We start from the raw sequence: 144,179 nt of genomic DNA, 5'->3' as shown, positions 1-144,179 counted from the left end.
CGAGATTCATGAAAATGAATGCAGTGGCGTACTCTCGCGTAATTCGAAGCGTTCCCTGACTGAACTTCTCTAGTCACGTAGCCCCGATGGTCAAGTTTCCTGCCCGTACACCCACGCGTGTCCCTCTCTTAGCGTTTTATTTGTTTTATTTCATAACCAAGCAAATCGCAAGAGAAAAACGCAAAAAGGAAGTGATAGAATTAAATACGAACCGAGGTTCATCAGAGTAATGATGCAGGACACATTGCATTAGCATACTTCTTCACTTTTTTTTTTTTACTGCTGAGATTTGGAAATATCTTTCGGAAGCATGTCTCGCGGCAAACCGATATGTTAGGAGTGGAAATGGAGCCCTTTCTTTAAATCCTCTCAGAGAGTCTCGGGCGCGACCCCGATTCGTCAATTTTTCGTCACCTTAGAGAAAAAAAAAAGAATACAGGAACCTATATCGGGTTTCAAATTCTTAGATAAAATTGTCACCTTTTTAGTACGTGTTACATCGCTCTCTGTATGTGAGAATATACCTCTGTCTGTATATTTTTGCTTGTCTATGAAAGCGAGATTTCCACTTAACAGCGTAAAAATTTGTACGTCACAATCTGCCATCGTTTTTGCCTCTGTATAACTTTTAGGACGTACGCTTATTAATTATCGCGTACTTAATTCTAAACCTACGTTTACTTTCGTGCTACAGTCTATGATCCAGAACGGTTTCCATGTGTCAGGTTGCCTTTGACGTGCGCTTATTTATTTATTTATTTATTTTTGTTTGTTTATTCATTTTTAAACACTGCAGCCTAATGCAGGGTTATCGCAGTGCAGAGATACATAAATACAAAATGAAAGAATCCGTACATATATATTATACAATCGCTTCTATGAAACCAGATTCACCTTCACTTCACGCGAGGCAGATCATTTCGGTATTCGATAAGTCACAGGAAAAAATGGTTTAATTGATCATGCTGGGGCGCAAAACATGGCTTCAAATAAAATTGTGACCACATCTAGTTGGCAGAGCATGCGTGATGTAGTGATGATCGGGTGAACAAGTTGATGTAAACATTTCAAAGAGCCGATATCACCTCTGTTGCATAATAGAAGTGACTTCAAAAGATGTCGTTACAGATGAGGCATCAAAAGTTTAGTCGGTGTCACAAGTTTAGAGACTATAGTACTAGGTCTGTGGAAACTGAATTTCTCCGCAATTTGTGTAGGTATATTCGGTCGAACTGCACAGTACTACAAGTGCCTCCACTTCTTCATCAATGCACCGCCTTTACTTCAGCAGTAAAAATAATACAAGGTTTGCGCACAGATCCTGCTTCATTTTGACTATTATACATATACTAACTATGGCGAATGACCTCGACATTGAGGACCATAAAATTGTAGAATGATTCACATTTAACTATGAAAGCTTCGTCCTCTTTTCAAAACATGTCATTAAGCTTTTTTTACTTGCAAATCTAAATTTACCTATGTGAGCTTATCACCACTTTTATAGCTTCTTGTTTCTGATCGTGACAATACAGAATTGGCGTTGTAAGTATATTTTTGTTTGTTTGTGGTTATTGCACTTTGCCACTGTGTCTCAATACGCGTACTTTGACAAAAACTTCCTTTGGGCGTTTTCTTGCTTTTGGTTTACTTGCTCGGTGTTTTCTTTTTTATACTTCTTGTAAACTATTATTCACTGACGATTCCACTGCAGTTTTTCACTAAGGGACCCTCGTCTGTATATTTTTCTGTCTTCCGGGCCATTTCGATGGATATTGAAATGTGACTATGGCTTTGACTTGTTAGTCGCGCATTTTAGAACAGGCCAGAAATATAAATTTGTTGCTGCTTGCCGAAGCATTGGAGTTCAGCTTTAAACTTCTGACTTGTCTTTCTTGTCTTTAAACTTCTGACGATGACAGTACATGACACTATTTTAGCATCGCATGCCTATTACAAAATGAATGGGCGCGAAATCAAGTCTAAATTCTTCCTTTCGTTTTTTCTATTAGAATTCATACAGGTTTCACTTCAGAACTAATAAAATCGCTCTCAATGAAAGGCTGAATACGCTGATACGCCTTCAATTACATTCATGATATAGAGGCTGTGGGCCACAATTCTAGATCGCCTTGACATGAGACATACTGCATTAAACACTGAACATGAGGTGAAAAAGGAGAATGAAGGCACTGTGGCATCGAAGGAAACCGCTTGACATGAATGGCAAGACAGCTTCAATGAATGATCTCTCACCTTAGAATCTTTCTAACTTCCTAAAGGAAAGCGCCAATGTAGTCCACTCATAAAAAAGTCACAACTTTGCCACCAAGGCGAAGTAATGAACGTGATAGCAACAAATTGGAAGGTCACGCGCTGAATGGCAAGCACATCGAAAGGTGCCCCGCGTTTTTCACGCCCAAAAGAAGCACGAAAAGTGCTCACAGATACAGAATAATGCGAATAAGCGCCTCAGTTGTTACTTCGCTGTGTCTGAAAAGCGTGCCCTTTTTGAAAACAGAGGCTGTGCAACGATTGCAGTGACCTTTGTGCGCCCGGTAACTACAACAGAATTGTTCAAACGAAACTCAAAGGCTAGCCAAGACGTACGATTCTCACCACTGCAAGATAAGGGCGCGCGATCGAGCGTACACCTCCTTATTGGCGTACACCTCCCGCGGGCCAAAGTACGTACTTTGGCCCGCGGGAGGTGTACTCTCACACGTACTTTCCCTGTTCCCTCTTGCCGATAATGCTGGGATAATGCAAGAGGGAACAGTTCCCTGTTCCCTCTTGCCGATAATGCTGAAAACACGATAGTGCCCCCCCCCCTCCTGAGATAGCCGCCCACAGCGGTAAGTGGTAGATATGAATAGCTTGCCGTTTGATCGTCGAAGGAGGTATCTCAATTGTGATTACAAAATTTTAATGAAAGTACTAGCACGGCGACTTCAAGGGGTAATCAATGAATTGGTAGGGCCTCACCAAACATGCGGGATTATGGGACGCTCCATTGTGACCAATATACACAAGATGCGCTGCGTGCTCGAGTGTAGCGATGCTAATCAAGTAGGGGTAGCCATTCTACAGATTGATCTCGAGAAAGCTTTTGATGGTGTTTCCCACAACCTTCTGCTTGCCATTCTTGACCATGTGAACGTTGGTTTTGTAATCAGAGATGGAGTATCTATGGCATACCGGAACTGCACGACCCGACTGGTAATCAATAAGACGCTAGGAGATACAATTAACATAAAGCGTTCTGTCCGTCAGGGCTGTCCGCTGAGTCCCCTACTTTTCAGTTTATATATAGAATCGTTGTGCTTAGCAATAACTCAAAACAGTTGCATTCGTGGCTTTAGATTACAATAATCCGATGTTAAAATTTTGGCATATGCCGACGATGTGACTGTTTGTTGTATCAATCAAGATAGTGTTACCACTACCATCAGTGTGGTTAAAAGGTTCGGCAATGAAACTGGCAGTCTAGTAAACTGGGGAAAGTGTCTGGGTTTGTGGCATGGAGAGTGGTCGTCAAAACCAGACTATTTTGCCAATGTTAAATGGGTGACCACACCTGTCGAGTACCTTGGGGTGTCACTAGAATTTTGTAAAGATAATGAGAACTACTGGCAAGAACAAGCGAAAGAAATCCGGACGAAAGTGAATAGATGCAACGGTAATCATCTGTCAGTGTTTTCTAGGGCGACTGCCCGTAATCTTTTCTTTGCCTCAAAACTTTGGTATGTGATGCAAGTATTGTATTTTTCAAGGGCAAACATACAGAAGTTCCATCGCATCTTCGCAGTGTTCATGTGGGCTTCGAACTGGGAGAGATGCAGTCAAACTAATTTGTTTCGAAAAGTGAAACACGGAGGGCTTGGTTTAACACATCCTTTCATATGCCAAGTCGTAAATAGGTTCTTTTTTTTTTTGCTACACAAGGGACCCTTTCTTACGTACAGTGTGCCAAATGAGACTGATGCGGGCTTTACCTGGATATGTGGTTAGCATGAATGACATGACCGGTGCTGTGCGCGGGTATCTTAAAGAGGTTATTCTAAGTGTACGGTTTTTATCTGTTAAATTTTCCAACGAATATTTGTTTTCAGTGACTCGAAAGAAGTTGTACAAAGATGTATGCGATGTTGTTTTACCTGAACCCCTGTACTGTGCCATGTACGCTGGAGGTGAAGAGAAAGATGTGCTTAAACGAGTGAAGAGAATGCAAGTGGCTCCTGCCGCGAAGTCTTTCATTTACAAGCTGCACACAGGTACATTATCAGCCAGGACATTTCAAGCAGACCGTGGTTTTTAGTTACCTTGGAGACAAATTGCCTTATCTGTAAAGAACCGGAAACTATTGACCATGTTTTCTTACATTGTCGGGAGGGAGTATATTTTTGGGATGTACTTCAAAGGACGTTACAGAAAGAATTACCTTTAAATTCATATGGTATAAGATTTCTGCCAATAGTGGGCGAAGAGGGAATGCCTTTTGATTTGATTATGCTATGTGGACTTCACTGTTTATGGCGGGCCCGTATGGCGGGTTTCTATCGCGATCAAGATGCACGGTCTGCACGAATGTATTTCCGTGAATGTATGGCCAAGTTTGTTGAACTGCAGAAAACTCAGGAGATTTAACTGAGTGGTTGTCGGGGGTGGAGCCCTTGGCAGCACTTAGGGAATTTTAATTTCTGCCGGACTGTTACAGCTTGTTTTTGTTCTGCTTGTGGTTTGATGTACGCGCCTATAAACAGGCAATAAAGCAAAAAAAATCTCTCGGTGGCTCAGTGGTTATCGCTTCGAATTCGGGACGCGGAGGCCCCATGTTCGATTCCCCGCGCCGGAGTCCTTCTTCTGGGTTTTTGTTATATCTTGCGTTTTCATATATATAGATACGTATACATATACCCTGCATGACGCCGACGTCCACGTCGTCGCAGAAGCCCACGCCGACGCCGGCGGCGAAATCCAGCAGAGAGTATTCATGTAATTGCTATCGCAATGAAAATAAAAATGGCCCCGTATCTGCACGCTTCACTGCAAATGTCGTCGAAAGACCATAGTCTTGCGTCTGGAGAGAGTGAACAAAACGTTTATTTGATGTTCTGCGCGAGAAAATCGGTGAATTGTATTCTGGAAGCGCTGCGTTAGAGTGCCTCGATCCGTGCAGCGAAGGCGAACGAGTGCATCGAGGCATTGGGACACCAGCGCTATCTGGCAGTTATCTTCGAAAACGAAAGAAGGCGCGCGCGCCTGTCTCTGAGGCGATGAGGTGTAGAACGTAAAGCGACGGGCAGGTGCCGCCACCGTGTCGTCTCAGCAAAGTGTTGGAAACACTTCCTTTTAGTGCATGGTGTTGCATTGTCAGCGCAGCGTGATAAGCGCTACGGTCCTCATAATAACTTATGTATGCCCTCTCTAGTATAAAGACACACATACAGAATATTGAAGCGTTTTTGTTGTGTCTCAGATATGCGCAATAATTGCCTTTTAATTGACAATCGCACAAGTATGAACGCTGAAACTTTAGGAATATTGGTGGGCACTGCGGATAAGGTTTAAGTTTGGCCGTTTAAAATATCGTTTCGATAGACGAACAGACAAATGTACAGACAGACAGAAAGACAGACCAAAGTTTTTGCGTCGAAGTACCCCAAGAAAGACTATCGTCTTTAAAAATTGATTGTCCCAAGCTGTCACTAAGAAATGCGTAATGTGACTCGCAAAGAATGTGACGAAAATTTGGTGCACCAGTTGAGTGATGAAATAGACATTTCATCGTGACGAGAGATGGCTTTTTGGCACCAACTTCACTCTAAACTAAACTTACGTGGAACTAGGGGGAGCATAAAACGCACCTGGTATGACAGGCCTGGTTTTTCTGGCTGAAACGACGAGAAGCCTAGAAGCGGTGCCCTTGGCGATGGTTTAAAACTGGTGCAAATTTACTAAGTACGAAATTGAACGGCGAGGCGAGAATCTAAAGAGAGCAACCAACAATACGAGCGATGATGAAACATTGCTCTTTTTGAGGCGAGCTTAGAGGTATGCCTCACCAAACGGGAAAATTGATCACCTTCATGCGTCGGCGTCAACACGCGAGTGATGTAAAATCTCACCACTTGATGGCGTCAGCAAACGTCATCATAGACAAAATTTTTGAATTAGTATGATATCACAGTTACGTCACGTGATGACATCCTAAGGTACATATTATGTTGGTCAACGGCTCCTCTATTTTATCGATACCAGCCTGATGAGCCCAATAGAGTCGTTCACCGCCTTCTCCACTAGCCCTCTCCTGCTCTTGCCCATGGCATAGCCTTCACGTGCGCTTTACGGTCATGAGAGAGAGAACCCCCCCCCCCCCCCATGTAGTGCCTCATGACGGAATTCATACCAAGTCATTTTTTACTCAGTTTTGGGCAGATCTGTGGGTTGGTGTATTACATTCCTCGTGTTCACAATGTTGGTGGTCACGCTGGCTCTGTAAAAGACATGGTGTTTTGTGATTGCGTGTCGCTGTTCGTGGCGCTATGCGGGCAAACAATAGGGAAGCGTCACTGCAACTCAACTGTATATATACGCTGCCTTTAAGGCCACCGTAATGCGGCGGCGACATTGCTTTTAGCCTCAAAAAAGGAGCACGAAGGAACAAATCTGACAGGCGTATGGTATTGGAGTGGGAAGTACGTCTATCGCATCTCCGGGGCAAAGCGCATGGATGCACGTGTGATGCAAGCAGCGCTACCTATCCTGCATGTAGTGTTACATCACGACCACTACTTGAACTGAGGCGAACCGGTGGCTCCCGCCGAGAAACGCGCGTTTGGCATTGGCATTGACAGAAATAATGGAGGCCTTGACTTGGTAAATGGTGGGCCGATCGCGGAGGCCGTGCAAAATCAGGTGAGGTGCTTCCGATTCTGGAGGTAATGAAAAACCACATTAGGAGCAGAAAGATCTCGGTGGAAAGCGGAATACACCGACGAAGAAAAAAAAAAGACGGTTTTCGACTTCCAGCCGTTTTAGCTGTGATCACAAAAGACTATGTGAGTTTTTTTTTCTATTTTTTTGAAAAGAGAGTGTGAGAACTGCCACAGCTGATGATACTTTTTTGTCTTCCATGAGAAGATAAAAAAAGATATGCGATGAACGGAACTGTCAGTCTATAAAGCACAAAAAGGAAAAAAAACCTAATAAATATCTGAGAAGGGACATCGCTTCATTTGGACGCTTGTTTGTCCATCTCTTGGACAAACAAGCGAACAAGGATGCTTGTTTGTCCATCTCTAGACCAGACGAATAAAGCCATATTACCCAATTTAGAAAGACCAGTCTTGCCATCAGCTTCGTTATAAATACGCATGGTCTTGTTCCGCAAGGTGCTATCACTTTTCACTCTGAACCGAGTGCTCTACACCCCGTATTTTTAGCCCCGGCCTACATCGACAGCTTTTCGCCGGGCTAGTAGAGCGGTGGCTGTTTGGCAGTGGAGCGTGGTTGACCGTTTCAAGCCGTTGTTTTTGCGCAAGCGCACCACCCGTTACATGGGCAAAGAATGACACGATGCTGAAAACGGACACGCCTGGACCACGAGCCTCGTTTCGAAGCATGCCACGCCGACGCCGTGAACGAGAGAACAAGCGGGACTTCAACGGGAAACCTCGTCATTTGAAGAAAATAAGCGATCGTCTTTCGGTTAGGTTGGAAAGAGCGTCTCGCGATGGTCTGTTTCTTTTTTTCCTGACATTCCTTATTCTTTGCTTCTCGTGCTTTTCCCTTTCTGTTCTCCGCTCGATTCGATGTCTCGATGGCGTGGAAAGCAGTGCTCAGGGCTTGCGAGGATCGTGGGGTTACTTACCGAAGACGCGATTACAGGAGGGGGAGGTAGCAGGGAACGGGGTGAAGAAGGCTCTTCAACCCGCTGCGGTAGCACCGTGCGTCTCGGCGACCTGCGCACTCCTTCGATCCGGGAAAACGGTACCAGCAATTAGGACGCGGACCGAGACGACATGTAAGTGGCGTGATGCACGTGCGTGCTTCTACTTCTCTGTAAGACGCGGACATGTCGGGAACGGGAGAGAGCGAAATAATGGAGGGAGGAAGGAAGGCAGGCAGTGAGGAGGAGAGGAGGCTCCTATATGGCCTGGTAACGGGCGCCCACTGACCGGGCCACCACAACGTTTGCGTGATGCCGGCTGCTACTCGACGAAGTCGAAGTTAAACCAGTCATCCCGACAGCCTGTAATGCATTGTAACAGGACCAAAAGCAAAAAACAATGACCAAAGACCTTGGCATGTTATACCCTACGTACATTAGGTGTCTCACAATTCAAAGCAAACAGCGAGAAGATATGATATTAGCTTCTTGTTTTCCGTCCCTTGCAAGCTTTCAAAAATGTGTGTATTAAACAGCTACAAAAACAGTCAATCATGCACCATTCCTCACGAGAATAGGTTTACTCAATGTCAATCTAATGTTGTGTAATAGATACCGTTTACATGTGGAAAAGTAAACATAGGACAAACTGGACAATGCTTCAAAGATCTAGCAAGACAGCATGCTTGAAATGTTAAAAATGGCTATGGTAGTCTCATGGCCATACACTGTAAAGAATGTAAGTACAGTTCTATATTTTATAAAATATGGTTTTTGAAAAAAGGAAGAACGAAAACTGTAAAGGAGATATTAGAAGCATTTTTTTTATCAGGAAGGCCAAAGATCAATGCATCAGTACACCTTCACTTATCATTTCCGAGAGAGAGAGCATTATTTTCTCCGTTAAGATTATTTTGTCACGGTCACACATGTGTTGTCGCGCATGAGCACTGTTCTTGTACTCGCTATAAAATCAGTCGTAGCACCTTCAATAAAATTCAGTTGACAGTCAGCGCTCTTTCCTGTCTTTTTTGTCTCTTCTTTAAGTGGTCGCGGTGTTACTAGAACACAACCACGATGAACCAACTCGCCGAAATCAAGCTCTTGTTGCCGCTTACGGCATATAAATTAACGGGTAATTGGTGTCATCAAGCCGGAGTCACAGGTTTTTGGGAGTCATAATCGACCGACACATGTCTTGAACCCCACACGTAAACTACGTTAAAAAGCGGCTGACTGCCATTTGTCACTTGTTTAGGTTCCTTGTCGGAAAAACTTGGGGAGTGTCCGCCGAGTCTATGCTACAGCTGTACAAAGTATTGTTTACTGATTTATTTATTTTGTCAATACTTCCAACTTCTATGCAAACTCGCGCCCAGCCATGCCCTTTTTTTTTCTGAAATAAATCTGAACGCTTCAATAAAACTTCGTGTTCCTTTCCTGAAAAATTGAATATTTCGTTGATTTACTCACAAATAAATCAACATTTATTTATGGTTCTCGTGCGAAAACGTACATGTTGGATGCGCTTGCGAAACCAAAACCGAAATCGCACGCAAACGGACTACTTGGCGTAGTAACACATGCGCAGAAGCTCCGCCCACGTATAGCTTTGGCTGTGCTGCCACAAGAAGTTGTCGCCGAGTGTAACTGCATTTCTACCGGTAGGTAGTGTAGGCGCGTTCATATTAAAGAACAGCGCGTGCAAACATGGACACGAGAAAATAGTCAAGACACCACCACAGGTCGACAAATGAATTGGAGACCACTAAGACTCAGTAAAGAAATATAAGGTCCATTCGCTTGACCGGCAACCGGTTCACGGAGACGCTCCACTTCGGCATTCGTTTCAAGAGTTCAGCATGGTGGCAGCGGCACCGCAGTATCTGTTTCGAGAAAGTGCAGCTTTCGTGCAAGGCTAGTTCACAAATTCTTTGCACCTGCTTGTGAGGTAGTGCTGAGTCCGTGCAGCACAAGATGGCTGCAGCAGACGACACAGGCGATTGCATTCGTGTCTGTTTTTTTGGCGACGAGCAACAAGTACAGCAGTGAGCATTTTCCGGTAGACACTCGCCAAGCAACGTAGGGGGCGCCGTATTTTACGAATCACTGCCTCCACAACCCTCGAGACAGCCGAAGAGTAGCACAGGGGCTGCGCGACAACTGCACTCTCGTGTCCGTTTCCACGTGTCGTCGCTGCTGCGCTTGCTGAAACGTCACCTGCACCAAAACAACACCCAGGCAGCACCGCCGTGAACTAATTGTGGAAGTGCAGGGTTAATTCAATGGATCTATAATTTGCTTCAAGGCCTCACTCAGACTCAGACTTACAAAACTTCTCCTCATCCGGACTCAGTGCTTGACCTGAGTCTGAGTGAGTCGACTCATAAGTCTGTTAGCGCGAAGTTAGCTTCTTCGATCATGATAACGACGCTCTTGAACGCCAGCATCTCACAAAATCGGTGCTACTCTAGAATACGTCTTCTGCTCTTCCGCCTTCAAATGCGGGTTATCAGTGATTTCAATCCAGTAAGAAAAATTTCATGAAGTACACGACTTTCACGGTATATTTTTAATAAAAACTACCCGTGAAAGAGTTTGCGAGGTGAGATCATGGCACCTCTTTTTTTGAACTCACGCATCTAATCAATAAATATTGAGCCGGCGCATGAATACAAGTGCTTTGAAGTACGCGTGCACGTACTTATGTATAGACGTAAGCCGATATAACGCTCACAGTTATGCTAAAGTGAGTACACTGTCAACAAAAACGCCGACAGACAACTAAAGGTGTGCACAAACGGCGGAAAAGTAGAAGGCACGCTAACTTATCTGCGTATGCCCATGAAATGGGCAAACCGGCATTGCACGTGGTGAGCAAAAGTTGATAAAATTGGCAGATGCAAAATTAAAAAAAAAACAACGTTTTCCCATCTTCATGACTCGGCCATGACACAGTGACACATTTAGGCCGGGAATAACGCAACGAGGGAGGGGTGTTCACGACCGAAAACGTGTCATGTCAGAAGGAAGAATGCAGTTTTACGTAAATCTTCGACACGAGGAGTGGTCCATCGCACTCGACCATAACAATGAGCTTTCGGAGACGACCACTTGTTGCGCAATTAGCTATTCTTTCTCGCGCATTTCGTTATTTCTTGCGCTTCTCTTCGGCAAATCTGGAACATCGCGGCGGGGGTCCTGTTGCCTTCCCATCCGATGCCCTTGTACGAAAATGCCGGTGCAAGAAGAAAAAATAACAGTAGTGACGAAACACGTTCCCAAAGGATGCGTAACAACGAAAGAATAGCTGGAATAAATGCGGCTGTGTGCAAGGTAGAGTAGATGGTGAAAATAGAATGGCTTCTGTCGGCTGCATAACGATCGGAGCCGCAGTGATGACGTAAATAGAAGAGAGGCGAATCAATGTCACCCACTCATTCGGCTCAGTAACGCGGTTGTACGATAATGTTACCGTTTAGAAGCTTCCTTGGAACAATTCAGAACTCTTTCTTTCATTGGGCTTCTAGGGCAAGTCGAAATACAGAAGTTAAATCGAAATGATTGCTTGTGCTATCTTTTCTTTTGTACTCTTATCATACTTTTGTCCTTTTTTCACAACGTATCGTAGCGAACGGCACTCGTTTCTGTCCTTCCTCTCAAACGGCCTTAGTAACCAAATCGCTATACAATAGTCAAGCGTTCAAATCATTCAAAACGTTCCTTGTACATCGCACTAATCCTAAATCTCATGTTGGGGCTCGTTACAGGCACATTTAGTTACGCTTGTGATAAGCTCTCCTTCAGAGTATGTGCATAAAAGCTTTCAGTAAAAGGTGCCGTCTTTAAAACGTAACAAGGAGTAAAAAAAACTGGCTTTGCCACAATAAGACTCTTTCTGGGGAGAAGCGCGCTTTCTGAGACGCTTCACTGTAAAGCTACGCGCGTACGCTTGGACACCTTTCGAGCTTCATTGTAAATAAATCAGCGTGCATTCGACTTGAAGAAAATATTTCAAAATCAGTACCTCAGTTCCTCATCACTACTTCATTTTTTTTGTCGACATCGATTTCGAGCCGAGCTGAAGTGCCCGTCACCTCCCGAACTTACACCTTCCTTCTTTCGCACGTCTGTTTTGACAATTCACTAAGCTTATTCTGCGGTATTATAACTGGTTTTTCTTTCGCAACTACGTTGCGCCGAACTAGAGAAAGGACTCCTTTCCAGGGCGGCAAGCACACTTTTTGTGCACGAGAGCTCAAGGGGAGGAAGAACGAGGCGTGCAAGAACACCGTGCTTCCTTCTCGCCCCTTGAGATCTCTACAAGCTTTGACACGTGGCATATCACGTGTCACGACGAAAAAGGAAAGAAAGCGCCCTCGGTGCTCTCCGACGAAATACTCGTGTTTGAAGCAGCAGGACCGCGTCGTTCTGTCCTTTGTGGGTCGCACGCGCCCTCGCCTCTATGGACGCAGCCGCTCTGTGAGTCCCGGTAAATGGGGCAGAGGCCGTTGAAGGGCACGCCATTCAGCCGATGCTTTTTGTCGCTCAAGGTACGGACCCTCGATAAACAGGCCACGAGTCGGTATAGGGCCAAATGGGCGAGGAACGCCCTCCGTGCTGTGAATGCTGATTCACCTTCAACTGGACAACGAGCGTGTGGAAGAAGAAACGCCCGCGACGATGTGTCGTGCATATCGGCCACATGCAGAGCCCCCTCGCAACTCTTGCAGGGCAAATTGAACCGCTACCTACTTGTATACGCCGCCACAGAGGTCGCACCAATGCCTAGGCTGCGAAAGCGGGCCGACATTGGTGTCGAATCAGTCACGGATAATTTTCTTCTGAATCGAGGCGGGCTCTCAGTTTGACTTCACGCCATATACAGTGACGCAATGAAGTCGTCAAAAATACAAGACCGAATGATTGCGCAATCAAAGCAGATGCGTGATTAAGACATGTGCCCAATGAATATAGTATGCTCACTGTCATTGTATTCTACAAGCACCAAAACGAAGAAAAAGGGAGGGGCAGCTTATTTTAACTATAATAATGATATCTGGAGTTTGAAGTCCCAACGCCACGATGATTATGAGAGACGCCATAGGGGGTAGGGGTGGGGGGGTCTGGAAATTTTGACTGTGTCGGTTTCTTTAACGTGCACCTAAATTTAAGCACACGGGCCTCATACATGTTTTCTTTTGTTGAGAGTGCAGCAGCCGGAGCGGGAATTCGATCCCGTGACCTTCGCGTTAGCACTTGAGCACCATAACCATTAGATCACCGCGGCGGGGAAATTTCTTTTAACAAAGGCAGAAAATTGGGCCGCGGCGGGAGCGCTAGTATTTTTGCTAGAGAGAGAGAGAGAAATAAATAAAAGGAAGAGACGGTAGGTTAACCTAGAAGAACTGGTTTGCTACTCTGTACGGGGCTGGGGAAAAGGGTAGGAAAGAGGATAGAGATAGAGAGATATAAAATAGATTTAAAAAAAATCACATGCGCACACATTCAGGGAGTTTAGATCACAGTCGTTTGGACAAGCCGGTTGAACGCAAGAAGCGCAGGAGCGCCTTTACAGCCTTCTTTTGCGACATAAAGTCCTGTCGGCAGCGCAGGATTCTTTCTTCCGAAAGAGGCTGGTTGTCCAGTTTATCTAGTGCATTGCAGAGTGACTGCCTCTGTGAGCAGTATTGTGGGCATTCACACAGAATGTTCCAAGTTGTTTCGTCACTGCCACAATGGTCGCATGCAGCAGTGTCAGCCATTCATATGCTGAACCCGTACGCATTGGTAAATGCGACGCTCAACCATAATCTGCACAGCATAGTAGCGTCTCGTCGGCGTAATTCCGGAGGAATTCGAAGACTGAGAGTTGGGTCTAAGGTATATAATCGTGCATGGATGAAATGTGGCTCGTTTCATTGGGACGTGGTGCGCTTGTGAGCAAGCATGTGGAATTTCTATGCAGCGTCAATTCTGGAAAGCGGAATTGATATTTGATCGCTTTCAGTATGGACAGAACGGGCAGCTCGATCGGCCCGTTCATTGCCAGTATTTCACAATAACTTGGAAGCCATTGAAAGGCTACTTCATGTCCTTTCTCAATGAATTGGTGAGCCTTTTCTGCAATCTTGAATACCAGCTCTTCGTACGAGCCGTGGCGTAAAGATGATAGAAGCAATTGCAGCGCCGCCTTTGAGTCACTGAAAATTGTCCATTTTTGTGGCTGTTGGTCGTTGATGAATTGCAATGCGGCACGAAGAGCTGTGAGCTCTGCTCCCGTTGATGTCGTAAGGTGGGAGATCCTGAATTTTCTTGTCATGTCTTTTATCGGTATAACAAATGATGCCGTTGAACTCTTCTGTAAAACAGAGCCGTCGATGTATACGTGTATACAGCCTTGATACGTCTCATATAACAAGAAAAGAGCAAGCTGCATAAGAGCAGCTGATGACATATCTTTTTTTTTTCTGGATGCCAGGTATAGTTAGCCTGATATTAGCCTGAGTCAGGCACCAAGGAGGAGTCGAAGGCCTGGCGGCGGGGGTGAAGCAGGTTGGCAAAGAATCGCGATATGTGGTTACCGTTTGGCAAAACGACGAACGTGGTCTGTCTGCTGGTAAAGAGGCTAGGTGGTGACAGCGGGTCCGAGAAATATTCCTTATATGGGTCCTGAGTGCCTCCACGTCGATATGTGTCGTGGTCACCGGTGATTGCTATAGTAGCCATTGTCGGTGCACTACGAGGCAAGCCGAGGCAAATCCGTAGTGCCTGGGACTGAACACTCTGTAGCGTTTAAAGGCTTGTTTTGCTTGCATTGGTCAATGTCGGTAAGCTGTACCGCAGGAAACCGAGAAAACGTACCCTGTACAGCTGTAGCATTGCACTGGGAGACATTCCCCAAGTCTCCCCTGCAAAGAACTTCCGTATATTATCGATGTCCATTAACAGTTTCATCATGTACGAAACGTAATCGCTCCATGATATATTCCTGTCAATTATGACGCCCGGAAACTTGTGCGATCGAACCTATGGTACAGTTTAACCATTGATGCTTATTATGTACTTATTCATAGGCTTTCGTGTAAAAGCTACAAAGGCGTATTTTTCGGAAGAAATTTCCAAGCCTAGATTGCAGAGGCTTCAGTAATGCTTCAGTGGCAGCTTTTTGAATTCTCCCTCGTTACTGCCGGCGTGTTACAGCCGATGCCCAAACGTAGATATTATCTGCGTACATTGATAGTCTGACTGTGTTTGGCAGATATTCAGTGAGAGCAATTAACGTAAGATTGAACAGCACAGGGCTGAGTACGCCACCCTGGGGGATGCCACGCTGGCTGTAATGTGGAGAGGTTTGACCGTCTTCAGTGCTCACAAAGAAGGATCGCATTGATAAATAACTACGTATCCAGCGATACACCCGACCACCTACTCCTACATCTTCAAGAGCGGTGAGAACAGCTTCATATATATATATATATATATATATATATATATATATATATATATATATATATATATATATATATATATATATATATATATATATATATATATATATATATATATATATATATATATATATAGTGGGAGTAATAATTCAATGGGCCAGTTAGTCTTCGTGAAGGTATGAGATATGGCACAACGGGAGCGTTGTCAACAAGGATAAATATATTTATTTCCCAACAGTTTTGGGAGAGCTCCTCCCTTCATCAGGGGATGAGTCAACGCTACCGTTGTGCCATATCCCATACCTTATATATATATATATATATATAGGGTGAGAAGCCCAAAGTTAAAGGGCCAGTTGATTTGGCAAAGAAAGCGGCGCTATGTCTGTACTCAGAAAAAACAAAAAGACGTCTTATGCTGTGTAATTGGTCGTAAGTAAAAAGTTCAGACAGTTATGATGCTAGACATATATTTGCCAAAGGCGGCCAGCCAATGACAAGGTGTACTTAAACGCTGTACGAATTTTGTACAAAAGCGCAAGGAGCGTCCAACGAGCACGGCGTTGCCACTTGTGTGTTGCTCGTCTCTAAAGTATTTCGTGCGCTGTATGCGGCCTGGGCAAGGAATCAACAGGAAAGGTTCGATGACACTGAAGACAGATAAAAGGCATAATTGCAAATTTCATTCGATCCAGAGAATAGGCAGGCTTCAGGAAGGTATTATCTAAAACGAATAGCATTAACCTCGATAGTCTGGTTAGGGACAAATCAATAAAGTTCGCTCTATGCAGGGCTTCAGTTTAGCACAAAATCATTTTGTTGACTGGAGATGCCGTCGTTCGTGAAGCACAGCATTGTCACGGCGTATAAAAAACATTTTTAAAGTTACGTTATGTTGTATTGAATCTTTTGGCATAAGAGCAACCACATGTATTACGCGCAGAAAAAAAAAACGCAATTGTGTTGGAAAAAAAAAAAAACAGAGGAAGACTGTCAAACTACCTGATTTTCTTCTTCTTTTTTGGCCTGAAAAGGCCCCGCCGCGGTGGTCTAGTGGCTAAGATACTCGGCTGCTGACCCGCAGGACGCGAAATCGAATCCCGGCTGCGGCGGCTGCATTTCCGATGGAGGCGGAAATGTTCTAGGCCCGTGTGCTCAGATTTGGGTGCACGTTAAAGAACCCCAGGTGGTCGAAATTTCCGGAGCCCTCCACTATGGCGTCTCTCATAATAATATGGTGGTTTTGTAACGTTAAACCTCACATATCAAATGTGCCAGGAAAGCCATAGAATAAAAAATAGAGGGTTTTGAAAGTACAGTCTTCCCACTGCTATTTCGTGCGCGCTGTAAAGTATTCAAGATATTTCGCGGGGAAGGGCATACATAGAGTGGTGATAAACGTCAGATATCTCAGCAGTCTACGGTTTCATAATGACTTCGCACTGTTTAGCAATGATGCCCAAAGTGACTCAGAACGTAAGTTGATAAAACGGGCGATTGCAATAAGCAGTATGAAATAATATTTACATGTACGGCGTGTTCCAGTAAAGAGATATGCTGCAGCCAAGTGAAGCAGGGAATAACATTGATTTCGAAGATTAGAGAAAAAATTGCGGTTTTTCTTCATTGCACACGGTGACTGATTGAACTTGGTAAATGAACAAACAGACACTAAATATGCTCGAAAGAAGTAAAAAAATGAAGCAGAGTAGCCTGAGTCAACATCTTAATTCTTTTTCTTATTTATAGAATAAAAAAATCACATGTGCCCACTGATCAATGAATTGAGTTATCGGACTGTACGGTTCAGAGTCAGCATGGCAGCTCTGGTAGCTTAGTACCTGGCATGATAAACGAGGCCGTGAACATTATCCGGTGGGAAGTTGGCCTCTCATCGAATACTCAGCTAGTGAAGCATTGCAAGAGGTAAGCTTACCACTGGCTAGGAGGCTCGGACAGCTCTCTGCACGCACGCTCATCTGCGAGCGCATCTTGCTATAAAAGCAAACAGGCCGCGTACGAAGGAAGAAGCTTATATCTGCGTGGATAGAGGTCACTGAATAATGTATATATGCCTGCTTCAATATTCCCGCCAAAAGCGGAACGCATTCGAGCCTACCTTCGGACGGTCCTGTCCAAACAGTTTGCTTTGATACTGGTATGGCACCACAGCCCTTCCCAGCTCGAGCTATCGTCGACTCTTTTACAAACACAAGCCGATCGAACGACGCCGAAAATGCCTCCTCGTGTATGTCTCTGCTAGCGTTCGATATATTTCGATTTGCAGCTTCCTTTCTCTCTTGACCCCCACTTCACCCCGACACCCCATCGTCCGAACTTGCTATTAAGTTATCGCGCACCAAAGCAGATTACGCACTGTTTTTTTATTCTATTTTTTTTTACTCACTGTGCAGTGCATATATACAGGAAGTTTGCTCTCTTGCCCTCTCGAGTGTGGCACAAGTCTCCCCTCTCATCTCACAACTCCTTCTCATTTTGCGCGCGGCTGAATTTCTTAATTGCGGCAGTAAACGCTTATCGACCCACCCATTGATTTACCTCGTCGATCCAGCAAGCAGGCGCTACGCCGTCTCGGATTCAAGCCGCTTGCTGCTCCTCCACTCCGCACTTCATCGCCACTGGTCAGACCCGTTTCTCTTTCCCCTCCTTTTCTTGCTTTCTTCGCGATTTCCCTGGAAAGGAGGCGAGTAGAACACGGAAAAGGTTTTCCAAAGATTTATTTTTCATTATACTGAAATGCAACTGTTCGATCTAAGGCGACAACGATTATTTCTTCTTTGGTGCAGTGCGGTGAAACGTCCAAGCAGCTAAACGCAGCCAGTTCCCCACCGTGAAAACCGTTAGACAGCGACGCTGTGACGATGGTGAGGATGACCTTGGGTGCAAAATAGTCATTATGATGATCATACTTTCCGTCACCATTATTATCATAAGTTTGTTTTATTTATTTTATAACGCATTCTTCCCTCATGGTCTGGTCATGTGACCAGCGGAACCACCATCACTACTACTACCACTACTTGTACTACTACTACTACTACTACTACTACTACTACTACTACTACTACTACTACTACTACTACTACTACTACTACTTCTACTTATGCTGCCTACTACTTACTGCTTGCTACTTAATGCTTGGCCCAGGAGAGGTTGAAAGATGTGCAGTGACACCTGTTATGATGTCTTAGATATGATATTTTTAGAGGCGACAAAGCAACAGTTTCAAGCGGATCCACTGGCATCGCCATGATTGCAAACGTGCAAATCACAAATACTAAACCATCGAGGAGCACATAAAATTGTGGGATTATCAAAATTGTGCCTCGTAAGCGGTGAAGCACGATGTGCGTGCAAACACCTTTGATGTAATGTCAAACGTTTCGGCTGGTAGCATGGACCAGCTTTCATCGGTGCTAAATGGAACCAATTTCTGCACAATTGTAATGTTGTTGCCGTCTTCCCTTCGACGAATGCGTTTTTAGTTTCTTCACAGGCCGCGGGAAGGACTAGGTAAGACCTCCTTGGAACAATGCTCGTCTGATTAGGCTTAGTGCGTAGCATAATTGTCATCTTCCGTTTCGCATGTTTAACTGAAACGGCTACATTATTTTCACTGAGCGCTTGTCGCAAGGGTTATCTTTGAGGTTTTCTTTCTTCTAACTGATTTGTGCTTTCCTGATAGTGCCTATATGAGGACACTCCCAAAATTGTTATGGATTCTACCCTGCGCAAGCGGATGCCTGAAAATATTTTGTACAGGTTAATGTAAGCCGCTATCGCTGGAAGCCAATCGTCGGCCGAAAGAAGCCACTCTCACCGTCAGGTATAGCGCCGCTTCCACTATACAATAATCAAATTCTTGCTTCATATTCCGTCGCCTTTCTCTCGCTGGCAGCGAGCTGAGAGTGTAAAACAGACTGTACAACGACGGCCTCTTCATCCAACGCCTCCGAGACTGCCTAGGCGGTGTTGCTGAGGCGGTGTCTTCAAGAAGTAGTATTAACTGCTCAATCGGCAGCTATACTCAACAAGATAGAAATCAGGAAGTTGTGAGAAGGAAATCTGCGTGGTGGGGCGCACTTGTTGCGGAACACCGACGGGTGATGTAATTCATCCGGCTCGAACGCGCGCATCTTGGCTCCTTGGGAGGCTCGAAAGTCGACGACGACGCTATAAATAGGACCATGTGTGATGAAGGCTTGGTTAGCCGACATGCAGTAATCGCGTAATTACTGTGTAAACACAACACCATTTCTTCCGCCACTCCGCGGCTCGCATGCGGGACAGGCGACAGTAATCGTGTGTATAGAGAAGAGAGCAGGGGAGCGCGAGGCAGCTGGGAAATGAACGCAATCATTACGGCTTTCCTGTGAGCCAGAGCCGTTACTTGCAAGCTAGCAGCGAGGCGTGACGTTTAGGAAAAAAGAAAAAAAAACACGAACTCGCTGAAATAGGGAGAGTGAAAAAAAAAGTAGAGAGAAAATCGATCTGGTTGCAGAGAGCGAGTTCCAAGAAGAAGCATGAAGCGTCGGGCACGGAGAAGCGGAATGGCTGGGGCACTTAGGATGCCGTCAGTGCCACCTGTTGGCAGGCGTTGAGAGGCCGCGCTAATGCGCAATTAAAGTCGCCTAATTAACACGTGCACGAGGTGGCAAAGCCACACTCGCCGAAGCTGCCACAACCTTCTCCCAGTCGTTCGGTACGCGCGTTGTTTTTTCGCGATCAAGCGCGTAGCGCACGCCAGTGGCTTATGATGATCTTGGGGAGTCTCTCTCTCTCTCTCTCTTTTTGGGGGGCGCTAATCGCGTTGCGCGACTGTCGTAAACACGCACGTTAGTTCCCCTCGCCATAACGTTCAGATGAAGTATTACAGTTTAACACTGATATAGGCTACCCCACGCGAAATCCTGCGCCTGACGTAAGACTTCAAGACGTCTAACAATGACGCCGTAAGTCTAACGGGCCCATGTAGCGTCGGTGATTCACCGAAAGGGGCTCGTCTCACGGGAAATTCACAAGTAACATCAAGGATCGTTATTCGGTCAACTTATTCCGAAGTGCCCGCAGCACCACGCGCTCGTTATGGTTTTACAAATCACCCTCGCTGTAAACGATTGTGCAATGCGTGAGCCCAGCACATCAACGGAGAAGGTATATGACGCATCAAACATAACTGCTCTCTCCTTCACCTTAGATCTATTTTATGTTTTTAACAGTGGTGTAGGTGCTGTCTACAAGGCGTTCGGGCGACGTCGCGGCGCGCAGGCTCCGCCCAGTCCAAAACTCACCCCCCACCCTCTATGATCATTGACAGCTGGGCCAGTTGCCACGTGGTGGTGGTGAACTTCGGACTGGGTGGAGCCTGCGCGCTGCTACAAACGCATCTGAATGTCGATGGCGCATACCACTGTTACAAACAGGGAATAGGTGTATTGCTGCTTATTTGCGCACTATGCACACACACACACACACACACACACACACACACACACATACATACACACACTATATATATATATATATATATATATATATATATATATATATATATATATATATATATATATATATATATATATATATATATATATATATATATATATATATATATATATATATATATATATATATATATATATATATATATATATATATATATATATATATATATATATATATATATATATATATATATATATATATATATATATATATATATATTTCCAAGTATTTGCGTTATTTTTGGCAGTGGGTCCTGGTTTGCCACGTATATGAGTCTTTTTGGATGGAGGGAGCCAATACATAGTCAAAACTTGCAAAAAAGAGTCAAAGGACTATTTTTTTTTTCACTGTTAGAGTGCTTGCATCGAATAGTCTGCATAAGCTTTAACTGGCCGTATACTTAGTCATGTATTAGAAAACCTTGTCACCCGCTCCATATGCGCACATGCGTAGAAGGGATAGGAAAGCCGGAGTCGTTGGCGCTGTTGTGCCGCTGCCTTGCCGGTCATCACCACCAGTTGTCGTTCTTCGCAGAGCGACATTCCTAAGCTGGGTGCGACTACAGTGAAGCAACAATTCTATGTGGTGGGAACAATGAAGCCTCGTGCTGCTGTTCATCATGATGACCTCGTCAGACAGGAATTGCCCCGTCCTGGTGCAACCGGAACTGAATGGGAACCATTGACTTTGGAACATGATTACCAGAGCAGTCAATGACCTACCACATGGTCCTACATTGAAGCCGGGTATTGCCCCTTGGAAGCGCGGGCGTGACCATTATTATGTGCCAGCAAGTCACGCTGGATTGGTAGACGTTTGCCAACACGTGGAGAGAAGAAGGTGGGGGTGGACCTCACCATTCCCATTCCATCGGGCGCACCGAAGAGTGCCCTGCCTGTTGTTTGAGTGTTGAGACCGTCAACATGTAAATACTGTGTATAAGGTATTTTTCTGTGTTCAACTCGTTCTCATGACTGGTCCGAGCACGAGAGCCACACGCGTTTGTACTAGCCACGCAACAGCAGTCCTAGAAGTTGAGGAAGTGGTGGGACATCCCGACACATTATTCCTAACAGCGCACACTCGCCGCACAGTACTTACGCCCACAAGTCTATTGAAGTCACCTCGAATAGGTGCATTAGCGCTTTTCGATGTTCTTGCACGCATCATCATCATCATCATCATCATCACCATCATCATCATCATCAGCCTGACTACGTCCACTGCAGGACAAAGGCCTCTCCCATGTTCCACCAGTTAACCTGGTACTACTACGCTTATACGATTACGCTTCCAGGAGCTTCCGAAAATGGTCTCCGTCTGAATGACTCAAATTCAAAGTGTGTACCATAGCGTGTAATGCAGTCTGCACTGCAAGAAAAAAGATTCATTATGAAACAAGCGCAAAAATACACACACTCAGAAAGGACACAGAGCGCTTACTAGCAACTGAAAATTTTTATTTCGAAGCGAACACTAATAAATACATCACATGCATGTACGTCATTCCCGACTTCCCCTGTCATCATCAACAACGTGATATAACAAGATATGCACGCCCATAAACGATGGCACACAACCGGAAACAAACACGTGTCAAGAACTGAGAAAAGAAAACGTAAAACAGAAAAAAAAACTGGGTTATGTCACGTCCAAAAAAGCAAGTTCCGCATCTGTCAGTAGGACTGACGCTTGACTTACGCAACTGTCCCCTCCTTTCCTTATTCTGTACGCTTCCATTATTTCTCTCGTCGTCCGCCTGTTGTGCCTGTCAATTATTCGTGTGTAGGAAAATTTCGGTTGGCAGGTGCACTCCTTGCAGTGCATCGCTAAGTGTGGGTAAGGGGCCCCCTTTAGTGAACTCTCATGTTCACGAAGGCGCACACTTATGCACCGACCCGTCTGACCAATGTATTCCTTTCCACATGTGAAACGAGTTCCGTATACAACATCTTTTTTGCACCTAACGTACCTCCTGCCGTGCTTAATGCTACATCTGTTCAGTTCTCCAGTTCCTTTCTTGTTGACTAGTCTTTCTACTGCTGGACAAATCTTTGATAATTTGTTTTCAGCTGAAAAAACAACCCGCACGCCATACCTTAATGCATCTTTTTTCCAACCTATGTGAAATATTGTGCAGATACGGGATGACCACTGTCCGCTCTCTTTCACCCTCAACTTGTCTCCTCTCTTCGCGTGTGCCAATTATTACATTTTCACTTCCCGACAATTCTTCTCACAGGCCAAAAGGATACAATCATCTTGGTAACCAGCTCTCCTCAAGCGCTTGATCTGCGCGGAAACACTCTCATTCATTGAGTGTACGCACGATTTCATGAGGGCAGCTTTGATGCAAGAAGTTGCAATCCCATTCTTTACTATCTTCGAATGTGCCGAATGATAGCTCAGCAATGGTTTTTCCGATCTAGGGTGGTACATCCAACACGTGTGAAAAGGAGACAAATTAATTTTTATGTCCAGAAACTGAATGCGTCGTTCCTTTGGCACCTCAAAGGTAAACTGTAAGCCACACCCGCTTTTCCTAAAAGCTTTCAAAACAGTCACTAACGTGCTCACACCCGGATCGTTTTTTACCAAAACAAGGTAGTCATTTACAAATCTGAGCAGCTTCCGATCCATACCATCTAGCTCCTTACGTACTGCTGTGTCAAGTTTGCGCAAAAAAATATGGCATAAAATCGGGGCGACACTAGACCCAATGCAAATTCCATCCTTCTGGACGTACAATTCTTCATTCCATCCCACTAGCGTGGAACTCAGATACATGGCCAAAATCTCGGTAAAACCTTCTACACACACACCACAGGCGTTACAAAAAGCCACTTCGTCATTTTTTTCCGTGATGCACTCTTGCACGCTTTGTAGTAACGGACCATGTGTAACGGAATAGTACAGATCGACGACATCAATACTGAAGGCATCAGAGACCCTTACATCATCTTCCTTTATGTAGTCTACGACTTCCATGTAGTTGGAAACCAAAAACGGGTCACAAAACCGGAGCGTTTTCAAATGTTTCTGCAAAAATTCGGACACGAGACGTAGCCAGGTACCCCTTTCTGAGACAATGGTTCGGAACGGAAGGTTTTCCTTGTGCGTTTTTACCGTAAAGAACGCTTCCAGCAACAAGCCTTTTTCGCCTTTTACCGCTGAAGATAGCCTGCTCAGGTTCAAGTCAGCTAGCTTCCTAACCGCCCGACGTTTTACAAGGCTGACCTTCTCGTCAACTTTGCGGAAATTCTTTTCTATAGCAGCGTGGGCCTTCTCCAAATATAGCTTTTCTGGCAAAATCACAAAGTAACCCTCCTTATCCGAAACCGCAATATGACTACCGCTAGCAGACAGGAACTTAATCACAGGTCCCATTTTCTTTGCCATGTGCGGTGTTACATTGCTAGACGAAAACACATTCACGCAATCGGTACTGCACCTCAGTTTTTCCTCGTCCTTCACACGGCTTGCCACGGACCTGGCCACTTCCACCTTCTCGGCACGGGAGAGAACTGGTTCCACACAGAACTTGGGTCCGTGTTGAACCGCAACTCCCTGTGGTTAATCCTCACTTGCCACGTGTACGACTCGCTTCAAAGAAGCACCTGAACTCTCTTTTTGTTCCCATGACTTTCGGGAGAGAGTAAAATGATCCCTAAAAAGAATTCACGTGCTTCTTGAAGAGAGTCATATACGTGGAAAGCCAGAACTCTCAAAGAAGAGTCAGAGGATGCTTTATTCTTTCTTTTTTTTTATAGGGTAGTGTAATCCACTCGACGCTCGTTGCGCTAGTCATGACACACCGAAGAAGTGGGCGGCACGCTCACAACCAAGAGCTGACAAAAGACCATCGATGTGGAATGCGAAAGAATCCCTTCGGCGCTCCCTTTATAATGCACAGAGACCAAAGGTCGGCTCGCGTATCACGCGCGCCTCTAATCCGATAAGCCTGTGGCGGACGACCATCTCTCGGTGCTCTGACATTCCAGTCTCATTGGCCAGCGCCAGCGAGCTCGGAGAACCGTTCGAGCCGACCCAGACGTCAGTCCACTTGCGTGGGCATGCAAGACTCGCCGTATCGTAAATGCCAACGGTGTGTTACGTACGTCGACATTCGTACGTATGAATAGAGGCGTAGCTTCGTGCTCGCGATTGCTAAGCGTGTTATGTGCGTGAACGGGAGCGAAGTCACGACTGTGGGCTGAAGATGTCCGCCGCTGGACCCTTTGAAGATGCCGCATAATAGTCTCTCGGGTAGCGACAGGGTTTTGTGCGTCTGTGTTATTTCTGGCTCTGAAGACGACATGAAAGTGAGAATACGTTGGGCGGGTCCAAAAAACTGGAAAAGAATTGTGAGCAGCAAAAACCAACAAACAAAAAACAAGTCTCGTGGAGACGCAGCATATTGAGACTGTATTCGCGCCGAAAGAAAAGGAACAGCGAATAGGTTCAACGCTCTGGCCAACTTATTTTTCCTCTGTTGCATAATTACACAAGTTACGAAAGCAAAGAGCTGGCACAAAGCACACGAGAGCAGTGTGGTTTATAAATCATAACTATGTACATGCAGGTATGGAAGTGGAAGATGTGACAAGCACGTTAATTTATTAGTTTTTATGACTTATAAAAGCACAGGTTTCAAAGCAAGTTTATATCCCCACAGTACGGCCAATGTAGATAGCTCAGCTAAAGCAATTGGAAGAAAAAAACAACGATTCAAATAGTTCTAAAACAATGCTCTTTTTTATGTAAACAATGACACATATAAGAGTACGCTTGCGAAATGTTGAGTCTAAGGCACATTTCATCAGTACTTAACTTCTTGTTGTGTGCATGGGATACCCACAGTTCCCGTGTATATACATATTGAAGTCTCACACCCTTCGCACGCAGCGCAGCTTTTGTATTCGGTTAATTTTGTAAGCGTAATTTGATTTTCCTATCTGCAGCCATCTTCTATATTCGCTTAAAGAAATCGTTCAGGCTTTCACGTCCCGTAACGTTGCCTACCTCGCTGCTTCTCTTTCTCTCTACATATGAACAGCAATTTATAAAGTAACACTAACAAAAAAAAAGAAAAAAAGAAGAAGAATACCGACGCAAATCGTGAGTTTTCAACGAACGCTTTCAGTGATGGCTGCTCGGTTTATTCCGGAATTTATTGTCGCCCGTGGCACAGACGTGTGTTGCAGGAAAAAACACTTTACCGGCTCGAAGAGCAACAAGGCATCTACAAAACGGCCATTTAAAACAAGCATCTGGTCTGATGAAGATTACGACCGACTGGAGATTGGAGCCAAGTAATTGGGACTAAAGTTGCCAGAAGCAGCAAAGAGAGAGATATAAAATAGGCTTGGGTTATTCGGATATTTCTATATTATGGATAAACAGCATGGTCACCTGCGGGACAACGTTATGCACTTTTTCGCTCGGCACGTTCAGTGTAACAGCAACGTATAATAGTACAGATAACAAACAGCTAGTGTAATGTTGAAGTAGCGCACCGTGAAAATCTCAGCAGACACACCATCAGCGCAAAGCACGAGAGGCTCATGCAAGGCGCTGTTGCTGTTCTAGCTGGCTAGGCATATACGTTCCTGTGGCGTCTGAAATAACAGTCCTACTTGTCAGACTGTCTGAGTTCATTATTATACTAGTTAGGATTTAATAGACTTGCGCGTGTTTTCATGTCCGCACCAGTCTTCGCAGTGTGGTAAAAGTAGGATTGCTTGCAAATTAGTTCTGCGGAAACCTGCAAGGTGACGGAATGGTTGAGAAAGAGACCGAAGACAATCACCCCGTGTGGCACGAAGCCGATTGCTTGGATCGTTTGTACGCATACCCAGAAAAGTGCAACCAGTATAAACTATAGAACATAAACCCACTTATTAATGTAAGCTTCCCGGCTTTACAGAAATAGGGCTCTTAATAGTCTGCTGATCTCGGCGTTTTACTGCGTAATATGAAGGTGCGGCAGATTGGTGTGTTCACTTCTTGGCACTGCTGATCAGGCGCGTAGCGTGCTTCCTTCGAAAATCATGCAAAGCAGTACCTAAAGGTGCGACGAACTATTCTATAGAGCCTGTTCGCTTGTATCTGTGAGCTTGTCCCATCTATCGTAATAATCTCAGACGAGATGCTTGTGGCAAACGACCGTTTCTCAAAGACCTTGTTGTGGTTTGAGCAGACAAAAACGGCAAGTGTGGATTGCGGTGTGCGTGGAAGAAAAACACCAGCGGGTATGAAACGTCTCTGGTTTTATATCATTGCCGTCCCATATAACATGGCATACCGGATGCATGCCTGCGTTTCTACCAGCGTCATTAGCCTTGCACATTGGGATAGCAGCTTCAGTTCTGCCTTACCCACTGCTTTGAAAAGGGGGAGTACTGAAACGTCTAATGTTTGCTTCAGAGGAGGGCAAGCAACAGGCGTATGTTTCTTTAATTACGTATACAAAAAAAGTTGGTGTAGCTTTTTTAGTTGACATCGTCGTCATCGTCGTTGTTGTCTCTTGAAATTTTCGGTTTTAAAGTATACAGTATAAACAAATTTAAAAGCAGTGTTCATTATTTTTACTCGCGGGTATATGTCTCATGTCATTGATTAATACGCTAGAAACCTCAGAAGTTTGTGTGCCACTGAAAAAAGACGAGGCTAGACAAGCGGAACCGGAAGTAAGGAAACCCTCGGGCAGTACAATCTTCCTCATGCGCGACATCCGAGTATAAGTGACGGTGCGACTTTAGAAATTGAGGAGCATCAAGTGTCCCTCTCCCCCCGCCCCCCCCCAAAAAAAAGAGAAAGAAGAAAAAAATGGGAGTTAAGTTCATCACTCGCTTACGTGACTGCCGCAATTAATTCCGAAATGTGCCGGTCCGATTGAGTTTGCAAACGATTTTGAGGAAAAACCAATCAAGTTTCTTGAACTACCCGTCGAGAAACACGAAGCTGGAGAACGCCTAAACCGCCGAGCGCCATCATTACGTTACCGGCGTTTACCAGGAAAAGCACCGCGTCTCTCGGAAGGCTCTCGCTAGCTGAGACGAAGTGGAAGAGAGCGAGAGGAGACGCTGCATTAGGAAAACGAGACGGATGGAACGCGGACGCCAGCGGGCTCAGGTTCATCAAGCGGTAGATGGAACTGGAATTAAACGAGGAGTGGCTCGCTTCAGACAAATTACAAACTTGATGGACGCAGGCGCGGTTGAAACGAGATATGTCGTCGCTCTCGTTCTACGAAGGTAAACGAAAGTGTGTAATAATCAGCAGCGAAAAGAGAATAAAGGGAAATCTACGAGGGAAGACGTATTATCGAGTGTGCGATTATCTAATCCTGTCATAGAAAGAGTGTTTCTTGTGGGGAAAAAATATGGAGGGTGGTGAAGGAGTTGGCGTGCACGTTAACCATCTCTCGAATGAGGACGCCTCGTCCTGTGAGGGAAAGAGTGAGAGAAAACTCGGAGCAAGGGGAAATAGGGATTGGGAAAGTACGTTATCTATCGTTGATAGAGCTGCAGAAGCCTCGATAAACTTCGATTAGCGCGCAAAGTTCAGAAATATTCTTGAGGAACGGGTGAGAGAAAATTGCATTGGAAAGGAGAATGGGGAGGATGAATGGAATTGACTACGTATACAGCCAAACTATGAGTATACTGCCTAATAAGTGCACCACGTCCTATAGTGTAGGGTTTCAATTTTGGTGGACCTCTTTGCCTTCTCCTTATTTTTATCTTTCTCTCTCTGTCCCCAACAGTACTATAATGTCGCTCGAAAATCACGCGTAACCGTATTCAGGCAGACAGACACGGAACTTTATTGAGGTCCCGAGGAACACTACCTCAAAGAGGTAGAGCAGCGGGCCGCTCCCACGTCGGAACGGGTAGGCTCAGCCTCACCGCCGCGTCGTGGGCCCTCTGGACAGCCCAGAGTTGATGTGCAAGTTCTCAGCTCCTGAGCGCAGAGCTCCATTTCCCTTCAGTCATGTGATAAGAATTGCGTAATGAGGGGCACTGCCAGAGCATGTGGTCTAACGTACATATGAAAAAAAAAAGTTGAAATCTTGCACTAAGCCGCGTTTTGCTCACGTATTTAGTGAAATTGGTGGGTCTCGTGCTTATGATTGCTACATTTTGGCAAAACTTTGGTTTGAATGTTTGTTCGAACTCGGCTTCAACTTGGCGGATTAAATCGACGCTCCCTTCCGTTCTTGAGCAGTTGCAAACCTTGCTTCTCGTATCGCGACTGTTTCATCGGGCATGTGATCGTGACCCATGGTTCGAGTGACCCATGGTTAGGCGCGAGATGTACACCAGCATAAATAACCACGATATGTCATGCCATGGTAACTGGCACGCCATAAGTGTATGGTTCCAAGCAGGCGGCACAGCGTTCTGATACCCATTCCATTGAGGCTTATACCTGTTCATGATCAAGGTAGTTTTCTTCTAGGTCATAAAAATTATTGTTGCACATACAAGTTTGAGGGGCTAACCGTTGCCCTCTCATTCTTAAACGGTATTCACCCGATTTCTCTGGCGCACTTATGATGATGATGATATTTTGGGAACAAGGCACAATGTAGAGTGCAATGCTAATAATGTTTAATTCAGTAAATTTTAAAAATAAAAGGCAGTGGTGACAGTATGCAATTGTTTTTTAGGGGTGAAGCTCCTTAGCACCTAGGTTTGTTTTCCGTTGTGGTTACAGTATAGAAAAAAGGGTCGCCACGCCACGGTGGTCTAGTGGCTAAGGTACTCGGCTGCTGACCCGCAGGTCGCGGGATTGAATCCCGGCTGCGGCAGCGGCATTTGCAATGAAGGCGGAAATGTTGTAGGGCCGTGGCTCAGATTTGGGTGGACGTTAAAGAACCCCAGGTGATAAAAATTTCCGGAGCCCACCAATACGGCATCTGTCATAATCATATGGTGGTTTTGGGACGTTAAACCCCACATATCAGTCATCATAAACAAGGTTTGCTATAGGCAAAAGATATGACACACACACACACACACACACACACACACACACACACACACACACACACACACACACACACACACACACACACACACACACACACACACACACACACACACACACACACACACACACACACACACACATATATATATAAAAAGTTTTACAATAGACTTCAACCTTCTCTCTTTGTGTATCTCGCTTCCTTCTTTCTTTCTGTCTCTTTTTACCCGTCTCTCTATCTCCCTTTCTTGCTTTGCTATGTTTTGCTCTCTCCTTTCCCAATTTTCTGCCTTCTCACACTCGTTACCCTCTCTCACCCCATTGCTACACTGTATACACTGCGCCAGGCTCTGCTAGCATGCCTGTTTAGCCGAGTGGTTACGACGCTCGCCTTCCGATCATGGATACGAATCCCACCTCACCAAGAAATTCTTCTGATTTCCTCCTCTCCATCTCTACTCGTTCTGTCGCCCATCAAAGTTACTGCATCCAACGTTGGTCGAATCGGCGCACGCGTTCTCCATGGAGGTGAAGTAGAAGACGAAGAGGACTAAGAGAGCGTGTTCATGATGATGGTCATCCCTGTGCATGCGTCACGGAGCAATGTTTGGCTCAAACAGTCCCACTGTTAAAAAAAAAAAGGAAAGATGGCAGTTGCCGCCGAGGGAGGTCGATAATATTTCAAATACCTATTCCATGTTTGTAAACAGTGGTATGCGCCGCCAACATACTGGTAATACTGGGGCGCTTGTATCTGGGTGGTGGTAGTGGTTAGAAGATGAGAAAGGCACCTAACTTCTGCAACCCGGTCGGGAGCACGGTGCAGTGCCTCGCTTGTCGCTACATCGCAGTCCGTAGGCTCTGCTCAGACGAAAGCTCGCTACTGCCCTCTACGATCACGTGACAGCTGGCACAGCAGCTTCGAAGCTGCCTCCGAGCACAGCGCTTCGGGGAGGCTATTCCGCGATGCGCTGTGCCCAGAGGCAGCTTTGTGCGAACTCTCGATGAATAATTTTACCATGTCGGCAAGAATACAACTGTGTGGCCGGCAATATTTAATTTTGTTAAGTGGTGATGTAGTCGCTGCAACTACACGCCGTAGTGATAGGGCATACACATAGCATAGAAGCGCCACTCCAGTAGAGAAGATGACCACCTTGAGCGCACTGTCCCGATTACCATTGGGTTAGGCGACAAACGCTACGATAACCAGACGTAAGTTATCTTAAGCGCACCTTTCCAAGTTTCTGATGCCGACGTTTGTTGTCTGTTTACGACACGATAGCGAGGGTTGTTGTGCAAGGTTGCGTTCAAGGACATTTTTATACATTCAAGTTTTCCTTCAAATGCAAGCTGTTTCGCAATGACTATAACAGCAGCAAGTGGGCGGCCAGGAAAAACTGGGGAGTGGCGAAGCATGTATATGGGGCTTTGCTAACGTGCTAACGTGCTAACGGTGCTGTGCCAGATTTCTTCGATGAGGCGCCAGCTCCGAAACCTAGCGTAGGTGCTTCCGCTCCACTAACGTCATCAGAAAATTGCGTCGGAATGCAGGTGCTTTTTCTTCCCTGTTCCTTGCGGCATGTATGGAAGAGTGTTCCTGCTCCACTAGCGTCTATTTGTTGGGCTAACTGTTGTCTCCATCCTCTTTAGGGTATACCCTTTAGGGTATACATATCCCCCTACTCGCTATAGCGAGAAGGGGGATATGTACTTATTGTGGCGCATCTTTATGACGGACCGCGACTACATGAGATTTCGTGACGACAGAAGACGCTGAGAAGGCTAAGCCTTTAAGTGGTTCGTACCTATAAGCTTCCGGTAACGGGACCTTTTAGTCCACTTTATCAAAACAAAATGTTTTTTATAGGAAGTTTCTGTGTACGGCAATTCTGCACGTTTCCAGAAAAAAAAAAGATGCATAATGTCTCGAGACCAACATCTAAAATTGCGTATCTTAGTTCAATTTTTACTCCTAATGCCGGGGTTACGCACGGGCACAAACATGTCGAAAAAACCTGTGGGCTTATTCTTTTTCGCACACCTTCCACATTGAGTTTTTTTTTAGTGGCCTTCGTGAGTAGGTCAAACTGGAAGCTGTTTGGGGCGTATGTTTCTAAAGACGCGAAGGGGTCTGTATATAGCATCGAGCATTCTCTGACATATAGTCTTAAGCCCGCTGTATTCATTGAATAAATATCGTTTCGATGATTTGAATCAATCAGAAGTGGTCCACATGCTGACGCACACACTTACCTGCTCACACGCGAATAATTGATGATTGATTGATTGATATGTGGGGTTTAACGTCCCAAAACCGCCATACGATTATGTAAGACACTGTAGTGGAGGGCTCTGGAAATTTCGACCACCTGGGGTTCTTTAACGTGCACCCAAATCTGAGCACACGGGCCTACAACATTTCCGCCTCCGTCGGAAATGCAGCCGCCGGGATCCGAACCCGCGCCCTGCGGGTCAGCAGCCGAGTACCTTAGCCACTAGACCACCGCGGCGGGGCGTGTCACACGCGAATACGCACCGCACATTGCGTATACGCAAAACAAATCGGACGTCGTCGGCCGGACTATGCGCGAGACAGCTCGAAGGCTATGATTATCGATAAAACGCGCGAGATCGCTTCGCGTCTACAAGGACGTTGGAATAACAAGCAGCTCGCACCGTCCCACGCACACGGAAGCTACACCTAACCGCACCGCTGGCGAAAGCGCCTTCCTTTCACCGCTGCACGCGACTTACGTCGTCGTCGTCTTGCTCGAGCCTCCGTGCTCCTTGTCCTGTCTGGTGTGACTCAGAAGCACGAGATCGAACCGGAGCTGCTTCTTGCATCTCGAGCGTGCACTTCGTGGCTTTCGCAAGGCGCAGTCTCACTTTGGCGAGGTGTATATAAAAAATATAAAATAACTAACCACGCATGTGGTCGTGGAATACAGCACGCGCACCATTTGCCAGATCCTGCTAATGGCTTCGGGATCGAAAGAGTGACGTCACTTAGTGATTACAGGTCGAGCTATACGCGGCAGCTGGCAGCAAAATGATGCTGGTCAAGCGAGGTACGCGATGAGTGTGCTTACGTGTGTGGGAGTGCGTATTTGTGCGTCTCCTCTATTCTTATCCTCTCAACTACTGACCTTGCTCGTTCTCCCTCAACCCCCTCCCCGTTTTTCTTTTCTCGCTGTTGTAACTTCTATTTTAGAGACATACTTGAAACAGGTTACATATACCGTTTAAAATAGACCTAAGCGTACTGGTTTTATGGGCTCACTGAATAATTGCTCCGACGCAGGACTTTTGGAGAGTGTTGTGTGTACACGCTAAATTTGCGGGAAGCAGCTACTCTGATTTAGTGTTGTATTAATGTTACTTCCGGCTGAACAAGTTTGCGAGTCTCTGGTACTGGAGTGTGACTTGAATAAAACCTCGCTTCACAAGTATTCTAACGTGTAAGTAAAACCTGCATCTTCCTCTTTAGCGAATGTAATTTTAAAACGGAACTGAGCACGTCAACACATATATAGCTCATGGCTATGTGCGATGATGTAATTAAAAAACAGCTTGTAATTGGCGACGAAGTGTTTTTGCTAGAAACTGTTCTTGTAAAAAAACAATGGAAAGTTACATGCACAGTTCAGTTTTCTATTGCAGTAGCACATTTCCTATTTCATTGTATGTACACTGCTACTTATGCTGGTAAATACCAAAGGAGACAAAATTAAAGTTGTTTTGTACAATTCATCCAATTCATTGTCCTTAGAAAACAAGAGTCGAATTCCCAAACTTTTTTCTCTTGTAGTTTCGTTTTCCCATTCGTGAGCAGTATTCCCCATTGATATGTCCCTTATCTTGAGGGGCTAAAGCATTCGATTACGAAATTTCTTAGCGTATAATTCATGTGTGTGTGAGTACGGGACCAGTTATTTAAATGCGAAATTTTCCGATTTCAATACTGTTTGTCTACTTTGTCTACTATTCGCTTAATAACGTGAGAGTTGCGATATGTAGGGACTCAGAAAAAAAAAAGATCAATCACCGCCGTATCCACCAAGTGAATGATGATACAGGAGCTTGCTCGGAGGTGCACCAGGCGTTTCTTGGCGAGACTATTTCTGTAGGAAGGTTTAACGAGCTGAAGCATGGCGTGTACAGCACGTCGAAGGCAGCTTTGTCGGGCACGTTCCGCGGTCGCCCCTTCACAGTGTTAGCCATGTTGATCGACACATTAGCCACCTGCCCTTTTAAGCCAATACAAGCCGTTGCCGTCAGTCAAACGCCCGACGACGTGAAGCTATCAGGCGTTCTTCAAAAAGGTCGAGAGCAGACCGGTAATGGGGCTTGGGGGGATATTGGCACGCGTGCGTAACACTAATTGTAGTGCCGTTGTCAGATAGGAAGAAGACGTGGCGCTCGGAGGCACTTTGTCCCAGAGTCTCACAAAACTCATCAACCCATCATCATACGTACGTATGTACCGGCACTACCTCCCTTCCTTCCAGGGTTTGTGGGAGGGAAGATTTGTTTTGGGCAGACGGTCATTACCCTGGCAAGAGGGCCTCCGCTCGGCGCCGGGCACCGAGCAGAAGTGACCTGCCTCACGACATCCAAGTCAGAGAGACCCGACGGAGGGTCTACCCGTTGGTGCAGTAACTTCAGTCACCGCTCACAAAGCGGGCGCACCCTGAAAATGTCCGTGAATCCGTGAGGAGGCGAGCGCGTGGGACATCGAAAACCGGCGCCTTGTAGGAAGTGTAGGAAGCCTTCATGTGCGCGCCGCTCCGCCTCCTCCGACGCGCACATGAAGGCTCGCTAACACCCTGTAGGCACGCACACATCGAGGCACCCTTAAAGCCCGTGCCATCTTGTGAGCGTTGTTGGAATCATTGCCTTGAGCGGCGACCGGAGAAAATCGCACCGGCAACAATGGCGTACACGGCGGCCGCCGGACTACGCCGCCGGACAAGGCGCCAGCATTAGAAGCTTGCCGAACGAGCTCCTAAAAATAATAAAAAGATATTTCCGTCATAGAAATCGGTATAACCCGAAAGTGTATGATATCTTAACACGAGGAGTCGATTGTTTATTGTACATTGATGTACGAGAGCTTGTACAATGTCAGTCGGCGTTTGGCAGCTCTGCATCATTTGACGTGGACGCAGCCACGTTGATGCCTAGTCACAATCTACATTCCGACGAACGTCCATGATCATGGTTCAAAAGTTGTAGTAGTTGACGTAAGCAAAACCTGGGCGCGGTATACGGAAAACCACACGCAAGGATTGCAATCAACAATCACAGTAAACGCGGGTGCTCGATATGTACTCATTCGCGAAGTGTCGTCGTAGGGCGAGATGTGTGCGCTGTAACAGGGTAAGCTCCGTCTGTTTTCTTGTAAATACCATACAGTGCTTCAAGAACGCGAGAGGCAGAGTTCGCAGCTTCAGTCGTGAACGCGAGAAGGCGTTCCGCTTTCCGCTGGTGTGTACTCATTGCGCGACGTCGGCTCATCGACATCGTTGCGTTTCTGCGCCACCACCGAACCAAATCACCACGCTCCGACCGTAAAGTTGCTAACAATAATGCATTATAACTACCAAAAGACGCCCTGTCTGAGCGCTTCGTGTCATGATGCATCACTTGAGTTCACCGCTTTCACATGGTGACACCGCCCCTGCCAAAAAATATCACTGTTAGAGGGAGAAGGGTAAAATACAACGTGCATATGACACCTAGCGCATGTGTGTCGGTAACGTGGTGGATAGAGCACCAGATACCTATGGCCGTGGAACTAGAGGTCATGGGTGCGACTCCCAGACTATCCAAATCAAGAAACGTTTTATTCTAGCTTGTATTTTTCATCTGTTTGCGGGAATTTTACAGATGTCACTTCCATGAAGGAAATGACGTTAATTAAATGACGTTTCTGGGGTGGACCCCGAAATAATACAATATCGTGTTAAAAAACGAAAACACGATGCAGTCGTGCACTTAGGTAGTAATACGACCTCAATTCAAACATTGTTCTAGAATCGGAGAACCATTCTGCGTTTATTCGAATGTTCTTTGTGTACAAACGCTTCCTACGAAAGGTATCAAGTGTGAAGCCGTGAGATGCTGATTTATTAGAGTTAAAATCTGGTGTGTTTAGGGCCCTATAGAAGGGACAGTATCCGTTGTATACTTGGAATAAGTCAGCTGAAATCTGGAACAAGGGTGTTCCAGCTTAGTGGAACATGGATTAATGTTCCAGCAGAAGCACGTGGGAAGTTGGGAGAGAGAGACACGCACCAAGGGAAATGGTAGGGAGCTTAGCCAAGATGTGGCTTAGTTGGCTACCCTACATGTTTGCATGGGGAAGGGAATAATAGACAAAATATAGAAGAGGATGGGCTGATCGGGCGGGTGAGCTCAAAAAGAAGCTAGGATATCCCTTAACAAATGAGGTCAAAAAGAATTGTTTACGTGTATGACTCAAATAATATGTTAATTCACAGCATTGTATTGCGTGTGCTTCACTGTAGTGTAGAAATTCAGATAGTTTTATCTTACGATGAAGCTATCAGAAAACGTTTATAGTATAGTACGATTTTGTGTCTTATTCGGTTAGGGTCCGCTTTGTAAGCAAAAGAAGGCGCATGAGGCGCGCTGGATGCTTTCGTAAGGGATTTTACTGTTATTAAGTATCGATCGCCCGATAAGCTACGTGTTCATTGGTTGCAATGCGGTTGTTCTTTCTGTTATCTTTTGTAATTTTTCGTTCTTGGCTGGAAAAACAGGGCACTTTCAGCCGCTTATCGGATAAAAGGGACTTGATTACATTGTTTGCAAAGCGAGATGTTCAGAAACTAACTTGCGGATGGGTTCGGTCGATGTACATTTACTGAGTGTTATCGGTAGCCGTCCACTCTTAGAACATCACGGTTCAAGACATCAATATCCAGCAGACCGAGTCGAGTATCTTAATAGTCTAAAACCACGTAGACGAGCTTCCTTCCTGTTTGCTACAACCTTATGTTCACAATGAAGATGTCGTCAGCAGTGCAGCCTATTTGGACGTCTGGCATTGGTACGTTGCCGTATCAGCCATGTACGGTAATACACGATACAGTCTCCGGCCGCATACCTACCATGTTGCGCTGGGTATAAAGGCAGTTTGCCTAACGTTCTTTCCTATGTGCGTTTTAAACGTGTGCAAAAGTTATCCAAAAACTATGATTTCAGTGGAAATAACAAGTGCAGGTCGAGTCCCATCTCACGCGAAATATTGTTTTTCAATATTCTCAAATAACCGCTTCGGGTTGGACGTAACATCACTTCCTTGTATCTCTGAATCCCGCGAATGGTGCAAATGAATGATATCTTTCAAAAGCAGAACCTGTAGTTTCAGCGTACGAAGAAGTACCGAGAATCAAGAGTAAGTACTTGCCCCCAAATAACTGCAGCTTTTATCCAGGGTGGGCAACCAAACGATTTTGGATAGGTCTCCCTTTTTAAACAGCATGCAATGTGTTGCTCAATAGTCGGACAAACTTAAATGAACTTTACTTTTGGCCGACTACCGAACTTATATCCAGTATGTCGAAGTGATCACTTTCAACAAATGTTTGGCCAGACGGACAAGCTTTATATGCACTATCTGGCGGCATGGAGCGTCTCTGTTTCGTAACTGGAATCAACATCGTGGTTCGAATTATTAAGAGCAGTTGTTTATGGCCCAAACACGTCAGTTGACGGCAGGTCCAGCTCTGAACGGTAGTATACGCATGTAAGTATTTGAAAACGTAAAAAATAATTCATTTAAGAAGGGGACTTGACATAAACAACGTTCGGCTTGTTCAGAAAAGAATGAACGAATGAACTATGTGTTTATTTCAGACACAGTGTTATGAGAGTGCAAGCTCGAAGAATTTAATACACAATTCGACATTTAGGAGTCGTTTGTCTCAAACACACGTCCTTCATATAGTGTTCCCTCTTAAGACACATTCAGTATGGCTGTACAACGCGACCAGAAGGATTTTAAAGCGCGCAGTACAGGTCGTATTGACATAACTTTTTGTTCGTTAGCCCTCTTTGTGATCCGCAAACTGGCTGCAATAATAATATGTCCAGGGTCTGTATTGGTTGCAATTTTGTCGCAAGAACAAAACGCATGTTTTGTTTTGTCTTTGCGGCCGTGGATCCAAATTTGAAACTTCTAACAAACGAGTGTGTCACTTCGCAGACGCAGCAGTGCCTCGCTTACCAGAATACCAATTGCTTGTGTCACTTCGCATGATTTGTTTTCATGACAACGCACCTGATTTTGTAAGCGCGAGTCGTACAGTCACACGATGACACGTTGCGCTCGCTTACCTGCCGAGCACGCGAACGCAAGTGATGAGGATGTTCGCCTTCGCCGAGTCACGTTCATGGAGGCGGCGGGCTATTTTCGGAAATACTGGTCGCGCGCTGTACAGCGAACACGGCGTAGAAACACGAGGAACGCTAGCAGCATCTCCCAGACTAAGAAGCAAGACATGCAGGCGTCGTGCGAACTGATGACTGCTGGGAAAGGGAACGCATGAGAGAAGGGGAGGTTTGGGCCAGAGGATGGAAAAATGTGCCCCGTAGATTCCTGCCGGACTCCTCATCGCCGTGGCATAAATCGCCTAAATATAACTCGACGCGGTGTTGACAAGGGTACGCTGGAAGTCGGCGATGGTTTGCCTATCTGCCTCCAACTCTCAAAGATGGCGCCACTTCACTCGATTCGTCTGCTCTTGGTCTGCCATCAAACCTCGCCAGGCTGCTTTCACAAGACCGTGGCGTAGGCAAACACGCGTTTAGAGACGCTATTGAATGCCGTATTTGCTCAAGAACGCCAGAAAGGTTTCTACAGACGTTCGTGTCCAGGTGGTGATAACTTCCATTTGCCTTAATACCACAGAAACGGCGGCGCGCTTGTTCAAGTGAGCGTGCTCAGCCAGGTTTGTTTGTTCTGTAACTTCCAATTGAATCTTTCAGGCACCCTATACACACTCACAAAGCCGGTCAGCGCAGCCTCTGTTTGTTTACTTTCTCCATGAGAGCGGACTTATTTAATTTTTTGAAAGGTAATATAATGTTTCTTTTCCTTTTCGCACTTAAAGGCAAAGCAGGCAGTGGGAGTGGGAATTTCGCAACATAGTTAGACCACTGTTCCACCTCGAAAGGGTCGCGATGTCCTCACGCTCGTCACTGCCGGTATTCGTTGTCTGAAACGAATTGGAGTCCTCAGGAGATTCTATGCTAGCGCAACGCTGTCGCGTTTGGGTCATTTATTTTAATAATGTGTGGCTGGTTCTCCTTGGAAGCGGCAGAGGGGTATGAGGGTTCTCTTAATATTAAAGAAAATTACCAACGGCGAAGCTCTCTATTGAAACATATATTTGAAGCGCTGTAAAATATTGAGAACTCAAAGAAAGATGCTGCGCTACACAGTATGGATTTAAGGACGCAGCTATGGGCAGTACAACGGGCCCACGACGTGGCGGTGAGGCAAGGCCCATCTGTCGCGACGTGCGAGCGGCCTGCTATATACGAGCTAGTTCACGCCCCGACGGACCTAAATAAAGTTTTCCCATACCATACCATACCATACCATACCATACCATACCATACCATACCATACCAACTCATTCATTTATTATCACGTATATGCGGTCACCTGATAAAAAATTTGGGAGTAGCAGAGCAAGCGAAACGAAGATAAATGTAAAAGAGGACAAATGAATGAGTCCGACGTCATCGATTGTACCGTCGATACAGTAGTGACTTTTCAAAAATGTTTATATCATATATATATATATATATATATATATATATATATATATATATATATATATATATATATATATATATATATATATATATATATATATATATATATATATATATATATATATATATATATATATATATATATATATATACCTGTGTGGCACTATCGAGAATTAATACTTGCTTTTGCTGTCGCGGTAGCCAGCATCATGTGTGCTTGTACTGTCCTGCCTGAATTCTCTTTCGTTCTAATACCTCCAAACATAATGCTTTATTTGCGCCGCCCATATTTCCGAGCTCTGTGGGACTACACGACACCTTATAAGCGCTTCCTGCTACCACTGTTCATGCGGCTACATTGTTTACGTTCGCCTTCCTTTCTTTTTCTCTCTCCTCTTTTCATGCCTGCATCACCTCCCACGACGCTGCGTAGCCAAACGGAACTACCTCTGATTCACCTCGTTGCCTTTCTATTCATTCAACGCGTGTCGCTATGACGGCGTTGGTGGGTTTTCTTACATCGACACTGCATTGAACGGCACACCTTCACTGGACATTGAAAATGTGCGTTGTCATAAAGACTTCGCGACACCTTCACAACTACTTGATCATTTTTCGTTTACCCTTTTGCGTCCCCATACGGTAACCAACTGCAGACCACTGATTGTCTTCCACGGCTTTCTTATATATCTCTGTCTTTCTTGTTCCACAATATAAGACGAAATGCGACGGAGCTCGCTTCGACGTTAAGCCGAAAGAAAGGCTTCGCGAGGAAATTGGGGAGAGGGGTAGCGGAGAGAGGACGATTAAAAACTACACTACAACTTGTCACTTGTTTGCTAGCTTTTCAAGGCTTATGGCTTGCACGTGACGTCACGGACGCAGCTTCTGAAAGTAACTGGGACTCCACGATGGCGGCTTTGAGGAGAAACAAGTTGCGTCTGTGTGAAACCGGCGTGGCTGGCGTGGCTCTCACTGTGCACTCTGCGCGTGCACAGTGAAAGAACCGGCGTGTGGTGTTTTGATAAGGCTATTGTGACATCGCAAACGTCGCGTCCTCATATGCTCCAGCATGTCGTTTTAAATGACGTCAGTGCAAGCCATGTATACCCCGTTTCATACATCAGGTGCCACGCCGTGAAGACTAGCGAGACTTCTTGCAATGAATGAATTCGCACGATGATTTTCCCATCTCAGACATGACTTCTTTCCCAATTTGGTCTTAGAAATAAATGAGGGTGCTCGATGCGTCGGAAATAAAGACGCCCTGTTATACGACTGGCGTCTGCTTTTTTTCATTTCTTGATGTTTTATTTGTAGCCTTTCGCGACGCTGTTCGTGCGCGTTCGTGCTCGTCTCGCACGAGCGTTTACAACGATGAAAGTGTAGTGCGAGACCCGCGTAGTCACACACAGTGCTGATTGAACTCCCTGCACAGGTTCCACAGCGTTGCACCTGATGCATGACACGGAGTTTATACAGCGGGTCCAGCCACGCACGCAGTCGTAGTTTTTCGGACGGCCATTTCCGAGTGTCCGCTTTCTTGGGGCGCGTGTAGGAAGGGAGGGACGCCAAGGCTGGCAGCGCTGGCGTTGCTACTGTAGCGTTGCGAAGGGGGAAAAAAAAGAAAAAGACAGCGAGCGCACTCACGTCAGCGCGGGCGCCGGGGCAACGCGCGCTGACGTCGACTGCCGGCGGCATGACCTTGGATCGCCATCGCGCAGCGCGGTCGCACAGACTGGTCGTCTAATGGAAACCTTGATCCTCCATAACACTTTGGTAGACGATGCAGACGGTCGCTCTTCACTTTTTTTTTCTTCACCGTTCAGTTTTGAGCAATGCTTCTCCGCTTTGCTTCCGCGCTTTAGGCCCCTCTTGAAAGAGAAAGCTTCCCATAGAGTGTTTCCATTTGTTCCCGAGTCTCTCCCAAAACTTTGGTGGAGAAGGGTACGTCACTCCGCTTTTCGCTTTTTTGGGATCGATTTGGTGCGAAGAGCGTGACGAACTGCCTTCTTTGCATGTATGTATTTATGTATGTCCTATGATGGCATCAAGCTCGCTATGTATTTTTTTACAAGTGACAGGAGGATTGCTGAATCAACGATCATAGATAGATAGATAGATAGATAGATAGATAGATAGATAGATAGATAGATAGATAGATAGATAGATAGATAGATAGATAGATAGATAGATAGATAGATAGATAGATAGGGAAAAAGAATGAGCTTAACCAGAACGGAGAATTGCGCGGAATGCTTTTCAGCTACGCGAAGTGGGTCTATTTCAATAAATGCGTCCGGCTGGATGGATTGCGCTGATCCGGCGAGTTTTCACTGTGCTCTCGTTTACCCCACTTGTGTTCAATCCAGCAGATCTTCGCGCTCATCTGAGAATCGCACCATTCCGTAAGCGTTTCACGCTATAGCTAGGCTAAACTCAGCAGAGAAGGGAAAAAAGTTCACGTGATTCGTGGGGTCCTAAGACGTTCTCCCTACATGAGCTTGAAGTGGCGTCTTTCTGTCCTTTGTAAATGGTATAGCTGCTTCCATACTTTCTGCTGCGTTTGCTTATCGTTGCGCGTCACGAGTTTTGGAATATACGTGGTTGAAAAAACGCGCGATGCGTACAGTTAGACTGCTTCGTAAATTTCGTCGGCCTGAATCGGTCGACGAAAGCACTGCGGGGCTAGCAGTAAAGTCGCTACCAACCAACACGAATCGATTCATGGAGCAGCCTTACAACAAGTGGTCTATACTGATGGTATTATTTATTGAAAATTTATGTCCTGAAACCACGATATCATCACCAGAGACGCCGTAGTGAGCGGATATTTAGCCCACTTGGGGTTCTTTAACGTGTACTGATAAGTCTATGCACACGGGGCTCGAATTTCTCCTCTACCTAAATGCGGCCGCCATGGCAGGAATTCGATCCCGCGACCTTTGTTTCCGCCGTCAAGGAACACAGGCACCAGGCCATCGCGGTGGGTGATGAGTGGTCCAGTGCAATCACTTAGAATCGGATTCAATTTATACGATCACTCGTGGCTTTCGTAAGGAAAATAGCTTACTGGCGTCTTGCGCCGAAAATCCCATGTCCCTTTAGGTGAAACAAATAAGTTACCATATTGATTATACTACAGTGAGTATTTTTTGCACTACCGCACATGGGGCATACGTACCTTAAGACTCGTTCCACGACTTCGATATATTTTTGTTAAGAGATTTTGATTTTATTTATACTCTATATCCCAACAATTGCAACATACGAAGTTCTCATACTGCTAATTCGTAAAAATTATAGAAAACACATGAAAGTACTTCGAACATATATGCACGCATCGGTTTACAGACTACGTTATATGTTATGTACCCGAGTAAGTGCTGCAGTTTTTTTTTTACCTAATAATTGTGAATGAGTAAGACGTTGCGTTCGAAGTGATTGTTTCCTTTTGTTAAAGTATATGCACGTAGCACGCCTTGATAAGTGAGAAAAAACTGAGTTTGGGTCACAGTCTAAGAACTGTGCTTTGAGTTCAACACACTACACTCTAATAGACGCCTATAGATCTAAGGACCACATAGGTGCGCATAAAACTGACACAGTTTTAGAGCAGCTTGTAAGTGATACACCCGCAGCTGTCTAAATCAAAAGAAATGAGTGGTAAAGCCAGTCCAAAAATCAATGGTTGGAAACCAGAGTACAATGGAGCTTGTAAGTGATACACCCGCAGCTGTCTAAATCAAAAGAAATGAGTGGTAAAGCCAGTCCAAAAATCAATGGTTGGAAACCAGAGTACAATGGAGGAGCCTGCTTACGACATAACTTCCAATCATAAACTACAAATGAGAGCTGCGCTGCGCTCATCTGTAAGTAAATTGGTTCAATGACCAAGCAGCAACTAAGGGTTCGAGAACTTAAACTTTGGGCTACGGACTTGTCAAGACGCGTCTCCACAGATTTTTTCCGTTATACTCCACCAGGAAAATTGTACATGGTGGAAATAAAGATTTTGTTTGATTAGATTTGATACAAATTAAATGCATCGTTTAGCAATGTCAAGACGTGCTCATATTCAAAGCCCAATAATGATAATTTTCGAAGGGACGTCTCCCATCCACATAAACAAAAATGCTCATACAGCTGAGGCCTGTCGCCTTGAAAGCAATGAGGGCATTCAGTAACGGTTGTCACGATGATAATGATGATGATGTTGATGATGATGATGACGATAATGATGATGATCATCATTACCCCCACCATCACACAAGTAGACGATATCCCGAGGAAAAAGGGGGTAATTGGCTGCGTTTACCTCTTCCAGGTGTGAATATACGGCACTCGGATGCCCGTAAGCTTCCCTAACACCAGCACATAATCGATTCATTTGTATCGCTGCTCACCACACCGCGCTCATTAATATAATGGGTGCTATATTTTACTGACACTCGCAGTCGCGCAGGTTCACCAAAGAATCGCCACTGGCGTTGGCGCCCGCGCTGCGCCAAAGGCGTCTACACACGCACGTTTTGTTCACTAATTAGCACCCAACGGAGACGCAGTGAAAACGACGTGTTGTTCGTTCCGCTAGATTGTCACACAGTTGTAATCGCGAAAAACAGCATGAAAGGAGACCGAGCTCAAGCGAAGGAGACGAGCGCTGGTTATTTGTAGGTTTGGTTGTTGCCTGTGAGCAGTGGTTATTTCGTTTCTCCCTCGTCTTTTTTTTTTTGTAATGTTTTTTCCCTATGAGAATGACGCGGCAGCGACAGCTCCTAAATAGCGAAGCAATACCAGAAGCACGTTTTCGAAATTCGCGCACTCTTTATAGCGTCTTCAAAGTTCGTGGTGTCCATGGATAAGCGAGGTGCACTCGAACTTCCTACTGCGACAGCAGCGCCAGAACGCGTATAGTTTAACGAGAGCAGGAAGCTAATCTGGGTAGGTGCGGTAAACATTAGCCACGGCGTTAAATTTTTTCAGCAAGAAGCAAAAGTGCAGGTCATCTGAAAGTTTCCATGTGCACACGTGTTTCATGCGATGAGCAATGAACCACGAAGTGTTTTTACTTGCCTTTTAAGTGTGAATACACTTTATAAGCGACTCCAAACCATCCACCGCCGTCGGCGGCGTCCGCAGTCTTCTCTCTATCTTTAAAAGAAAGAGGACTTGGCGGGCCGCAGCGCGACGCTCTACCGAATAAGCCCGGACGCGACGCTGATGTCGGTGTCGCTCCTCCGCTCTCCTCGCTTGCTGCAGCTGCGCGCGCACCCCTCTCTCTCGCGCGGCCGCCTTCTCTCTCAGTCTCCCGTCGAGAGCGGGTCGTGCGATGGATGTCCCGGAGGCAACGCTACCATCTGGATATAAGGCGCGTTACTGACACCGATATATATATATATATATATATATATATATATATATATATATATATATATATATATATATATATATATATATATATATATATATATATATATATATATATATATATATATATATATATAATCTGCAGGGCACTTTTCTTAGCAGCAAGCTAGATAGCGCCCCCTAGCCAGCACGCGACAGCCCATATTCTTTTCAAAAAAAGCTGATCACTTCGCTTATTTTACTAACTGGGCTGTTAACTGATTTTGTGTAGCCAGCCGTGTATGCACGTGCCCGAAGCAGTGACAGAACGCTCACTGTCGACGAGGACGCAGGATCGAGCATTCTAACACGATAGCGCGATGCACACTTCATTGCTTGTCGCTGTGTATTTTCCCTTACTGTATACAGAAGGATGTGCTAAGCGTTGCCACACCAGTTCACGGGTGGCCGCACCACGCCCTTTGTTGGGCTTAAATAGGACCGACCCTCGTAATCACCTTCCCCTTGTTTTGCTCCACGCTTCGTTTTTGTGCGCACACCTGAAGCGGTCTTCCCGATTCGGCAGCAGCAATGAAAATACTCGGCACAGCGAGCGGTGTAGTGTACGAGACACACATCAGTGCCGATTCTGATGCAAGCGACATCCAGTGGAGTGTGCGCACACGCATGCGGAGGAGCAAGGCGGCAAGCTTTCATGCCTCGGCGCCAGTTATTGGTCGTCGGAATGGAAGTCACGATAGGCTTGCAAGAGGTCGAACAGGCGGACGTCGGGGAGGATTGTTGGTGGGCGGCGTTGGTGCTGCATGTGTGATCGTATCCGTGTGATCCTCGGAACGTGTTCCGGGCACGCATGCGAGGAGGCGCCGATCTTCTCGTCTCCACACAGCCACTCGCTGTCTCTGCATGGTACTCGACAGAAACGTTTTGCTCATGTACGCACTGTCGGCGCCAAATGTCTAGAAGCAAAAAAAAAAAAACCGTCTTTCTCAGCAATTCGTGTTGGTATTAGGCACAGCGGTACTGTACGTGTTAATAGTGCGTTTGAGATCCAGCCGGAAACATGGGAGTTGGCATGTGCACATTCCGTTGCCGCTAGGGTAAGGGGTAGCGCTGGTGTAGCTTGGATGGGGGCAACTGTCGGGGAGGGGGGGGGAGGGGGGGGAGCGGTCTTTTGTACTCCCCCCTCCCCTTCCCGATGCCCATGGCAGAAAATCCAACTTGGAGTATACCTGCCGAAGCAGCGGAAACGTTCAGCTTTTTATCCTGTCTCGTGGCCTTTTTCTTTCGACGCTGAGTCTATAGTATATCACGAAGCAATCGAACGCCAGTAAAAGTGTCAAAACGCTATCGTTTTAGTTTGTACGGACGAGAACGCGACAAATAGAAGCCACTTTTACTTTCGGTTCTTCTAATAATTTTCTCAAATAAAAAGGTACGTCACAGTGTATTCGCAATAGAATAATTGTTAGCAGCTTGCGCCGTACGTGTGTCTGTGTCTATTACGTGCAATGTTAATCAGGCCAATGCAGCCTCGGTGCAGTACTAAACCTCCTTGCATTCCTTATTCATGCTCTCTCTTATTTCCTCTTAGAAAAATGCTCTCAAATAAACGTAATCTTCTGATGGTAATTTCACTACGTGTGTTTTAGGCTTGAGGACAGGCCGAACAAAGTCGCTTACTGATTACTGTAAATATTGCTCTGACTTGAGCACATGTGCGGTATTGCTTTTTATTTAGACGTCAGGGTTTCTGGCAGTTCGTATGTCGCTGGAAAGGAAATAGTAGGCGCACAACGAAGAAAAGACTTAAACGGCTAAACTGCAAAAAAGGTAACCACGGACCAAGGGATGTTCGTGGTTACCTTTTTTTGCACTGCAGCTGTTAAAGACATGGAATACCAACTAGCCCGCTCCCACACCTTGCTTCAGAAAAAGGGACGCCTTTTTTCCCTTCGTTCTGCGCCTACAATTTCCTTCTCACAACAACTATCTTTTCTGCGCCTACAATTTCCTTCTCACAACAACTATCCTGTCAGAAGACGTTATTCGTATGTCGTAAGTAGTTAAAGCAGCGGTAAAGTGGTCCGAATGCTCTTCGGCGATGGTCTGGATCTGATCCGTGAGCTTCTCACGACTGACCATAACGTACTCGGTGTCGTCCACTTTTTCACCACTCACAAGAATATGACGGCGTCTTACCTGTAGCCCTCACAAAGTCCGTCTGTGCTGCAAATTACACTCTTACTAAAGATTGCATGCAGTTCTTCTGCACGTCTTTGAAACCATGGTAAAGTGGTTATATACCAAGAGTAATTTATTAAATACTGTTCTTTGCTTTCTGGAGTACCTTTTGAATAAATCAACAGGCTTCTCTCTAGATATGTGTACTGAAATCCTCAACTGCTCATATGTACCGATTACCTTGATACTTTTTCAGACAACAAACTCTTGCAAGGTTCTGTTTTTTCATTGTTTACTTTCAATAGAAACTCTAGCGCAGCAAACAACTACACAAAACTTCGTTTACACATGTTGGATCACATCAAATCGCAGAGGGTACGCAATATTTGACGTACCGTGCAGTTTGTTATACATCAGCTCAGTTTGTACATATTAGAAAACAAAAACTATCTTCTCGCGGTTCTTCTCTGGTTTATAATGCTCGTGCTTTAAACAATCTTGAATATACGCTTATCTTTCAGTGAAGTCGTGGTGGTGGAGCTCCGCTATTCGGTGCATTTTTTTAAAAAACAGTGGTAGATGGAGTGTGCTTGTAATTTTGTAACAATCCAGACAATGTCATTTCTGGTGACCACTTAAGCACACCTTAAAAATGCTAGTGTGAAATAGAGGAGCAGGCAAGCTCTTAAAGGGGCCCTGAAACATCCTCGGTTGTCATCGATGCATGCAACTGCAGCGCGTCACTGTGAGGCCGGGCTTGCAATGGCTGTGAACTCTTAGCCGCTATGTGGGCGCAATCGTGTTAATACCATATTACAACGCCACGACGTATATAGTTACGGAATGAGAGTGCGATGGGCGAGTGGATGTTATTGATCAGTTGCTCTTAGTTGGAACCAGTTAGGTGGTAGGGGCTCCATCGTGGTTCGAGCTCAACGTTAATTGTCCGGGGGTGACGTAGCGCAGGTGTACAAAAGCAAATCAATAATCAAACAAGAATAAAGAGTAATCTTCGCGCATGTCACAACATTAGATCCGAAGTGACGCATGAGGAAACTAGAAAAAAGAGGCAGGCGGAAGCGCTATATGGCGCAAAAAAAAAAAAGTGCGAAAGTGCTTGCAAATAGCATAGCAAATAGTGCAGATATCAGGTATTCACGATGGGCACAAATTTCGTAAGAGAGGGCAGCACCCAGGCTAGAGTAAACAAAAAAATGATAGACGTTAGCGTTATGTAATGTGGGAAGGATGTTGGAACAAAACCACAGCCTATGCGCAGTGACTATATGGGGAGGGTCACACCACCGGGCTTCTCACAAGAAGGTTTCATGCTTTCATCTTCTATTATTTTTCAAATTAACTTTAGAGAACACAACGATTAACAGCAGCCACTACTAAATGACAATGAATCACGTCGAACTTGGAGAGAATGAATCGTTCAGAGCTTGCGCAAAACTGAAACTCGGCAAATTGCTGAAGATACCGTTGTCTCAGGGCCCCTTTAATGACGGAAGGTCTCACCTCTCGCTATTACGCTTTTCTTTTTTAGCATCGTGCACATACTAATCAACGGGTTCGTTAAGAAAAAGAGGGCAACAGCCCTTCACGGACAGCTAGCGACAGAGCAAGCTTCGGAAAGCCGAATTCGAAGATGTTTCTACAGGGATGTCGCTGTGGCCTCAGTGTCCGTTCTGGATGAAGCACTTGGACTGGAGAAGTTCGGAGATGACGTCCTGCTCACTCAGCGCGCTCACGTCGCCCAACTCGAGCTCGTTGCAGGCGATCTTGCGCAGTATCCGGCGCATCACCTTGCCCGACCGGGTCTTGGGTAGCCGCTCGACGCAGTGGATGTACTCCGGATCCGCGAAGGCACCGATCTTGGAGCGCACTGCGTAATGCGGAAGATGTTCACTTGAATCGGCTTGGATTGACTAATCGTACTCTGTAAACTTCAATGACGTTAATTTCATTATTCTATGGTGGTTTTTATAGAAAGAAATCATGTCGAGATATCAATTTAAAAATTTAGGCCGAAGTCACCACGCTTGCCGTTCCGGATTTCGATGTGTATTTTTCGCACAATCATGACATTGGGTCAAAAAAAATTTTCTGAGGCATTTATATGTGAATGGTCTGGCCCCATCAGATGACAGTTCTTCATTTTTGTCCATTATGAACGACGTGTGCACCAGTGGATGCTTTTGAGATCTGTGTGACGTCACGGTGACTGTTGCTAAACTTTGAGGTGGCGTCCCGACCCACATTTTATTCTTGCGCGTTTTTTCGCTGACAAAGCGACTTCTCGTGGCAAGCGTGGTTATTTTGGTAGTGTTAAATATAGTAATTCACAAATATGAAAAACCATTTTTTTTCTCTTTAGTGCCTCTGCAATAAAATGTGTTCGCAGTGCATCCGAAGGCAACAGACGTGCAGGCTGACGAATACGGTGTTTCTTTAACAAATGATAACAGTAAAATGTAGTGAATACGACAGACAGCCGTCATCGTTCTGTACGTTTGTTGGCTTCACACAAGCTAAAGTCACATTTGTAAGGAAATACCAACGAGGCCGTACCCACATCTTGCTTTAATGAGATGCTGGAGGCCTTAGAATGACAAGCCATTATAGGTGTATAAGCAGCCACACGCAGTAATCATACGAAGACATATGAGGCACAAACGCCCACTGAAGAGGAAGTAAATGCACACACAGTTATTCACACAGCTGAAATAAAACGCACAGACCTAGTCGGTCAATCTAGAAGTGAGCTTCATTATGGCACTGAATCAGGCTAGCTGATTATTCGTGACCATAATTTTGTTATTTGAAAACACTGACACTACTAAATAAAACACACTAAAATTACAGTATGCTACCAGACGACAAGGAGGGTGGGTTTTCAGTTTTCTTAATTGCCATTTTCAAGTCTAAGGCACCTACTGCCATTTCAAACGTGCTTTTTTTTTCGCTCAGGACTACACGTCACTTGCGAAGTTAAAACATGCAGGAAGGAAGCTTTGTGCTAAGTTTTCACTCCAAAAACTATCGAGTGAATTGAGAGTAGTAAATTAGGTTAGATATGGGTGATTCTCAGTGCGAGAACACACAAGACTGAGTGCGCCTTAAGGGTCATTATTTCAGAGAAAGAAACCTGGCAAGAACCTCTTGGTCCTGACAGGACAAGCTGAAATGCCTTGTTATTGAAGATTCAAAATTCAGAAGTGGTTGTTGAGTTCCTAAGCACATACGATAAAACCAAGTTTACTGCGATTTGAGTAGACGTGGAAGGTCTGATCTTGAAGTGTGCTGAACATTGCATTGACCAGCTTGGCGCCGTTAACTTTCTGATCACCGCTGGGCTATCTGTTAGCATTTTTTTAGAGATTCAATTTTTATCTGCAGGCGACTCACGTACACGTTTCAAGGACGGCCTTTGTATTCAGAAGCAAGGTGTGTGTATCCGTTCCTGCCTTACACTCACACTTAGGGATGTAGTTTTAGCGTCACCAGAGAAAGGGATTTCCATTCACGTAAATAGCACTAACGCATTTAAGGATTTTAGATTTCTGGACTATTATTTGGCATTATTTGACGGGAGCGCTTTCCGGATTGCAGAAGTTCGGCAGTATTCCCGGAGATTATAATTCTATCGGCAATCACACAGGAAACAGCAGCTCACGTTATATAAAATCAGATGTTTAGACCGTCAACTAACATTTACTGACGAACACACGTCGTGAATATATGAGCTTCGTGCAAACAAACCATTGTTTCATTATAACTTAGCGCTTTCGAAACTCGTCAAGCAAAGCATAGTTAAGCTACACTTTTCACTAATTCACCTAAACAAACGCCCCACCGTGGTGGTCTAGTGGCTAAGGTAATCGGTTGCTGACCCGCAGGTCACGGGATCGAATCCCGGCTGTGGCGGCTGCATTTCCGATGGAGGCGGAAATTTTGTAGGCCCGTGTGCTCAGATTTAGGTGCACGTTAAAGAACCTCAGGCGGTTCTAAATTTCTGGAGCCATGCACTACGGCGTCTCTCATAATCATATGGTGGTTTTGGGGCGTTAAACCTTACATATCAATCAATCATGCGTCTAAAGAAGCATGCCCTCATGCCATGACCGAGACAAGCCCTTCGTTTAACAGAATCGGGGTTCGCCAAGCTTTTGTCAACCTCTGTAGTTGAAAGGTAAGTGAGCTCAGGTCTCAGTAGCCCTTCTCGCTACGGGTGCATTCCGTTGTTGTGTCAAGTCGAGTGTCGTTTCTATTTGTTTCATATTGCGAAGCTGGTGCTTGGACTCACGCGACTTCTAATACTCTTTTACCTGTCCATGAGAGATTTAGAGTTCATGACCCAAAATGTCATATGCCTCACGGCGTTTCGAAGTGAGATAATGGAGAGGTGACTACTACGGTAAACAAAGCCAACTATATATATATAGGCACCTCAGCACTTAATAACAATGATTTTGCGTTAGTCGCGCAAGAGCCACAAGGAACGAGATAGCATCAAGACTGCCTTAAGCGTATACTTCTGATCTGATGTTTCGACGCTTGTCATTCAGTAAGCAGACCGCTAGCCAATTAAGAGGTGCCCTTGGCATAGGCGCTTGTACTTTCAAAATTACGATATCATGTCACACGGCACATTCGACGAGTAAGCGAGGTGAAGCACAGTGTGTGACTGAACCCTTCCCTCTTGTTCTTGCTTGCGCGACCGACTTGACGTTGATTTCACAGTTATTGTCGTTTTATGGCGGTGGGCATAAAAATGCGAACCTGGAAAGATATATATATATATATATATATATATATATATATATATATATATATATATATATATATATATATATATATATATATATATATATATATATATATATATATATATATATATATATATATATATATATATACACGTCGGAAAAGTGGGTCGAATTTGTTCCGCTGCCGCATTTTTCACCTAAAAGAAGTTGTGAAACAAGGTGAGAAAACAAACGGCTAGCGCTTGCGTCAACCTCCTTGCCCGTGTTTCTATGCACTCTGATGACTGCGTGAGATTAGTAGAGCGACAGGCGTGCAGGCTAAGCTTACGAACGCTAAGAGACAGCTGCGTCAGACGCCATGTGCATGCTGTTGAACGGTTCTTTCTCTTTCTCTTGTGATTTGATATTAATGCTTTTGGGATCACAGCCACTACAGTTCGTGGTGCAAATGGCAGCTTATAGGTATTTAGAGGTGGCCTATGTTCATCGGGCACCTTTAATTAGTCTGTTCACCGTTCCGGCAAGCAGTTAATGGTGTCTTCTATAATCAGGTTATTCGATTCGACCTGACGTTACTCACCACTTTGCTTGAGCCGAGTCTTGAGGTCCTCAGAAAAGTTTTTTCCCTGCAGAGAAAAACAAATAAATGCTTTCGGGTCAATGAAACACAACTCTTTCGAAACAGAAAAGAGAAGAAGAGGAAGGGGAAATCATGCAGTGACTTTGCCCAAATATGTATGTCCGGCATGCATACATTGCACTAATACCCAAGAGACATCAGTGCTTATTCAGACAAACTATCTCGTATAACTTTACGACTTCAGGTATACATTCATGTGTTTCATCTGTCAGAAATGTTTCAGCACACTATTGCCGCTATGACAAGGCCGTCAGTTTCGTAAAAAGTTCAGCCTGTTTCACATGTAAGTGACTTAGTGACGGTAGTCGTGGCGATGAGCGGCAGCATGACGCGAGGACGCGAGTTCGTTTCACATGCGCCGCTTTTGCGCGATGTCCGCTGCTCTGATCGGAAATGTTTACCGTACAGCAGAGTCGGAGCGAGTTCTTTTCGGGGCGAGCACCCGCCCCGTTCCACCCTTGTTTTCCCGTGCTTCATACGTCACTGCTCCCTCATTGGTCAGACGCTTTTCCACGAGCGAATTTTTCCAACTCTGTCGATGTTCATCACAGCATCTATAGTAGACACTCTATAGAAACCTCTTCTGGGCTCACGCGGCAGCTGTCGCTCCGACCTTGGGGCAGAATCTCTGGCATGTAAAGCAGACTCAAAGGGGCCCTGCAACACTTTTTCAAGTATCCATGTAATGGATTCATCAAAGAAGCTTATTGCCTCGTGAATTCACCACCGCAAACATATTTAGAATTCGCCCTGCATATAGTTAACTCGAACCTACTATTTTCCTGCACAAGCGGAGTCACAAAAATCTGTCACACGCTGCAATTTCATGTTCTCTCGTCATGGAAGCCAAGTGCCGGAAGCATAGCAAGGAGGGACGGCACGGGTATAGAAAATACGGCATACACGCTTCGTGACCTTGAGCGCTTTTTGTCATATTTTTTTCTTCGAATACGCGACTTTTCAGTGCGATCACGCGCACAAGCGTGGACAAGTCGGGGCGATCCCTGTAACGACCGAGGCGCCATGCTGAAATCTGCCAATGGCGGATACAACGGCTATGACGAGTGATTTTTGAGCTGGCCCAGCCCCATGTACTGCTTTATTTGAAGAAGTAGAAGGCGTTACTTTAAAACATTATTATTATTATTATTATTATTATTATTATTATTATTATTATTATTATTATTTTCATCATCATTTCATGCCAAATCATCCAGCATTTTTCCGACCATCACAAACATGGCTATAAAATTTCCGCATGTTTCTTAAAGTGCGGAACTCGTCCGGGCCATTTATTTATATTTCCAAAAGTTTTCCTCCCTATTTATGAGAGTCGGTAGTTTAGCACCGACGGAGATTGAGGACGTCAAACGACAATTTTCCTAAAGATGCTTTTGGAATGCGCTCGATAAAACAGTATTTCCGGCAAGGTAACGAAATGATACAACCGTAAAAATAATGACATATATATATATATATATATATATATATATATATATATATATATATATATATATATATATATATATATATATATATATATATATATATATATATATATATATATATATATATATATATATATATATATTCTTCGAGTGCTTTTCCCACGAGCAATATTGAACAAAGTTGCCAAATTTGGAATTTTCTTCGTGAACACGGCAGGCTAAAGCGATACAAATAAAATATGTAATAAAGGCCTGTTTAACATGCAACAAATTAAAAATAACTTAGACGCTGAAGTTATAGCAGATAGTCTGAAAAAAATTGTGAATTGTGCAGCCATTCAAGAAAAGTGCCCGAAATGTTTACTAAAAATGTTTTTAGAGGTACAGGCCGCTCATCTTCAAGAGTTTAATGTCCGTACTGAGTATCCTTTAGCAAAATCAGAACCGTGACCTCTGAGATTAGTGCCAGCTGGGCGCCTTACAACACCACAGCCGGAGCTAAGCCCCGACGCTTTTGGCTTGTGCATTCCAGCGCGTTACACCGTGGCGTGCGTGCTTCATTCGATTCATTCTTCTTCGTGTGCTCGCTCCCCGTGCACACGCGCCTGGCTGATTGGCTGGTTGGCTGGGTGATATACCTAGCTAAATAAGTCAAGACACTATGACCAAGCTAATTAAGCCTTGTGATGCTAAGACCGAGATAATTATGACCATAATAATTAACACGACTCCAATAAGGAACGTATTAACACCGAACTAATTAGGATCTTCTCACGAAGGTCTTGCTCGCAAGGATTATGCAAATTACCTATGCGCTAATCATGGCTTCGTTAATTAACGTAATTAAATATTTTTGTATTAGCAAACACATTTCCAGCTAAGACACAGCTTTACATATCATACTTATAAGTTCCCGGGTAAATTTGCAATTTTAATTGAGAGACTGAGCTCTTCTGATGGCTCCAGCATTGTACAAGTAGTGCAAGCTGACCAAGTTATTTGTATTCGTAGAAGCTGCTACTTAAATGGGCCGTGCAGCACTTTTTGAGCATGGTCAGAAAACGCTGCCGATCGGTAGCAGAGGCTCCCGACAACACGCGAGCCAAATAATATAGTACAGAACGCGGCCTTGAATTCACAATAAATTTTCAAAGTCAGCTAAAAATTGTTTTTTTTTCTGTCTCGACAAATCACGTTATATGCCCAAAAATCACACGTCAACGACCCATCTATCAGTCATCGGCTGATTTGAACATGACGCGCTCGCTCGGTACAGAGACCGCCGCGGGAGGTCTCTACTTGTCCAGGCGTGCGCGCGCGGTCACACTGAAAAGGCCGCGCATTCGAAGAAAAAAAAAAGTGCTCAAGGTCACGAGGTGGGCGCGACGTTTTTTCTGTGGCCCTGCCATCCCTCGTTGCTTAGCTTCCAGCGCTTTCGTCGGGACGAGAGAAGAGATAATGCAATCGCAGCACGCGACAAACCTTTGTAACTCCACTCGGACTGGACGGATTCTTAAAACTTTTGCGTCGTTGAATTGGTCAGGCAATAAGCTCTTGCAGTGAATTCATTTCATCGTTACCTGAAAAAGTGTTTCAATGCGTTTTTAAAAGAAACGAGGGATACAGTTCACGAGAGATGCGGTGCGGGCTTATGACTAACTGGGGCCTTCACAAAATCCACGAGTTTGTACCTGAGTTAACCTGTCACTTTGATTCACGGGAGAGATGTTGGGTTTAAAGTATATCCTAGAAAACTAGTTCATTGGGGTGGCTTGTCGGGTAATTTATTACATTGTCGTGGTCTAAATACCAGCAGCACAAAAAAAAACGAAGCAGTGGAGACAAGAAAAAAAAAGGACAGAGAGTCCAAAACAGACGCGTGAAGCTGTATTTCGGCCTGCCTATTTCTGGTTGGTTGATGTCTCGTTCGGTACCGGTAGACGTGCCATGTAAATTCGCAAAATGTACACAAAAACGTTTTATTTGTGCTTTTTTTGTTTACCATGTAATCTGCATATATCCACATATATTTTTGTGCCAGATTTTTCTCTGTGTGTGGCCCCGCCACGGTGGTGTAGTGGCTAAGGTACTCGGCTGCTGACCCGCAGGTCACGGGTTCGAATCCAGGCTGCGGCGGCTGGCTTTCCGATGGTGGCGGAAATGTTGTAGGCCCGTGTGCTCCGATTAGGGTGCACGTTGAACAACCCCAGGTGGTCGAAATTTCCGGGGCCCTCCACTACGGCGTCTCTCATAATGATATGGTGGTTTTGGGACGTTAAACCCCACATAACAATCAATGAATATCAAATCTCTCTCTGTGTGTATGTTTGTGTGTGTTTAGTGTGCACGTGCGTGCAATTGCATGTGTGGAGCATCGACTGTGCATGTTGCCTTCAAGCCACTTCATGTTTGGTGCCCGTGTAACTGAACTGTGTTTTGGTTTTTTCTTATGTCTATAGAAAGCAAATGGTATGAGATTTTGTTGATTGTTATTGACGTTAGCTATCTGTAATATAATAAATTTTTATAAACGCATGAACGCAGTCGCGGATTCAATATTCCAGCTCGCATTCGAGACAGTTCAAGGTTCTCACTTGTTGCACTAGATATACGACAAAGCACTGTAAATTGCGAAACATATCATACCGCTACAACTCAGCTACATTACACCCCACATACAACACCGAATGAGGTTGTACATAAATTCTAAAGAAAACTTGAAACAACATAAAACGGCGAGGTAAGCTAATTCATGGGTACGATATGTGAGCATTTGTTTGTTACTGAAAAGGCCCAAATAACTTACAGGGGAATGTATAGTAATTAGATGGTGCTAAGTTTGGTTCGAAGCAGCAGAACCGGACAGATTGGTTGACCCTAACTGAACATAATTGACAGCTGCTCCTGCGTTTGCCAATATGCTAACTGGCATGTTCTGCACGGGAAGTTGTCAGTGGCAGCTTCAGAATAAATTGCCAATTAGCAGGAGAATGAGCGTTGTGGACTACCAGCGTGCGATAAGGCCTATCATAACTTCTTTCTCAAGCGATCTTGATTTGTGGGTCATCTAGACTGATTCATGGAGCAATACACAAGCTCAGCTTAACTTTAAGCAATCCACCGGTTTCAAGGAAGGTAGGCGTAGGTATGAGCCCAAGCGAAACAGTATTGATGGACATTCTCCGACGAACCATTGCTGGACATTATCCGACGAACCATTACATGAACCAATGACAGCGCCCCCGCTGTATTATTTGGTCTACAATAAGCACTGAACATTCACAATAAAACGAACTACACCAATTTTTGACTGCGAAAAAAATCACGCGAACACACGAGTGTTTGACTAACCAATCGACGCAAATCGGCCGCCTTCTGCTAACAACGACGCATCTGGTGCCCGTTTTTATACCAATGCGAAACTTTAATGAGAGCTTCATTATCAGAAGAAAAGTATTGAAAGAACCTGCTAACAATAAAGGTGTTCGTATACTGACGTTCTTGAGGACGACGTAGCAGTAGAGGCACTGTCCCTTGACCTTGTGGGGCCTGGGCACAGCTGCCGCCTCGGAGAGGTCGTGCACGCCAAGCAGTGCCGCCTCGACTTGCGCCGTGGAGATGAGGTGGCCCGACACATTCAGCATGTCGTCCACGCGACCCGTGATCCAGTAGTAGCCGTCTTCGTCTCGACGAGCACCTGCGACAAAGATGATGTTTTCCCTCTGGGTTTTTTTCTGTCTTTAACCACGAGGCTGTTAAAGCTCGTGGTAAAACGCCCGTTCGTCAGCAAAGGAAAAAAATATACTCTCCGTGCCATTGCCTAGCAACAACTAAACCACAAGAATAGAGATAAACAATGCACATTAAGTAGCAAAGGAAAGATGTGCATGTGGCGCGTACGAGCGATCTCTATTTCGCTTACCGAAGTTTACGGTACCGTGGAATAAAATGTCAGACGGCAAGTTGGGCCAGTTGGTTGGGATTCATCGTGAACTTGTTTACAGCGCAACACCAGAAACACAGACAAAGAAGGAATAGACGGCGCTTTTTGGCTGAAAAGACAGCGCCGTCTTTCATTATCTTTTTCTCCTTCCTTGTTTGCGTTTCTGGTGTTGCACTGCAAACAAGTTCACGATAGATAAAATGTCGCTTACTTTCAATATTATTGAAGTTCTGGCTAGGAGAGCTGTTGCACGTTTATGGTAGGAATCGTTCCCATACAATGGGGTGAATTTAGAAAGGAAAAAAAAAGATGTAGACAAAAGGAACGCATCTACCATTTTTATAGTTTGATAGCTTTCGCTCTTCGTGTCTACTTCGTTTTTTTCTCCTGTATTCGTGTGACGGTGTGCGGGACAATTCACACCGCAGACGCTTTACAACCACCTAAATTATCCCTTCAGTTCACTGCAACGCATTGTGCCTGCTTGGTCGAATAACAGAGCTCTGCAGCTGCGAAAACCACATTTTGTCAAATCCGCATATACTGAATTTGCAAAAAGGGGGTAATTAGTTAGATATGCCCCATTGTTTGATAAAAAGCTTTGAAACAATTTATCGTATTTGCAGTGCCAACATCAGCGAGCAAGTTGGCTTAACAGCACTATTTTTCATAACTTATTGAAGGCAGCTTCACAACAACACGTGGGTATCTTTTCATTTTTATTTTTGCGAAATAAATAACTGGTGGTGCGAGTGATATGCAGAGGCATATCATATGCAGAAAAAGACGGCATAGATGTGAACAGAATTTCTCCTGAACGAGAGCTTTTTACTTTGTGGTTGGCGGGCATTCAACTTCTACGAAAGCGAGCTTCATGAAGAGCATCGATATATGAAGTGTTCCGAAAGGTTTTGTTCAATGTAGCCACAGATTTTGCTTTGCACTGACATAGAAGCATTGCCGTGTTCGGGAATATCACGATGCTTATAAAAAATAATTTGATTTACTGCACTTCGATGCAGTCGACTTTGACTGCTACTTTCGTTAGGGTAAAACGTTGGGCTTTGCCGCAACAATTAAATGTAGAAGGAGAAGCAGGCTTTACTCGTTCTTAAAGGGTCTTTGAAACACTTTTTCAGTAACCATGCAATTTATTCACTGGAAAAGCGTATTACCTCACAAATTTAATGCCGCAAAAATTTTAAAAATCCGTCCAGTTCGAGTGGAGTTACGAAGATTTGTCACACGCTGCAATCACATTCTCTCGTTCCGACGAAAGCGCTGGAAGCTGAGCAGGGAGGGATGGCAGGGGCAAACAAAAAATGTCACTCACACCTCGTGACCTCGACCATTTTTTTAATTTTTTGTTTCTACGAATACGCAGATTTTTTAGTGCGATCGCGCGCGCACGTGTGGACAAGTGACGGCCCCTCACGGCGACCTCTTTTACAACCGAGCGCGCAATGTTCAAATCAGGCAATGGCTGATAGATGGGCTTGCTGGGCTTATTTTTCTAGTTTGTCGAGAGAAAACTACTTTTAGTGGACTTTGATAATCTATTGTGAATTCCAGGCCACGGGCTGCGCTATAATATTTGGCTCGCGCGTTGTCGGGAGCCTCTACTACCGATCGGCAGCGTTTTCTGGCCTAGCTGAGAAAGTGTTGCAGGGCCCCTTTAAGAATAAATTTTGAACATGCCATGAGTCAAGTTTGACAATAACTTTCTTCCTTTCGCTTCGTTTCTTTTCAAATATTTGTACCCTGCAGCACAGGGCATGATTTTTCGGATAAACTAGGTCATACTCCTTACCACAATAATATTTGTAAATTCTTACAGTAGGCATTGGCTCACCTGAAGAGAATGCCAGTTGTGCGAAAAGGGAGAAAGAGAGAGAGAGAGAGGCTTAGTTACAAAAAAGGGGGGCAGAGAGGCTTGCAACAATGATGATCTGTTTTGCACTTGTGCCAAAACAATGCGAGATAGCCACATGTTTCGGGTCACATATTTCGTCAAGTTTCATGGTCCCTTACGACCCATTTGACGTTGTTCATTTTGTTGCGCAATAATAGAGAGTTTTAGTACTGCGGAATGGTGCTACGTACGCATCACGCAAGCGTCTTGCGTTACGTGGCGTCGTTTGCCACTAATCGGCTTTTAGTACGCCGTAGTACCCGCGTACGTAACGAGCATGAAACGTGTTGCGTCATCTGGTAGATCAAAATAGAAGGACGTGTTGTTGACAGCCAATGTGAACCAATCCAAGTGTTATAGCCAGATTATGGCCATATTTTAAGCCACAGAGCCGGTCGGTGCTTGCCTTTGATGCCGCCATTTTGCGAAACGAAGTCTCGCGGTGTAGCGAACTTGTTCGAGAGCGGCGCGATCGCCTCATACGTACGCACGCACGCATCTCATGCGTGCGTACGTAGCGGCTGCGTACGTAACGCGATACGTGCGCGTTGCGGTCTGCGCACGCGCACTACGCAGAACGTGGCGTCCTTACGTACGCAACGCCGCCACGTATGCAGCGTACGCAGTACTAAAACTCTCTAATAACAACCACAGCTGCGTGAAGTGCGGTCGCTCCTAAGTGCAAATTGTTACGACATACCACTTCACTATTTGTAACGAGGTTTCGCACTTCGATTGCAGTCATAGGGCTCGTCTACGATGCATAGAGCCATAGCCGCCTTAGTGTCACGATATTATTAGGACTAATAAATAAATTCGGGTAGCGTATCCCTGAAATCGTCAGTACTTAACATTCTTTCTTGAAACAAGAATCTCGAACTCAACTGCAGTACACATGAAACGACATAATTCTGAGAATATTTGCCGCTGCAATATATATATATATATATATATATATATATATGGGAAAGAAGTGTATACCTAGGGGCTCGTTTTTACGTGTTTTGACACAATAATAATGAGATCTAACAGACAATGAAGCCACGGAATATATGGGGAAAGTTATTAGAGCCAATGTAATGTATATGAGAAGAAAGAAAAGTGGTTGAAAGGATAACTTGCCGTGAGCAGAAATAAACATATATATATATATATATATATATATATATATATATATATATATATATATATATATATATATATTCCGTGAGCGGTAACAACGTGGTTTATTTTATTTCGACGTTTCGGCCTAGAGTCTGGCCTTCATCAGGATGAAGGCCAGACTCTAGGCCGAAACGTCGAAATAAACCACGTTGTGACTGCTCACTGAGGATCTACTTGACTATATGCAACGCTACGGCCACTCAACCACCATGCCTGCATATATATATATATATATATATATATATATATATATATATATATATATATATATATATATATATATATGTGTGTGTGTGTGTGTGTGTGTGTGTGTGTGTGTGTGTGTGTGTGTGTTTGTGTGTGAAGTCGTTCACGTCTACGTTACTATGAAGCATGACTGGTTCTCACTCACCGTCGCCAGTGAAGTAGTATCCGGGGAACTTTGCGAAGTAGCTCTTCTGAAAGCGGTCGTGATCTTTGTACAGAGTCCGCATCATGCCAGGCCAAGGTTTCTTGACAACCTGTAATAAATCCATGATTCGATGTACTTGGACCAAGAAATTTACCCATCTAGTGCCGTGTGTATTTTGGGACTATTCTTCAATTTTATATAATGTACTGATGACTCACTGTATCACTGAAATCCAAGCATTGTGTATGCAGTATTGTTCGCTCTTCAATACGACGGGGTCTTTGGGTAGAAGCAAAAAAGCAGCGTTGGCCGTGAGTGAAAATTCGTGGTAGATACGATAAGTATTAGCAGCTGCAGGGTGTTTGCACGTTGGATTTCTTTGCAGCACACTTTAGCTCTCTACAGAGAAGCACGAATAGACGGTAGGCTAATGACTGGTAAGGCGCTACAGTGCGAGTGTGTGTTTATATGTGCGCGCTATCTCACAATCTTGCTTGCGTATATCACAATCGCGTTTACTCTTAAAGGCAACGCTTAGGAGCCTTCTAATAGTTCTATAGTATTTCCTCATGAAAGCATGATAAAAGTAAATTGTGTTTTCATATGTTTATCATTATAGTAATGCCAATGTTATGTGTTCGGATGTTTTATTTTTTATACCGTGTGCTTTCAAGTGATTCTCTAACGCAATAGCGTTAAAAAGCTCGTATCACAGAAATTCCAACGTCGGCGTTGTTCGTTGTGAGCAAAAAATTATCATATATGCGCGACTGAAAAAATGAAGAATGATGCAAATAAAATGAATAGATGACTAAAAAACCTTGGAGCAGAGTGGGAACCGAACCAGGGTGTTTTGGGCTGAATGGGTATAGACCCAGGTCGTTTGCGTTGCAAGCGGATGTTCGACCACAAGGTCATGCTTGTGCACGTGAATGCACTCAAAAGAACTTCCTCTGCTTTGAAAAGGAGTGAAAGTAGCTCTCATACTTCACAAACACACGTCTTCTGTATACATGCTACACAATGCAACATGAAATATTGCAGTAATAATGCGTGGTACAAGAGCCCGTTGACAACGGGCGCCACAGCATTACATTATCTTAGTAAATTCGTGGTTTAAAGCCGGTCAACCACTACAAACGGCACACACGCTACTGTGCCTATTCCCTTAAGGCCACGTAGGGGGTGCATAGACTCTTCGAAAATGCTTTATGCACTAAATGTTTGAAGTGCGCACTAGGAACAGGACATCGCTATTAACATTCAACTCCTAAAGGCGAAGCTTTAGGCTTCCCCTATTTTATTTATGTTTTGTAGCTGCCTGTTAAATGGTACATAGACCAGGACAAGCTTCGTTGGCATTTTGTGCATGGTCCACGACACAGTTGTATGTTGGACTACATTTACTTTGTCCTTAACAAAAGAAAAACACTTTTAGCCAAGCTTAAGATTGGTAGAAATGAGTGAAAGGTTTCTCGGAGATGCGTGCACACGCAGAACAAATGAAGATCAAGCGACGAAGTGTATTGGCACGCACCAGGTAGCCCTCTCCCGGACCCTTGATCTCATTGCCGTCCTGGTCGAGAATGGCTGGCGCCACGCCGAAGAACGGGAGTGTCTGCGCAAACAGGGAGGAAACTAAGTTATTGCCGCGATACGACGCTGTGTACGCTGAGACTGCAAGCTGTTGCTGCTCGTACTGCTGCAACACCTTTTAATATCGCAGTAACAAGTCTCCACTCTCGTTGATTGATACTGCCTATCACAAGAATTGTTTTCCCTTCTTATTTACTTACCTTTCGTCACTCGTGATACGATGTTATGCTTTATGATAACAGCGGAGGCGTTGCTTCAATTCGATGAGTGAAAAAAAAATTAGAAAATGGGGAGAAATCATTGCACAATAGAGCCCGTAATATCAAAAAGCCTAAATAGGACTTCAGTGTTAAAAAGATAACATTACGTGGCAGGCCAACATTCGCATAAATATGATGTTTGGATACTAGAGAGATATTTTGGAAACAATTTCTTAACTAGCAAGAACGCGAAAGTCGAGTTGTTAGTGGTGATACAGGGTGAAAATTGTAACGCATGCGCAAAAAAAAAAATAAAAAAAACTGACAGAGCGACGAAACGATGCACTTCGTTCCAACAGAATGCTTATTGAACGGGAGGGAAATATATACGTCCCGTGCGTGCTCGGGGACCCGGCTAGGCCACCGAAGCGCATCAAACAAAATGATAACTGAAGGGCGGGAGCACCTTGATAATTCAGAGTGACTAGTTGATACGTGCAAATCCACGCCACTGCGGTTTGCTTAGGAATGCAAACTCTTTCGCTCAGGTCAATAGAAACTGTGCTGGCAAAAAGCTCCCGCTTTCGTGATTTCGATTGCTTCTGGGATCTCACGGGTTGTCTTGTCATTACTAGTGCCAGATACGGTGCAGTTATCAAGCGAAGGTGCGCGACCGCAAGTCCTGCCATGCTGACTAAGATGACCAGCTGCGAGCTGTTAAGATGCTTAAAGCGCATCGTCCCATCGTCACTTGCTTCGTCCGTTTTCTCTTGTGCTCTACAAGTTTCCCTATGAACCTATCACCTTTTTTGTTTGTTGAAGTTTATTAGATTAACAAACTTCACTGATTTAGGTGATCGTAATAAAGTGAACGTTAGTGTTAGCATGCGATTGACGTTTCTTTGCGACAGGTGAAGCGAAATGAAGCTGATATATTTGATTTCAAGACTATGCTACAACGCGGGTTGTAGTAAGCCGAAACTGTGTCTGAAAAAAGCTTGTACAAGGAAAATTTCTAAGGTGGTAGTGCTCACTCACCGCAGCTCCCGGCTTCAGTGGTGTGCAGCCTGGCAGAGGAGTTATCATCTGTCCACCCTGTTTGACCGTGAGAAAGAAGACGAAAAAAGGTAACAGTAATGACGCAATAGATCAACAAGTAAAACATGAAGTTGTCTCGAGGGCTGCTCGTAAGAAGAGAATAAGGAAAAAAAAACATGGTTGATCCCTCCGTCGTAGGAATTGGTACAACACGAAAGGGAAACGTGTTGCACCATTCTCCCAATGTGCATCATTCTCCCAGTGAAATTAACTTCCTAGATACGACAATCTATCGAAGCAGGAAAACTAAAGACGACGCTTTACAGAAACCCGACAGACAGCCAAAAGGACCTTGATTATATTAGTCACCAACCGCGACACTGCAAACAAGGGATTCTTGTCGGACAAGCGAGGCGTATAAGAATCTGTAGCAACGAAGGCGAGTACGACCACCACTTAAGTAACCTAAAAGAAACATTAATTGAAAGAAATTACCCACAAGGCGCACTAAACAAAGTCTATAACAAAGCATGTAAACTAAATATGAAAACAACTCTAGCTAATAAAACGTAGCATAACCTAACCAGCTGCCAGCATTTAAAACGATTTGCTCATATGCGCTCCCGAACGTAAATAGTATCCTTCGTAAGTATTATCGAACCCTGGGGAGCAACGAGCACTTTAGAAAAAAGCGTTTCCTAAAGTAGCAAAGGTTGTGCATCGCCCCAATATGAATCTTAAGTGCATGTTAGTGCATGCAGGCCCACAGGGGCGTCTGCGTAAGTAAGCAGGCGTTTGGTGTGTAGTGACACCAAGGACCCGAGCTAACGGGGGGGGGGGGGGGGTTATCACCAGAGAAGGATTGGCCACACTTGGGCGGTATCTGGCCACTACCTACCACATGCATACGTCAATTAACTCCCGGCCCTCAGTCCTCAGCAGCTGCGAAGCAACTGACTACGGCGGCGGTCAGATCTGCAACGCAGCAGAGGGTGCTAAGAATCTCTAGATACGGACAGACCACCATTGGAACCTGAACTTGGCAACGTTTAATGCTAGAACCTCATCTAGTGAGGCAGTACTATTCGAGGAGCTAGATGGTGTTAAATGGGATATAATAGGGCTCAGTGAGGTTAGGAGTACAGATGAGGCCTATACGGTGCTACAGAATGGGCACGTCCTTTGCTATCGGAGCTTGGCTGACAGAAGATAACTGGGAGTGGGGTTCCTAATTCACAGAAACATAGATGGCAACATAGAGGCAACATAGCTGGCAACATTATAGCAATAATGAAAGGGTGGTAGGTATCGTAATTAAACTGAATAAGAGATACAAGATGAAGGTGGTACAGGCTTATGCGCCTACATCCAGCCACGATGACGCATCAGTTGAAAGCTTCTATGAAGACGTGGAATCGGCAATGAGTAAGCTAAAAACACAGTATACTATACTGATGGGAGACTTTATTGCAAAGGTAGGAAAAAGGCAGGCTGGAGACCAGGCAGTAGGAGATTATGGCATCGGTACTAGAAATGCCAGAGGAGAGCTACAACTAGAATTTGCAGAACGCAATAATTTACGGATTTTGAATACCTTCTACCGAAAACGAGGAAACCGTAAGTGGACATGGAGGAGCCCTAATGGCGAAAATAAGAACGAAATAGACTTCATCATGAGTGCACACCTTGGCATCGTGCAGGATGTGGAAGGGGTTGGCGGGGTACGATGCAGTGACCATAGAACGGTACGGTCTCGAATTCGCCAAGACTTGAAGAAGGAATGACAGAAACTGATGCGCAAAAAGCCAATCAATGAGCTAGCACTGAGAGGGAGAGTACAGGAATTTAGAGTCTCACTTCAGAACAGGTACTCGGCTCATTGAGGAAACCAACCTTAGCGTGGATACAATGAATGATAATCTGACGAGTATCATAACGGAGTATGCAGCGGAAGTTCGAGGCAGGGTAGTTAGACAGGACACTGGCAAACTTTCCCGGAAAACGAAGAATCCCATTAAGAAGCGTCAAAGCACGAAAGTCTAAAGTACAACAGACAAAACAGAACTGTCAGATCTTTCGAAGTTGATTATAAGCGTAAGGTATCCGATGTAAGAAGGTATAACATAGAGAGAATTGAACACGCTCTGAAAAACGAAGGAAGCGTCAAAGCAGTGAAGAGGAAACTTGGAATAAGGAAAAATTGGATGTATGCACTAAGGGACAAAGAAGCCAAAATAGCTACCAATATGAATAGTATAGTTAAAATAGCGGAGGAGTTTTACAGAGATCTGTACAGTAGCCGGGACAACCACGACTTTAATACAATAAGATCTAGCAGTGACCCAGATGACGCCCCAACAGTCATGATAAAAGAAGTCAGAAAAGCCTTGGAGAGCATGCAAAGAGGCAAAGCTGCTGGTGAGGATCAGGTAGCGTCAGATCTGCTGAAAGATGGAGGACATATTGTGTTAGAAAAACTGGCCACTCTGTTTACGAGGTATCTCCTGACGGGAAGAGTACCAGAGCCTTGGAAAAATGCTAACATCATTTTAATACATAAGAAAGGAGATGACAAGGACTTGAAGAATTACAGGCCGATCAGCTTGCTCTCCATAGAATACAAGCTATTTACAAAGGTAATTGCTAACAGAGTTAAGAAAACAGTAGAATTCAATCAGCCAAAAGAAGAAGCAGGATTTCGAACAGACTACTCAACCATCGACCACATTCATACTATCAATCAGGTAATAGAGAAACGCTCAGAATACAACCAACCACTATACATAGCCTTCATTGATTACGAGAAGCAGGTGGCATGGCGCACAGGGAAGGACAAGGAGTTTTATTTATTTAACAAATCATAGAATAGTAAACTAAGCTGATTATTTACTGGCTACCAGTAGCGTAGCCAGACATCTTTTTGGGGAAAAGGGGAGGGGGGAAGATATCAACCGTATTTTTAATATATGTTCATAAGTGAGTTTGTATGGGTGCATGTTGATATACACATAAATAATTGTAAAAATGTTTGAACTTTTCTTAATACCTCACTCGTTGTGGCCCACAGTTGTTCTAAGCTACCACGTACGAACTAATCATAATCTAATGATCTAGTACTCTGCGCCTGTCATATTGTCTTCTGCTGTACTTGTGATATTACTGCCCGCATCTATCCACTGGATGTGTTTTGTTCCTCTATATGCTTCTTGCATATTTCAACCGCTCAACCAGCTGACGCATGCATCAGCTTTGGGCCTCGGTGCTTCCGCAATGCACACGTTCGCTGCAACTGTCAGGTGCGCCACCTATGAGCGACCTCCGCAACTAACACGAGGAGATGCGTGTGTCTGTATGCGAAAAGGAGAAATAACGAGATTTGTTCATCTCTATGCTTCCCTTCCTTTTTTTTTCTTTTGTCCTGGCGTACTATATGACTCTCCACAAGCATCGGCATTGCCACATTTTAGAACAATGACTTATATACACTGCCAAATATTTGACTTTCAGAATTCAGTGTTATTTGAATTGTTCTCATTAAGATTATTACAAAATTAAAGCTTGCAGGATCACTGCGAGAAAAACGCGGAAATCAGAAGAAAACTGTAATAAAGTTTCACATAAACTAACCTTAGGTAAGAAAATAGACTGAAATAATTCGCCAATGATTCTAAAGCTTTCTTCGTGGAGGTAAAGAAAAACGTGAAAAACAAAAGGCAGGTAGGTCATCCAGGAGTGTGTCTGCTTTGCTACCCTGCACTGGAGGACATTGAATCAACAAAAAAGAAAGGGTATAGAAAACGAAGAGTGCCGCTTAATTCGGGGCGGGGGTGAGGGTGACGCCACAATTAGTCACTGAGGCCACTAGAAGTCGTTTTTCAATTTTCATGCGTTCCATTGTTCGCATGATGCAAGTCATCGCACGAGGAACACGCGTTAGGTCTGTGACGATATGCGAACACACATGTAGGACGCACTAGTATGAATATCGTAAAACATTGATTATTATATCAGTTGTTTTTCTTTTCCTCCTTACCGTCTCCGTTTGCCAGTACGTGTCCAGTACCATGCAGCGACACTCGCCGACCACGTGGTGGTACCAGAACCAGGCGTCCGGACCGATGGGCTCGCCCGCGACTCCCAGCAGCTTCAGGGACTTCCGACTGTGTCTGCGAAACGAGGGTATGTGCTGCTCGTGAGACGATATCACCTCGTCTCACATGTGACACCCACGCTCAGGCGAGTAAGCTAGAACAAATATGGTACCTGACTGCTGACCCGAATGTCCTAAGATCGAATCTCAGTCACGTCGATTGCATTTCCATGGCAACAAAATGGTTCGTGTGCTTCGATTTGGGCGCATCTCTAATAATGACAATTTGTCGAAAGCCGTTTACTACAGTATCCCTTAATATCAAACGAGGTATTGAGACGTGAAGCCCCAGCAACTATTATTATCAAATGTTCAACAATAATTTGTCTACGTAGCCGAAGTAAGGTGCAGACTTGGCAGGATCACATATAATGTTACTGCAGCACGTAACAAAAAAAAAGCAAAAACAGAAAAAAATGAGCATACTCTTCAATTCTGTCTGTTTACTACGCACATATACACGAGTAAACTCAATGTACTTGAAAATAGTTCGAGATCTATGCAGGAGCAGTCTTGTTGATCGGCACCTTGTTTCTTACCGTGAAATGTTATGCTGTGCGAGGCTGCCCAAGTATGTCGGTTCTACAAATAGCTGTCGTTATGTAAAATCAACGATGCTTCTTTCTTAACACGCGTGTTTCTAATGTAATATAATCTCACTTAAAAATGCTCCCAGTACCGCCACAGGAAAGCCGCTATAACATTTTGTTTGTTATGTAACTGCCCACTGAGCGTGGCCGAAGGCTCGGTTTACGTGGCACGAGACCTTTGACTTCCTTCAGTTCACTGCAGGAAACTGATGGCTTATAAAGCCGTTACCAAATGCCTTGACGTCATTTTGTTAGCGCAAACATGATACGGACAATTCGCCGTACTTGAGTGCATTGTGCAACGCATTCGTCAACTGTGAATTTGAATGCCAAAACATTTTTTTCTAACGCTACTGCGACAGCTTTGGAGCTGAACTACGCGCGTGCATATGTTTTGTTTGCGTGCGTGCTGGCGAATGTTTGCCTGCGTGTACGTATGCAAATGAGTAAATGCACCCGTTTACGTGTACGTGTGCACATGGTTCCTTGCGTTTAGCCCATTTTCTGCTCTATGTCCACATGCTCATCGTTTTATGGAGTATTTCTGTAGGCACGTCTGCGTGGTATTCTCTAAAGAACTTGCTCATAACAAGGAAAGAAGCGCAAATTTAAGGCTCGTTTTTTTTTTGTTAAACATAACATTACTGACTGACGTTCGCACGTTTAAATGCACATATATAACCTATGAAGTGGACGGAGCGATGAGCTCTCGGGTAAGCTGCAAACAAAGACGCGAGAAAATGCAAACTGCTGATTGCTTATAATTTTGACTGTGGCAACTCAGCCGTGTAAGTAAACATGTTTTGGAGCATAAACAACGTCATGTATCTTGACATTATGGCCCACTGTGCACATAAATGCATGGCCATGCTTGTTTCTGATGCATAACTGGCTGATCAATTAATTAGGTTCGCTTTTACGAAATGAACTTAATTTGCGAAATCACCGGCCGCAAACGTGTAGTGGTGGCTAGTTTGCGATAACCTGTCCAGAGTTGACTTCCTTGGGTTTTGTCATTGCGGTGAGGCACAATGCCCGTTCATTCTTGAGCCCACCCGCAAATTCGAACTCAGCTTCATTCAAGAAGAATTTTCAGTCCTCTTCGAGTTCAAATTATTGAGTTTTCTTATGTACTACCCTGCATATACGCTGACTACGCATAACCGCAAGAATTGGAAATGCAAAAAAAAAAGTCCTAAATTCGCTTAAACCTGGGGCAAAAATGAGCGTAAATTCAATTGGTGGGTTGACAGAATAAATACAAGAGCATGAAACCGGGCAATAAAATTAAAGAGAATTGATTAGTTCACTCACTTTTTGACGTACGAGTCGCCGTACTTCATGAGTGCGCGAATAGCAGTGGGTGCTGTGTAGAACTTGGTGACCTGGTACAGATCGATGATCTCCCAGAAACGTCCGGGGTCGGGATAGAACGGCACTCCTTCGAACTGTAAACGTGTTAAGCCTCCCTATCAGTTGAGCTTCCCGGCAAATATTTGATAAGCAGTAACAGAACGCAACAGTGTAACTGTTTTGTGAAGAGATAAGAAAAATAATTTAGTAAGGCAGACATTGGGGGAGCAGTTTGATGTTTCCCCCTGGGTAACTATCAAACACGTCTTTTGCTCACGGTTCTAGGACACTACAATTAGTAAGCTGAATGAAGATATCAGCATTCATGCAGCTTATCTGGTTGCCTTGATGCTGATTAATACTTTCTTTCGTTCTAGGCGCAGAACTAACTCCTAAATAAGACATGGTCAAAAGATAAAAGCAGGACATTTGTGAAAAGGACCCTCGTACGCGAGCCGGAACGTCCGTGTTTTATTTAAAGTGTTTTTCGCTCGACGTCTTGTTTTTACATTTTGATCGTGATTACTCCCAACCATACGAGCGAAATTTCGTCAAACTCTTGATTGTATTTGATTATTATAATAATGAACTGAAACAGTCAAAACTGTTATTCGAAACCAGCTATATAGGAGCGTAGGCCTAGCTAGCAAAATCAGCGACAGTCCGGGCTGAGCGTCTTAGCACTGACAATGTGTTTGCAAAAGATTTGCATGACCCACTACATTCATCATTACATATTTCCCCCTCGCTGAAGATGGGGCCAAGTAAGTGTTCTAAGGTGTCGTGAGGACAAGTGGTTCGTGATATTGTTTGAGGCGATCCACATGTACGATTTCGCGGCCTCGGCGACGCAGGTCCACAGTGGCCGTGAGGGGTTCGATGAGGTAGTTAACAGCGGAAGTTTGTTCTATGACGCGATAAGGTCCACGGTACCTGCTGACAAACTTTGTAGAGGTACCAGGAGCAGCACTGGGGGGTACCCACAGCCAAACAAGAGAGTTGGGCGAAAATTGGTAGTTGGACCGTCCATCGTCGTGACGAAATTTCTGTAGCCCTTGTTCTTGTGTTGTAAGGGTGCGAGCTAATTCCCGACATTCTTCCGCATACCGCGCGGCTTCGGAAACTGGTGTGCCTTCGGATGAGTCGGGTCAGTAGGGGAGAATGGTGTCGATTGGAGATGATGGTTCTCGACCATAATACATAAATACCATTTCAGAGTGCTTCTGAGAACATAAAGAAAGTTTACTTCTGCGGTAACTAACGTATACAAAACAATGTTTTTGTAAAAAAATTACAAATTGTGCGTGAATGCATTTAGCATTACGGGGAATGTAACGAAGAACATAAGGTACACTAATGTCTCAGCTCAATTAAAGTTGAACGCGCCGATTGTTATAGCGCGAGAACAAAACGACGGCACAGAGACAAGAATGACACGAAAAACACGAGTGCTATTGTTCTCGCGCTATAACTATCGTCATGCCATACCAACTAGCCCAAGCTGCCACACTTCTAAGTTGAATGCGCCGCTTCGAAAAGCGGTGGTAGGAAGCCTCCATGGGGGCGATACTCACAAGCACGCTTGTGGCGCCATTGGCGAGCACGCCGTACACGACGTGGGTGTGTCCCGTGACCCATCCGACGTCGGCGGAGCAGAAGAATACGTCCTCGGGTCGGTAGTCGAACGTGTAGTAGATGGTGGACAACGCATACAGCACGTAGCCGGCCGTCGTGTGGATCACGCCCTTGGGACGGCCCGTGGAACCACTGCGAAATAGGAGACGTTCGATTTGCGTGAAAGTGCATGCCTTATTTGTTAAGCATGCATGCGCGCAAGCCCATAGGAACTGTTTACTTGGTGAGGCACTTATGCATTGAGCCTTCTGCTGCGAGTCTTCCGCTGGTTTTATGAAAACAGGCGACGTGTGTGGACGTCTCTAAGGGGACGTATGTGGACGTCTGTGAGGCAGTAAAGACTGTTCCCAGTTCCCCTACGTCTTTAGCGTATCTCAATTTCAGTAATTTTCTTTGTTTTGTATGTAACAATGCTTTTTTTTTACCCTACAAGTTTACTGCGTGTAATATCCGCACCACAAGTTGACCAAGTGATAGAAGGCCATGGCACCGACTGCGAACACGTCTTTTCACACGCCCGCACAGTTATGCACGTGTATACCACGACACTACTGACCCACATTTGCCCACATTGAGGGTCAATAGCCACGCTTCACCGCTTTCTACGGGACGGCAGAGAAAACCTACCCTTTCCCGATCTCCTGGCTGCTCCCTCAGGCGTGGTAGAACGTCTTGAATTCCACCAGCCAGGGAGTCGAGTTCTAGGCTACACAAAGAGCTGGCCGAGGAAGTGGCCACCAGGCTGAGCCTGCCGGACCATCCGCCTCCAGAACGACTGACGACAATAAAATTGTGTCCTCTTTCTTCTTATCTCACGTATCCAATGGCAACTGTCTAAAAAGTATACCCTTGCAAAGGACCTTCGAAGCCCTGTAATAAGGGTAAGTTATGGGTATTGCTTCAAGCTTTGTACACGGGGTTTCCGTATTAAATGCGAAGAATTCTTTCTGCGAATTGCAAACACTTTTGGCGTCTATCTATCTATCTATCTATCTATCTATCTATCTATCTATCTATCTATCTATCTATCTATCTATCTATCTATCTATCTATCTATCTATCTATCTATCTATCTATCTATCTATCTATCTATCTATCTATCTATCTATCTATCTATCTATCTATCTATCTATCTATCTATCTATCTATCTATCTATCTATCTATCTATCTATCTATCTATCTATCTATCTATCTATCTATCTATCTATCTATCTATCTATCTATCTATCTATCTATCTATCTATCTATCTATCTATCTATCTATCTATCTATCTATCTATCTATCTATCTATCTATCTATCTATCTATCTATCTATCTATCTATCTATCTATCTATCTATCTATCTATCTATCTATCTATCTATCTATCTAGCCGCTCACGTTTGTGGGCTCTCGTCATCACCCCCTTAACTCAATTGGCGTGAACCAAAATTAGTATGGGAGGGTAAGATGGTTTAACGAATATCACACGCTGATCAAAAAATGAATAATCTCATAATCTTGTCACGTACGTCGCCAAACACTTCGCGCGAGACGTACCCGCACATACCCGTGGGCGGGAATGTGCCACAGGTGACTGACACTTAGTATTTACCCAGGACTGGTGACAACACACATGGGTAATTTTAACGCATGGGTGATAAGAAAAAGCTGACATGGGCAGCGTTCACCCCACGAATGCATAAAATAAATGTTATGGTTCCAGCAGGAATCGAACCGTAGTATTATGCATGGCAATCAAACGTTCTACCACACAGCAACGAAAGGTCTCCAAACTACTTTCCAAGTAGACCCTAATTTTCGTGGAACATTAGGGTCTACTTTAAAATTGTGACTGCAGTGCTGGCTATTCAACCTTACAAGCCGTCATATACAGCCGTCATAACGTGTTAATGTCAATTGTAATTAGGTACCATGCGCTGAAGTTGACTTATGTTGCAGTGCCCAAAGATTCCATCCTTGCGAGCACCAGCGCTTTATATCAGCTTATCGCTTCTTTTGTTGCTAATACTCACGTTCCTGTTGACACCGTTGCGCAAGTGCAAGCAACTGGTTATATAAACAACTGCAACTGCTCAACATATGTCTCTGTGTACAACGTTTGGACATATATTTAGCGTCAGTCATTTCATTATGTCTCGCTTAATAAAAGAATTACAACACTGTCACCTTCCCTCCACGTGCTTTACATAACGTCGATTCCCGAGGTACGTGGGATCTGCCGAATTTTCGCTACACTGTGGGTAGTACGTTTCCTAATGCCGAAGCAATGCCCTATGGCTTCGTAGTGGTCCGCAGCTGTGGTGCAGCGGCTAGGGTGCTCGGCTGCTTACTCGAAGGTCGCCGATTCGATCCTAGTCGCACCGATCGAATTTCCATGGAGGTAGAGGCCCGTGTATTATTATTATTATTATTATTATTATTATTATTATTATTATTATTATTATTATTATTATTATTATTATTATTGTTGTTGTTGTTGTTGTTGTTGTTGTTGTTGTTGTTGTTGTTGTTGTTACTTCGTAATGCACCTTTTTCCCGGTGCGATGGTGCACGCGCCCTTCTCCTGGCGGAAATATTGTGAAATGCTGTGCTCCGCAGGCCTCGGGATCTCGGAGGCTGTTTTTCTGGCTAGCCCAGTTCTCTCAGATTATTCCGTGAAGCACACCCCACACCCCTACTAACACGACAGAGGGCAGCACAAAAAATGAAAAAAATGGATTGATCCGTAGGTTGTAACAGGATAGTTTTACCCATACATTCTAGGTAACTACGACAAGTTCTGATGGGCTATCTTTTTTCGTGAATGTACGTTCAACTACACGTGCATTAACAGCGAGAACGTTGCAACCATTCAGAAACGGCAATGTTCCTTTTTTCGTCGGCGAGGTTTCAAGTTCGACATTTCGGCCATCCTAACAAAAGGAGGCTATGCTGGTCAGCGGGTGCCCGGAAGATCATTCCTAGCCAGTCTCGCTCTCCGAAGACACCACCAAGACTGAAAATCTGAATGCCGCCTGAAGAGGTCAGTCTTCGGCAGGTCTAGTCTCTTGGATTTTCCCCTCCCTTGAGCCCCAGCAAATGCATTCAGTGCATATTTGTCTCTTTGTCGGACGAACGTTCTCCAACCGAGTTTGCAGGATGTAATATCATCGAGCTGCTATTTTCGTCGTGACCTGAGGAAGAAAAATTCGTTCCTAAAAAAAATGCGCTGGCTTACCAGGGCATCTTAATTTAGATGCTCGGTTCTTTGGAAACGTGAAATATCAATATTCGTTAATTCATCTCCTACCACTGCCAGCTCCCCCGTAAAGCTGTCTCTCACCATAGGCATAGTCGCGATGCCACGAAGCCAGCTCTAAAAGTGAACACGGCAATTCTGTTAAGCCTAACCTCGTGTACAGCAGAAACAGAGGGTCCTCGGCTTCAACCCAGACGACGTCGCAGTCTGTGCTCTGACGACTTACTTCGTCATGCCACCAGGAGTACACGTCCTCGGTGCCTTCTTGCTGCATAACGATGAAAAAAAGAAGAAAAATGTGGCAAAAATTACGTGATCCGTCCTTACAGCATCGACGAACTCATTATTTTCTCAAAGCTGCACTTATTTCTCAAAACATTGTTAGCATCACAGATCAATTCAGCTTAAGGCACGCCATGACTAACCTCACTGCACTTTAATTGCATGTCTAACTTTACGCCTTTATCATTTTATTTCTACGCTAGTATACTAACGATCGCCTTTGTTTTTGGGTTTGCATTATTATTGTCTATGTTTTTTAATTAATCGACCTTTAATACAGTTATGTGTTCAGTTTTTGTGTTATTATCATGCACATCTACCGAACATGTACGCATCTGTGTCGTTTAAGTCAATGTGTGCGGCCCCTTATCTAATTTTACAGGCCCTGAGGGGGAAAACTGATTGAATTGAATGAAAAGTTTGTAACGAAAGGAGAAAGACAAGATTGCCATAGCAATCCCGGCTGCGACGGCTGCATTTCCGATGGAGGCGAAAATGTTGTAGGCCCGTGTGCTCAGATTTGGGTGCACGGTAAAGAACCCCAGGTGGCCGAAATTTCCAGAGCCCTCCACTACGGCATCTCTCATAATCATATGGTGGTTTTGGGACGTTAAACCCTACAAATCAATCAAACGAAATCGAGATTGCCAAAGCAGCTATATTAAACACATTAGCTTCCTGTTTACTGTATTCACACTTAAGAGGAATAGATGATGTGTAAGAAGGTCGGATTGTGAACAGTGATAAGATAAGGTGATATGGAGCTTGGTTGCTGGTTGTCTACCACCCCCAACCTGCCTTTTGTTCCTTTTTCATTTTGCCAATACTTTCTACATTTCAAAAAGAAAACACGTCATTTTTTGTAAGCGTCTTATCTTCTTTTTTTGTAGGCTGCGCATGGTATATTACTCCGAAAAAATGCTTTCTTTTTTTTTGCCCCTGACGTTTCCGTTGTCTACACGCTATTACCAATCCATGTGGTATGTACCTTTAAGGGACTAGATATGTTAAATATTTGGAATGAAGTGACATACTTGGAAGCATAATCTATAACAAATTATGCAGATCTCATTAGAAGGCATGCCTTGGGCTCTGTCCTTTGTCGTTATGGTGAGCGCTGCATGGTTCAAAGTATGAATCTATTCCAACAAACTGAGCTTTCCATTCTAAAACTTGTGCTCTGTTCTTTATTTTTCCACTGGTGACACCCGGTTTGGCGAATTTCACCAAGTCCTATAGGTGAACGTATCATAAGTAAACGTCGAGTTTTTTTATTTTTCTTTATACGTCTCGCTAATGATAACAGTGTTGTTCTGCTTCCTCTAGTCTTTGCCAACATGAAGTTTCACTGAGGATAATGGTCTGTCAAAGGAAACCGAAATATTCGTACAGTAATGGGAAGGTAACATTTGCATGTCCCTAATAGCATCACGTGTATCCTTACACCCTACCGCTTTTGGCTAGAAAAGGAAGTGCGTGGCAATTATTACGCCATAAAGCGCGCGTCAGAAAGTGGTGCTCTGAACTGTGCAGTGATACTGACGCCACACTTGTCAAACTATTTCTGTGGTCTTTGATAAACAACCTCTCCCAAAGTAGTAGTCCGGAGTAATGTGCTTCCAAGCGTTTCAACTTTGCGTATATGCACGTATTTTTGTCTTTTTAAATTACTCATTTTAATAATATTATGTGGGGTTTAACGTCCCAAAACCATCATATGATAATGAGAGACGCCGGAGTGGAGGGCTTTGGAAATTTCAACCACCTGGGGTTTTTTAGCATGCACACAAATCTGAGCACATGGTCCTACAGCATTTTCGCCTGCATCGAAAATGCAACCATCGCAGCCGTGAATTGATCTCGTGACCTTTGCGTTAGCAGCCAAGTGTCTTAGCCGCCAGACCACCACGGCGGGGTAAATTATTTATTCTGGCTTTTTATGCAAGATGACGTGGCCATGTACAGTTAGTCATTTCTTTGAAATAGTGTTTCACGGAACCCTTCCTTTCTTGTTTTGTTTAATTTTTATTTTTAGTGGGTATTGTGGGGTGTGTGGTGGGAAGCATTTTGAAAACAATGCGAGGCGTGCAATGCAGTTACGCCTAAGCTCGCAGCGTTTTGCCGTGGTTGGTTTAGACATACACACACAAGCGAAGCCCTCAGGCATCAAGCAGAGCTGCTGGCTGTCATGCAGTTAAACAACGTCGTCGGCAAACAGAATGTCACGTGTCCACGTGCGCGAACGTTGACTGATCCTCATTGCCCTGCGGTCATGCCTATATTTTATTTCTTGCAGCGTTGTGACAGCTGGCATTCCGAGTCCTTCAATTTACCTCCGCGGCTCAGCTGTCCGACAAAACTTTCCGTACGACACGAGGCCGCATTCGCACTGCTTGCTGTCATGCGCCTTTCGTTCTTGAACTGCTGACGTCAAAGCAAGAGTGGTATCCTCGAATCGAGAATGCATGTACGCTCTTTACACGAGTCGCTCCGGCCGCTGCTGCACGCTTAGCAAGCGTCGCGCTTAATGTGTTCTCCTCTGAACGATTAAAAAGCCACATTTAGTGACACCGACGCACGCATTACTCAGCGTCCTCCAAGCAACAGTTACTGGCTTACTGACAGCCACTTCGGGACTCTCTCTGAACGCTTCTTGTTGTCGAATAATACTTGGTTCAGCCAGTCGCCAAGGCTGTCCAGTCAAACAGCCGCTTTGATGTGGAGTTGACTCGTGACTTGGCTGGCTCGACGAATACGGTGTACTGGCGCGGGCTGGTCGCATCGGCTGCAGCTGCTTTTACATGAACCCGATGAAGTCGACTCGAGTCTGCCTGCCCGGCTAAAACCCAGCCGTCGCAAAATATTAGCGGGTCTCGCTAGGGAGCTCGTGACTTTGTTCCCGTGGGCAGAGTTCGTGGAAAGCGGACGCATGACCCTGTGTGTGTCCTAGCATGCGCAGGTGCAGGCCAGGTAAAGGCAGCTGAAGGCGCGTCATGTTTACTTTGTAGAAAGGGAGTCGCTAACTCGATCCGCGGAAGTTAAATAACGATGCCACAACAACCCCAAAACTTGGTGAAGCTTGTATGAAGCACGCTGCAAGGCTTTGTCGTAAGAGAATTGGTGGACGCGTTTGTCAGCTTCTCGTACTCAACGTTTGGGCAGAACGCTTGGGCGCTCAATGAGTGCGTGCCGGGTCATGATGATCTTCGACACACTGAAAACCTCGAGCATGATGGCTCTGCTGTAAAGTCCTTGCTTTTAGGTATATGGCACTCACGCACACAATGCTTGCCACCGCGTCCTACTGCTTAATCAAAGGCTTTATTCTTTCCAATTAAATAAAGTATTGTTCCTTTAATATTGGCTGAGCTAATGACGCAACGTCGACTATTTTATTTGTTGACTGAATGAAAAAACTGATTAGTTGATGTACTGGGACATGCCCGACGCTTGCCAATAAAATCTTGCACTCGCGACGAGGATGTTTTTGAAAAAAAAATGACACGTATATTCGTGCTTGATGCAGTTGAAAAAATGATGTTCATAAAACATAGCATACAGCAAATCGCTACGTTTAATAAATAAATGCGTGATGAATGTTTTTTATTGTAACTTTCACATCCATGTAACAAAAAACTTCGCAAACACTTGTTTGGTCCCAAAGCCTAACTGGCTAGTAGAGGGACCAATTGTGTGACATACCTACATACTTGCGCAAGCGGTTACACAGCGACAAAGGACATCAAACTGGATACAATGTTGAAAATAGACAAAAAAAGCAAAAAACACATGATTGAACTATAAAAAGAAACATAGCGCAGAACATAGCTACTTGTAGCACAGAATAATAATAATAATAATAATAATAATAATAATAATAATAATAATAATAATAATAATAATAATAATAATAATAATAATAATAATAATAATAATAATAATAATAATAATAATAATAATAAATTACTATGCAGACGTATTACTTAGAAAGTTTGCATGAAGTGCATGCTTCATGGCCAATGAAAAATTTCTAGCCTCTTTCGCATCAGTCGGTATCGCATTCCATATGAGAGCGCCGTGAAATTTTATGAGCCTTCGACCGTAGGTATTTCTGGCTACCGGTAAATTAAAACAGTGATTCGCTGCAGCTCTTGTACAGCGCGCGGGTAACGTAAAGGTGCTTAATGGGAATGGTTCATCACGTTTTATTATTCCATGTACTATATCAGCAACACTAGACACGTGAACAGAGTCCAGTGGAAGTACACGCATCATTTGAAACAGTGGTTTTGCAGTATCCGTCCTGTTTGAGTATGTAATAATCCGGACCGCCCTCTTTTGCAGGCGGCTAATACATTTCAAATGAGTTTTATATGTACTGCCCCACGATGCTATACAGTAGCTCAAGTGACTGTGCACGAATGCAAAGTATAGGATGCGCGAAATCGATGCGCCAAAACATTCACGGGCTTTTAGTAGCGTGTGACACCCATATGCTAGCTTGGAGCATGTGTTTTTTATATGCGATTTCTGGTTCATGTCCGAGTCAAACATGACCCCTAAGTACTTAAACGAGGCTACTGGCTATAGCAGTGCTGTATCTAAAACCAAGTTGAAACCTGCAAAGTCGAGTTCTTTTTTCCTAGAGTGAAAGACCATGTATTTAGTTTTCTCTGTGTTGATATTTAGGTGGTTTCGTTTAAACCATACTTGTACTCTCTGCAACTCTGCGTTAATTTTATCTTCGATGTCTTTTAAGCTGTCACCAACAAAGATTAGTGCCGTATCGTCTGCGTACATTAAAGCTTCTGAATATAGTAGGATGGAGGGAAAATCGTTAACGTACAGGGAAAAAAGAGTGGGTCCAATAACTTAGCCTTGTGGTACCCCAGAGACCATTGATTGAGTAGAGGACTCGACACCATTCATCACTACTCGTTGCTGGCGGTCGGATAGGTATGATTTGAGAAGCTGGTGAATTTGGCCTCGAAAACCGTAGTCATGAAGCTTACTTAACATGATGTTGTGGTTGACGGAATCGAAAGCTTTTCTTATGTCTAAAAAAACTACGACGGCTATCTTATTGTTGTTCAAGGCTTTGTTAACTTGTTGGGTTAATACCAAAACTGCAGTAGATGTAGATCTGTGTGCTCGAAAACCATGCTGGTTTGAGCAAATTATATTATGTTTGGATGCAAATGATGTTATCTGCACTGATAGAATTTTTTCAAAAATTGTATTAATTACACTTAACACAGATATTGGTCTGTAATTTGATTCACTTGATCGGTCTCCGTCTTTGTATACAGGGACGACTTTGCCCAACTTAAGCTCATTTGGGTACATACCACAGTCCTGCCAGTGTTGAAACATGTGCAGCAAATGGTCTGCCAGAATGTCATGTTATTTTTTATTAATTTAACTCTAATAGCATCGAGCCCAGCTGCTTTATTGGCGTCTAGTTTTTTTACTATTGACATGATATGGGACATTTCTATCTCAAATATGGCAAAACTATCAGAAACTGGTCTAATGGGACGCGTGTGGTCTGTAGTGTCAGGAAACTGAGCAGCCAAAGCACGCCCGACGTCTGCAAAATACTTGTTAAAGCGATCCACCGTGTCTTGAGTTATATCGTCAGGCAGTACGCGTTTATCTGAGTCAAGACCAACTGCGGATTTTGCTATTTCCCAAATTCGCTTAGTGTTGCCTCCAGCCTCTTCATAGTATTCTTTTTTTTTCGTTTCCTCATTAGGGCGACTAACTTATTCCTATAGCATTTGAATTTATTTAAGTAGTAGGCTTTGGTTCTCTGCTGCTTCCACTTGTGATATCAATAGTCTTTTTGTTTCAGTATTTCTAGAATACTCGGTGTCATCCAAGGGCAGAGTGGCTTGGCGTACTTACTACTAGTTGTGGTGGTGCTTAGTGACACAGCATTTTTGAGAGAGCATATGAAATTACTGTATTCCATATTTACATCCTCGTCATACATAGCGCAGTAATCAATTTGACTTATTTTGTCTCGTAGTAACTTATAGTCAATCTTTGTAGTTAATTTTCCCCTAGAAGGTTTCGTATCGAGAGGCTCATTAATAAGGGTAACAAAAATAGGCAAGTGATCGGCAATCGGAACAGGAAGCACACCAGCGGGCACATCATCACCAACATTGCAGAGGGCGTGATCAATAAGAGTACATGACGTGTCAGTGATACGCGTTGGCTCATTTATGACATTACACAAGTTAAAGGATTTTAAGAGGAGCGTGTACTCATTCGAGGTATCGGATGACAGGTCAATATTAATGTCTCCAACAACTACAATATTATTACAATATTATGTTCAGACGTTAGATCTGAAATTATTTCACTTTGCGTGGCTGCTGGCCTGGAGGTCACGGGTTCGACCCCGGCTGCGGCAGTCGCACATCGATGGCGCAAAAACGCTCGAGACCCATCTGCTGTGAGATGACAGTGCACCTTTGTACCATGCAGTGTTTTTTAACACCACATGGATGAAATATCTGGAGCCTTCCACTACAGCGCCTCCTATAATCATGTCGTGGTTATGGGGCGTTAAACGTCACATGTTGGTGGTCCCACTACACCGGCAAGCACTCCTCATTTCGCGCACTGTTTGTGGACGTACTATGCTCGCTGCGCTGCACTAATAAGTTTGAATTTTGCAAACTCATAAAGCTTACGATCTCCGCTTTCCAATGACACCTGGTGTTAATACCTAGTCTGAAGCGTTACCTGATAGCAACGAAAATATAGTGACGAAGAAAAAGGCATTTTTCTCGTAAAAGCCTTTACTGCTCTGTGAGTACGGTGAAACTGTTCAACATAACAAAACGAAGGTGACTGTACCTTTAGATGAAGTGCTAATCAAGGTTTCTACGAAGAGATATTGGACATAAGCTAATCGTAAATTGATTTGCGCTCCAATCAAAATGGGCAAAATAATAAATGTTTGTGTGTGAATATTTCTTTTTTTTTCAAAGTAGAACACTAATGTCTAGGTGTTCTGTAGACCACAATGCACTTACTCTCCATGCGAAGTTGCGTTGTGCTCTGACCAAAACTTGATTAACTATTATTGTGTCATGCAGCTGTTTACGGTTCTGTTTGGTCCCGCATTACCGACGAAGCAACAAAACTGTACAAGCTGATATTCTGAACTTCTATATAATAAAGCAGCAGGCCCCTCTATAGGATCATATGAAGAGATACTTTATTTATCTTTATTAGGCAACCTACAAGACAGCAGTGAATTAAGATAATTTTACTGTTTGGCAGTTTCGTAGAAACTGGCTTTATTTAGACGCTAATTACCAACGAGTATTGCACATTAGTAGGTGCATATTGCGTCTTGCATCTACTTGTGCTCACTAACTCGACCACCCAATGCTTCAAACCAAATGTTTTGAATATATCATGAATCTTACACACGTTTTTGGTGGTAGCATTATTTATGGAATAAAAATCAAGTTGTTTCATGTGAGTTCAAACGTTCGCCCAATCTGGCGCAAATAAACATAAAAAAGCCCGTAGAACAGACATGGATTATTTCACCAGGCTTCACAGTTTACTTGACTAGGTACGTCTAGTCACCGTGCGTAGCACCAACTATACTATAAAATAAATGTGCAACCAGACGCATCAAACTGTGTGCAGTGGGATTACCTAAACATGACTGTCATTTGAAACGCGAGCCGAACCGGATTACGCGGAGGAGTACAAGACCAGTAGCTCCGCCTTCGTAGCTTCCCCTTCATTGCCACAGAAAGTAGTCTCCGAACATAGCGTGCACGGTTAAAAAATACTATGAAATGAACAAAACAGACAACGTTCTCGGCGTTGGCGTTTCATAGCGGCGACTCGAACACACATTTCCAGATGTTTCTGAGAGGCGCCCAACCTGCGAACGGTCGAGAGTGAGGTGCGAGCGGACGAGAAAGTGGGGCGCAGGGAGGAGAGACAGCGAACGGCGAGAGAAGTAGCGGTGAAGCACTGCCCCTGCTGTTCTACCTGACGGCCATAATGTCAGCTTCTTATCAACGCAATCGCTTCACAAACGCTGGTAGCACAAACGCAACAAACGCGTTTCAAACGCACTGCATTGAGGAAGTGGCAAGTCACGTTCAAGTCAAGGTGGCGGAACTTCTGTTGCTAGAGGCGAGGATAAGCGCGCGCGCCCACAGTTGTTGCTGACAGCTGCCGACACCGAAGCGTGACATGGTGGGAGCTCTGGTTGCTAGGGATGCGCGCGTCCGCACCTCTTGCTATGGGAGAGGGCGGTGGACGGACCCCGACGGACGCCTGACATAGCCCTACTAAGAAATGCATTTGCATTTAAAACGACCACACCGTATGAGTAGGCACTGGATCGCTCGTTAGGAATTCAGTCAAAGGAGTCTTTACTTGGTTTTCTATTGACGTTGAAGGCAAATTTTCTACTTCATTCAATCAAAAGTGTAATAAGAACGAAATACCAATTAAGCATTCGCAGACCATACCCAATTACGCAACATTCATGCAATATTCCCACCACTCTACGACGCATTTGCTCGACTATCCCCCTCCCCTGCGGGAAGAAGCCTTCGCAAGCTTTTTTTTTTTTGTCCGCCCAGAACACATGTCATGGGGACAGTGTTATCGATTTATACTTTATATGGAGCAAAACATTGATGGCGACGAAGACGGCGGAAATGCGCCCTCGAGTATCGATAAAATTGCTATCACAATAAAAAACAGAAATAGCGGGATTTTACGTGCACATATATGCAAGACGCATACTCGGGCTTAGCAATGTTGTATAACACAACTGGTGCTTTTGAATCCGACCAGCAGTTGACGTCTCTTCGGTGTTCGAAACACGAAACTCACTAACAAGTCTAACAAGTTGCTAACAAAACGTTACCCTATTAGAAATAACTGATTGCCAGTATTTATCGCCTTCACAGTTTCCCAAAGCCGTTACCCAGAGATAGAAACCGCATATGAGACGCGGCCGTATTCTTTACAAGACGATGAACGGGCACATCAAAGCGTGGAGCAATGCATATTGACCTACAGTTAAGCGGAAGTCGCAGGTTGTCCACATATTTCTTTAGCTACGTAAGTCTGTTATGTTCCTTCTCTGCTCTCTATTTTCATCTCCCCCATCCCCCTCTCATGCGCAGGGTAGCGAACCGGCTGTCTGTAGGCTCGTTAACCTCCCTGCCGTACTTTTCCTCCTATTTTCCTTCCTTCTTCAGTCTAATGAATGCTTAATGGGTTTATTAATGGTTCTTCGTAGCGAATGCATCCCACCCGAAAGTTGTACACGTTCTTGGCGTACAAGTATTTATATAATTCTTCCCGGGCTGTTGAAAAGGTGTAGTCGTAACTCACGATACACGCAGAACAAGAGCTGGAATATATATTTTTTGCTAATGTCAGTGCTTATGTGCCACATGATGGGCAGCCTATTATCAGTGTTAATTTGATTGCCTTGGTTTCGGTAGTGCCTAAACAAGCGTCATGTAGTCGGTCCTAATGGGTCCTCACTTCATAGGCTTATTTTCCCAGTTTTTGTATGGTCGATCTTTTGGAAACATTCATAGTAAACGCCCTTCGGAGCGTCGTAATGCGCCTTGATAGAAAAACAGGAAAGTAAGTTAATACTAAGGAATTGATGGTTCTGCACATGACGTGCGCAGCCAGCGGGTGCGTAAAAGTTCTAAAGAAGACCCAAAGTGGGATGAATGTGACGCTAGAAGTTGATGTAAGCGCGGTTAGAGAAGGAAGTGCGGTGGAAAGATAAGGAAGACGATCACGATAACGATGCTTATAATTAAGAGCTGATTGGTGTGTTTTTACGGCTGGCGGAAGGCGGATGTAACTCTGTTGAGATCCCTTTAGGTACCAACAAGCTGTGGCTACCAACCCGGTAGTTTTATTTGAAGGTGGAAATGAATCCGATAGCAGAAGCGTGTGACGGGCACCCAACGTTTACCGGAGAGAGCAATAGGAGTAATAGACAATTTGAATTATTTACACACCCAGCATCATCGTCATCAACAATGACAACTACTGTACTATTACGACGACGAATACAACAACAACGATAACAATGTTAATAATGTACAGTGGTACTCCATGGTGTTCAAACGAGGAAAACGAAACTCCCCAGAAACTCTACAAAAACACCAAAAGGCACCTCGCACTGGCGGTGTCCAAGCGAGGAAAACAAAACTCCCTAAGACCCTACAAAAACACCGCAAGCAAGGGTGTTAGTGAAAACCTCATTTTAAAGGGCGTTTCACTTATTACCTTAGGGATGCACGCTGGAATACGAGCGAAAAACGCCCAAAATGGCTAAAAAGTGTTTACAATGTATGGTACGAGGAACTCATATCGGACGCGACTGTACCTTCAATTCACAGTGAATGCGAAGCGAAGCTTCAGTACAACTGTTGTTGCAATGCCATACAACTGAACAAGATTGTGCAATTTCTTTCAGGTTCATTCTGCGTGATGTGCAATGCTACTTAATGTCTACATTCGCCCCGAACGCAGCCATTCACTGTGCACCAAGGATACTATGAAAGTATGCACCAATAATACCCTAATTGTGAAACAATAATTTATTTTATATTGACAAACTATACTCTGACAAATATTATGTCACAAATATCCCTAAGTTCAGTACTATATAACAGAGAAAATCAAAGTTGAAGTTTCATTTTTTAAAATTTCACGCTGAATTCTTCGCGCGTGAAAGTATGTGTACGAATTTCAAAAAGTATTTTCCGCATTTTCGCGACATGGGTTTGATGAAAATTTCTAAAACTCCGTATGTTACAGCTATGGCACCCGCAGATGAGATAGTATACTTCATTTACTGTAAATACGGAGGATCAAGCAGACGCCGTCAAAATTTATGACGTCATGGTGTTTGGTGCGGGGATGTCAAGGTGGCGTCTCTACTCTCATTTTCTTTTCACGCTTTTTTTCACATGCCAAGCGTCACGTCATGGTAAGAGTGGTGTTTTCAGGTTTGGGAAATTGTTATTTTATTAATACACGAAAAATTATTTTGCTCTTTAATGTCCCGTTAACACGCATTTAAATTTCGTGCTTGTTTCCTGCTCGCCCAACCATGAAGCACAACTGGTCGCGTTACTCAAGAGCACCAGCTGACTCAGTGAGAGCGTCACTCTTCAAAGCAGATGGGTTTCCACTTTTCGAGTGAAAACGGACTCGATTTGTTACTCTGCAGAACATAGCGGCATCAATATTTCTTCATATGAAAGAAATTGATGCTGGAGGTTGATGCTGGAGGTTGATGCCAGACAGACTACTTGGACGACAAGTTTCTCATCATCTTATTCTGAGTCAGTCACTTTGGTCATCCGGTAAAACGTTGATTAAGTCAACGTCATCTGTTTGCTCTCATAATTAAACCTCCGTTATTCTCAATTGAAAAACTGCTATAAGCTTAAGAATTCCAGTGTGTCTGTGGGCGAAGATTTTTCACTCCGTGTGCGTAACATCCGGAAAAAACTTTGGGACAGCACCAAGAGGAACCGAGAAAAGGGTGAAAAAGTTACACTTGTGTACGACAAGATAAAGATAAACGGTCAACTGTATGTCTGGGACGAACATAAAAAAGCGAGGGCAGACGTGGGAAAGAAATCTGCTGTCCGGAAGGCAAAAAACTGAGTGAAATTAAAACGCCCCTCTGCCTAGTGATAGCAAACCTAAACGCCAGAAGGGTTGTTAACAAAAGTACCGAACTTGAAGCATTCATACTAGAACATCAGCCCGATATTGTGACAATAACAGAAACAGGGCTTTCTCCTAAGATTTCAAGTAACAATATATTCCCTCCTGGTAATACTGTCATACGTAAAGATAGGTGCTCACGAGGGGGTGGTATAGCAATTTTGATAAAAGAAAATATCTACGTCACACCTATGCGTGAAGTTGTTGGTGCTGAAGTACTTTGGTGTAAATTAACGACAGATAAATCCTTCCTCTATTTAGGCACAATGTACCGGCCACCAAATGCTTCGCGTGATGTATTACATGTACTACCAAATTATATGGAAGCTCATTTCACGCAGTCTACAAAGATAATCCTGCCCCGCCGCGGTGGTCTAGTGGCTAAGGTACTCGGCTGCTGACCCGCAGGGCGCGGGTTCGAATCCCGGCTGCGGCGGCTGCATTTCCGATGGAGGCGGAAATGTTGTAGGCCCGTGTGCTCAGATTTGGGTGCACGTTAAAGAACCCCAGGTGGTCAAAATTTCCGGAGCCCTCCACTACGGCGTCTCTCATAATCATATCGTGGTTTTGGGACGTTAAACCCCACAAATCAATCAATCAATCAAAGATAATCCTTACGGGGGATTTCAACTTCGCTGGTATAACATGGGATTCCCTTGATGATACTGCCGACACTGATAATGCAGATGAGCTGCTTGATCTTTGTTGTTAACTTTAGCCTTAGACAGCTTATTCGAAAACCAACACGTGTTACAACAAAAAGCAGTAATGTACTTGGCTTGATATTTGTGAGCGATAGCATAGCAGAAAACCGGATTTCATGGGAAGTTGTCAGGGGCATATCGGACCACAATGCGACTAAATGCTTCTTGTTGTTGGGCGCACCGCTGCCTAAGCATAAAGGAAGTACATGAATTTTCGACTGGGTGAATGCCGATGACGTGAGCCTTCTTGACTACCTAGATGAATCCTATTCCACCTTTAGCTCGTTCTCGCAGGATGATACAGTTTCAGTAGATGAATTATGGGCAACCTTTGAAAGAATCGTTCAGCACTGCTTATCAAAATATGTTCCCACAAAGATTTTGATTGATATGTGGGGTTTAACGTCCCAAAACCACTATATGATTCCCACAAAGATCAAACCAGTCCGCAAGAAAAACCCTTGGATAACAAGAAAAATTATACAACTAAAACGAAAGCTTGCCAGATTAAGGAAAATGAGAAATAAACTATTGCTATCAGGCTGTACGGCAAAAATAAGTGAGCATTCTCATGCACTAAAATCTGCTGTGAAAATGGCAAAGGATGAATATATGAATGTAACCTTAAATAAATTTATCAAAGAATCCCCTTCTAAGTTTCGGTGACACCTTAATTCGAAGCCACATCAGATCAGTAACCCAAACCCGGCTGAAGATACTGAAAAGGCTACACAGTTTAATGATTACTTTGTTTCAGTATATACACGTGACAACGGTAAGAACCCCGACCTCAGTTATCTTCCATGTAACACTGCCGAACTAGACGACATAATCCTAACTGAATCGGGCATTTTTTGCCTATTACTCGAAATAGACACTAAAAAATCCTGTGGCCCCAACAACATACCAAATGCATTTCTGAAACGCTACGCAGAATGAATGTCAAAGTTCTTACTGATCATATATAACAAAACATTAAAAACTTGTGTAATTCCGGAGAAATGGAAAATAGCCAAGGTTATTCTTATCCACAAATCCGGTGACCTTACGAACACATCAAACTACCGACCAATCTCGCTTAGTTGTTCGGCCGGAAAAATTCTTGAACATCTAATCCTGAAACACATTGTATCATTCGTACAAAAAAAATAACTTAATTGTCGCGAATCAGCATGGCTTTCGGAAAGGACTGTCTACAACTACTCAACTAGTTGAAACAATGCACGACCTAGCACTTACAATGGACAAAGGTGGCCAAACAGATATAATTTTCTTAGATCTATCAAAAACATTTGATCGCGTTTCCCATCCCAAGTTGCTTCAAAAACCTACGCATTACCCCGGAGATAACAACATCATCAAGTGGATAAAAAGTTATCTTACAGGAAGACGCCAGTATGTTCATTACAAAGACCACTATTCGGATTACGGCTATGTGCTGGCTGGTGTTCCTCAAGCTGCCGTTCTAGCTCCTATGCTTTTTCTTCTTTTTATTAACGATTTTCACATCAATTGTATCGCAACACTGAGAATGTTTGCAGATGACTGCATAATCTATAAGCAAATCACTTGCCACGAAGATCAGATGATTCTAAACAGAGCCCTTGAACATATAACACAGTGGTGTCAGACTTGGCAGATGATGCCTAACGCAGATAAAACAGTTTGTATGACCGTGACAAATAAAAGAACGCCCATGAACTTCAACTATTATTTAGAAGGACAGATGTTAAGGATAGTAGAAGAATATAAATATTTAGGTGTCATAATTTCGTCAGATCTCAAATGGGACAAGCAAGTAACATACGTTGTTAACAAAGCACTGACAATTTTGTACTCATTGAAACGTTCGCTTAGATGCGCATCCGTAGATACTAAACGCCAAGCATACTTGTCGCTCGTTCGATCAACACTGGAATATGCAATAATATGTTGGTTTCCCTTCCGTAAACATTACATAGCAAAGTTGGAGGGTGTACAAAGAAAGGCACTTAGGTTTATCTTTAATAAGAATCGTCGTCACGACTATCCGACTGAACTATTAAAGCAAGCCGCTTTACCCATTATACAAGATCGAGTCAGACTGCTTCGCCTTAAGTTTCTTTTCCTTCTTCTTAATGGCAGCATGAAGATCACTGTGAACAACTATTTACTACACTCGGATACAATCAGTTCCCGAACTAAACATACCAAGCACTTAGCTGAACACAGGTTTCACAACGACATTTTCGGGTATTCTTTTTTCCCGCAAGCAATTCGAGATTGGAATGGCCTAAAAAACGATGCTATCAAGTGTACATCACTCGAAGCTTTTATCTCCAAGATATCAGGCGATGCTTTATAGTTATCATCTCCAAGCAAGATTTCTGCGTTACACAATAATAATATGTTTCACTTCTCAGTTTCTTTTTTACTGCTGGGAAATTGCGCTACTCATGAATTATGCTGTACTTGTCGGGCCTTACACTGAGTGTGATGAATGTCATATTGTCATTTTTGTAGCGATTGTATAATTTGTTGCCTAGTACTGTCTAGTCGAACCTAACTTATATTAGTGCCTACTTAAACTGTGTTCTTTAAAATATGTATCTCCATTCTAATATGCTGTTTATTACTGTCATCAATTAGTAGCCTTTGTATAGTTAATGTAGAGAACATATGCATTGTCTGATTCAACCTTACCTATGTATACGCCTTCTTGTAGATACCCCCTTTCCTGCAACAGCCTCAGATGTGAGGCTAGCAGTATCTTCAAATAAATAAATAAATAAATAAATAAATAAATAAATAAATAAATAAAAACGTCTACGCCTCCAAGCTAATAACTGTGCTAAGTAACATTTATTTACTGCACCTATCTATCTATCTATCTATCTATCTATCTATCTATCTATCTATCTATCTATCTATCTATCTATCTATCTATCTATCTATCTATCTATCTATCTATCTATCTATCTATCTATCTATCTGTCTGTCTGTCTGTCTGTCTGTCTGTCTGTCTGTCTGTCTGTCTGTCTGTCTGTCTGTCTGTCTGTCTGTCTGTCTGTCTGTCTGTCTGTCTGTCTGTCTGTCTGTCTGTCTGTCTGTCTGTCTATCTATCTATCTATCTATCTATCTATCTATCTATCTATCTATCTATCTATCTATCTATCTATCTATCTATCTATCTATCTATCTATCTATCTATCTATCTATCTATCTATCTCAAAACTAAATATAGCTAACACAAATAAATAAATAAATAAATGGTAATCGTGGCACTTGTACACTTGTAGGACAGCTCTTAGTACTCAAGAGTAGTTGCCCGCTCGCCGCCATATGGAAAGAATGGTTAATATGTTGACTAGTCACTTGGAGCAATACCACTCCTTGACGCCTAGAAGGGGGAGTAGGAGATGGGAGATAAGAGGTATTCGTGAACTCACAATTTCGAAAGATTCCTTCGAATAGCCGTTCAGCAGGTTACCTCCCGAACGAAGATCGCTCGACAGTAGGTGCCGGAGCACGATGCACGATTCGACGGCGTGTTTCCTGCACATTGTCATTGTCATCATCATCATCATCATAAACAACAACTACCACTACATCAGCATGAACCTGACTACATCCGCTGCAAGGCTAAGCCCTCTCCTGTACATCAATGATACCAATAGGCACGTTTTCAGCGTACTCATACTCAAAACAAACATGGCCACAACCAAAGCATCCGAGTAAAAAAGTATGGAAAGAAAGACAGAAGGAAAGAAACGAAGAAGGAAGGAAAGAAGGAAGGAAAGAAGGAAGGAACGAAGGAAGCAATGAAATAAAGAAAGATAAATAAGATACAGTTCACAAACTGAAACAACACTACTTGGTTTCTTTATGGTCACGCACATGCTGAGCGTTTCCAGTGAATGCCGTAACCATGTGTTTTAGACCCTTCTTTCTTGGGAATCCAGTCTGAATTTTTTTTTCAATGCTCGTATATGATCCTGTGAGGACAATGAACATTTGTTAGCTTTTAACCGGCATCCCAAATGCAGCGTTAATATGTAAGTGTCCTGGTGCCAAGCAAAACGCGAACTGGAGCATAGGAAAATATTGCTAACGTAACGTGGTCGCCTTCGCATGCTTTATTTCGCAACTTAGTGTCTCTTATAGTATGTAATTGACTTTTTTCAGTAGCTTCGGGAACAGCAGTTGACACAGTGTGCCTGTGTGAGCAGTCACGGGATCAATTTCCAAGTAAGTGCACTAGGAGAGCTTCGTGGAACAAGTGCTTAAAAATGCCACTCTGGAAAAATAGAATAAAGTGAAACACTTTGACATTATTGTAGGCAGAGAATCACAAGTAACCGTTGCTCTCCGAGGAGGAACTGGCGGGTGTAACCGTTGTTCTCGGGGACAAACTGGAAGGGACCAACTGTTCATCCCCTGAAGGAGTAACTGGAAGAAGAGGAACGGTTCGTCCCCTTGCAGTTGCTCCTTTTAGGGGAGCAATGGGAGTGGCAATGCAGTTACTCCCTCAAAGGAGGAACCCCTATACCCCCGCTGCTCTCTTTTAGCCAGAGTGTATGTATTATGAACAACGTGAATGGTCAATGTGAACAGCTGATTGTTAACTGTCCCGTGGTAAGAGAACGTGAGCTCTCGTCAAACAGCGCCCTAAGAGCATTGATGTTCAGCCAATCTAGTGAAGGGTTTTTCACTTCCTATTTCTTTTCGAGATAATGAATATAAAACGCTCGTTCCGAAGGTCTACGTCCTCAGGCTCTTTTTCCCAGAACGTGAGCGAGTCAAGGCTGTTCCGTTACGCAGCTTAAATAACAAAAATACACTGAAAGAAGGGAAAAACAAGAGGTGCGTCGTACTTCTGTCGGCACAGTTCGATCGCTTCGTCGGCGATCGGCTTGAGCAGAATGAGCTTCTTGCCCCTCCAGCTCCCATCTGTAAGAAAAGAAAGAAAGAAAAAAAAGGAGGGAAGGGGATTAGCGTGTACTAAAGAGGCTGCGCTGCTCGCCTTACTACTACGTTTACTTGGTGTCATCATCACGTGAAGACCATTACGCTGTCTAGGATAAGAAAGAAGAAAGAAAGAAAACAGATGCAGGAAGTTGAGTATGGAAATTGGAGAGAAGTAGCGCTAAAAACGGTCCAGTCGCCACTCGTTTGGCAGTCATCCTGTGCACGTGGACTTCGTTTCCGTATTGTTTGGAGGCCGCGCCTGTCGCCGTTTTATTAATTGCTTTCCTTGTTTGTTAGATGCATCTCGGTGGTGGTAGCGTGGTCGAAGGAAGTAGCTGAGTGATGTTGCTAAATTATGTGCCGTCGCAATACCTGTTTATCCGAGGAGGCTACAGGGGAGATGACCCGATCAAGAACGGCACGCAAACCTCGAGGCACGTAGTATCTGCCAGCCTTTATTACATGCTTACTGCATTCTAGCATGCATTGTGAATAAAAAATAATAAAAAATGCTCACATATGGTTCGACGAAAAAAAAAAGGACTTAGTCTACATCCCTCCGTACTTACCAGTCCCTAGACGCATAGTATCACTATTCGTCAGCAAAACGCTTAGGAGGGAGAAAGCCCAGTATGTTGAATCGAAAAAGGTTATGTTTGGATAGGTAATCGTACGAGGCGTCATTTGTTTCGTGCAGTGCTTATGGATCGATGTGCTCTTGATTAGAGAGAGTGAAGAGATTCGTAATAAGGTAACGATTAGTCTGGCATTCAATGGTATACACTGCTATGTCCGAGTGTCAGGAAGGGAAAAAAAAAACTGCGTGTCGTAATCAAGGCATTGTGAATCAAAGAATGTTAAGGTGTTATCTATGAATGGTAAAAAAACGTTGCGCAATTGAAATAGATCTCAATTCATAAAATCTTTCTTTCTTTCTTTTTTTCTTTCTTTCTTTTTCTCTTTCTTTATTTTTTTCGTTCTTTCTTTCTTAGTCCCGCCGCGGTAGTCTAGCGGCTAAGGTACTCGGCAGCTGACCCGCAGGCCGCAGGAATGAAGTCCGGCTGCGGCCACTGCCTTTTCGATGGAGGTGAAAATACTGTAGACCCGTGTGCGCAGGCTTGGGTGCACGTTAAAGAACTGCAGGTGATCGAAGTCCTTGGAGCCCTCCACACTACGGCGTCTCTCATAACCGTATGGTGGTTTTGCGACGTTAAACTCTATCTATCTATCTATCTATCTATCTATCTATCTATCTATCTATCTATCTATCTATCTATCTATCTATCTATCTATCTATCTATCTATCTATCTATCTATCTATCTATCTATCTATCTATCTATCTATCTATCTATCTATCTATCTATCTATCTATCTATCTATCTATCTATCTATCTATCTATCTATCTGTTCTTTCTTTCTCTCTTCGTCTGCTCTCAGGAAGCATTGTTCAAATAATCAACACTTGCCATGTGCGCTTTTTTGCTTTGTCATCCCAATGTGTTTTACTCGCACAATCAGGGACACCTTTGTTAGTACTCTGAACTAAAGAAACATCTCAAAATTTATTTAGAATTTTCACGCAACATGAAAGTCATTTTTTATCTGGTGCACTAACACAAAGGACGGCAACGAGACTACAGGATACTATATCATCATTTCAAGCAGTAGTACCTGAATTTAAACAATGGAAACCTTCAAAACCACCTTGGACGCTGCCACTTCTCTACGTTATCCGTGAAATAGACGGCATAGAGAAGAAAGCAGACATGGCACCTCTAGTAGCGGCACAGTTGGTACGTCATCAGCTTCATGTATTGGATAATGAAAAAAACGAAGATATATACAGACGGATCATGCACAGAAGAAGCGTCAGCCTGTGCGGTCTTTATACCCGAAATTCCGAAAAACAAGATGTGCAAATTATCGCACAAATCTTCATCGACAACAGCAGAATTGGTGGCTATCTTTGAAGCAGTTAAGCTTATCTGCGAGAATCCTGAGCCACGAAAATGGGTGATATGCACTGATAGCAAACCTGCTCTTCAGCTAATCAGAAATGTGAGATCACCTTACAAAAATGGTGAAATAGCACAATGTATCACAGAAACTGTGGAATAAGCCTCATCGCAGGGTCACAACATCGTTTTCCAATGGATACCTAGCCACATTGGAATAAAGGGAAATGAAGATGCTGATAGCCTCGCGAAGAAAGCATTGAAGGAAGGACGGGATTGCGCAATTCCTATGTCTGGGGCGGATATTCGACATTTTATATCGCAAGGAGCTAACCATTGTTCGATGGAGAAGTGGTTTGAGAGCCCTAAATCAAAGAAAACGGTACTCCATGAAGTTGATCCACACAGAAAATTTTCCACAGCGACAGATCTCCCACGACACCTAGAGATATTGATCCACCGACTTAGACTGGCAGTAGCATACACAAACAGCTTGCTGCACAAGATACATCAATCCAACTCACCGGAATGCCATTGTGGTCATGCAGAAGAAAATGTTCGCCATATTCTTTTGGAGTGCGTTAAATACGCGAATGAAAGAGAAAAATTCAAGAACAAATTAGCAAGTTTGGACAGACGGCCCCTCACAATAAAGAAACTACTTGGACCATGCATGGCCTGAGATGCATCTCCAGAAAAAGGCAATGATCTTCCTGACAGACTTTTTAGTGGAGACCTGACTGGACAAGCGCCTATGACAGACAGCCATAGATGGTTATTATATAAAATGTGGTCATGTATATATACTGACATTGGATTAGTAAGGTGTGCGTGTAAGTAGTTTATGACTGTGTGAACTGCGCGAAGAAAACTGTGTATTGGCATGATATTTGAGCTGGTTTCAGTGTGCTATTATGTTTTTTTCTTTTCCGTATTGTTAATTTTTGGGTACCATTCTGTATTATTATTTTATTTTTCGCTGCAGAACTTTGTGATATGGAGTAGCCGAGGCAATAGGCACCTCAACCTCTCCACAGCAAAACATTTGAAACAGAACAGAACAGAACAGAACAGGGACACGGGCACAAGAAGACACAAGCTGCACCGTTTGCGTTTATTTGTGTTTGACAATCTCAGTGATCCTTGCTTGTGTTGCTATGCAATACGCTAAGAGGGGCAAGAACCCAGTTCTACTTCGTCAAGCTGAGAAACACCGTGGCCCGGGGCTGGGAATGTTAAAGCGATATCGTAAAGATATTTAGAATGTGACCACACGATCAGTATAGCTCGAGTGAAAAGCGTGGCTATGAACGGGAAACCGTGCATCTGCGTTTCATACAGCCTCGTTAAAGCCAAGAAAAAGAAAAAAATGAATTGTAGAGCACATGAAAAGCACAGATGTCGCATGTGCTGTTCGAAAATGCAACATTAAGTTCACATATTAGGAACGCCTGCGCAATGGCAGCTTAGCAACGGTGAAAGCACAAAGCTCTAACGACGACATAGAACAGCTGTGTTTCTTGTCCTGCGGATTTCCACATCGTAGGAGCAAGTGTCTATAGTCTGCTTATCTAGTTCCCGCGCGTCGCGCCGTTACACCCGGGAGACCAGCATGAGGCCTTAAACGAGGTCTGACCAGGTTCTCCATTCATTGAGGCCATCAAACAGAGTCATCACTCGCAAGACGTTCGATCTGATATGTCACATAGAATGGTTATTCATCCTCCTGCACTTTTTAATATTATTTGTTCGGCTCGTGCGTCTGTATACCTGTGCTGCACACCACCTGTCACGAGGTAACATAGTTGAAGTGAAGGTGGTCGAACGGATACACTGAGAATGAAATTCGTGTCGATGATACGGGGCGCTATGTGTCATCCGACTATTACGACAGGCACAGCTGTAACAGAAAGAAGTCGTCGTAATTTACTGCTTTTTTTTTCTTTCATATTTTCATACGGTGGGCATGACGTGAACGAATTTTGTCCATGGTATCATTTATGTACTGTAATAAAGATTATAACCATTCTTTTTTTTTAAAGTGACCTGTGCTCGTAAATTGAAAATATTGATAGACAAGATGCTTTTATTGACAGGGAGGATGAAGTGAATATCACTTACCGGCAGTGACTAGTATTCTCGACTGGGTGTCGTACATTCTCTGTGCAAGTGATTCGGCAGAGTAGCCTGCAAACTGAGAAATAAAGTAGAGTAAAATGTAGGCCACAGCGTGAACAAGCGCACCTTGGCATGTAGGTTTCAGACTCGGTCCCCTCGGGTGGCCGGCTGTCCACTTTACTTTTCACCCGTATACAACGTTCACTTCTTAACAATCAACGTTCCCTTTACTCTCCTTTCCTGCATTCCAGGCTGGATTTCTTCAACATAGTGCCAAACATAAAAACGAGCCGTCAAAACTTTCTTCCTTAATTCGTTCACTCTGTAGAGCATTGAAGTCGGGCTAAAGGCAACGTATAATTTATCGTGCTTTTGAAATTAGAAAGTACTCCGTGAAATCTTTTTCTGGCTATGCATTCATGTAATTGCATGTCCCTTTCCATCTCCAGTGCTGCCCTTCTTTCTCACATTTTTTTTAACGAAATACAGGCTGATTTCGCGACGCTGTTGTCTACGTGCTTTCTTACAACCTCCGCATTCAGCGCAGGAATTCTTCGCTTTCTCTTGACGTTCTGCCTTTCGTTTTTCCCCTCGGTAACGTCTGTCCACAGCTAACTTGTGCGGCCACAGACAACACTGTCGTAATTCACGGGGGCTTTGTCTTCTACAGCTGCAGCCTATGCGGCTATGGAACGTATGCAGCTGCTCGGGGGCAAAACGAACGAGACGCCTATGCTAATGCACCCACGTTCCACGGACCGCGTACAATGTTGCGCATACCAGCGAACGGCGCACAAGCGAAACACAACATAAAAAAACTGTGACAGGGTCCCGACTATCTCAGCCGGCTCGCCTGCCTGTAACAACCCTATACACAGGAAGCGTTGTATGTGGTGTCGCGGGCTTGAAAAAGTAACATGCGACTCACGCCCTTTATCCTATTTTACATGTCAGGCGTCTTATCAGTTCTTAAATATTTTTCTTTCAAAGATTGTTCATATCGTAAAGGAAGGTTTGCAACATATCTACGACCACAACGCACTGCACCGTACAAAGCTCAATTCGAACTGAAAATCTATTCGTCCCTCAACATAATACCAGCGCCGACTGAAAGAGCCAAACGCAAATACAAAATTCACCTACCTCTCTTTCTCGCTTTATTTTTCTGTTCTTACTCATGAATTCTCGTAAAATGTTATGGGTGCTGAGGACAACGTTTTTTTTTTGTTACAGAAATGAAACGCGAGATATTACGTGGAAAAAGCCATACCTCTAAATATAGTTCGTCGTTTTGAAATATACATATTTACATTTACGAAATGAAGCCCATCCTTCAAACAAGGCAATTCGAAAGCCAAGCATATGATACCATTATCAATTAATGATGCGAGAAAAACAAAAATATCCGCGTTTAAGAGAGGAAAAGAATCTTCCATTGACGCATATATTAGGTAAGGCTGTAAAAATATCTTTCATAAAAACCTCTTGACGCTCCGTACATAGAGCAGCAAATGGTTCACATGGTCTAATTCGTACCTTGTGACAACTTCTAAAGGTACGCAGATGAAATAACTAAGAAATTGCCTGAAATTATCATTACTGCGCCAAATTTCCACGACGCTACGCAAACCAGAGTGGAGTGTATTTACTTTTAATTTAGAAGAACGTCGCAGAAGCGAAGTTAGTAAGCTTGACAAGGCCTCGGCTTGCATTTCGTTCAACTTCATACAGCTGAATATACGATGGAAGACGAAGGTAATATGTTCACTGTTATTTTCAGTCTCATCATGTCTGCTTCTTCTGTTTCAGTATTATTTTTTGTCGTCAGTGAGCGTTCTATGTCGCCCTGGCACGGCTGTCGAAGGCCACCATCATCTCGTGTGTTTACAGACTCCGCTCCCCTTCGCCGCGTCCATTGCCCTCCCTTGCACGACAATAGAGAGTTTTAGTACTGCGTACGCTGCGTACGTGGCGGCGTTGCGTACGTAAGGACGCCACGTTCTGCGTAGTGCGCATGCGCAGAGCGCAACGCGCACGTATCGCGTTACGTACGCAGCTGCTACGTACGCACGCATCAGATGCGTGTGTGCGTACGTATGCGGTGATCGCGCCGCTCTCGAACAAGTTCGTGACAGCGTGAGACTTAGTTTTGCAAAATGGCGGCATCGAAGGCAAGCACCGACCGGCTCTGTGGCTTAAAATATGGCCATAATGTGGCTATTACACTTGGATTGGCTCACATTGGCTGTTGACAACACGTGCTTCTATTTTGATCTACCAGATGGCGCAACACGCTTCACGCTCGTTACGTACGCGGGTACTACGGCGTACTAAAAGCCAATTAGTGGCAAACGACGCCACGTAACGCAAGGCGCTTGCGTGATGCGTACGTAGCACCGTTCCGCAGTACTAAAACTCTCTAATATAGAATGTACTCACAACCACGGTGTGCACGGCTCCAAGCCTGGCGCACGCCAACATTGCGACCACCAGTTCGGGCACCATGGGCAGGTAGATGGTGACCAGGTGGCCTTCACAAACGCCTGCGTGAGAGGCAACGTTGTCATTTGACAATACCACTGAGCATTTAACTATACTCTCGACCATCTATACTCTTTCACTCTTGTGCATGAAGGTTCGGTGGTCCTTCAACGACATAAGTTACGAAACAAGCTCCATAGGCGTCGTCATGTGTAACACTGAACTTTTTCACTACTTATTCAACATGTATTATAACAGTAAGTGAGCATTTGGCAGAAGTAACCAAGCCGTTTAAATGGAGCCCATGAGTTTCTTGCGGCAATAGCAAGCACTTTCACCTTGATGCTCAGGCAAGTCCTCCGTCCCCCGTTTTTTTTTTTTTTTGTAGTGTCTGGAGTGGAGATGCGTACAGCTGACTGAGCGCGAAACTGCAATGGGGATATACTGTAGTATTATATATGAATAATCCTGACGGCTCTTACTCTTTCAAAGATTGTTGTTAGCTTTGGTGGGATGATATATACGACCATATTGTTTCTGAATTTGTAGGGCGTTCACAGATGGAAACGCAAAAATTTATGGCTAAGTAATGTTCGTACTTTCGTTCTCAAAGTCGACATCCTATGTCACGCAGGCGTAATTTTGACTCGGACACGTACGTCAAAACCGACATTACCGCCCCACCGTGGTGGTTTAGTGGCTAAGGTGCTCGGCTGCTGACCCGGAGGTCACGGGATCGAATCCCAGCTGGGGCGGCTGCATTTACGACGGAGGTGAAAATGTTGTAGGCCCGTGTGCTCAGATTTGGGTGCCCGTTATAGAACCCCAGGTGGTCGAAATTTCCGGAGCCCTCCACTACGGCATCTCTCATAATCATATGGTGGTTCTGGGACATTAAACCCCCCATATCAATCAATCAATCAATCAAAACTGACATTACCATAGTGGCGGTATATGTAGCGACATTACTCTGTTATCACGAACAACTGCTCATAGCAGTCATTGTACTAAATAAGTGCCCCCACCTCTTTGAAGGGAATCGTGAGGAAATGCGAATGCATTGTGTAGCGTCCATAATGGCGTTTCGCACGTGAGAACCCAGCGTTAGAAGAATAATGTTTTTTTTTCCACACCGTGCAGCCAATGGCGCCGTTCACCGCACGTGGCGTTTTTCTGTCGCGAGGAACGCGGTATGCGTTTCCAGCTCTAGTAGCTAGCATGCACGGATAAAAAATACTAATAGTAATAAATGAAGTGAACAAAACAAACAGTGCTCTTGCCTCGGCGTTGGCGTTTCACAGCGGCGTTTCGAGCACACATTTGCGGATGTTTTTGAGAGGTGCCCAGCCAGCGAACGATCGAGAGTGAGGCGCGAACAGACGGGAAAGTGGGCCGCAGGGAGGAGAGGGAGAAGGAGCGGCAAAGCACTGCACCTGCCCTCTCATACATTTTCTTGCACCACATGCTCTGGTTTCTAGGGGCGGATGCCTCATATAACACGCGGACAACGCCGGATGCCTGACATCGCACGACAGAAGGGCATTCGCATTTAAAATGGTCAGGCCAGCGCGCCATGCGCAGCAGTCACAGCGATAGCTAAAAGGGCGGCCTTTCAGAGCCTTTTTCAGACACTATTTTGGTAACTGCGACCACCACAATTGCAAGGTGCCCGCCCCACCATAAATCTTCATATTTGTTTTTTGTAGTGGGGTGGCATTCACTATGCCATCCTTCTTCATTCTTCGAAGAAACGTTATACCCGCTACTCAATTGCAAGGAATCTTGTGCATTTTCAATGCTGTGGTTGACGACGATGAAGAATTATGCCTGAAGCGTTAGTAATTGATTGGAGCATTCTACGACCCACTCCTCACGCAATTCACATTGTTTGATGCCTGGTTGTTTCCTGGCTGTTCTAAAACGCTTTATTACTAATACTGACGACATTCTTTACCAGACATCAAGCCTGCCTAGGGTTATTTTGCGACGGAGTTTCAAGCATTTTGGGGGCACATTTTGTGGTACCCTTGTATTTTGTCGAATATGTAAAGTGTGAATCGTCTCGATATACAAGGCAATGAAGAGTGAAAAACGGGGTGTCTCAGTGGTTGAATGCGTGGTTGGCTGGCACACAGAGGTTCCCGGCTCGAATCCCATCTTGTCCTTTGTGTTTTTATTCACTTAGTTATTTTTTTTTATTTTTTGCGATAGTAGCCACGGATACTGGTAGTGGGCAACTACGGCGCACGCGACTCTTGTTGTGATCGCATAACGGCTTTTGCTGTAAAAATTACGAAACGTTTCCATCACTGAATCCCGCACACATATAGAGTGATTTGGTTGGAGTCAGCATATAAGAAGGTCTTTATAACTCTGTATAGCGAGTGCTGTTTTTTTTCTCTTAATTATCAGGGTATAAGAAAGGGGTCCAGACACGCGTCCCACCAACTATTTGCTCACGGCCACCACATGACGGGCTTCGTCCCATATTTCTGTTATGACTTTGTGACTGTTTGCTATGATTAGTAAAAAGTACTCGCATTATTTTCTTGCCTGTCGAGATAAATACAGGCGTGCCCTGCCTTAAACATTTTCTTCGTGAGACATGCAGCCACCTTCAGGATCAGCATCCAGATTTTAGACATAGTGTAAATGGCCTGATACGAGAAGACCTGCTTTCAAATCGGCACGTTAAAAGAAACTTTGCTCGACTTCTCGGTTCCCATTTCTTTACTGTACCAAACCACCGGGAGACTACATTTTATGACTTAGGCCCAGCAACTGATGTGAGTTTGAAACCACTGTTGCAGAGACCAAGGCACACCTCAAGAACTTTCATAAGTAACCGGCAGTCAACCTGAAAATCGCAGGCAAACGAAGCCCGTAAATCTTTGACAAAAAAGCACACTAGCGTTCTCCACACATATATCAAATGTGCTAGCGGTGACACTATCTGTAATATGAACTAATGTTATCGATTGATCCTTGTTGTACCAAAATTTTCAACAAGTACTCGGCGCTCGCCAGCTACTGGACGCAACGCCATGTACGTCATGCATGCAAGAAGACCTGCGTCACACCTTTTGCCTTGAGAACATTGGCGAATCTGCAGACATCATCCAGCAGCTGCCCGTAAGTTATGGTCTTTTTGTCCAAAGGGTTGTTGCCTTCCCTGGAAGAGAAGAGAATATTTGTAGACAAACAAACAAACAACTTTTCTGTGAGTTTATGGAGAATCATAAATCAGCGTATGTGCTTTTTCGCGCAGTGCAGGTACTTGCAGTAACCAATCGGTGATCGATATTACTTTGACCGATAGAATCGCTGTTCCCGTAAATGCATAGCCATTGAACTCGACATATAGTGGACAGATTTACCTACATCAAATGATGGGTGCTGCTGCAGCAGTAGAAAAATCGATTTGACATCCGCTGATACTGGGGACGAAAAACGCAGTTGGCACTACTTGAATCAACTTTAGCTGGTTCAAAATACTTTATAAAAGCACTTTGAGAGCATTGCGTAAAAAGTGGACGTCAGCATTCGTGTTTTCAGGCTATCAGAGATTGTGTCTAAGATACAAAGGCTCCATGCTGAGGTGTTACATACAGGTGATCAAGCTTTTTCTTTTTTTAGAGGCGAAGCTCAATAGGCCATGGATCGGTGCCTAATTTGTAGTAGTAGTAGTAGTAGTAGTAGTAGTAGTAGTAGGAGTAGTAGTAGTAGTAGTAGTAGTAGTAGTAGTAGTAGTAGTATGTAGCCACCTCTAGTTTATCAGTTGCTCAATAGATGGCGTTGTGCGTATATGGCCTTTGTAATAATATGACTAGCTGGCGTTAGTGGTTTTCACGGCATATCCATGGAGCGAATGATGATGAGTGGTCTTAAGCGTCCATTCATCCGTTTGTGTGTCCATCCATCATTTCATCCATCCATCCGTCCATTGTTCCCTCCGTTCATCCTTCCGTGCTTGCGTCTACCCGTCTGTCCGTCCGTGCATCTGTCCTTCGGGACGTCCGTGCTTCTGTCTGTATGTCTGTCCTTGCATCCGTTCCTCTGTTCGTCGTTCCGGACGGATGAACACACGGACGGATGGACGCTTCGCCCCGCTCTTCCTCATTCACTCCTAGAATATGCCGTGATTTTTTATGTGCGACAGAAAAAATGACGACTCTGGAAGAGCGCAAAGGAAGAGGAAAGGGATGGGGTAGGAGAAAGAAAATAAAATAAAGCGTTTGTACTGGGTTCATGATATCATCTTCAAGATGCATGTCACCGACGTAAAGCGTGTATCAGACGCGTGTTTTCAAGTTTTTCGAGGCTTTTCGAAGTTGAACCCCGCACCTGCGCTGGTAAACTCACTAACGAACAAACAGGTTAAAGAAGAAACCTCATCACGGAAGCGATGCGAAAATTCCTTGATAGATATAGTGAGAAAAGTTTTGTCTATTGTCAAGGTCATGGGCTTCGGTGCAAATTTTTATTTTATCACGAACGTGTTTTACGGCAGAGTCTACTACGGCTCAGCTGATGTACTTCTGTCACGGAACTGACAATAAAAAATATATGGTATGAAATTGCAAAGAAAAAACCACAAGGCGAGAATTTGTCGCACTGAATCCCACCAGCAACCTCTCGATTCCCACCTAGTGCGCGGCGCTAACCACTACACCACGGAGAGGGCATCGTCGGGAGTGCTAACGGCAAGCCAGTTGTATACACCATACGCCGTTTGGCAGTCCTTGGAGCTTCAAATCTTTAACGCGTTTTCGTTATTAGTGGCGAGGTGACGCGACATGCTCGCGTTGGGCGCACTTTAAAGGTCGTTGTCGTCAAAGAGCGTTGTCTCTCCTGCGCGCGCACTTTGGGAGAGGACGAAGGCCACTTCGTACGCTGCCACGGCCGTGTTTGCAAAAGGAGCGCGGGGTTGAAGCACGACGCAAGTATAATTGTGACAGTTGTTCGCACTTGTCCTGTGTATGCTTGTGCGCTTGTTTTGCGCGTCTTTCTGTTTGAACAGCGCGCTTTAAGTGTGGAGCTGTGACAGTCGTTAGTCCGCAGATCGTCCAGCGTTTACTAATTTCGTGCTTGCTTTCTGCTTGAGGTGCGCACTGCAAGTTTTTAGCTGCTTGCCGTTCTTAAGGTGACTTTTAAATTTGCTGCTTTTGCTAAAACAATGCACAATAATGCTCAGCTACCTCTGTAAAGACACGTTTCACTTTCGTGTTATATTGATTCCTTTATAGAAGGATCAGCCACGTTTTTTTAAAGACGATAGTCTTTCTTGGAATACTTTCGACGCAAAAAATTTGGTCTGTCTGTCTGTCTGTCTGTCTGTCTGTCTGTCTGTCTGTCTGTCTGTCTGTCTGTCTGTCTGTCTGTCTGTCTGTCTGTCGACTTATTTGTTTGTCCCCCGAGACGGCATGCTTTTTTTAAATTCATTCTGTTTGCATTTATTTCCAAAATCCAACCACATCTGCAGCGCCCACTAGTATTGCTTCGGTCTTTGCGTTCATACTTGTGCGTAGTATCGATATAAAAGGAAGTGTTGCGCATATCTGAGGCAGAACATCTACACGTCAATGTACTGTGGTGTCTTTCCTGATACTATAAAAGTCATACATAAGTAATTCTAAAGAACGTAGACTTTATTACGCTCAACCGACAATGCCACGCTATGCACGAAAAAGATGGCAGATCCCAGGTACAATGGGAATCGATGGTATGCGAAGCATGAATGAGGAAGTTTGGTATGTCACTTTAAAATCTGCACAACGTCACGAGGTGGACGTAAATTATGCCGTACATTACTTCCATGTCATGATTATTATGTTTGGATGCACTGTTTGGACGTGCCATTTACCTTCATTGGGTATTCACGTCACGTGATATCAAATTGGCATATGTGGAGCCAGCAAAACGGCAGTCAGCACGCTATGAGCGTAGTGTGTAGTAATGTTATACATGACCCGCATATCATGATTATCATGCTCGGACGTGTCATTTGTCATCGTAGCCTATTCACGCCATGCATTACTAAGTTTGGTATATGTAGAGCTAGCGAAACGGCCGCGAGCACGCTATAAGCGTAACAAGTAGCCATGTTTTGCACGACACGCATATCATGATTAGTATGTTCAGACGAGTCATTTACCTTCGTCGTCTATCCAAATCACGTGATACGAAATTCGGTATATGTGGAGCTAGTAAAATGGCTGCGAGTGAGCTATGAGCATAACATGTAGTCATGTTTTACATGACACGCACGCCATGATCATCATGTTTGGACATGTCATTTACCTTTGTCATCTATTCTCGTCAAGTAGTACCAATTTTTATGTGAAGCTAGCAGAATGGCCTAGAGCACATCATGAGCATGGTACATTGTAAAGTTCTGACATGACACACATGTCATGATTATCATGTTGGCACCACTCATATACCTTCGCCATCCATTTACATCACGTAACGCTAAATTTGGTGTAAAGCTAGCGAAACAACTACGAGTGCACTATGAGCGTAGCATGCTGTAATGCTTTACATGACACGCATGTCGAAATTATCATGTTTGGACGTGCCATTCACCTTCGTCATCCGTTGGCGTCACGTAATCTTAAATGCGTTATGTGTGAAGCTAGCGAAACGGCCGGTAGCACATCATAAGCATGGCATGTAGTCATGACTTACATGACATTTATGTCATGATTTCCATGTTAGGGTCTGTCACTTGTGTTCGCCCTGTCATACCATACCAGTTTTTCAATATGTCATATTGTGGGCATTTAAAGCACGCTTCTTCATCACCTGTACAAGACCATCATCACTTAGTGTTCTTCATCTTCATCGTTAGTGGGGATGACCCTTGAGTCGGTTCTGTGCCGCGGAAGTAACTGTTTTTCGGCCACGTCTTCCAGACCTAATAAAGGCGTATAAAGGACTACTTCGCAATATGAACGAAACCACGGCAAGAGCAGCAAGACCATGAAATGTAAATCATGGCATACATGTCATGATGTTCACGTTATGACTAGTCACTAATGTTCGTCATACAGTCATGTTATGTCATACCAATTTTGGTATCAATACCATTACCGAAACGGCCAGGAGAGCTAAAAGTCGCAGGTGGCTAGATAGATAGATAGATAGATAGATAGACAGACAGGTAGATAGATAGATAGATAGATAGATAGATAGATAGATAGATAGATAGATAGATAGATAGATAGATAGATGGATGGATAGATAGATAGATAGATAGATAGATAGATAGATAGATAGATAGATAGATAGATAGATAGATAGATATAGATAGATAGATAGATAGATAGATAGATAGATAGATAGATAGATAGATAGATAGATAGATAGATAGATAGATAGATAGATAGATAGATAGATAGATAGATAGATAGATACGCTCAAAGTCGCCGAAGTTCGATAAGAAATGCTTCGCATTTAAAACGAGCTCTGCGTGTAATTACTTCCACCCCAGGGCATCGTCCTTGTTATACTTTATTTCAAAGACTGCGTATAAGGTCGTTGATGGACGTACGCCATTACAAAATTTTCTGTATAGTGGATAGAATAGTAAACACAGACACCCCCTTGGCCCGTGGCATTATCACGTTACCATCACTAAACACACGTCACGCCAGCGTCGATAATCTTAACCTCCCTATATGTTAAAGGTGTGTACCGTCAACGACTAAATCAACTTTCTGGAGCTAAGCTGTGGAACAAATTCACCCTTGAAATGAAAGTTGCAAAAAATTTTAACGCTATACCTGCAAACAATACTTAGTTTCCAACCTTGCATTTTGAGTTTTTATTGGCCCCTAAAACACTTTTTTGTACAAAATCGGTGTACTCCTGGTAGTTATGTGGTTGGTTGTTTTTTTTTTCAGTATGGCTCTTTGAATTTGTTTGATATTTTATGTAGAATATAGATATATATAATGAGTTCATCATTATTATTTCTTTTTCTCATGTATATTTAGTGTGTTTTTTCTTTTCGGCATAGTTCTTTCAATGGGTATAACATTTGTCGCTTCTCACATTGCTTTCACTATTGTTTTTTTTTTCTGTGAAGACTGCTGATTCTTGCAACCTTTTTTTGTATTGGATGCATCACTAGCCGCTTAGTATATGGGACAAAATATTTGTATACGCTTTTTTAAAATAATATAGTGCAATAAAATCTCTTTTCGATTTGATTTAATTTACAAGTCGCTCTTAGGAAATATAGATGGCACCAGCACATGACATGACGCCAGTGACAAGCTCCTTTAAAACTAAAACGACAGGGGTGACAAGGAGCTTGTGACAAACATAGATTCACATATTGAAGTTTGGGCTAACCTGTCTGCTGCACATGATTCTTAGCTATGCGACCTCTATAGCGCACGAACTCATGCATGTCGGGATCGATTACAAACAAAACGCTTGACGACATTACCAAGTAATAGGCACAACGGTTTAAATACTTTTTTCATGAAGTACAGAGCAAAATTGAAACAATAATTTAACAGATGCCATACGGTATTCTGGGTCAACTTCTTAAGTCGTCTTTACAGCAGTAATACAAGCCTGCGCGAAGTATGCCGGAAACTTTTCAATTTGAAATGATTTGCTGGTGACAGCCAGCACGGCATGTCACACACAATTTAGAGCCCGGCACACTTGCTTTAGTCAGCGGGCGAATACTTTGAAAATCAAAAACCACTAAGTACGGAACTTCAGACTATTGTTTTTTTCCTTTCACAGGTCCCCATCATGTACCCCTTGTTGAACAATTGAAACAACTGAAGTTTTATTCCTTATAATGATAATAATAGTCATTATCACAGTCATGAAGATTATCACCAAGAAGGTTTGATATGTTCAATCTTGACAATCTCCATTCTCCCTCCATTCTCGCGCTAGCGTCAACATTCAATCATTCGATCTCTTTTCTAGAACCCCTGAGTGTTTCCCAGAGTTCAGTTAGAGTGTAGTGTATTTCTGGGTTATCTGTAAATGGCAAAATGTTCAGTTTACGTGCTTTTATTAACCTTGAAAGACTTTTCTTAAACGTCTTTTTTTGCTTATTAAACTTGCCTGTAAAAGTGTTGACCTTTTAGCTCTCACACTCTTGAATATCATTTTGCGCTACGTAAACTTGTCACATGGTTTGATCAGAGCGACTCTAGAGATAGATAGATAGATAGATAGATAGATAGATAGATAGATAGATAGATAGATAGATAGATAGATAGAGAGATAGATAGATAGATAGATAGATAGATAGATAGATAGATAGATAGATAGATAGATAGATAGATAGATAGATAGATAGATAGATAGATAGATAGATAGATAGATAGATAGATAGATAGATAGATATTTTTCTTTTTGGTGGGAGGAAGAATGACGGAGGGACGAAATAATTGTAGTTTGCGCTGCATTTATTTTTTATTGGGATGTATCAAATGCACAATTTTGATTGCATTTGAAAGGGGACCGTGTAGGCTTCATGACGAGACATTGTAGTTTTTTTTTCAGCCTGTTTAAGCATGGAACGGCCCCCGAACTGATGTTAAACATCACTTGTTATCAGTTTGACTGGATGAACACACGGAATCTGGTGGTAATGCATGCCTACGTAGGCTTAACGCAGCGCTTTACTTGGGACGCCTACAGGGGATATCTAAACAAGACAAGAGAAAGGATCGAAACGTATAGTCTAATTACTTTCGTCAGGACAGCTTGCTGTTCCCTGTAAAGTAAAGGCACACGGTCTCTCACACGTTCTTTGAAGATCACTCGACAGTGATATTTTTCTTACTGTTCCTGCCTTCCTTCGGTCGACGTGTAGATTCTCCTCCAAAACCTTTCTGCACCGTACCTGGTTTTGCATGACCACCAAGACCTGCCACATTTGCACAAGCGACAGTGTCATGCAATGACGTTATTCTCTATTGTCACAATACACGCCGCCGTAGCCATCTCAGATAACATCAAAAATTTTGGCGATCAGTGACGTCACGATGACGTTACGTGGTTAGGTCATCCCGCGATGATTTTTTGCGCCACTCGAATTCAAGTCGCCGGGTGACAGTCGACGCTAACGCTCTATATTCCCGTTTGCTTAATCACCTAAGGCCTTAATGTATAAGCGCCTTGTTTATATTTGTTTATAATAGTAGAAGACGCCAAACGCAGTCAGGCCCTGTGCGCGTTTTTCGGAGCAGGCTCCTTTGTTGTGACGGTGTCCGGCGAAGCAAGTGCTTGCCTCGGAATCCGGCCGCATCGAGTGTCAACGGTCGCCTTGACCGTCAAGGGAGCTTTCCCCGCGCAGATATCTGGCGCGAGCCGCAGAGATAAGTGCGGACACCGGTCAATGCCTCCTGACTGGACCCTCTCACTGAGCTGAGCGAAGAGAAGAACAAGAACAGATTGTTTCTTCTCCGCTTTCATTCATGATTTCTCCTGTTTTTTGTTCTTTCTTTTTTTTGCGCTCATTTAGCGCCCGTACTTTGTTGCTTATTTGATTCTGTCGGCTGATCTGGTCCTTCTTACGAGAACGAGTTAAGCGGGCGGCCTGCCTTGAAGACTCTATCCGAGAGATACTTGTATCTGCTTCGCTGGGCGTAACGCACGCCTCGAGCTCCAGCCCGCTCTTCCTTCGTAGCCGGCGCGCACGTGGAGCTCTCGGTTTGTTTCGCACAACACTCGATATAGTAGCGGCTTTGCCGACGAAAGTGGCGCAATCCATAGGGCGTCGCCTTTAAGTGTTTTGTCTTCCTCAGAATCGGGTTTCTTTCTGCGTTGATAACACTGCAGTGTACTTCGCTTCAGCTGGAATATTCGCAGCGCTATTCTTCGCGTTTTGGGCCGGTAGCGGGTGCGAGTGCTGGCAAATTTGCGAGCTTTTCTTTTTTTCCATGCGTTTGTTGAACAGAAGTCTTCTTCTGTACTGTAATATGCTCACGAAAATAAAGATATAAAATAGTGGTATCTATATAGACACTGTATTGAAGGGCTTCGGACAAATTATGTCATTACGGCGTTAGGAGATATAATAGGAAACTATATAAGTTCTCCGTGGTGAGACTTCAAGATCTTTGAATAATAAGCGAAGCCATTATAGTTCACATATTTCAGTGGTAATTTCGAACGCAAAAAAGCCTGCTCTGGCGAGCGTATACAGCAGTGCGACATGCGTGCGTATTGGTATGCGTCGCTTTCCAATACTTGACACTTCCTCGATCGTGGTCTGGTCGGCGATCAGCCGTTAAGGAAATGTGATCTTTTTGTGCTATTTGCTTTGCATTTCACCACTGCCACATCATTGTTATTTCGACTTGAAGAACGCATGACAGTCTTTGTCGCCTGTGTAGAAACTGAAATGTCGTGATGCTATATAAGCACCCGGATGACGCTTAGATATTACACGGCACGGTGGAAGGAGGAAGTTTGGAGGGACCATTGCGCAATGCGAAGGAAGGAAAGAGAGAAGGAAAGAAATAAAGAGACGGATAGAAAGAAAGAGTAAAATAAATAAATAAAGAGAGAAAGAGAGAAAGAAAGAAAATAAGGAAAGAAGAAAAAAAGAAAGAAGGAAAGAAATAGAGAGAGCAAGAAAGAAATAGAACGAAAGAAAGAAAGGAAGAAATTAAGAAAGAAAAAAGAAAGAAAGAAATAAAAGAAAGAGAGAAAGAAAGAAATAAAAGAAAGAAAGAAATAAAAAGAAAGAAAGAGATAAAGATAGGAAGAAGTAAAGATAGAAAGAAAAAAAGGAAGAAAGAAAGAAAGAAAGAAAGAAAGAAAGAAAGAAGGAAAGAAAGAAAGAAAGAAAGAAAGAAAGAAAGAAAGAAAGAAAGAAAGAAAGAAAGAAAGAAAGAAAGACATAGGTAGGCATGCTCGCATTAAGCTTACTTTCACCAATTTTGCCGACAGAACAAAATAACCCCCGAATGTTTCTTTTTTGTTTCCGTTTTGTTGAGGCAATAACCCAACGAGTGGAATTTTGGAACCATGTAACCTGTGAAAGATTCTCTCATCGATAGTGCACCTGCCGTATTCATCTGAGTGTTGATCCGTGAGAATGCTATCACAGAATCGGAAGAGCTGCCGTTTATCACGAAGCGTTCACTTTCTGATTTTCCTCTTCGACAGCGAAGAAGGTGACGTCTGAGACAATGTTAATCGTACGCACTATCGAGCCTAATACCCATTGGAACAAAATGTTATAATAATATCTGGGGTTCTATGCCCTAAAGCCACAATATGGCTTTGAGGGACGCCGTAGAGGGAACTGCTTCTTGGAACTTTTTACCCCGTTTAGGCACGCTGTTTCAGGACCATTATATGGGCCAACTGGCCCGCAAACAATCTGAATCATGAAAACATGACGTCCCTATGCTGAGTCAATAGTCAGAACACCTGCACGTGCCGATGCCGATCTTTCTTATTTCATTAGGTCAACAGAGCAAATATCACAAAGCTTGCATATCTAGCTATATTTTGTAGCGTATCATTCAACTGCTGCCGTCGCTGTGCCAAGGTAACTTAAATCACACCCGTTCCTCCTGTTCGACCCTAATTCGGCTCCCCCCCCCCCCCCGCAACCACCCCAAAATAAAAAAATCTCGGATGCAGTCGGATAATTCCAAAAGTTCTCCGTACTTTTCTTGATGAGACAATATGGAATGAAAATACGGTATCCACGTGATTTACGTACAACTTACTGAAAGCTTGTTGAAAATCTAAAACTAAGAAACCGCTTTTTGGCGACAATAAAAAGAAGAATAATATTTGTGTAATGCTAACCTTCATTAAAAACAAAAGCAACGGTTCCGCTGCGCAGACATGCTTGGTAAGCCATAAAAGTGGGCATAATACATAGAGACGTGTGCCAACGTCACCTTGTGGTTACCGTACCAACTTGTCGTGAAGTCGTAGATTTTGATGGCGTTAGCAAGAGCTTACGTATGACTGTGTGTTTTGAAAAAAATCATATACTTAACCTGGCAAGCACGGGGCAATTTTACTGAACTGAAGTAATGAGGCGTAGTGGGTGAGTTAATATGGGGGAGCCGGTATGGGCTCGCAATCTCACCATAAAATTTTGAGCTAATGTGACCGAACTACGAAAAACGAAGCTCAGCATCAGAAAATATGTTTGACTTCACACCGACGTTCAGGTGCGAAAGCTTATGCAGGAAACGTAAATATGAAACCTTGACCTACACTTGCTCTTCTAACAGTGAGCTTATGATAGTCATTTGACGACAGTAGAGTTTATTGATTATTGATTAGTCAAAACGGACTTCGTATTTCAGTAAGAGTGCGCATTTATATGTATACAGATATATTGCATGGATTCAGCGTAGCCCCTGCACATTGATTGAATGATTAGGTTTGTGTACCCGCTACTAAATATTACTTTCAAGTATTGAATTTTCTGTGCATTTCTGAACTCTTTCTATTTATTGCTTTACAGGTCTTATTTTTATGTATACATGTATTTATTTTTGTGTCATGTATACACATACTTCTTGCAGTCGCCAAGAAACCCACTCGGTCTTGGGTTGAAGAGCGGAGCTTGTTTTAAACATAGCTGCGTAATACCTTCACACCGAGGTTAGAACAGCGAGGTGTATACGGTTCTATCAGCTCTTACACGACCGCGTTAGGGTGGTATTTAATAAGTTAGTCGAGAAGTGCCGACGAACGGGCCTTAACTGGGTCAGTGTGCGCGCACCTGAAGTCTCGCGCAGCTGTGTGCTCTGCAGAATGCTGCAACGGCTGCGAACCACGCTGTCAATGTTTTGCGACAGGTATAGAAAAAAAACTTGGAGCGGTAGACGTACCCTATACAGGATAGGCGCGCTTCGCACAGCGCCCGTTTCCCTGACGTTTTTCGTAGGCGTGCGTAGCCCTGAACAGCTGCCAATGAATTGCGCCACATGCTGTTTTAACTCCACCGTTAGTGTAGAATGCTGACTATGCCTTTCCCTTTCTTTCCATCATGCATCTAAACTAGCCAATAATGATAACGGTATGCGTATTTCTAGGCAGAAAAGAATATACTTTGTCACTTTACGCGCCGAAACACCAACGAGGGACGTCATCTCTTAACATGATAATATCTAAGGTTTTACGTTCCAAAACCGCGACGTGACTATGAGAGACGATGTTGGGGAGGGCTCCGGAATTTTCGTGCATCTGGTTCTCTTTAACGTCCATTGACATCGCACAGCAGATGGGCCTGTCATCTTTTAGAGGGAGCGGAGGTGACGAAGATAAGGGGGAACGAGGGTAACAATGTTTCTTCGGTAATCGTGGCGGGCTTTATCTTTTCGTCTAAATTTTTCTAACGTTTTGGTGCTTCGCACTAATTGAGATGTGGCCGTGGAGGGCCGGGACAGAACTTGTTACCTCGAGCTCAGTGGAGCAATGTAACTTCTAGGGAGTTAGAGGGTTGCCTGTGTGTTATATTCATCCCATAAACATATACTTTGTTAAGCTCTAGACCGACTTCTAAGAAACTCGCAGTGACATTGCAACATCACCAGTATTGTTGGCGGAAGTAACAGGCTAGCGACCACTTCTAGCAGATACCTTACAACGCTTATTTCGAACAACAACGAGGTGAACAGAGTCTTCTTCGGGGCTCTTTTCAGCATGTCTGTTTATGCTTGACCAAGGGTAGCCCTGTCTAGCCAACGAATCAATAAGAAAGGTACGCGGCGAAAGCTTCACGCGTTCTCGTATAGTCTCCACGTTATTATGGAAAGGCGACATGTGCCGCACTTATTCAGTAAGAAGGGAAGCGCAAAATACAGAAAAAGTCTACAATCACTGATAAAGGCGTCTTCATAAAAATTAACACGAAATTCATATTTGGGTGGCACAGTTCGAATATCTTATGGCAGTCGTGTACCTCCCATAGCAAGCACTTATGAGAACTCTTGGTGTCTTCCTAAAGCATTACTGAACCCGAAAAAAAAACTGTAGTAATATCAAAGTTAATTTTACCTTATGGCAGCGTGTCCTAACCATTTTATATATCATTGTTTTTTTCACCGACTCACTAAAGATTTCCGAACGTATGTGCGTACTATGTATTTCTGCACTGCTATTTGGCGGGCAAACTAATTCGCAATAAACGAGCGGCATCCACCCAAAGGTGAAAGTCATAAAGCCCTAATCTTTTTCGTCGTTTAGATTCATTGTTCAAAAGAAGTTCCGAAGAAATTTGCGAATATTCGAAGAAAGTTGCGCCATTGAATAGTCTATTGCGCATCTCGCACGTCTGTCTCCCCGCCTCCCTACAGCATTATACCACCGGACTCGAGATCGTCCTTCCATAGGTCACGGCCACGTTATCTGTCTGCACATCAAACGACTTGCGAGTTTCTGCAGTTTCTTAAGTCTGTCTGCACATCAAACGACTTGCGAGTTTCTGCAGTTTCTTAAGTCTATAGACCCTCAATGCCTAAGAAATATGTATAGCGTCCATATGCAACTCCAAATAAGCGTATTCTCAATGCTCCTCTTTCTTTCTTTCACTATTTTTTTCTTTCTTCCTCTCATTCTTTCTTTATTTCTTTATTTCTTTCTTTCTGTACTTCTTCCTTTCTTTTCCTTTCTTTTTCTCTTTCTTTCTTTCTTTTTTTACTTCTTTCTTTTTTCTTTCTTTCTATCTATCTTTCTTTCTTTGGTGCAGCTCTATTTTTTTAACTATCACGCCATCAGTGATAACTGTCCTCATTTATCAAAACATCTCCGGCTTCAGTATTGCATTTCCACTGTGCACTACAAAGACGTACATAAGTATGTAAGACTTAACACAAAAATTACTAAGCGAGAGAATTCGCATTATTTGAGCTTGTACACTAGAACGTAGCCTGCGTGACTGCGTCCACAAAGCATCTTTTCTAGGCTCTCCTACCTTTTCCTATGATATCAAAAGATCACACACACACACACACACACACACACACACACACACACACACACACACACACACACACACACACACATATATATATATATATATATATATATATATATATATATATATATATATATATATATATATATATATATGGGAAAGAAGTGTATACCTAAGGGTTCATTTTCCCGTGTTTTGACACAATATTAATGACATCTAAAAGACAGTAATGCTAAGGAATGTACAAGGGAAGTTATTAGAACCAATGGAATGTAAATAAGAAAGAAAAGTGGGTGAAAAAATCCTGCTCACGGCTGGTTATTTTTTCACCCACTTTTCTTTCTTATTTACATTCCATTGGTTCTAATAACTTCCCCTGTACATTCCTTGGCATTACTGTCTGTTAGATGTCATATATATATATATATATATATATATATATATATATATATATATATATATATATATATATATATATATATATATATATATATGCGTAACCTACTTGGTTTGTAATTTATTCGAATTAAAAAGCATCCTCGATCACCTCTTTGTTTGCTGCTACTTTTAATTCTGTCGCGTGTTTATTATATTGGTAACGTAACTAGTTCATATATAACCATTTGTGAAAGCGCTAGGCAGTTTTTCTCCGATATATTTTTTTCGTTAAATAGAAAGTGGTGGATCGTCCTACTAAACGAAACTTCACTTCTCGCCGGGAAAAGAATGACAAGTGAATGATTTCTGGCCGTTTCCGCAGCGGGCTTGGATAAGCGTCCCTATGCGGCCAGTGCCCCCTCAGCCCTGCCATCATCGTGTCAATTATCGGCTGTCGGATGGAACTGAGATCCATTATTAGACAGCGCCCCTTTCGTGGGCGAAACGAACCCTGAGGTAAACGTGCGTGGAAAACTGACGTTATCGTTACCCTGGGGCTATTCCGTGAAATGAATGTATCCGACGAGAAATCTGTTGCCCGTCCGTACATCTGCAGTCTTGTTATGTATGATCCACCGTACAGGAAGACTGCGCAGCGACACGCTGTTGTTGTTGCTTCTGTCCTCGCCACAAGTGACGCATTCCATTTCAAGAGGATTGACCGACGCCAGAACAGATTCGACAAACTACGTAAGCGTGTGTTCAGAATAAGAGGCAAAAAATAGCCGAAATTTTAGTTTTTTTAGCAGCTGTTTAAGCTTGGGTCGATTTCGTGTGTGACCATTGAAAAATCGGCGGATATGCAACACAGAAAGCTGCAAGCATAGCATAACCACGCATAGTACAGCAAGAAGGTGGGAAAGAGGAGGAATGTGAGGAGGATAGCGCATGACAATTCAGTGTAGTTTATGCGCAATAAACAGTGGGTATGCGCCACGCAGCTTCTACGATGCATATCACTGCACATCAAGGGGAGAGGATGGAGAAGTGAGGGTTAGGAGAAGATGGAGGAAAGGGTAAAGATTGGCGTGGCCTTGTCTAGTTAGTTTAACAACGGGATGATAAAGGAATTGTGGATGAGGAGGAGGACAAATGTGAGAGCTAGGAGTAGACGTGAAAAGATTATATATATATATATATATATATATATATATATATATATATATATATATATATATATATATATATATATATATATATATATATATATATATATATATATATATATATATATATATATATATATGGAAGAAGGATGGAAGAAAGGATGGAAAGAAAGGAGAAAAAGATGGAAGAAAGGAGAAAGAAGACGAAGAAAAATGAAAAAAATAACTCAATCCGTGTTTGCGAGGTGGTGGCACTGGCTTGCCAGTTTAGTTGTTTACTAGAATTTCCGCTGCGTACTATTGGTTTTAATTTTTGTTTAATGAACTGTCACGTACAGTATAGGCAGTTGTTAGTCAACGCTAAGCTGTCCCATCAAGCATTATACTTGAGATAGTGTAAATTTCGGCTTGTCGATTTATGATGATTCGTCGTACGACCTTAAGAATGTTGGCCATTGCTCCAATGCTTGCCCCGGAGCGATTCGCTTGAGTCCACCGCTTCCTAATCAGCAAGGGTACTAAGAGGTGGATGTGTTTGTACATCTTTGATCGAGCGGTGGTCAGGCGCAGATTATCGAGGACAACAGAAGGCAGAATGCGCCCGAAATCGTGCTCGAGATTATCTGCGGGTCAACCACTCTGCAAAGTGAGTTTTGCGCTCAATGTGATTTATCTTATAGTTCACAATTCGTTTTAATTACAGACGTAGGTGAATAACTTCATGGACCGCATTAATTCACTGGTGCATATTTCGTTATTCACTTTTAGCCCACAATATGGCACGCTTACCTTACAAACAATGCACCGCAATAAAAATACACGCAAACGAGCTATGTCAGTATCCACTGAACGTTAGCGTGATGGTTTATATTTTATAAGTACGATAATTAAAGCGCAAGCCTTGAATGCGTCAGCAGACACTGACCTTGAGAAACCCTGCGTGCGGTACAAAAACCTGCGGGACCTTAATAAAAATAAAGTAAATAAAATGCGCGCCCGAGGTGGAATCGAACACTGGCTTTCTGCGTGACGGCCACGTACTTTATACAATAGAGCTATGACAGTGCTTGAAACCGATTTGGAAAAAGACCTTCTACAGCCGTCATGGTGGGGAACGAGTCACGTGAACAGATGTATTGTTGCGCGGCAAAAGCGTAGAATGCCAGCAGGTGTCATACGAAGTGAATTTCGTCGCCAGTTGCTGGCTGAAAAAAAAAAAACTGTTATTCCATTACAAGCGGCCAACCTATGACGCATCATCATCATAATCAGCTACAGCATACGCTACGTGAGCAGTTTCTCACGAGATCACCCAAGCTCCAATAATGATGATGATGACAATGCCCCGCCGCGGTGGTATATTGGCTAAGGTACTCGGCTTCTGACCCGCAGGTCGCGGGATCGAATCCCAGCTGCGGTGGCTGCATTTTCGATAGTGGCGAACATAATGTAGGCCCGTGTGATCTGATTTGGGTGCCCGTTGAAGAACCCCACGTAGTCGAAATTTTCGGAGCCCTCTACTACGGCGTCTCTCATAATTATATTGTGATTTTGGGACGTTAAACTCCACATATAAATCAAACAATCAATCAAATCGATTATGATGATGATAATGATGCAGCAGTTACCTCTGATGACTTTCGCTTTCGAGTCGTTCTAGGCGAGTGCATATGACCTGGTGAGTCACCAATCACAACATGGTATTAAACCAAGCTTTTTTGTGGGTTCCTCGGCATGTCTTCATTTGTTAAGTTGGCCAAAAAACTTCAAGAAAGGGAAGATGGAAGCTTGCGATAAAAAAATCTGTAGGCAGTGGTTGTGTCGATCCGAAGCGGATTCGTGTTCCTCAGGGCTAGAACAGAAAGGTTCTGTTCTAGCCTTGAGGAAGACAAATCCACTTGTCGAAACGTCCCCTCGACACAACCCCTGACGTATTCCTTGGTATCGCTGTCGCGACCTTTTATAGATAGATAGATAGATAGATAGATAGATAGATAGATAGATAGATAGATAGATAGATAGATAGATAGATAGATAGATAGATAGATAGATAGATAGATAGATAGATAGATAGATAGATAGATAGATAGATAGATAGATAGACAGACAGACAGACAGACAGACAGACAGACAGACAGACAGACAGACAGACAGACAGACAGACAGACAGACAGACAGACAGACAGACAGACAGACAGACAGATAGATAGATAGATAGATAGATAGATAGATAGATAGATAGATAGATAGATAGATAGATAGATAGATAGATAGATAGATAGATAGATAGATAGATAGATAGATAGATAGATAGATAGATAGATAGATAGATAGATAGATACGAATCCTTTTGGTGGACGTATCATGTAAATTATGTAAAACGTAGTGTAGCCCAAACAATTGGCGCCCTAAACAAACTTTGTATGTTGTTACCCGAGAACATAAAACGACAACTTTACCATTGTGCTGTTCACACAAGGCTACAGTATTGTATACTAGTTTGGGGCGCTACGTCAAAAACAAACATTCATGTTCTTTATGTAATGCGAAAACATGGTTTACGATTCATTCACAACTTATCAAGTCGACAACATGTTTCTTCCTATATTAAATATAGCTAGATATTGACTATTAAGGACATATATAATCAACGCCTAGCCGAAACAGCCTTCCTGAACTTGAAATCAGACCCAGGAATATTTTTATCATTACACACTATTGCTACTCCGCATTATAGACACACTGCATTTTAAAAATTCAGACTAGGACAAGATACGGCATACAACTGCTCCAAAGGCAGATACCAACTCTTTTATATATGTACTCTTCTCTACTTGATGGGATGCACAGCTGCTCTTCTTTGCTAGCCTTCCGGAAAAAAGTTAAACAGCTTCGACTCGAGCAATAATGTCTTGTTCTTCTGTCTTCTCTTTTGTAGCTCTATTATTGTGTGCGAGCGTGTTTTTTGTGTTTTTTGTAAAAATGCTTTTGTGTTGAATCTTTTTAAAAAACTATTTTTTGGTGTCTAACAAGAGTTATTTTATTATACATATTGTGAGCGCTGATTATGTTGCTCATCATTTTCACTTTCACCTGCGCATACAAAGCACCGTGATCATCATCATCGTAGCGGCTCGCTGCTTGTTCGGTTGCTGGCTCGCGCGTCTGGGTTGACAATAAAACGGTCGCTCCTTCGTACCTGACGTCGTCTCACAAGTGGTGGAGCGTGCTGTGATTCCCAAGTCCTCCTGCACTACCGGTCACCCCTGGAGCTCCGATCAGGTCGACGGCTGTGCTTGCCAACAGTGATGGCGCAAAACGACCCACCCCCTACCGCCTTCTTCGCACCACCCGCTCAGCCTGCTGGGCCTCACCACACCGTGAGTACCTCGCAACGAGACCCTCCAGTGTTTTCTGGCCTTCGCGGTGAGGACGTAGAAGAATGGCTCGACAGTTACGACCGTACCAGTGCTTGCAATTACTGGGATGAGGCACATAAGCTGCGCTATGTACCCTTTTATCTGAAGGAGGTTGCTAAGACGTGGTATCATAACCACGAACGCGACTTTCCTGATTGGTCAGCATTCACGGTGCAGCTGCGTCAAATATTCGGCACTTCTACAGGACGCTCTGAGGTAGCTAAACAGAAGCTCGCTACCCGCATCCAGGGGCCTGACGAATCGTACACATCGTACATTGAAGACGTTCTGGCCCTCTGCCGCCGCGCCCAAAAGGACATGCCGGAGGCCGATCGTATTCGGCAAGTAATGAAAGGCATCAACTCCGTCGCCTTTAATGCTCTTGTCATGCAGAGCCCGACAACAGTTCAGGACATTATTACCACCTGCCAGCGCCTGGACGCACTTTACTCAATGCGCCTTCCACACGCCTCCTATGACACTCGTCTTACTGGCGAGCATGAGCTGCGAGCTCTAATTCGCACCATAGTGAGAGAGGAACTTCACAGCCTTGTTCCTGCCAGCGCACCGACTTCACCTGCCCGCTCACCCCCTCCTAACCTGCGGGAAATTATAAAGGACGAATTGGCGTCGATGACGAGCGTCGCACGTGCCCCGCCTCCTGTGCCCTTACATGTGCCTACGTATGCCGAAGTCGTGTCACGGCCTCCTCCACCTACTCCACCTGTAACTACGGACGTCGTATACGACCATTTGGCCGCGATGGCAGCCAAGGCACCACCACAACCACACTTCCCTGCCTGGCGCCCTACGCGCCCCGTCTGTTACTACTGTGGCATAAGAGGACATATCTCCCGCTTTTGCCGTCGGCGCCAGCAAGATGAACGACGAGGTTATTCTTCGTACGAGAGTGACCGGGCTGCGAGGTCTGACCCCTACGTTCCAGGAACCTACATTCCCTCGTCACGACGTTCGCCTTCGCCTCCTTTGTCCCACGGTGAACCTCGTTCTTCCCGCTCACCCCGCCGTCGTTCACCATCGCCCTTCCGCCGTACTACTTCGCCTTTACGTTCTGCCCTGATGCCCCTCGACAGCCACTCGGAAAACTAGCAGCTGCAGTTTTTGGAGGAGAAACTGCCTGTCGTCGAAGTGTCCCAATTCCTCCTGCGCGCCCTGCAAATTTACTAACTGTTTGTGTAGAAGGCATTTCGGTTGACGCACTCGTGGACACTGGAGCAGCCATTTCGGTCATTGATCGCGAACTATGTCATCGTCTACGAAAAGTGCAAACTCCATATGTTGGTCCGGTGTTATGTGGTGCTAATGAAAATAGAATTTACCCTATTGGACTATGCACTGTTCGTGTTCTGATCGACGGAATTCGTCACCATATACAATTGGCTGTGCTTTCTTCATGTGCTCATCCGATTATATTGGGCTGGGACTTCCTGTCAGCCGCTTCCGCTGTCATTTCGTGTGGTCCGCCCGTTATTCGCATTACGGACACTGAAAATTCTAGTGCTTACGATTTTTCGTCGCCTCACCTTGTTGCAGCTGCAGACTTTGTACTGCCCCCGGCCCAAGAACGTATCCTCACCATTAGATCCAGCGATACCATTGACGGTGACGCAGTGGTTGTCCCCGATCAGCGCTGCATTTTCCGAGGAATCGCCATCGCATGTTGTCTAGTGCGGTTTTCGCGTGGTCATGCCAGTCTCACCGCCTACAACACGACAACAGAGCCACAACTACTGCCAGAGGGGTCCACTGTTGCCAGCCTTATCGACATAGCACCGGTATGTGTCGTCACTGTATCGTCTCCGCCGTCAGTCGCTAAGTGTACGCCACCAGGAGGCTCATCTAATGCGCTTAAAGCCACTTTGAGTCCATATCTCACTCCAACGCAAACTAATGACTTAATGGCCCTTTTAACAAAACACAAGACTTGTTTTGACGTTTGTTCGGATGGCTTAGGTCAAACTACGGTGACCTCTCATCACATCGCCACAGACGGTTCTCGTATTATCCGCCGTCGCCCTTACCGCGTGTCGTCTTCAGAACGCAAGGTCATCGAGGAACAAGTCAATGACATGCTCGCACGCAACGTTATCAGACCTTCCACAAGCCCTTGGTCTTCTCCTGTTGTCCTAGTTAAGAAAAGGGACGGATCAGTGCGATTTTGCGTTGATTACAGGGCACTAAACAAAATTACGCGCAAGGATGTATATCCTATGCCTCGAATTGACGATGCACTTGACACCTTACAGGGTGCAGAATATTTCTCAAGTCTCGACCTACGATCTGGGTATTGGCAGATCCCGATGCATGAGTCTGATAAAGAGAAGACAGCGTTTGCTACTCCTGATGGTCTCTTCGAATTCAATGTGATGCCTTTTGGGCTCTGCAATGCCCCAGCCACATTTGAGCGGATGATCGATACGGTGCTGCGTGGCCTAAAATGGAAGACCTGTCTTTGTTACCTGGATGACATCGTCATCTTTTCATCCAGCTTCTCGCAACACCTAGAACGTCTAGACGAGGTGCTCACATGTCTAGCCAAAGCCGGTCTCCAGCTAAATACCAAGAAGTGTCGGTTTGCGAGCCGCAGCATCAAAGTGTTAGGCCACGTTGTCAGCAAGCTTGGCATCGAACCTGATCCCGACAAAGTGGCCGCTGTGCTGCACTTTCCTAAGCCCACCACGCTCAAAGACCTTCGCAGCTTCCTCGGCTTAGCCTCTTACTTCCGCCGTTTTGTCCGTGATTTTGCCACTATCGCGGCTCCTCTTCACAAACTCCTGACCACAAGTGCATCATTTCTTTGGACAGATGACTGTGAAGCTGCTTTCCAGACCCTGAAGCGATGCCTCACGTCAGGGCCAGTTCTTCGCCATTTTGATCCCACAGCCCCTACTATATTACACACTGACGCAAGTGGGCACGGAATCGGCGCTGTTCTGCTGCAGCGTGACCAGGCTTCACAAGAGCAAGTCGTGGCTTACGCGAGCCGTACTCTCTCCCCAGCGGAACGCAATTACAGCATCACTGAACAGGAATGTCTCGCTATCGTATGGTCCGTGCAAAAATTTCGCCCCTATTTGTATGGCCGCCGCTTCACGATCGTCACGGATCATCATGCGCTCTGTTGGTTGTCATCATTAAAAAACTTGTCAGGACGCCTCGGTCGTTGGGTGCTCCGACTGCAGGAGTATGACTACAGTGTCACATACCGGTCGGGCCGCAAACACCAAGATGCCGACGCTTTGTCACGCTGTCCGCTGTTGCAAAATCATGACGCATCTACCTGCTGCGCAGCACCTCCCAGCCAAGAGACCACGCAGATGACCAGTCTTAGTCCCATCGAGCCCACTGCACCGGATGACTTCCTTCAATCCGCAGACCTCACCTCGCTCCAACGTGCAGACACATACTGCCGTACAATCATCGATCGGCTCACCGGCTCATCTCGTGCTCCCAACAGCCGCTTGCGACGACAACTCACGCGTTTCAAACTTCATGACGGAACGCTACTTCGACAAACTTACCATCCTCTCGGTAGCCGATGGGTCCCGGTCATACCTCGCTCACTTCGACTCCAAGTCTTAGAAGCCTTTCATGACGACCCGACGGCTGGCCACTTGGGTTTTCATAAAACCTACGATCGCATTAAGACTCGCTGCTTCTGGCCTGGCCTCTCCACTAGTGTTTCCAGGTACGTCACTTCCTGTTCATCATGTCAACACCGAAAACGTTCGACATCTCTTCCCGCCGGCCCTCTACAGCCTCTCCCGTGCCCATCCGCTCCCTTCGAGTTCGTCGGCATAGACTTATACGGACCCCTTCCGCTTACCGCCGCCGGTCACCGCTGGATTGTTACTGCCGTAGACCATCTTACTCGCTACGCTGAGACGGCAGCTCTTCCTACTGGAGCTGCCAGCGAAGTAGCCGACTTTGTTCTGCGTGACATTATCCTGCGCCACGGCGCCCCTCGTGTTCTCCTGAGTGACCGTGGCAAGACATTTCTTTCTCGTGTGCTCGCTGAAGTTTTACAGGCCTCTGACACAATCCATAAGACCACCTCGGCATATCATCCGCAAACCAATGGTCTTACTGAGCGTTTTCATAGAACTTTGTCAGACATGATCTCTATGTATGTCCAACCCGATCACAAGAACTGGGACACAATACTACCTTTCGTCACGTTTGCCTATAACACTGCCATACAACGCACTACAAGTTACAGCCCGTTTTTTCTTGTGTATGGCCGTGCACCATCTTTTGTTCTAGACACCAGCTTTTTGTCCACGCCTTCTGTCCCATCTGCGTCCCTTCCGGAAGAATTCGCTGCCCGTGTCAACCACTGCCGCACAATCGCCCGCGCCAACACCTCTACCATTCAGGCCCAGCGCAAAGTTCGTTGTGATGCGACACGTCGAGTTGTGTCATTCTACCCAGGCGACGAAGTGCTCCTCTGGACACCTGTTCGCACACCCGGCCTCTGTGAAAAATTCATTCACAGATACCTGGGTCCTTACACCGTGCTTGAACGAACATCGGCCGTAAATTATCGCGTCGCGCCGGTTACTTCGGCTTCTGATCGCCGTCGTCGCGGGACCGAGATCGTCCATGTGTCTCGCCTGAAACCTTATATCCAGCGCTCATACACTTACTAAATGAACGTCTTGCAGACCGCTTTCGTGTAGGGGGGAAATAGTGTGAGCGCTGATTGTGTTGCTCATCATTTTCACTTTCACCTGCGCATACAAAGCACCGTGATCATCATCATCGTAGCGGCTCGCTGCTTGTTCGGTTGCTGGCTCGCGCGTCTGGGTTGACAATAAAACGGTCGCTCCTTCGTACCTGACGTCGTCTCACAATATTTATGCTTAATATGTTTGACTACAGGTTCCAGAAATGAATACAAACTGTGTATGGTTTGCCTGATATTGTTGTATAGTTGAACATAGAATTGTATAAGGTTTTGAATTACAGTTTCTAAGCTAATTGCATTTTGTATTAAACTGCTGCTTGTGTGATTGTGCTGCCTGGGGCTAGGGGCCTAGTCAGGCGACTTTGAATGTTGCCTTTTGCCATAGCGCCAGGGCAACCTCTTTTGTTGCCGAAAAAAAAAAATAAACAATTCAATGTCACCGAAATTTCTTAAGAAATGGTTCGCATTTAAAAGATGCCAGTGGGATGAATTCGTGAAAACTGCACATTGAATTGATATCATGCTTGTGTAGCTCCATTTTATTACCTTTATTACATTTTATACACCATTGCTCTTAGAACTCAAGTTTAGTTTACCAGACTGCACTGGTTATCATAATCATCATCATCATCATTATGCTGGCTACGTCCACTGCAGGACAAAGGCCTCTCCCATTTTCCGCCAGTGAATTCGGTCCTGTGCTTGCTGCTGACATTTTACACCCGCAAAATTCTTAATCTCATCTGCCCACCTGACCTTCTGTCTCCCCCTAACCCGCTTACTTTCTCTAGGAATCCAGTTAGTTACCCTTAATGACCAGTGGTTATCCTGTCTACGCGATACATGCCCTGGTTATTAATGGATTATTATTGGGATATTAGGTATGATGCGCGTCTCGGATCTCAAACTACGAAATGATAGCATGCAAATTATAAGACTCGACTGTTTTGGCTGTCGCTGTATTTTCCGCTGTTTACGTCTTCCTCTCGTGGTTTGCTTTCGCATTGGGTGTCTGCATTCTGCTCCTAAATAGATGCTTTTGACATGCAGTTTTCACTCGAGCTACGTCTGACAACATACGGTTCCCCACTATAGTTGGCGGAAACCTAGAATGGTTGTTATTCTAGCGAGTTGGTGTTGCATAACTGCAGCACGTATTAGCACGGCACATGAATGAAACAAGAAGAGCGCTAGGTATCTCTCCATGTGTGTAAGATCTTCTGTTATGCATTGCGCTAACATGCAGTGTAGTACCAGAAACTTGATGACAAGTCGCCCTGCTATGACTACGTTTTTTTTTCCTCCTCCACTTTGTCGAATCTGTCAGCTAGAATGAAGCTTTCAATTAAGCAACCTTCTGTGTGTGTGTGCATGTAAAAGACTTCACTCCTGCCATTCGACATTACTACATATCGTTACCAAATAACCATATATACTGAACGAGTCACTTCAAGAATCAACCGTGTTCACAAAGTGGCCAGTGCTCGGTGCGCAAGACAAAACTTGTCCTCGTCTCATATCCTCATGACGCGATGATATGTTCCATAGTTGCAGGGGCATTTAGCCTGGCAATAAAGGTCAACACTTGATCCGCTTAAGTGTTTCTCCGCTGTACCACAGGGCTATTTATGATGCGCTTGTGAAAAAAAAAAAAACAGTGTACCTCGGGAACTGGAAGACCTCTCGATGGGAGTTTGCTTGCTGTTCCTCTGGAGACGCAAGATCTGTTGCTCATGCATGTATAGGCAGCCTTCCTGCTGTAGTTTCCTTTCACTAGCGTAGCGACAAATTTTACTTGTAAGGGAGCGTGTGGCGAGGGAGGTGGGGGGTTTCAAGTAACCTTTACGTATGTTCTCGCGTGTACTTGTGTGTGTTCGTGTTTGCGCGCGTTTCTCATATCCCTGTGTTTGAGAAGCCTGAAGTAAAATTTTATAACTGAAAGAAAAGTAGTGGTATATTGCCTTGTCGAAAATGATGCACACTGTTATCTTTGTCTTGTTAGTGAGCAAACTAACGAACTAACTAACAGAGTGACTAAAAATAAATAAATAAATAAATAAATAAATAAATAAATAAAGCATTGGTGGGTCACGTTTATTAAAGTCTATGTTGCAGTAGCACTGCACCTACTGGATATAGAAAAAAAAACGAGTGTTTAAAACCCTCTTCTTTAGTATATACTAGCAGCTTTGACTAAGCCGTGGGCGCTCGCCTCTTCCTCGTTGCATAACACCATAACCTGCAAGTCCCCCACCGGAATTACTAGAGTACTGATGTTTGTGCGCATTTTTGCATCTGACGAGCAGCTTGCGACAATTGTAGGAAGTGAAACACTCGGAATCCTTAAATGGGACGAAATAAACGTTATTATTGTGGTTTGGTTAGATATGTACACGTAAGGGAAGGCAGGCTTTAGGAGATTCGAGTGCCCCAACACACAGTTTAGAACTTGTATCATCGATCCACAATTGGTCATCGTATAATCACGCCGACTTCGCCGCTGACTGCTGACTCCTTCACGTGAAGTGTCCAGCGCAACTAAGACAAGGTCGCCAGTTCGAATCCTAACCAAGTCGACCACATGCCGATGAGGCAGAATGGGTAAAAGCTGCTATTCCTTCGTTCGCATGTCAAGCAGCTTTAGAAACATCCAAAAGTAAACCGAAGCCTCCCTTAATGTTAGTCTTATCTGACGGGCAGCCTTGGAAATGCTGAAAGCAGCCGTCAAGGCAATCACGACACCTGCGCGCAACGTCAATCACCGTCATGATACGTACCTGTGCATAATATATGTGTGACAACAATGATACAACGAACACCATGATTGTACGAATTCTCTTCATAACCTAGTGGACGGTATGTGGCGCTCGCTTACCAGTAGTAGGCCACCTTGTCCCCTCGTCCCGCGAGAACGTGACGGTCGAGCGCGTTGTAGCAGGCGTTGGTGACGCCTCCCTGCATCCACATGACACGCACAGGTCCGGCACGGGGGTCGAAGTTGTAGGCCAGAAAACGATCGGGGCTGGGCGGCACTTTCCAGTCGAGCCTCTGGGCCAGCTTGCCCCAGAAGGCGGCCGGATCATCGACGGATTCGCGGTACATGCGCTCGTATTGAGCCATCGACGACACATGGTACCGGTGGTTCTGGCGGTGTTCGTGCACCGAGGGCTCGACACCATCCTGGCGCTGCTGGTCTTGAGGACCGTGTATGCTCATGGTTTACGTGGTCAGCGCTGCCGTTGCACGGTCTTCGGGCCGCGATCGCCCACCGCGGAACTCAAGCTGTGACAACGAGGACGAGACCCCCGGGTCCCCCAGTGAGGGTTACTGTGCACGGCTGCGCAGCACACCGAGACTGCTTCGGCGCTGGCCGGACCTGAATCAAGCCGGTGTTGGATTTCGCGCCGTGATAAAGAACGGGCCCTTGTGGCGTACCGAGGGCGAGGGAGGAAGGTGTGTGCATGCGCGCTCGTTGGCCACTGGCGTGGCTGGCTTCAGATAGGCGCTCACTGAGAAAGAAAAACAACACCGAAGAAAAAGAAAAAGCTGTTTCCTTGTTTTTTTCGCTGCACTCTGTACGCGACTGCTGCTGTTGCAGTCAAACAGCCCGCGAGGAGGAGACCCAGCAAATGAGGGGACGTGAGTGACGGGCGTCTGTTGAGAGGGCAGGTTAAGAGGAAGGGAAGCGGGCTCGAACGCTGCTCGTGGGAGAGGACGCGAATGTCACAAACGGGTGCCGTGCGCGACGGCATCAGCTGCGGAGGTCAGGCGCGGGCGGCACTGCGCAGCCCAAGTGCCTCGTTTGTCGAGGGAGGAAACAGTCGCAAAACGAGGGGAATATTAACAGAGATCCGGCGGCCGAATGTCGTCATCTGACGTCGGGCGCATCGTAGGCGCGCGGGGGGGTTGTGTACATGCGTACGGCACGGACCGCTTGCGCTCCGCGGTCGCACCCCCTCTTGGTGATGATCGAAGACCCGCAGTGGACGGAAATAATGAGAACTAATCGGCTTACGAGAACGACAACCGGAGGCATGTCATAGAGTGTTCGCCGTCGAATCATACGTGGCTGAAATCTTTCTGTAAGGAATGGCGTGAATCACGGGTGATGGTCTTTCGTGGCGTCATAATTTGACGGGGTCGTGCTACCTATCGCCATTTCATCTGGTTGAACGTACAGTTAAGCTACAGTTATATTTAGTTACAGTACAGTACAGTACAGCAAGGTAAGGTTAAGTACAGTACATCGACTGGTGAAATCATTAGACGCTAATCGCCCAAGTCATCTGGCAAGGTTCAGACATGAGTGAGATCAATTTGACTTGGGTATGTGCGCTTGTACATAACGAGGCGCTGTAAATTAGTTGCAGTGTCGACATTGCAGTGACGAGTACTTCAAGTTCGCTTCTACATTTACGGGAAACGACATTTCACCTTTAGTGAGGAAGTTATCCATGTCGTAACACGGATTGAAAGTGCAAACAAAATTACAGACGCCTGTGTTTATCTGACGGGGAATTTCAGTCGGCCCGTGATGCGATAATATTAGGTAAGCTGCATGTAGTTTTGCTCCAAACTTGGCTACTATATTGTGCAACAGAGCGGAAACTGAAACCAAAAAAGTACTCCCAGTGACATACCTTTATTTATCCAAAAAATATGTTAAAATAAAAACAATGGAAACCTTATGCTCAAGCACTCCTAGCCTTAAGACATAGATATGCTGATAATCTATTCACCTGTGTTTTTAAAACGTTGCGTCTCCATGCTTAAATGACAAGTAAATGGCCGCTTAGACCTTACTTGGAGCATGTGCACTATCTAAGACCTAGCCACATTTTACGTACACTGAAATAGGAAATTTCTCATTTTTGTTTTCTCTTTGGGAAAGGGGGAGAGGGGGGGGACACTTTCGCATCTCTTTGTCTCCAACAACCAGTAAATAGTTGCTAGTCAGATGAGATCCCCTTTCCTTGTTTGATGGTCTCAGTTTGCGGCAAATGCGTCTTGGTTCCACACCTGTTTAATTTTACAGAGAAGTTGTTATGGTCGGCATTGTCAGGTGTAGATAAAGAATTATTAGCATCATGGAGCGGCACGCCTTCAATGACCACCCAAGCATTCTGCCCAAAAGATTAACAAGAGATGCCAACTAGTGCCCACCCCCTGTGCTGTGGGAAAAGTCTTGGTGCTCTCACGATCTTCTCCTTAAATTGGGGTCTACAAAAAAAATTTGTCGCATATGTCTGGCTGGTGATGACATGGATAATGTGAAAATTTCGTCATGTACCACGTTAAACCTTTTCCTCAAGACACGTGTGGTACATGCCCGTATGCCACGGGTCACAGCATGCGGGTGATTGAAAGTTTATATCTACACTGGAGCGGCGAGAACAGACATCTGTAATTTGAATGTGGGAGCGTTGAGAAAAACTGGTATCAGTAGTGTCGACCCCAATAAACGCAAATAAATATCATGGTCCCAGAAAGAATCGAAGCAAATCATTCTGCAAAGCAATCAAGTATCCTAGCAAAGGACCATCACCAAGGCTCGAAGCTGCTTTGGAAAAAAGACTGTGCAGACGATTGGTGAAACGTCAATTGTGGTTGCAGTGCTGGCTAACTAATTTAATAAACACTGCATATATGTTCCTATGATACAGGCGCCAGGTTGGGTAAACGTCAACTTTAGCTACGCGTCATCAACTGAAGTTCAACTATGCCGGGCTAGCATCCTCGCATGTACAAGTGCTCCATTTCAGCTTGCCGCTTATAGTGTTGGTAATACTCAAGTTGCTCTTAGCATCCTAATGCAACTGTAAACTGCTTGCATAAAAAGTCACAGCTTCGCCGCAACGGCGAATAAATGAATGCGATAGCAACAACTTGGAATGTACCACCGAGAATGGCAAGCAGATCTAAACGTGCAGGGCGCTGCTCTCGCACAAATGGGTCAATAAAACAAGATACACAGGACGTGAGCGAACTGACAACGTTTACCGCTCGACCCTTAGCGCGCTGTTTAAGCAAAAACGACGCACGAAACGTAATCACAAGTACGAATTAGTGCAAACTAACAAGCGTCATAGTTATTATACTTCGCTGTGTATGAAAAAGCATGCTCTTTTCGCAAATGGGGCCAGTGCTGCGAGTGAAGTGACCTTTGTGGGCCCGGCAACTAACGCAATCGTTCTGGTGAAAGCCGAAGGCATGCAATTCTCCCACCGAAGGATAAGCGCGCGCGCACAAGCATCTACCTCCCCCCCCCCCCTAATCTGCGGAGAAAAGTACGCGTGGGAGATAACCGCGCGTCGGGGCATCGTAACGAGCTGGGCGCCGAGCACCGGCGGCTTTTGTTTTCTTTCTTGAGTTTCACTTTTCAATCATTCACAATTACGCGCACCAGTCGCATCACCATCGCATCACATATATCGATACGTATACATATATGGTGAATGAGGGCGGAAACGGCAAAAGGCCTGCCGAGACTGTCCATATAATCGCTATCGCAATGTAACATATGCAACTGTTCAACATATGTACGTGCGTATAACATTTGAATATAAGTTTAGCCTCATTTCGCTGCGTTTTGCATCTTAATGAAAAAAATTGACATCACAGCCCCCCTTCCTCCGCATGTTCCCGTGATATGTGGGATCTGAAGGTGATGATGATGCCTCACCTTTGCCTCATACCCACTCTGGGGGATCTGCCAAATTTTTCACTTCTTCTTCTTCTTCTTGTTCTCTTTATTATTATTATTATTATTATTATTATTATTATTATTATTATTATTATTATTATTATTATTATTATTATTATTATTATTATTATTATTATTATTATTATGCTGTTGTCCATCTTTGATGTCTTTATGAAACACTAACCACCGGGCACGGGAGAGAGCGCAAAGCGAGAGATGTGGCATGAAGACAGGAAATCGAGTATTTGGTTTGCTACCCTGCACTGGGAAAGAGGCAAGGGGAAAAAATTGGGAAAAAGGAAACATATAGTTGGAGGGTGGGAAGCGGAAACACACATCGGAATGTGACAACCGTTCGACGAGGCGGGTTCGCTCGCAGAAACTTCAAGAAGGCCTTCCTCGCTTTTCAGCGTGAAGTTCGATCTTTCCGGCATTCCAAAATTGATTTTTCCGAAAGCGCCACACCAAGCCACATGAGTGTCAGATAGGGATAAACAGCAGTCGAAATCGTAAGTCGTAGCATGGATCCAGGCCGTGAAGACAGGTGTGAAACAAACCGGGCGTGCTCCACAGTAACCTTGCGAAATTGTGCACGAGCGTGTTAATCCTTACTGCTGCGTCACTTCTTGATAGTAGAATAGGATCCATCACTCCATATTTGCGAGTGTTTTTCGCTTCATCGTCGGTATGTTCGTTATCGATGATGCCGCAGTGGCCTGGTAACCATTGAAAAGTTACACCATGTCATTTCTCTATTACTTGTTTGATACAGTCATTGTGTTTCCAGCCTCAATTTATCTTGAGGTCCATGACGAAGCGCAGTTTCAAGACATTGCAGAGTTGGTTTCGAATCGGTGCACAGCGGAGTGCTGCGAGCTTTGCGACTGTCGATGTTGCTTTCTGAGATTCTCGAAACTAGATGGTTTCGGCTTTGGCGGGAAGATCAGAGCTCCTGCAGATCTTCTAACATTTGTCAGACCATCTGTATAAAGCTTAACGTGGTGTTTGTATGTTTCGTGCAGCATAAGTAGAGCCAGCTGCTTCAAAGCTGGCGTTGAGAGATCCGCCCTAATGCGAATTCCTGGCACTGTCAAGCGTGGGTTTGGACCGTCCAAACGCCAACCAAGGGGGTGCCAGGATACGTTCCGGAGGCGTGTGGCTGTTATAAGGCACTCACGGTAACTTTGTCTCCTTTGGTGGAGACAAAGTTGGTGGAGACATTAACCTACCCTCGACGTGGTAGGTTAATGGTAAGGTATCCCGCTTCAAATCTCAATGGTGCGGGTTTGATTGTGGTCCAATGAGGCCTCATTTCGATAAGGGTGAAATCTTAAGAACATCGTTGCGCTTAGATTTAAGAGCGCGTTAAAGAACCACACTGCAGGTGGTCGAAGTGAATTCGGAGTCATCCGCTATGGCGTACCTCATAATTATATCGTGGTCTCAGCACGTGTAACACCCGTGATTAATATTAGTAAATGCAAGCGTACAGAATAATGGAAGCATAGCGTGCGGCTCAGAAAACGCAAGGACGCGCGGTCGTTGCTATTTCTGAAGCTGCCTGATGTCGATGGCTTCTTCTACTTCCTGCGAGCAGCGGACACTAGTCTTCATGTGATCGTCATGCAGCTGTGTCCTTCAGAGATGCGCGATATATGGGTTGTTTTTTTCCTTCACGAAAGCGAAACGCGGCACGCCCGTTTTTCCGATTGCTTCCCCTTCGCTTAGAAACATTTTTGTCCGGGGCGTATTTGCTGCCACTTCACGCAACGAACAGGTGCACGACTGTAATCGTCGACCTGCACTATTTCCGCCTCAGCCAGGACGGCACTGGATGAGCGAGAGGAAGAAAATCTATTTCGCAAGACGCAGATGAAGTAGAATATGAATTCGCGCTTTTGAATACCATTAAAGGAAGTGTGGCCGAGAAATTGGGTTGTTATGAAAATTTGTTCTGCTCGTAAAGCATGAGCAAATTTACGTCAGCAGTTGTCGTTATTTATTTAATCATTTAGTTTTATATCTATCTGTTTATCGCAAACGTACAGGAAGCAAGGCGTGCGGCTTTGAAAATGTATGGACGCCTTGTGTTACTATTTTGTATGCATAACCATGTCTTTCGGAGTCATGAATCCTACAAAAATTCATCTTGTCAGGCATTGAATGAGATGAAACACGGTCATTGACCAAGTCTGAATACGATCGGGCGTTTCGGAACAGTATACATGTAGAGAAATCGAATCAGTGAAATTCAGTGAATTCACTTAGTTGAACTAGAAGTCACTGTTCCATAACATCTAGTCCAGCTCAGTGAACAAGGAGCCCGTATGCAGTTCCGAAGCGTCAGATTACAATCAAACTTCGTCAGTGACCCAGTTTCATATCAACAACGTTTTTTGTTATTTGTGTATCGTCCCTCCCCCTCTCCTGTGTGCGTTTGTACAAGGAAGGTACCCGTTAATTGAATCTATCTATCTATCTATCTATCTATCTATCTTTCTATCTATCTATCTATCTATCTATCTATCTATCTATCTATCTATCTATCATCTATCTATCTATCTATCTATCTATCTATCTATCTATCTATCTATCTATCTATCTATCTATCTATCACTCTATCTATCTATCTATCTGTCTGTCTGTCTGTCTGTCTGTCTGTCTATCTATCTATCTATCTATCTATCTATCTATCTATCTATCTATCTATCTATCTATCTATCTATCTATCTATCTATCTATCTATCTATCTGTGTGATTCGGAGGATTGCTCTTGCACACCTTCATGTTTTTATTAACAAAGCGGAGAGAGAGAGAGATAAAGATGCAAGGAAAGGCAGGGAGGTTAATCAGACGCACATCCGGTTTGCTACCCTGCACTGGGGAAGGGATAAAGGGGAGAAAAGAGGTTGCAGAAAGATGAGAAAGTACACACAATCACGAGCACACTCGGGGAGCACACACAGTTTACAGGCGGTCGCTCAGGTTTGTTGACTTAAGGTAAAGTAGCGGTGCTTTAGTTGCTTTCTGCGCATCTGAGGCAGATGCCCGAGGTCCTAGTATCTTCTGCACACAAAATGGTCCGGGGTCAAGTCGATTCAAAACCATTCGTATCTGGCATCGCTGTGTGTCTTAGCAAGCGCAGCTGCACAGGACGTGTTCGATGGTCTCTTCATCTCCGCAGTAGTCGCATGTAGGAGTGTCTGCCATACCAATGCGAAAGGAGTACACCTTTGTGAATTCAACACCCAACCAAAGGCGGCATAACAGTGTCGCATCGGAGCGGGAAAGTTGTGATGGTAGCTTTAGCTTGAGCGAAGGATCCAGTTCATAAAATTGACACCTTTGGAAGCTTGTAGACGACCAGAACGTGCGTGGAGATCTCGAGCCAGCAGGTAAAGTTGTCTTGCTGCACTTTCTTGATTTAGGCACGACCTCGTTTACTTTGCCTCATAACAACCATACGTATTAAGCCGTGAACCGATAAGAGAAGAGACGACGCTTGTAATTGAAATGAACACATCTGTAAACAAATGACGCTTCGGTTTGCTCTCTCTTGTAGCGGGAGAAATAAGAATTGTTACTGCGCAGGCTGTGCATCCTTGAATCGAGCTGAGATGACATCGTGTTGCTTTTGTCGTTGTTATAGCTGTTTATGGTTGGTGCTTGCGTGATTGACGTGGTGCCAAAGATGAAAACAACGCTGGGTGCACTCTAGTGTTCCTGTCGTAGCGCTGCGTCAATCACGCATGCATTCCGACTAGCCCAACGTTCCATTCCACTGTTGTGGGAACTGCCGTTCATTTATATACTTACCACTAATCGAACAGAAAAGAAACAGCTGTCCGTGCCTTATGTCAGAGTAGTATACAATCGAGCGACCTGCACGTTAACCTTCATGGGATGCCGAAAGAACACACGGCCTTAAGCTGCACTGGTGTAACTGTTTGACAGCGGAGCTGCGTTTTTCCGAACGAACAGGAATGGTCATACTCGGGAACTGGACAACGCTCTTTGACAACGAGAACAGAGTGGGGAAAAGAGATAGAGGGAGAAGTCGAAAGAAAGAGGAACAGAAAAAATTATTTGCAAGAAATGCAACCAAAATTGGAAGCAAGGGGAAAAAAGAGAAACAAAGAGAGGTCGCGAAAGAAAAAAAGAAGAGAAAAGACAAATAGCAGTGAACAGAGGAAAGAAAGAAAAAAAAACATTGAAAGTGGACAAATTCCACGCACAGCGAGAATTGATTATATGCAAAGCACAAAAGGGGAAGGTTTATGACTCACTTTAAAATCAGCACAACGGTTCGAGGTGAACGTAAACTATGCTGTACATGACTTCCGCGTCATGATTATCATGTTTGCGCCTGGCGTTTTTGTTTGTCGTCCGTTCACGTCATGTAACACCAATTTTGGTATATGTGAAGCTAGCGAAATGGCCGAGAACGCACTACGAGCATAGCTTGTAGTCAAGTTTTACGTGACACGCATTTCATAATTATCATGTTTAGATTTGTCATTTACCTTCGTCAATTATTCAGGTCGCATAACACCAAATTTGGTATATGGGAAGGTAATGAAACGGCCGCGACAGCGCTAAGAGTGTAGCATGTAGTCATGTTTTACATGACATGCATATCATGTATATCATGTTCGGACGTGTCATATACCTTCGTCGGCCATTCATATCACGTAATACCAAATTTGGTATATGTGGAGCTAGTGAAATGGCCGCGAGCGCATCATGAGAGCGGCATGTAGTTATGTTCTTACACGACACGCATGTCATCATTTCCACGTGAAGGCCTGTCACTTATGTTCGCTAGGCAGTCATGTCATGCCATATTAGTTTTGCAATATGTCAAGTGAACAAAACCACCGCAACAGCAGCAAGACCATGACATTTAAATCATGACATTCATAACATACATGTCATGGTTTTCATGCTATGATTAATCACTTATGCTCGCCAGGCAGTCATGTTGTTCAATACCAATTTTGGTATAGATACCATGATCGAAACGGCAAGTGGGTGGCTAGATAGATAATTAGGTAGATACGGCTGAGTTGCCAAAGTTCGCTAAGAAATGCTTCACATTTAAAAACTGGGAGACGCGAAGAAAAGGAAAGTGAAAAATAAAGAGAAACAAGAAAGGCCGCCCGGCTTCTTGCCTAATTCACCTACTACTGGGAAGCTTTTTTAGGGGCGAAGGTTTTTATAGCGGCACCCGTTTGTCCCTCGTAGTCGTAATAGTAGTGTGTAACCAGTCTTACATTTTGACCTCCAAGGTGGTGCCGGTGGAAGATTTCTTCTGTGCGTTGTTGAACAATAAAAAAATCGCAGCGTGCGCGTTAACTAAAAGCCGAATTCTCCTGTCTCTCCTTCCTCCTTAGCAGCCATTGGCATGTACATTGAGCACTATCTGAGAAGAAAGGGTTGCTACGTTATACTCGCTGGGCGTAACCTCCTTGGTTTTAGAAAGGTTTAGCGAGCGTTGGGCCGCAGTCCCACGAATACAGTGCACTAGTATATACCGTATGAACTCGAGGTGGTTAAAGGTGAGAAGTAGACACGAAGCACAAGCCGTACGAAAGTGTGTGTGTGCCTCCTCTCGTTCAGTTCTTGAAATGTCCGCTGGATGATGGTGCTTCTATATGAGGAATATATCATGAAATGATGCGAGATGGCGGCACTTGGAGTGTTGAATAGGTGGACGAACGGACACACAGACAGATTCATGGACGGACGCACGGATGGCTGCACGGACGGATGGACGCATGGACAAACGCAGGAGCGTATGCATGGACGAACGCAAAGACGGACGCACAGATGGACGTGCGGACGCACGAACAGACGCACGCACGGACGGGCGGATGGACGCACGGGCGGCCACACAGACGCACGCATGGACGGACTGAAGCAAGAACGAATGGACGGACGGATGCTTCGCCCCACTCTCCATCATTCACTCCGTGGATATGCTGCCATTTTTTAATTTTTTTAAACATTTAACCTAATTCATTACCGCAATAAACGTTAATGAGTTGAAAAAGGTAGTTGAAGGTGAAATGTGTTTTTTTCCCACTTGGCAACCGATCTGAAGTTAATATGCCACATATGCGGCGTCGTTGTTTTTCAGGTGTTTTCTATCCGTCCATACATTTGCGTACGTGGGCGCCCCCGAGCACTCGTTTGTTCGTTCGTTTGTTTTCGAAGTATTGACATATAATGCAACATCACTCACTTTCAAGCTTAATGCTAAATCACCCTTTACAGACTGGTGTATATGTTCGTCCATGAGCAGACGGCCTCGTAAAAGCTCACATTGCAATGAGTTGGTGCGCGATCATCACGCTGGCAACACCACTTGTTTCTAACTTTTTTTTTTTCCGGCCCACTTCTATTTCGCTTAGTCAGCAAAAGATGTCAATATAAACCTGGCCCACCTATAGCTGGCACTCATAAAGCGTTCTATAGCGCTAATAGAACATACCGAACTCCTTATTTCATTTTCATATTCTAGCTATTCCCTCACGTGGTGACCTAGGCAACAACATTTCTTTCCTCTTCACAAATGGCAAGGCAACTGTGAGTATGAAAGTGAGGAACCGAAATTCAAAAGCCCTCCTGTGCGTACCATCATACACGTATCGTAGTTTTAGTGGGCGCGTGCGAACGATCTCGCGTTGTTTTCGGGGATATCTTCATTACTCGACAAAGGACAGCTGTTCCTCTACATGTCTCGCTTGCCCGTTGACGCACATCCGAATGATTCACGTTCGCTTGAAAGGCTTGTGCCGGCTCTGGCCTCGTCGATGTGTACGCGTCCTGGTCGGTTAAAAGAGTGCGAGAAAAAAATACGTAAATATAGAAAGGGAAAAAGGCGTTGTCATCGTTACATAATATCCATTCGCGCTGCTTGTTTATGCGACTCTCTCTGTGGTCCGCCTTGTGGACGTGTGTGATCGAGGAAACTGGACGGGTGCTGCCTCGTTCATTACCAGGGGTGTGTCGACTTGCACAGCAATTACGACAAATTTCCGGCTTCAAGAAAAGCAGATTCTCTGTTGCTCTTCTTTTTTATCGCTTCTAGTTTATCTAGGTGCTTTTTTTTTTTGCCATTAGCGTGACAGGGTGATTAAGCGGTGCGTTGTGGGGCATCGTGAGTCAAAATCGGGCCTGAGAAATGCGTAGGAAGAAGAAGGCATAGTAAGAGATAAACACACTGAAGCTAGAGTGACATTGAAAAGTCTCAAACTTTCGTGTTGGTTCATTGAACGAAGTATCTACATCGCTCCCCAGTTGGTGTAAACGAAATAAGGAACAGAAGGAAGGAAAGGAGCTTGTGGTTATTGGTCTGCTCGAGGTATTTGCAGTTGGTTCCTTAAATGTCTTAACTTAAACGTTAAACGGAGCTACTAGAGGGCGAAAGGCAAATGAAAAAAAGATCACTGATGAGGTTAACGAGAAAAGAAAATATGTTTTATACTATACCTACACTGGGAAACGGCGATGAAATAGAGCTATGATGAAGTGTACTGCTGAGAGAGAAGGATAAAGAAATTCGGGCGCAAGCAACTGAGCTTATTTGCTGTACACGTGGTAAAGCACCATTGCACTGATATTCAGCGACAAAACTGTTGCGGATCTAATATCGCGTTGCCGACGCAAGCCGCCACTAGCAGAACCTAGCATGCTTTAACAAACGTATGGCAGCACTAGCCGATTTTGGCCAATACTAAGGCAGCACACCTAAATACTGGCACTTAGACATATTTAGCCAACGTTGAGCAGAACTACCAGGTTTAGCGGTACCTAGCAATCACTATCGAAAGAGTACTGGTATTGCTACGGTATAGGCAAGGACACGGGGCCTCCTTTGCATGCAGCAAGAAGTGCGCGCGCATGTACAACCACAGCCAATTCCTGTCAACGCGAACGGTCGAAACACAGGGTCACTTCATGTAATACTAATTCGGGCTAGCGCTCGTGCTGATGTCTTGTGCTTACGAAATCACGATGTCTTGGTCGCACGCGTATGTGTTGTCCTTGAACGGCAGCATTGTCATATTTCCTCCTGACGATTAGGTATTCGATCTAGGCTCCTGTCCACCGCGGTATATCAGTGGTCAAGGTGCTCGGCTGCTGACCAGAAGGTCGCTGGTTCGATCCCAGCCGTGTTTCGGTGGAGGCCCCTGTAGTATGCGATGTCAGCGCGCGTTCAACACCAGGGAATCAAAATTTTCAGCCATGGCTTCCATCATAATAGTATTGTAGTTCTGGGACGTAACACCTCAGATATTACTATCACTTATTCAGGCGCGTTAGCAAAACGGTGAACTTTTCGACATGACTGCTGCTGAAGGAATAAAACGTGACATTTATGGCACAAGTAACGCCTTTCATTTATTATTGTCAAAATTTAGAGTCGAGCACTTACATGCGAGCCAACGTAAGCTTCCGTAACAGATTGATGAGGACATGGTGTAGTTATCCCGTTACGTTCCGTATACATGTGTAATACTAAATATTTTGATGCTAGATTTCAAGCTTTTTCAAGGGCACATTAAGCTTGATTAATCGAAGAAGCTTTTAGCCTCCGCACACAAATGTATACGTCGACCGAATGCGTTTTATGGAAACATTAAAAGCAAGCGGCGGGTTTCTACCCTGCATGGTTATCGTTCTAAACTTCCGCATTTCGCAAGACTTAACAAGACGGCGCGTTGCTCTCATGCACGTCCTCTGTCTTGAGCTTGCGTGCACCAATGGCTTTTTCTTTCGTCGTTATGCAAATGAAAGTTTGTAACTGCATGGACTGGTACATTCATGGACAAGGAAATGCATTCCTCACAACGTTTCAAAAACTTGACAACGTTTCATTTGCTGAGGAGTAAAGCTTATATACCACGCATTATTTTTTCATTCTTGGTCGCCTTGCGGAAAAGGATAATTTGTGTGCGGTGACATCCGACTGAACAGCTAGCCCTTTCTTTTTTTTTATGCACCTGGAACGGATGAAAAACAACATGCAGTCGTAGTCAATCGCCTTCGTCGTGTTTGGGCGTGCATGTCCTCTTGCTATTCTCAATTTATATTCTTCTCATTCCTTGGGATATTTTACCGTTCTGCCGGCGTATACGTATAGCGTAGCGAACCGGTTGGTTATATTGGTCAAGCTCCTTGTTCTTTTCCCCTTTTCTGTCTTGAAATGTTCTTATGAACCGCTCTGTGGCACAAAAGCTCAGGGGAGCGAGACATATTCGCTTCGTATAGTCTGTAGCAGCAATCCATGTCAGTACCGTAGGCTGCAGATGGCAGATGCATTATGTAACGGCGCAAGCAAATTCTACCTACTGGAGGCCCGCGGTACATGATCCGTGTATGAGACAACGAAGTTTCATTTATACAGAACAAGGTAATATATACCCGCCCGCAAAGACGAATCAGCGTGCATTATTACAAGCACCCGAACCCATCAGTACTCCTCCTACAACAAGCTATCGAGGGACGTCCTTTCATTCCGCACTGACGTGGTCTGGTGCGTATGCCGCATGCGCCCATCACTAATGCGTTCTCTGCGAGCTGCTCAAATTGTAGTAATGTCTTCTCCTGGTGTTCCCATGTGCTTAAACAGAATACAAGTTTCTGCGAATAGAGGCGAGCACTTGCATGACGATACACGGAAACATGCTCGTGATCATTTCTTATGTTTTGCATGAATAAAACTTAGTTGCAAGTTTATCGTCTTTTTTTTTGTCTCTGAGTTTGAACTGTTTGCTCGACTATAGTACCCAGGTTCACCTATTATCTCAAGCTTTCGTCCTATCGCATTGGCAGAGAGAAAATATGAATAGAAGATAGTAAGGCAGTTTAACCAGGGCCGAGCCGGCGGTAGGCTACCCTGCAGGGCGGAAGCGGGGAGGGAGAAGGACTGTTATAGAAATATCTTACTAATGTGATGGCGTGCTCCTAATGTGTGCGCGTGAGTGTAACAATTACACATGCTAACGACACACTATACACATCTCTGGAGCATAGGCGTGCCTATTGTTCTCCTTCACAGGTGCTCAGGTTCGTCACAGCACCCCTCCCCCTTCATATTATGTCAATGTATGAGGCTGATTTTGCACCCCCCTCCCCAAATAGCAGCATTCCCTTTCTAATAAAAGAATGTATGGGACTGTTAAAACTTGTTGTTGGGCTAGTTGGAACATACTGTAAGTAAATTTAGCGCAACTTGGAGATCCCTTGGAGTGCTCACACATTCACACCCATGGGGATTTCGAAGTTGCGCTAAATATACTTACAGTATACGCATGCCCAAGCTCCCGAGTGTTATCCTAATACATACGTACTTCAGAAATGCAATCTCTTTTGCTGACGAGGCGATCGACGGATTGCTGGTGCATATCTCTTCTCTTTGTAATAACTTGGTGTGGACGAAAATTGAGATGAGAGAGTCAAAGGGTTTCACAAATACGACTGTATGTCCGTGACGTTGAAAATCGTGTCACGTACGCCAACTAACCCTTTTCCTGCAGACACGTGTTACACATACCCGTACACATGGAGTTTCATATAGTAAAACCTGGAGCGAAATCTGGCGTTGCGATCGTGTACTACCATGAGAATTGTGGGAAGTACAGACTTCGGGTTGGATCGCGTTAGCTATCGAACTATCTATGGATCCTTTCCTACAGTTTCAGTATCGTTCTTCCGCAGCGTGGGTAGTGCGATGCGATGCGAAGCACTGCCTTAGTTGTTCAAAGAGGCTGAAGACCACTAGGTCTGCGATTTGCTGCGGCTTCAGAACTTTACAAGTCGTACTCGTCAGTTTAAACGTAGCGTCGTCCACTCACCGCTGCGCATAGATGTAGCGTCTCATGCCAGTGCCGAATATTACACCGAGTTCCACGTTTTTAATAATCACGTCTTGCCAAAACTTGCTGAAATCGACCGCAAAACGACGACGAAGCTAAGTAGATGCACTATCACGCTTTTCTGACTTCACAACAAAACGAGAGGTGCGTTGGGGGCAGACCACTTGGAAAGACTCATCTGGCATCGAGGCAGATAAAATGTTAAGTGTTTCTCACTCAGTAGTGTACTGTTATTTCCATAAATAAATAATGCGCACTTTAGAGAGCAAAATAAGAATGTTTGTTTTCAAGTGTTATAAAAATAATTCATTCTATCTTGGTGCCGCATCTAGAACACAGTGATAGAGCAATGGATACCCTGGTGGTCTTGTCCAGGTTGCACGTTTACCTCATCGCCATGAAAACTTTTTGAAATAAATTTACGTACAAAATAATGAAGCAAGCTTAATTTAAATATAACGTCATATCGCTTTGATTTGCACTCGGCAAACAGGCGTCGCGAAATCGAAGAACACGGTCCATCCGAAGAAGATCCGAAGCCTGCCCTTCCCATAATTCTCATGGGGACAGAATCGCCGCTACAGAAGCCCGCATAGATACTAGCGCTAGATTACCCTCAAGGTATTATTGTATGAAACTCTAAGCCCATATAGCACGGGCCGCTGTATGCAGGTATGCGTCACATGGTATCGATAGGAACGGCAACAACAGGAGTGGAGTGAGAATTTATTAGAAGGCAGAGAGGTCGGCCTGAGCTAGTTCGCTCTATCCTGCTACTCTACACAGGGGACAAGGTAAAGGGGAAGGAAAGAGGGATGAAGGGTGATGATGGTGACAAGAAGAGGTGGTGCGTATGTACAGTAGCCACTTAGCATAGTACACTACAGTCTAATTTCTAGTCCAGTGGTTTTTATAAAGTCTAGAACAGCCTTTGTAGCAGTTTTTGACACTGTTTGGTCGTTCATTGCTGACAATATGTGGCTTTCACTTAATGATGTTCGTCCAATGCTTGCCAACGTTGCAGTTAGCATTTTTCTTTGCGCCACGTATAATGCACAGTCACAAAATATGTGAGCTATCGTTTCGCGCACTTGGCAGCGTTCACAATTTGGGCTGTCCGCACGGCGGATTAGGTGGGTGTAGTGGCGAGTGAAGGCGACGCCCAGGCGAATTCGGTGCAGTATATTAGCATGTCTTCGGCTGATTTTATCTGGAAGACGAAAAGTCATACCGGGGTCTGTTTCCCGCAGGCGCTTGTTCCGGTGATCTGGTAGCGACCAGTAAGTGGCAGCGGATTCGCGCATGAGTGATCTCAACAATGTGTTGACGTCACCTCGCGAGTAGGGTACTTTGGCGTACATAGGAGCGTTGTATATTGCCGCTCTTGCTTCGCTATCGGCTGTTTCGTTGCCAGCCAGGCCA

General features: G+C 44.3%; 1 protein-coding gene across 1 annotated transcript; it reads right to left on the bottom strand.

Annotated features, from left to right (window-relative positions):
* Window positions 1–48,696: 48,696 nt before the first annotated feature.
* LOC119159414 (acetyl-coenzyme A synthetase) lies at window positions 48,697–128,521 on the bottom strand. The gene is made up of 16 exons (XM_037412162.2): window positions 128,047–128,521; window positions 102,641–102,732; window positions 99,519–99,622; window positions 97,083–97,155; window positions 92,912–92,987; window positions 91,487–91,592; window positions 75,453–75,568; window positions 71,998–72,190; window positions 70,385–70,518; window positions 68,364–68,496; window positions 64,331–64,387; window positions 63,034–63,114; window positions 61,497–61,605; window positions 57,584–57,783; window positions 52,579–52,624; window positions 48,697–49,114 (listed from the first exon to the last, which is right to left on the bottom strand). Exons 1-16 carry the CDS (start codon window positions 128,385–128,387, stop codon window positions 48,906–48,908), a joined length of 2,070 nt encoding a protein of 689 aa, XP_037268059.2. The 5' UTR covers window positions 128,388–128,521; the 3' UTR covers window positions 48,697–48,905.
* Window positions 128,522–144,179: the final 15,658 nt, after the last annotated feature.

The sequence above is a fragment of the Rhipicephalus microplus genome, chromosome 1 (genome assembly GCF_043290135.1).
Source record: "Rhipicephalus microplus isolate Deutch F79 chromosome 1, USDA_Rmic, whole genome shotgun sequence".
Classification (NCBI taxonomy): domain Eukaryota; kingdom Metazoa; phylum Arthropoda; class Arachnida; order Ixodida; family Ixodidae; genus Rhipicephalus; species Rhipicephalus microplus.
This window is presented reverse-complemented; position numbering and strand designations above follow the sequence as displayed.

Excerpts from the sequence above, each read along its gene's own strand:
- LOC119159414 (XM_037412162.2), bottom strand. The coding sequence starts at position 128,387 with ATGAGCATACACGGTCCTCAAGACCAGCAGCGCCAGGATGGTGTCGAG. Across the intron at positions 92,988-97,082 it reads GAGAATACTAGTCACTGCCG|ATGGGAGCTGGAGGGGCAAG; the intron begins GTAAGTGATATT and ends CTTTTCTTACAG. Across the intron at positions 68,497-70,384 it reads GGCGACTCGTACGTCAAAAA|ACACAGTCGGAAGTCCCTGA; the intron begins GTGAGTGAACTA and ends CTCGTTTCGCAG.